Source organism: Lactuca saligna, chromosome 7, assembly GCF_052625555.1.
Source record: "Lactuca saligna cultivar CGN05327 chromosome 7, ASM5262555v1, whole genome shotgun sequence".
Lineage (NCBI taxonomy): Eukaryota > Viridiplantae > Streptophyta > Magnoliopsida > Asterales > Asteraceae > Lactuca > Lactuca saligna.
Window position 1 is genome coordinate 65536423 of NC_136423.1, and position 144179 is coordinate 65680601.

Here is a 144179-nt window from a genome sequence, read left to right on the forward strand (position 1 = left end):
GAGAATCTTTCCTTATTTGGTAAATTATGACACTACCACAAATGAAAGAATCAAATCCATTTCCCAATGTTGCTATCAATGGAATCATATAAACAACACTTTTTCGCAAATTTCATTGTAAGGAAATTTAAAATAAATAAAATCAAAACATTTATTATATTTCAAAACTTGCAGAAAAACTTATCCTTATAATATAAATGCATATGAAAACAATGTTGTTATGTATTCCTAGGCAATCTATCATAACTCTTAAACAACAACTCAAAATTCTGGTCTTCACGAACAGAATCAGCTTACTCTTCCTTTAAGCTTCCTTTATTCGATTCTACAAAACATCAAAATGTGACCTAATCACATCATGTAATAAGAATCTCAAATAGGAACTTAATAGAGTTAGATAGTGGACTTACCTAAAGTAGAGTCATACATTCTGACTTTACCATCCATATGATCTCTCAAGTAAATAGGACAGTTTCACAACCAGTGCCCCTCCTCTTGGAAAAAGAAACATATGGACTCTTTAGGAATGGTACACGGGACTATCTCAGACTTAGCCTTTCTCTTTACCATTTGGTCACCCGAGTTGACTATGGTCGTTCCCTTTCCATTGGGAAGAGAAAACTTTTCTGGATTTCCAATGTTACCATTGTCAATGTCCATGGAAGTTTGGGAAGTTGATCTTCCAATCAAATTTGTTTTACCAGTGCTCCAAATCATTGTTGATTCAGTAGCATCAAGCAAATAGGTAAGATCATTAAGGGTCATGTCATGGTCCTTCATATAGTAGTCCTAAAGGAACTCACTATGTGAATTAGGAAGTAACTGAAGAACCTAGTCAACAACCAACTTCCTCAAGACTTTGGCACCCAACTCTCCCAGGTTTTCATTATGTGACTTCATCTCCAAGATGTGAGCACACACAGACTTTGCTTGCCAATAGGGCTTGACTAACCTTAAACTTGTAGGTTAAGGAGAATAATTAGAGGAGGTGGAGGAAGTGAAGTATGATTTCCATGATCCAATCGCAGGACATCGTCTTCATTAGTAAAGGTTGTTCCAAGAGATTTGGGAAGATCATAGTTGTCTAAACCAGACATCTGTAATGGGAGAAATTCAAATTAGTTGATTAAGTCCTTAATATAACACCCAATATGAAATATTAAGGCTAGGACCCAACACAATATTTTATAACTTGGAAGAGGGATGTCGTAATCAAAGCTATAAAATATTTGAAGGTAGGTAAATGACGATTTACCAATTTCCACCACGGAAAACGAAAAGAAATTTAGGTCTTAAGTGAATTGAAACTCCTAGATCCTTTGAGATTCATTGAACTTTTCAATGGCATGTTTAAATCTTGATTGTTCCCTCTCAAGTTTGTGATTGGGATGCCAAGGATCATAAACAAGGTGTGAATAACCATGCAAATTGACTTGGTACCCTTAATTTTTATCACCTAATTGATGTGCCGGTTACCCACACGCACTCCACCAATCTATGATAAACATTAATTACCCTTTGCCACTCTTACTAGTCCATGTTAGTGTGTCGGTTACCCACACACGCTCCACCAATGACTTGGTAAGGTACAAAGTGTAATTTCATGGGTTAGCACCAAATTCACATTTTCCAAAAGTAACTAAGATTGGGAATTTAATAAAGTTTAGTTACTTTATATTTATAGTTATACTTTTAATGAAGGGAGAATTATTGTCCTGTCCTACCCGTTCGGCTAACGACCCTCCACCAGTCAAGGAAGCGGTAGGTGAGAGTGGACACCCATTAAACTGCCATTTTATAGGCAGTAACCTTATACCCCCCTTATAGACCGGCTTCATGAATGAGGCCTACTAACGGTAATATTGACTTTGTTCTTATACATATATATAATTGTTAACCATTAATATTATAATAGTATAAGGATTGAATTTGAACTTTTAAAATTCTAAGTGTTTAACTTGGAATTAAAGTATTCATGGGCAGAAACTTTACAAATTCCAAAACTTGAGGGCAAGTTGTGAACAATTCAAAAACTCTTGATTTCCATAACTTACGTGTTTAAAGTAGTTTTAATGAAAAAACTTTTCAAGTTCCATAACTTGAGGACAAGTTATGGAAGACTTTAAAATATTTTAAAAAAATGAGACTCTTCATTTTAATAACTTATGGAAATCTTATGAGTTTTAAAAATCATAAATGATACTTTTCATATAACTTGAGGACAAGTTACAAAAACACATTTTATGAACAACTTTTAGATCAATTTGGATCGAAAACATATTATCAAATAATTTTTCTATTAATCTAAACTAACTCATAAGAACAAGATAATTCATATCACCAATCTTCAAGAAATAGCATATTCATATCAACTAATACAAAACTTGAAATTATGACAATTATCTTTGAAATTGGAAGAGAATCAACATTACCATAACAACAAAATCAAATTTTATGAACAAAAACATTTTATGGTAATGATTCTAATCCAAACCAGGCCAAAGAAACTCGAATATATGTTATCAAGGGCTCCAACTCGCCGAGTGCAAGAACCAACTAGACGAGTTGGATGAATTTACATATGGACTTGTCGAGTCCCTCAATGGACTCGTCAAGTCCCCTGTCCAGACAGCAAAAAAATCAATTTTTTTAGCAATTTGCATCAAGTATAATTGAAAACAAGCCTTGTCTCTGATACCACTGATGGGTTTTAGTATACTATAATATCCTATGGTGCGCATACAAACCAAAATATCTTGGATCTATGTTTTCACAAATTATACATGCAAATGGTTTCCATGGCATTAAGCTATAACTAGCATGCAATTTGACAAAAACAATACAAGATACTAGTTAGAGTAACATACCTCTTTGTTGCTGCTTGATTCCATGGAGCATAAGATCCTAGTACCCCAAGTGTGACACCTCAAATGGTTCACACAACACCAACAACAACTTGGAATAAATTGAGAGAAAAGTTCTTATTCACAAAATTGGCTAACCCTCTCATATGAACACTTAGAGCCGATTTCTTGAGCTATGAGGTCTTTATATATTGTGGCTATTAGGGTTACACCATGTAACTCATGACTTTCCATATTCTTCATGCTCCATGGGTTAAAACCTCCATGGAGTATCCATGGGTTACTCTATGGGTTTAGTTCAACATGAAGAACTATGGATCATAAGCCCACATATATAAGAATGAATGATTTACACAAACAATCCTCATATATTTAATTAGTGTCTTTTGATCACCAAATTAATTCTTGATCAATACTAATTAAATAATATTATTTCATATTAATATATTAGAACTTATAATATATTAATAAATTATAAAAATCCTTTTCTCACAAAAGTCTATCCAAATTGTTCCGATGCCATGTAACCCAAATGAACCATGACAAATCGGGTCAAGTACATACCAATTAAAGTTATGGACGTAGACACTAATCCAACAGTAATATGTTTTTCACTCACAGGTCTCTACAAAGGCAAAAGACAAGAAGCATGTAAAACCTTTATCATAAAATCAATGTTTATAATGTCACAAATACAGATATACAATGAAGTACCACAAGAAAAGGAAAGAGGATGAGAGTGAGGATATGAATCTAATATATGGGAATGAAGTAAAAAAAGATGAAATAATATTCATGGTGAGTGCATGACTTAAAAGTTTAGTTAATGATGTGTGGTGCAAAGATGGTGTGCGTGATGATCTTGTGAAAGGAAACAATAAAACATGTGTGCCTGTGGATGATAATCTCCAGGGGAAGGTTCAAAATTTTGATGACGAATGATTGTTGATACTTGGAATATGATGGCTTCAAGGTGTTGAATTTGGGGGGGGGGGAGTATGTGTGTTAGAAAGTGTTAACCTATATTGTTAATTTAATTAATTATGTGATAAATATAAAGTTAATTGCTCGAACCATTGTGATGGTTCATGGAAAGCTGTGTTTGATCATTTTGTATGAACTCCAAATGATCTTGATACCGATGGTTTATTAACCGGTTTTGGTTTGTTGAACTTTAATGAAAGTTTTAAGTTTTCTTTTACTCATCTTATTTAAACAATGTAATTAAAAATAATAATATAATCGGAAAAGTGAAATGATAAGCGATGAGAACATATGAAATAGTTGGTTACCTTTTGGATTAATAAATAAAATTGTGTAACATCCAAAGTTCATAAGCAAGAGTTCAGGGGTGTAAAGCGTTATTAGAAGCATGGAGTCGGCGAGTTGGAGCTATGACTCGTCGATTCGGAGCGTGTGAAAAGCATGTGATAAGTGGCCTGACTCGCCGAGTTGGTGGTTAGACTCGACGATTCAATGTTGGAAGAGGACAACCCTAATCTTAGGGTTTATACCTTATTTAAAGGACTTAATGTCCTCCCCTCATCCCCCTTACTACCCTTTGAGATCCAAAAACTCTAAAAGCATGAGTGAGAGTCCTTGGAAGCAATTTTGAGCTTAGATAAGTGATTTTGTGAAGAGATCTTGAAGATCAAGGAGCTTGGATCAAGGAGATTTGTGGAGATTCGGATTATTCTTCTGTGGGAGGTCGTTTTGGAGGTAATGAATCATTATCATTGGCCTTCTCCTTTCTAGATCCATCTTTCATGGAGTTTTAGGGTTTGTTTGGAGATAATATGATGAGATCTTGGTGCATGAGTTAGATCTGGAGCTGAAACTCCATATCTAAGTTCTATTTGGATCAAATATGTAGAAATCCCTTCTGATTGCTATGAAAAAGCCATTCCCCGTGAGGTAAGTTCCTTTCTAGCTTGGTTTTTGGAATTATGGGACATGAAGCACGTAAATGTAGCAAATTTATGTTGCTAATGCACTCTAGGGACCCAGATATATTGTTTGGAGCAAAGGAGTAGCTCTGTATCTTTCAATTATGGGAATACCCGTATCAACTTGGCGAGTCTGGGAGATGACTCGGCAAGTCGCATGGGTGAACTCGGCGAGTCATATGGTGATGAGCTTGGACTCGACGAGTGGAAGAACAACTCGAAGATTCTGATGAAGATTGTCATGGACTCGACGAGTCGGTTCTCAGACTCGGCGAGTCATGACGCAAAACCCCCAACCTCTTATGGTTAGACTCAAAGCAGTGAGTTGAGTGGTGATTCAGTAATTTGGTCAGGATAGGACTCGGAGATTGTTAAACTCAACGAGTCATGGGGTGACTCGACAAGTCGAGTCATGAAGTGAGAGTTTCTGAGTTTTAGAACTCAGCGAGTTAGTGCGTTGACTTGGCGAGTAAAGTCAACCAGGAAGGTTGACTTTATCTGAGGACTTTGACTTTGACCGATTTGACCTTCAGGGGTATTATGGTAATTTTGGATATTTATGTCATTGGAACATTGATGATTATAGGTGTTGGAGTTGGAGGTTGTGCTTCGGTTTTGTGCTTTCGTGATTTGGTTCGGCAGTTGCAAGGTGAGTTATCCTCACTATATCAACAGGGTCTACGACACCAAGGCCGGCCCTTTATCAGATGGGAATTCGGGTATTTGATTGATATGTTATTGAATTGCTAGATCTGTATCCTGGTATATAGGGTAATGTTTTTGTTAGTGACCTGGTTAAGGTTGGTATCCTGGTATATAGGGTAATGTTATGTTAGTGACCGGTTAGGTCGGTATCCTGGTTAGGATGTTATTATGCTGCATGATCTGATAGATTCGTTTGTTTGGCTGAGGATTGTTATGTGATTAACTGTTTTATGTGCACATGGTTGTTTGACTAGGGTTGGGTTGAGGCGGGTCCTGCTTTGAGCTATAGGCCAACATACTCAAGGTGGACCGTATAGACTGAAGGCCAAGCGAGCGGTCCGGATAGGCTGAAGGCCCCAAGAGGGCGGTCCAGACGTGCCGAGGTTTGGAGAGTGGACCAGGCCGACTGAAGGCCCGGTGCAGGAGGACCAGTCATACTGTAGACTCAGAGAGTGGAGCAGGTGGATTGAGGGCCCAGTGCGGGCGGAACAATCACATTGTAGACTTGATATACATGGTTAGACTCGAAGAGTGGACCAAGTGGACTGAAGGCCCGGTGCGGGCGAACCAATCACATTGTAGACTCGATATACATGGCTAGACTCGGAGAGTGGAAAAGGTGCACTGAAGGCCCGGTGCAGGAGGACCAGTCACGTTGTATACTCGATATGCATGGATGTTCTATATTGTGATATGATATTAGTATGGTTATATGTGGTTGGTATTTTGGGGGTAACTCACTAAGCTTTCGGGCTTACAGTTTCAGTGTTTGTTTCAGGTACTTCAATAGATCGTGGCAAGGCGAATGCGTGATCGTACCGCTCCTCATATTTCATGATTTTGTGATTTGGTTTTGGGGATATTATGATGTTTAAACTCTTTTGAAAACAAGTTGTAATAACTAAATGGCTTTTGAATGAGTTAAAATGTTTTAAATTGGTGCAAATTTTTATGAGTGTTACAAGTTGGTATCAGAGCCTTGGTTTGAGTGAATTGGAGGAACATTCGTGTGAATCCAATCTCAAATCAAGGAGGGATTTTCAAAATGGTTTTCAAAAGGTTTTCGAAATAAGTAAAGGAGGATGCAGAGGGTATGATCATCCAGAGGCAGTAAGTAGACCCCAAAATACCATACAAGTTATTTGATTATGTGATATGATAGAGCAACATGCTAGTACTAGGCTAGGGATCTTCAAGAATTGCATGATAGAATTACCTGATTATGTGATGCCTACTAGCCTAGGGTTTTCCTTATATGAGATATTCAGCTTTCCTCCAGGAGTGAGGATTGAGCGCTCGCTATGTGTGTATATGGTTAGGGTGTTGTGGTGATACTTGAGACAAATATAGGTAGGTATGGAAGGTAGTATGGGCCCGTACTACTGAAAGCACAGGACCCATACGCGTATCAAGGAGGTACAACTCTCTAGGGTGTTGGTTATGAGATAGTTCCCTGGGCGGGTATGTGATGTGTCTAAGGGTCTTGTTGGTGCATTGCAGTATGGCGAGTACGAGACGTTTTGGGGCAGGATCCGATTCGGGATCGGGATCAGGAGAGGGTGGTTAGGATGGACCAGTACCACCCGAGGTCATTGGTCATATGAGTACGGATGAGTTGGATGTCAGGATTCGTGAGATCCTGCATGATGAGGTTGCTGCTATGTTACGGGCTGAGTTGTCAGAGATGTTTGGGTCGATCAAGACCGCCATGGTTGAGTACTTTGATGAGCGTTATGCAGCTCTTGCGGAGACAGTTGCCACAGCAGCTACAACGGTTGTAGCAACGGCAAGGAGAGGAATCGGTCGAGGCTTTCATTATCGGGACTTCGATAATACGAAGCCCCCTACCTTTTATGGAGTTCAGAATCCTATCATTGCCATGAGATGGTTGTCAGACGTGGAGGGTTGTTTCTTCATGTGTTCATGCCCTGTGGATCAGAGGGTGAGATGTGCTCTGAACCTTTTGAGGCTCGGAGCGAAGGATTGGTGGAGGTTGACTACGGGATCTTATTCTGATGCGCAGCGAGCTACGGTTACGTGGGATCAGTTCCAGGAAATGTTCAGTACTAGTTACGTTCCACTGGTTGAGAGAGAGAGAGAGAGGTTAGCTCAGGAGTTCTTGGAGCTAAAATAGGATTCAGAGTCGGTGACGGAGATCACCAGGATGTTCACTGAGAGGGAAATATTTTGCCCGGAGTTTGCTTCGGAGCAGGCTCAGATGTCACGATATCTGAGTATGATCAAGAGGGATATCCAGCAGTTTGTGTCCACTCAGAGATGTGATACCTTTTTAGAGTTGTAGGAGGCCGCCAGGTGGTGTGAGTTGGAGATTGAGTTGCAGTTGCAAGAGCAGAGTGCAGTCGCAGCCGGCACCGAAACGGTCCAAAACCATTGACTCTAGGATTGGGGGTCAGAGCAACCACACTTGTGAGAAGTGTTGGAAGGGTTATGCAGGGGTTTGCAGATTCGGTGGTGCATGTCGTAAGTGCAGGAAAGAGGGGCATTATGCGAGGGATTGCCATCAGTCGGCCCCGGTTCAGGATATGAGGATTTGTTATCATTGCCATCAGGTTGGACACTTGAGGGTCAACTGTCCACAACTTGTTGCAAGATCGGTGCAGGCTCTAGCACCGACCATTTTGAGGATTACGGGCGGGGGTCAAGGTGGAGCGGAGCCTCCGAGGGCTCAGGGACGTGTTTTCCAGCTTATAGCAGAGGAGGTCATGGCAGAGCCAGATGCAGCTACGGGTATGTTTCCATCTTGTTATCTTTTTATTTGTGTGGTATTGTAAACCTGTCTTCCTTTTTCTGCATGATTCGTAGTATGATTGAGGATCTTAGTAGTTAGGAGTTGTAGTTGGTTAGCGTCCAGGAGGATTCATGGTCGGAAGATAAGATATACGATCTCACTGCTAGGAATAGCAACTGCGATGTGAGAAGTGTTCAGTTGAGACTCGAACTTCCTTAGAGTTCGGGATGTGCAATGACGGAATAGTTGTTTTGTGGAGGTTGCTCACTTCGGAGGGAAACAGTTCATGGAGAAGGGGGACTAGATCAAGTAGGTCCGATCGAGCCATGCTAGTTTTGTCATCAGTAATTAGTAGTTGGAGCACTAAGTGGGGAGAATTGGAAAATTCTCAAATGAAACAGCAAGCATCCAAGGTTGGTTAGCTGTTTGGATTCAGCAGTGTCATTAGTCGAGAGTGTGGTATGGTTAGATAAGGTGATAGACACATGGCCACATGGGGCAAGGCACAGACCATGGTTTCAGGTAAGGTAGTTGATCGACGTGAGGCCTGGAATTAGGCCAGGGTAAAATTCATAGAGCGGATCTGGAGGTCGGAACCCTACAGGGCTAGAACAGACTGCATGAGAGAGATTCCCGGGAAGAATGGTTTAGGGTGATGTACAATAGTTTTTAAGTGGTCCGGATAGACTGAAGGCTGGTGGGCGTACCAGTCAGGCCAAAGTCTCAAAGAACGGTCCAGACAGGCTGAAGGCCTAGAAGGGCGATCCAGACATGTTGAAGGTTCTGAGAGTGGTCCATGTAGGCTGAAGGCCTGGTAAGGCGGTCCATTCATGCTGAAGACTATGTATGTGTTAGTAGAACTGTATGCGGGGAATGAGTGAGTATGTCGCTGTGAAATAGCAATCGATAAGGTCTGGCCCTAAGTATTGATCATGATGATGGAGTTAGCTAAAGGTCGTGTATGGGCTTCGTTAGCTGTGTGATCAGATTCGGAGTATATGGGAGTTAGGGAGTAGCAGTTGCTCTACATGGGTGGTGTAAGGTGGAGTTTTAGCACCATGTCACTTGTTGATATGGTAAAGGTCGTTGAGTAGACTTCCTTGAAGAATGGAAGGGTATGTGGCTCCGGGAAGGAGTGTTGGTAATCTGAAGGGAAAGCAGTAGTGTAAATGGATGATCGAAAGTATTTCAGTTATTGATAGTGAGCACTTTGATTGTACCAGTTGTATGGAAGCAAATCCGGGTTGGGTGTCCGTTGAGGTTGTGAAATGATTATTGTTGATATCGAATCAGAGGAGTTTGGAAGTGATGCAAGGATAGATCCTTGGGTTCCCAGTATGGTTGTAGTCATGGGTTATGTACGTGGTGGTGTTCCATCCGAGGGATGGCTGGACCCATCGTAGATATACCTGGAATTCCAGCCTGAGGCTGTTTGGGCTAGGTATGAGTGTTTATGTGATTTAGCTGGTTGTCCATGAGAGTTGTTTGGACGCTGAAGGATGTGTTATCTTAACATAGGAAAGGGATTAGTTTTGGGAGGAGAACTGGTTGAGTTCCAATATTGCGTGCACCCGGGTTGTCGTCAGTTTTGACAAAAGGATAATAGCTTAGAGCTATGGCAGAGTCTGGTGGTTTATTATGGTATCCGGTTTTCGCAAGCTGCGGAAGTAAGTGCAATTCGGGAATATGATAGCACCATCAGGTGATGCTTAGCTGATGTGTGTAGTTATCGGGGGAAAGAATTCGGTGGATGGCTTAGATCAGCTGGCAAAGTTGGCATGAAAAGAAGTGGTTCCATAAGGGACGTGATAAGTAATGTCTGTAGAGACTGGGGGTTCGGTTCAAGGAGGAAGGTCGCATTGTAGAAATGATTTCTTTGAAAAATGTGTTGCAGCCGGCTTTGAGGACGAAGCCTAATTTAAGTGGGGGGAGAATTGTAACAACCCAATTTCAGAAGCAAGAGTTTAGGGGTGTAAAGTGTTATTAGAAAGATGGACTCGGCGAGTTGGAGCTATGACTCGTCGAGTCAGAGCGTGTGAAAAGCACGAGATAAGTGGCCTGACTCGCCGAGTCGGCGGCTGGACTCGACAAGTCAGTGCTGGAAGAGGAAAACCCTAATCTTAAGGTTTACACCCTATTTAAAGGACTTAATGTCCTCCCCTCAGCCCCCTTACTACCCTTTGAGATCTAGAAACCCTAAAAGTGTGAGTGAGAGTCCCTGGAAGCAATTTGGAGCTTAGATAAGTGATTTTGTAAAGAGATCCTGAAGATCAAGGAGATTCGGCTTATTCTTCTGTGAGAGGTCGTTTTGGAGGTAATGAATCTTTATCATTGGCCTTTACCTTTCTAGATCCATCTTTCATGGAGTTTTAGGGTTTGTTTGGAGATAATATGATGAGATCTTGGTGCATGAGTTAGATTTAGAGCTGAAACTCCAGATTTGAGTTCTATTTGGATCAAATATGCAGAAAGCCCTTCTGATTGCTATGAAAAAGCCATTCCCCGTGAGTTAAGTTCCTTTCGAGCTTGGTTTTTGGAATTGTGGGACATGAAGCACGTAAAGGTAACAACTTTATGTTGTTAATGCACCCTAGGGACCCAGATCTATTGTTTGGAGCAAAGGAGTAGATTTGTATCTTTCGATTATGGGAATACCCGTATCAACTCGGCGAGTTGGGCTAGGGCTTCAGGCATTGAGTCGCGTAGTGACTCGGCGAGTCACATGGGTGAACTCAGCGATTCATATTATGATGAGCTTGGACTCGACAAGTGGAAGAACAACTCGAAGAGTCTGATGAGGATTGTCGTGGACTCGGTGAGTCGGTTCTCGGACTCGGCGAGTCACGATGCAAAACCCCCAACCTCTTCTGGTTAGACTCAGAGCAGTGAGTTGAGTGGTGATTCAGTGAGTTGGTCAGGATAGGACCCGGAGATTGTTGAACTCGACGAGTCATGGGGTGACTCGACGAGTCGAGTCGTGATGTGAGAGTTTCTGAGTTTTAAAACTCAGCGAGTTAGTGGGTTGACTTGGCGAGTAGAGTCAACCGGGAAGGTTGACTTTGTCTGAGGACTTTGACTTTGATCGATTTGACCTTCAGGGGTATTATGGTAATTTTGGATATTTATGTCATTGGAACATTGATGATTATAGGTGTTGGATTAGAGGTTATGCTTCGGGTTTGTGCTTTCGTGATTCGGTTCGGCAGTTGCAAGGTGAGTTATCCTCACTATATCAACAGGGTCTACGATACCAAGGCCGACCCTTTATCAGATGGGAATTCGGGTATTTGATTGATATGTTATTGAATTGCTAGATCTGTATCCTGGTATATAGGGTAATGTTATGTTAGTGACCTGGTTAAGGTCAGTATCCTGGTATACAGGGTAATGTTATGTTAGGTGCAGTTTGATTTTCTGAAGCAAAAATTCATAAAGTTTGCAGACCACCTCTGCAATCCCCTGCAGTAGAAGAGGTGGACCAAACGGCTGCAGACTATCATAAGAAGCGTGTTTGTTTTTTTAACATCTGCATACTGTTGCAGATATTAAAAAATTAAAATAAACTAATTTTATAAACCGAAAATAGTTTTTTAATACGTAAAATTTAATAATGTATAACATTTCGGTAAAAATTAATGATATTTCAGTAAAAAAGAATGATATTTCAACAAAAAAATAAAGATATTTTAGTAAAAAATAATGATATTTCATCAAGAAATTATCATTATTGAATATAAAAAAATGAAAAATAAATTCAATAAGAATAAACAAAAAAAAGGGGGAAAAAATGTGAAATAAAATTTTAATTACATATAATCAAATTTTCAGCAATAAAAAAAGAAGAAGAAGATGTTGGAAGAGGTTGGAAGAGGCAGTACAAGTGTTGCGCCAAACAGAGCACGTGCAGAGGTTTTTGACTCAGAAGACTTCTAAAAAACAAACAACTGCGAGATGAAAAGTGTTGCATGTGTGCTGCGTCGCGCAGCAGTAAGAGGTTTGAAGAGGTTTTTTCCAAAAAAACAAACAGCACCTTAGTGACCGGTTAGGTCGGTATCCTGGTTAGGATGTTGTTATGCTGCATGATCTGATAGATTCATTTGTTTGGCTGAGGATTGTTATGTGATTAACTGTTTTATGTGCACATGGTTGTTTGACTGGGGTTGGGTTGAGGCGGGTCTTGCTTTGTGCTGTAGGTCAACATACCCAGGGAGGACCAGATAGACTGAAGGCCAAGCGAGCGGTCCAGACGTGCCGAGGCTCAGAGAGTGGACCAGGCCGATTGAAGGCCCGGTGCGGGCGGACCAGTCATATTGTAGACTCAGAGAGTGAACCAGGTGGATTGAAGGCCCGGTGTGGGCGGACCAATCACATTGTAGACTCGATATACATGGTTAGACTCGGAGAGTGGACCGGTTGTGACATCCCCAATTTCACGGCCAGAAAAGACCGATTTGTTTATGCTTTGTTTTATAAAATCAGAGTAATATTTTAAAGAAAACGGTTGCGGAATTTGTTCCCAAAACAAGATATGATAATAACTTATCAAAACATTTCTCAAAGAGAATGTATTTTCATTTAATAATAAAACCTCGGGATGTCATGTTCCGATACAGACATATAAGCATAAACAGAACTTACATTCAATTACACTAATGATTTATATCTCCTTTAAATCTCTCTGTGAAATATGTCTTCGTATCGATACCTGTGATACAAAGAAAACTGAGTGGGTCAGGCTTGGGAGCCTGGTGAGCATATAGGGTTTTCATCCCACAATGTTATATCATCTATTTATAAATATAGAACATTCAAACTTGTACAATTTCATCATATAAAGGCAACTCTTATCCCACCCCCATCGATCCTCACAACGACACGATCTAAACTCTCGTATCTAAAATTTTCCTCTTTACCCGATCCCTACTCACGGATCTAAAACTATTATCTTCACCCGATCCATACTCACGGATCTAAAACTAACCTTTTCACCTGATCCATACTCATGATCTAAAACTAACCTTTTCCCCTGATCCATACTCACGGATCTAAAACTAACCTTTTCCCCTGATCCATACTCACGGATCTAAAACTAACATCCTGATCTGATCCATACTCCCGGATCAATAATTGTACCCAATCCATACATCCGGAATAAGGACAATTAACTATACCCTAATCCTGATCTGATCCATACTCCCGGATCAATAATTGTGCCCAATTGTAACGCCTGTGTTTCTGGGCTTGCCATTTTTAGCAATGAAATAGTCTAGGTTAACCTTTATAACCCGTTTTGAAATAATAGAAGTGTATTATTTGAGTACTATGTGTTTTGGGCTTAATTGCTTAATTATGTGGCTTGATTAATTAAGAATAAAAATAAGCATCAAAATTTAAGTGTAAAATAAACTTGATATCTTTAGATAATGTTGTAGTAGTTGAAACAAGGTTTCCGAAGATATAAAGAATGCCGAAATCCGAATTATAACGAGGAAGTTATGACTTGTCGAAGTTTCGCGACAGAACCGGCAACGTTGAATGACGTAAAAAGTGGAATTTACGTTAGAGCGATATTTAACCTTAGTCATCAAAACGAGAATCGAAGATCTCGTTGTTAGTATCAAAGCGATAAAAAGTTAGGCAAGAACGGACGTCAAACGAAGAAGTTATGAATTTATAACGAAATTTTCTGTCTCGGCCTATTAAAAATAAATAATAAAAATAAAGTCAAAATTAGCCAACGGAGTCTAAACGAAAGTTGTAGAGCGTAGTCTCACCTTCGCGTGGATATAAAGAACGTCGAAAACAGAGTTCGTATGAAGAATATATGAATTTCCGAAGTTTATTAAATAATTTGTATTTAATTTTAATTGGAAAATCCAGCCTTATCCGAAGGTGAGTCACCGGACTCATCCGGAGTACGCCCCGTGTACAGCAAAGATGTCGACACTCGCACTCAAGGACTTCGAATGATGAACGCAGTGACGATTTCGGACCAGTACGCCCCGCGTACTCCGAGGCATCAGCCTCCTATAAATAGGATGCGAGGGCAGCCGGCTTCTTTGCTATTTTTCTCCATTCTCTCTCCCGTTTTGTCTCGATTTGCGTGCCATCAATACCCCGAAGCCCCGATAATATTCCCGAGTCCCGAAGCAAGTCCCGAGATCCCGAAGATCCCGAGAAGTGCGGTTTCCGAGCCGAAGCTTTGCCCGCGAGAAGTTCGATTTTTGTAGAGATCTTCCAGATCTGCTGAGGATTACTACTTTTGCAAGTCGTAGTGCTGTCCGATCATCTTCTGATCAGGTGAGTGTATACTACCTTTCATAAACACAATAATAATACAAGTATGGTTTGAGTGTATTAAGTATATTGTTGTTATATGTGTGAGTGCGTTGTTACTTTCTCCTAACGTATAATTATGAAGTATTTTATACGAGGTACGTGTTATGTGTATATTTTGTTGTTATGTGTGTGAATGTATATTCACTTTCTTCTATCTTACAGATCTGATTATTTCTATATGAAACACGTGTTATGTGTGTGTGCCTCATCTGTTATATGGAAAATGTATTGATCAAGCATGCTATACAAGTTTTGAAAATATGTATAAAAATGTATGTTTTTTTATCTACTAATATGTTGGGTAGAACATGGGTGGATAGTTGGTGTGTAATAAACAGATGAGAGGCCTCGTTGTTGTTTTGATCCAGTCATCTAGCGGAATTTAGATGACGACCACGGACTTTTCTAGACAATCTAGTGGAATGCTAGCAGACTCATAACCTGTAGGTGTTAATGAACTTGGGTATTCATTCGCTATATTCCATCCCCCTCATGGTTGCCTTATTTGGCTTATATTGCTGAGGAACCCCCGCAGCATGTGTTGTCACCCCGATGAAAATATTCTTAGATTAGGTCCCTTGTGTTAGTTATTTTAGGGACATAAAGTGAGAATAACAGGAATGGGTAACTGGGTTATTGTTGGTTGATAGTAATTAATTTAATTATTTATTGTGGGTTGGAAACCCTATATGCTCACCAGGCTCCCAAGCCTGACCCACTCAGTTTTATTTGTATTACAGGAAGTGGCGCAAGGGCGTAAGATGGATGAACCATCAAGTTGTTTTGTTTACAAGTCTGTATATTTATATATTTGTTGAATGACTTGTAATGTTATCGTTTATGCTTATTGGTCTGTATCGGAACATGACACCCCGAGTTTTGATTATATAATGAAAATACATTTCTTTTATGAAATGCTTTGGTAAACATTGTTTTATCATGTTTTGTTTTTGGGAACAAATTCCGCAATTCTTTCAAATCAAATGGATTTACTCTGAAATTATTTTAAAAGCATAAATGAAAATTGGTCTTTTCTGGCCAAGATTTTGGGGATGTCACACCAATCCATACTCCCGTACTAGGGACAATTAACTTAGTCTTAATCCATACTCCCGGACTAATAACAAGTTTTATCTCTTTACCTAATCCATACTCCCGGATCTAAAACTAACCTCTTGGTCTAATCCATACTCGCTGAATAACTAGATCAACAACAACATCGGGACCTCTCATCTGTTTATCACACATCAACTATCTACCCATGTTCTACCCAACATATTAGTAGATAAAAATATATATTTTTATACATAGTTTAAAACCTGTATAACATTCTCATTCAATACCTATTCCACATAACAGATGAGGCATACCCACATAACACGTATTTCATAGAGAATAAATCAGATCTATGAGATAGAAGAAAGTGAATATACATTTGCGCATATAACAAAAAAATATACACATAACACGTATTTTATACTAAATACTTAATAATTATGCGTTAGAAGAAAGTAACCACACACTCACTTGATTAGAAGATGATCGGACAGCACTACGACTTGTAGAAGTAGTATTCTTCGGTAGATCTGGAAGATCTTCACAAAAACCGGGCTCCTCGCGGGCAGAGCTTCGGCTCGGGAATCACACTTCTCGGGATCTTCGGGGCCTCGAGACTTGCTTCGGGGCTCGAGAATGATATCGGGGCTTCGGGATAATTCATTCACGAAAAACGATGCAAAAACGCGAGAAAACGAGAAGAAATGAGCAAAGAATTCGATTGCCCTCGACACCCTTTTATAGGGGGCTGATACACGAATTACGATGGGCGTAATGGGGATAAGAACGCTGACTCCCCCCCTTCCGGATAATATCGAATTTATATTTAAATTAAATATCGAAAATATTTAATAAACTTCAAAAATTCATATCTTCCTCATACGAACTCCGTTTTCGACGTTCTTTATATCCCCGTGTAGGTGAGACTACGCTCTACAACTTTCGTTTAGAATCCGTCGGCTAATTTTGACTTTTTTTTATTATTTATTTTTAGTAGGCCATGATAAGAAAACTCCGTTATTAAATCATAACTTCTTCATTTGACGTCCATTTTCGCCTATCTTTTTATCGTTTTACTACAATTAATGAGATCTTCGATTCTCATTTAGATTGTTTCGGCTAAAAACCGTTCGATCTCAAATCGAGTATTCGGGCTGCATACCGCTAAGTCGAAACTTAGAAAAATCATAACTTCCTCATACAAAGTCAGATTTGGACATTCTTTTTATGCACACTCATGGTTTAACGAACTCTATGAATTTCATTTAGATTGCTAAGGCTAAATATCACTTTAACGTAAATTCAATTTTTACATCATTCAGCGTCGTGCCGGTTCTGCCGCGAAACTTCGACAGGTCATAACTTCTTCGTTATAACTCGGATTTTGGCGTTCTTTATATGCACGGAAACCTTGTAACATATACTATAACTTAGTTAAGATTATTCATTCTAAATAATATTTCATCAAAAATTCATTTTTGACGCCTATCGTCTCTAAATTGACTAGCCTGGATCTACGGGCGTTACACCGGTGGACTGAAGACCAGGTGCGGGCGGACCAGTCACACTGTAGACTCGATATACATGGCTAGACTCGGAGAGTGGACCAGGTGGACTGAAGGCTCGGTGCGGGCGGACCAATCACACTGTTGACTCGATATGCATGGTTGTTATGTATTGTGATATGATATGAGTATGGTTATATGTGGTTGGTATTTTGGGGGTAACTCACTAAGCTTTTGGGCATACAGTTTCAGTGTTTTGTTTCAGGTACTTTAGGAGATCGTGGTAAGGCGAAGGCGTGATCGTACCGCTTCTCATATTTCATGATTTTGTGATTAGGTTATGGGGATATTCTGATGTTTAAACTCTTTTGAAAACAAGTTATAAAAACTAAATGGCTTTTGAATAAGTTAAAATGTTTTAAATTGGTGCAAATTTTTATGAGTGTTACAAATTGTAACATAAACACCACATAGACTCCAAATCGTTGTGTGTTATAGTTGTAATTTTGAAGAATCTTAGTAACTAATTACTTTTACATATATTAAAATGACTCAACGATAATATACAAAATAGTTTGAAGCTAAATTGTGGCATAAACCCTTTTATGTTTATTCTTTTTGGCAAGGGGTCTTCCTAACGAGGGTTTCGAATCAGTTTCGCGCACCGACTAATCCTCCAATGCAAACATGAGACTATGACTCATGTCGTGGAGTCACTGCAGACAAACTTCCATGACCATAAGGGTTGAGTAGTGTCAATATTTGAATATGGGTCAATAAGTTATCCATCATATCTTCCACATATTTTACCAAGTCACCACAAACTAATTAGTTGTTTTATATTTTTAATATATCAACTTAAAATGCTAAATGATCTTTTTCCTAGTTTAATAATGATTTTTTTAGAGGCTTCATAGGTTATTTCGGTTTGTTTGTTTTTTTAGAACCTTTTTTTATCATTTTTGTCTACATCATGCAAAGGTTAACTTACAGACCATTTGTTTTTAAAAATAGAGACCTAAAAAGATGCACACCATCACATGAGAATCATTTCTCACCTCTTATAACCTAAACAAACACTCACAATAGGAGAAAAAAATAAAAAATAAAAATAAAAAAATAAAAACTCTCCATGACACTTCTCTTTTTCCATTTGATTTATGTTTTTCAAAGTTGAAGATTAGACAAAACTGCAAATTTGGTCCCTGTGGTATTTAAAAAACTTTGAATAGGGTTCAAAAAGTTTTCAACTTGCATGGACCGTCCAAAATCAAGAATTTACTGTGATTTTGGTCTAAAAAACGTGAAAAGACGGCCCTTTTATTTTCTTTTTTGTATTTTTTATAATCATTCTAATACTTTTTTATTTTAAAAAAAAGAATTATCCCCCACCCCACCTACCCCCACAGTTCTCTCTCTCTCTCTCTCTCTCTCTCTCTCTCTCTCTCTCTCTCTCTTTCTCAATTTGTTCTGATTCTCGTCTATATGAGCTTTCAAACAAGAACCAGTTATGAAATGATTATTAAAATTTGGAAGAAGTAAGAAAATCAAACCCAATTGTATGTCTGTGTTTGATTTTCATATGTTGTATGTGAAAAGGGTGATATTTCTGGAAAAAGGTGTGGGTCGGACTAGAGTCTGTGGGCAAAAAAATTGAAGAACAAGAAGTTCAAAAGTGAAGCCTACCCCAAGATGAAGCATCCCACCATCTCCTATTTCTTTCCCCCCACCATTTTTCAGAAACCCATATCTACAGGCTTTTCTTTCAATTTGAATCTGCATTTGGATCGAGATTTGCAAGGGTGTGAGTTTTTCATCATCAATTTATGGGTTTTGCATCATTGTGTGTGTGTGTGTTTATTGTGTTGTATGTGTATGAATGTGTTGAAGAAGATGAAGTGATTATTACAGCAACCCATGAATGATTATTACATCAACAGGGGTGAATAAGGCTCTGTATCCAAGACACTTCTTCTTTAGAAAGAGGTGAGAGAAGAAACCCATAGCATATGGTCATCGATGACTACTTCATGAGTGTGTTCAGGTATATGGTAGTATGTGTGAGAGAGAGAGAGAGAAGGGAGGATGACTAGAAGCTTTGATTGTGATGATGGGATTGTTCCGATGATGCTTAAGGTGTGATTAGGGCTTGGAAACCCTCAATTGGACCTTAATTCCTCACATTCGATGTCGTGCCCGTCATTACTAAACGTGGAAGGTAATATTTTCCTTTCCTAAATCTCCCTTCTCTTCTGATTCTTGGTTGATTGCTCATGTACGACATTCTCCTCTAACTACTTTTCTGGTTCTGAAGATGATGTTCCTGGGAAGAAGAGACAAGTGAATGAAGAGAATATTAATAAAATGTTGGATTTCATTTTCACCACCACCAGTGATGATAAGCAGCAGGTATGAACAAGTCTGATGCCCCTAAACTCTACTTGTTCATGTCACTTATCTCAAATCAAGATGACCAGGTGGTGTTTATGAAACTCATATGCAGGTAAACCAAGGAGGTGCCGATATTTTTTTTTATTCTAATTATATTCTGATGATTCATGGTGTCATGGAAGCTTCAATGTTTCGTAAACAATGTGTGTATGTAGTTTAAATTGCAGGTGAAGTGAGGGGAGAGAGAGAGAGAGAGAGAGAGAGAGAGAGAGAACGGTGGGGTAGGGGATAATTCTTTTTTTTCTTTTTTTTTTTAAATAAAAAAGTATTAGAATGATTATAAAAAATACAAAAAAGAAAATAAAATGGCAAAACCATCCTTTCAAGTTTTTGGACCAAAATCACAGTAAATTCTTGATTTTGGAGGGTCCATGCAAGTTGAAAACTTTTTGGACCCTATTCAAAATTTTTTGAATACTACAGGGATCAAATTTGCAGTTTTGTCTAAAGATTACAATTACACATTTATGCTTCTTATAGAAAATAACATTAGGTTAATGCATTACCACTTTGATCGGATAAAATTTAAAATATGATCTTTTAGCTATCACATTACAGTTTTAAAGTTGCAAATATGTGTAGCCAATTTCTTATGTATAGTTTCAATAAAAAAGTTTTTGTTCTAACAATAAAGAATAAGAATGACTTTTTCAAATAAAAAGTCATAGGTTCAATTTTTATTACAAACGTAGATGGTAATTTATGAGTATAGATTAGTTTTTCATTCAAAAAAATATATTCCAATAATTTTTATAAATTTTTATATGATAGAAAAATAAAATACACCTTTCAAATAAACAAACATCATTGTTGAACATGAAGGATAAAAGAGTACAATATTGACTTATAAGAAAAGCAAAAAGATTTTTCAAATTACCCGGATTAATTGGAGCAAAAGGTTCTACTTGCTAGAAGTGGCCCTCGCACACTCAATTCCTGTATCTCATCCAAATCGCACACACATATGGACACAATCCACAGTTGGAAGACAAGGTCATCTCGAGACTCGACTGCCCTTAAACAACAATCACCTCTTCTTCAATCTTGAGTCACATCCAATCAATACCCAATTCATAAAAACCATCGATTTCTGTCCCCTTTTCTTCCAAAACCCTCGAAGTTTTGATCTTCTCCGTACAAAAATGGAGGGCACATTCCTCCCAAACAGACCAGCTCTCCCTCTCCAGTTGACAAAACCTACACAATCAACCCAACAACAAAGACTCGGATTCAATCCAACAACTCTCCCGCCACAACCACCGTCTCCGCAATCTTTCCCCATTGATCCTCTCGTCCAACACCTCATTCACCTCTCTTCACCGCCACCGACCACCACCCACAAGCAGAAACCTATACGATCAGTAAAATCAAGCAACACCCACATCGAATTCCCTTCTACTCGCAGTTACTCAAAAAAGCATGCCCCCAATCGAACACATTTCAGGAAGCCTTATTCGAGTTCACTTCTTACCCTTGAAGACCCGAAAGTTCAATTGGCGGGTATTGATGGTGATGGTGATGGGTCGCTTGATTTTCTTTCAATTGAGTGTAAGTCTATGCTGGATTCTATCTTGGAACAGTCTTCATCCAGTTTACATTTATTCTTTTATTCCGTTAAGTTCAAATTGATTGAACTCGATTTGATTAGCCTATTAAAGGGTTTAGATCTTTCGGGTAACTGGGAAAAAGCCCTTTCTCTGTTCGAATGGGCACTGGAGGATTCAAGGACTAATCAAAGCTTCAATATTGACAACCAAATGATCGAATTAATGGTCAAAATCTTGGGTAGGGAGTCGCAACATACGATCATGTCAAAGCTCTTTGATAAGTATGGTGTTGGGGATTATTCTCTAGATGTTCGTGCTTTCACTACTATTATCCATTCGCATTCATGTACAGGAAAGTATGAAAAAGCCATTTACTTGTTTGATCGCATGAAAGCAATTGGACTTTCCCCAAATTTGGTCACTTACAATGTAATGTTGGATGTTTATGGGAAAATGGGTCGTTCTTGGGACAAAATCTTGAATCTGTTAACTGAAATGAAAACCGAAAAGCTTGAATTCGATGAGTTCACTTGTAGTACAGTGATATCCGCATGTGGTAGAGAAGGTTTATTAGAGGAAGCAAAGACATTTTTCGCGAGTCTAAAAGCTCAAGGCTATAAACCAGGAATCTTTACATACAATTCTCTACTCCAAGTGTTTGGGAAGGCTGGAATGTACTTAGAGGCATTAAACATCTTGAAAGAAATGGAGGAAAACAATTGCACACCCGATTTAGTCACTTATAATGAGCTTGTGGCTGCTTATGTGAGAGCAGGGTTCCATGAAAAGGGGGTTGATTTAATCAACACAATGGCTCAAAAGGGTCTAAAACCGAATGCAATCACGTATACAACGGTTATAGATGCATATGGGAAATGTGGAAAAGAAGATAAGGCGTTGAGTCTATTTAATGTAATGAAGAAATCCGGTTGTGTTCCTAATGTTTGTACTTATAATGCGATTCTTGGAATGTTAGGTCGAAAATCGAGGTCCGAAGAGATGATGGAGATTCTTCTCGATATGAAATCGAATCGAATTTCACCAAATCGTGTCACATGGAACACGATGCTTGCTATGTGTGGGCAAAAGGGTATGCATCTTTATATGAATTGGGTGTTACGTGAGATGAAAAGTTGTGGTTTTGAACCCGATAGGGACACGTTCAACACATTGATAAGTGCATATGGGAGGTGTGGATTGGAGATTGATGCGGGTGAAGTTTATCGGGAGATGATTAAAGTCGGGTTTAATCCGTGTATTACAACTTATAACGCGCTTTTGAACGCCTTAGCTCGTAAAGGGGATTGGAAATCTGGGGAATCGGTGATTCTAGACATGAAAAGTAAAGGGTTTAAGCTTACTGAAACCTCATATTCTTTGATGCTTCATTGCTACTCAAAAGGTCAAAACTTTAAAGGGTTAGATGCTATGGCAAAAGAGATATACGAAGGGAAGATCTTTCCAAGTTGGATGCTTCTTAGAACCCTAATCCTCGCAAATTTCAAATGTCGATCGCTTTCCGGGATGGAAAAAGCATTTCAAGAATTGCAAAAACACGGGTACAAACCGGATCTTGTTATATTCAACTCCATGCTTTCGATTTATGCAAGAAACAAGATTTATGATCGGGCCCGCAAGATTCTTGACTTGATTCATGAAAACGGATTGCAACCGGATCTTGTGACTTTTAACACATTAATGGATATGTATGCAAGAACTGGCGAGTGTTGGGAAGCCGAAGAGATTCTCAAAAGTGTACAAAATTCGGGTAGAAAACCGGATCTTGTGTCATATAATACCGTGATAAAAGCGTTTTGTAGGCAAGGTTTAATGGATGAAGCTAGAAGGGTACTTTCGGAAATGACAAATAACGGGATTCGGCCATGTATTGTTACATATAACACATTTGTTGCGGGGTTTGCGGCTCAGGGTTCGTTTTTAGAAGTAAACGATGTGATTAGTTATATGATTGAGCATGATTGTAAGCCAAATATGTTAACTTATAAGACAATTGTGGATGGATATTGTAGAGCTAAGAAGTATCAAGAAGCGTTAGAGTTTGTGGGGAATATTAGAAAAATGGATAGTTCGTTTGATGAGCATAGTTTGCAAATGCTTGCTTCTTGTGCTCGGACAAATGTGTTATGACGATTTTGCCCTTGAAATGTTATTCGTTGTTTTGTGGGTTGATGTTGCTTTTGAATATATTGCCCTTGCAATGACAAACTTCCATGGTGTTGTTTCAAGATTTGAAGGGCTTGCAACAGAAGGCAAACATTGAAGATCACCAAAGGTACATTTGTGAAAGGGAAATTTGTGGGAAATAGCAATGTACTTTACTCTTACCCATAATAGCAACATACTTATATCTGTTTGACCTCAAAAGTCAAAGCTTATAAATATGCTATGGAGTGATTGAAAATCTTTATCTTTTTTCCAGTTATTCTGTTACTTCATTCATCAAATTATATCACTATTGAGTTAAAGATTTCTTATAAGTAAAAATATACATCTCATTCTTGTTATGAAACACCTCTGTGAAACTATAAAATTTTCAACTGATTCAAGTAAGGCTGGGTTTGTTATATGTGACTGGAAAAGCTTTTTAAGGCTATTTTAAATGATGAGAGGGCATTTATGTCTTTTTCACAGATTAGAGATTTAGAGCTTGTTGTTGTCCCACCTTTTTACATCTTTTTGGACGCGATAAAAAGTTTCAATTTCTTGTAACAGATTTTTAACTAATTTGTTCTTTGCAGGAAATAAAGCTTCAAGCAAAATCAAAGGATGAAGGGTTTTGTGTTAGAGTCCAAGATTTCAAAACAAAAGTTATGTTTTATTTACTTATTGGTAAGAAAGTATCGGGTCTCTTTTTGTATTTAGAGGTATGTTTATTTATAGATCGGAATTTTCGTGTAAATGTTTGTAATTTATACCAAGAATCATGGGCTTTTTGGATCATATTTGTGTGTGATTCATTTTACATATGCTTTGCCCTTTCATCTTAGTGAATTTCCGAACAATAATGTTACAAAAACGTGTATCTTATGCAATAAAAATTATAGATTGTTTTTTAGTTTTTTTTTATGGTACTTGGTGGATCGTGTGTGAATTTAATCAAAATGACCAAATTCAAAGCTATCGTACAATTATCTGAAATTAGATACATGCTTAAATGAGTCGGTTCATACAATTTTGAGTATCGACATTTAATGTGTGTGTTGGAAGACAAAAGTATTTGTTGGAAATAGTGCTTTGTCACAATTGTTTGTAATATTATTATTAATATCCGAGTTATTTTGGGTTATACACGATGACAAATGTAAACGATATTGACAAAAAAAATCTGGGCTCATCTAGTTTCTTGCTAGATGCAACCCTTTTATAAAATCATTAAAAAAAAAAAAAAAAACGATATTGACAAAAGATGAATTATAAATATCTAGGTAGTTAATTAATTAAGTCTTTAATTAATTAATAATCAGAAATTCAAATAATTATCAAACTTAAGAATAATTACTTAGTGACTAAGTAATTATCTCTAAAGGGTTTAATTGTTTCCTATAAATAGAGGACTTCAAAATCGGATTCAAGATTAATAATCTAAAGTGAGAAAAACCCTAACATCTCGAGTTTTATAGGAAAGAAAAGAAAAAAAGAAAGAGAATAGGAAGAAAATAAAAGTTTTTTTTTTTTCTCTTCTTTTTTTCTTGCTCTCATTTCCTTGTAATCATCTCAAAAATGGGAGTAAATATTTAATGCAAAATAAGTTTTTGTCTAAGTTTTTTTTCTTTCCATTTCTTTTCCTTTCCTCCTTAATATGTTCTCAGGATTAAAAATTATTTTTAAAGAGGAGGAAAATGGAGGGAAGGGTAAAGAAAAGAAAAAATATGGAAGGAAAAATGGGAAAGGATAGATGTGTTCTTGAGTTTATGAAGAGGTAAAGAAAAATTATTGTTAAATGACAAATATACTTTTGAATAGAGTGTTAAAAAAATTGAAACTAAACTCCTTTAGCACTTATCTTTTTTAAAAAATTCATGCTAATTGTAAATTATAGCATCCTACTCTTATCATTGTTGTTGCGGTAATAAAAATTTTATTTCATTACTTCTTCTATTACTACATACCAAACACTATTAAATATTGTTAAAGATACAAATTATAAATATCAAAGTGTAAGACATCTAAAAATATATTCGAAAATTGCATCAAATAACTTTATTCTATATGCAAAATACTCAACGTATTAGATACTTGTTTTGTATATTTTTCTAGATTTTTTTTTCAAGAATAACACTTACAGTTTTTGTTTTTATTTTAATTTGGTCATTTTAGCATTTTACCGATAATCTTTCTGTTTTATATATTATTATTTTTTCATAGAAACCTTCATATTTACAAACTTTTTTTTAACCAACTATTTTTGGTTTGGCTCATTATTACTTTGTTTTTAATGTTGTAATTGTTGTTTATGTTGTTTGATAGTTTTGGATATTAAAATCTGATGAATGCATTTGATTTTTTTCAAAACATAAAGAAAGGATGTTGTGTGTGTGATTCTTATTGGCAAAATGGATATGAACATTCATTTATAGGATGCTTGGTGTAACCTCACAAAAATCATAGTAAACTTTTTATTTAAAAAAAAAAAGACATTTCCATAGAATCAGAAGTCACCAAAGCATTGTTTTACAACCATATCAAAATCAAGCTAATAAATCAGGGTATCTATCAAAACATAAAACCAGTAGAAGATGTGTACAATCATGCATTCAATAACATCCCAAAAACATGATCCAAAAATTTCATTTTTAATTTAAATAAAACTGTATTCCAAAAACATAATCCATACATCTCAAATGAAAATAAGTATCTCAATAACATAACAATTAGAGTGATTTCTCAAAAGTGGAATCCATGTGGTGAGTGTGATGCACTCATCCCACGCTCTTCCCCTTAGAACTAGAAGTACCTGAAACATAAACTAAAAATCATAAGCACAAAGCTTAGTGAGTTTCCCAAACTACCTTATACCATACATAATAAATCACATACTTACCCCCCCCCCCCGGCCTACATTGGGCCACGCCCGACATCGAGCCCCACTCAGTTTACATATCTGTTATTCTCAGGCCTCGCATGTCACTAGGCCTCGCCCACTATACAAATGCAATATATATCACATAATCATGCTAACACATATAATGATCATAAACACTAACATATGTTCCAATCCTCAGGCCTCGCCTCGACATCGAGCCCCGCCTGGTATACATAGCAACACATAACACATGCGAGGGTCACGCAGACTCCTAGCATCCTAGCATAATCAATAAGGGTAGGCATTGGTGCCTTAGACCCGCTAAACCGAGTGAGGAAACTCACCTCAAATGTTGAATCTCATTGAAAGAAATCCCTAGCTGCTACCTTGACGACTCCCCGAGCTAAACAATCCATACTTGGAGTAAAATAACCATTTTACCCCTAGCCTAGTTTGAACCAAAATTGAGGCCCAAATCCACAAACCAAAAAGGCCCAAAACCAATTGTTCCTCCAAGGCCCACCTATGGCCCATTTTTTCAAATTGGGACCAATCCCCCATATGGGTCTTTCCTTAAAGCCCAACATTTTTCCTTAGTCCAAAAGCTTGATTTCAGATGGCCCAATAAGGACCAAAGCAAAAGATCCAAAGAAGTGGCTCAACCAAGGCCCAAAAGATACGAAGCCCAATCAGACCGAGTACGCGGGGCGTACTCAGTTGTATGCTAAGCGTATTCGCTGCATGGCTTGTATGTTGTGCATACTGACTTGTACACCCAACATACTCCTCCATTAAGCCAACTTTTCCATTAAGCTCTTAATGCTTAAGTCCAACGGTCCAAAACACATATCTGAGTCCCAAAGAGTATCTAGAACCATAAAGTCGCTGACTTGGTGACTTTGCATGCCCCAAAAGATCCCAACTTCAATTTATAACATTCTACATTCATAAAAATGGCCATAACTCATGCACGGATGGACCTAAGCTTCAGAGATGACAACTTTATGAATCTAGGACCAAAAGAACACCAATAGTGGAAACTCTAAGCTTCAGAAGTGATATTAAACCACAAGATCTCATCTATGGGACCAAAAAGGGTCAAAAACTCAAACAAATGAGATCTAAGCTTCTAAAGAGCAAGATTAATGTAACATCCCAAAATACGACCCAAAATTTTTTGTTTAATCATTACTAAAATCATTAGATCAATACCATAAAATAAAACCCATACGCCAATGTATCAAAACCATAACAAAGTATCACAAGAAAATTGTATCAAGACTATATCAAATCATGTCAATGAAAAGCTAAATCAACTCCCGCGACAAAAACTGAAGTCGTGGTGTGTGCTATGTCATCATCCGAAGCTCTTCCCTTTACTTGCGGAGATACCTGAAACCAAAACTGAAACTGTAAGCACGAAGCTTAGTGAGCTCCCCCAAACTACCATATACCATACAGTAACATATAAACACATACTGGGCCTTGCCCACTGCATCGGACCGAAGTTCGGAAACTGTATCGGACCGCAGTCAGGAACTAACTAGGGCCTTGCCCACTGCATCAGACCGAAGCCTGAAAAACTACATCGGGCCGAAGTCCGGAACTAAATGGGACCTAGTCCCCTGCATCGGACCGAAGTTTGGAACTAACTGCATCGGATTGAAATCCGGAACTGACTAGGACCTTGTCCCCTACATCGGACCGAAGTCCGGAACACATAATACAAAACATAATTGAATCACAAAGACATCAAGCAATCTAACTACTACATCAGACCGAGGTCCGGAACTACTGTTAACTAAATGGGTCAGCATTGTAGTCGTAGACCCGTTCCTACTTGTAACACTCTAAAAATTTAAGCCAATTTAAACTTTTCAAAAACAACCCAGTTTCGTTAAATTATTACAAAAAGGTTTTCAATACAATTATTATCAGGTTTTTCCCATAACCATATCGTAAAACGTAAACATAAGGAGCGGTACGATCACGCCTTCGCCTTGCCACGGTCTCCTGAAGTACCTGAAAAACATTAAACCATAACTGTAATCCCAAAAGCTTAGTGAGATACCCCTAAAATACCAACCACATATTGCACGCATAACATATCACAACCGAGCAGAAAAGCCATGCACTTTGGGTCTACTGTGTGACTGGTCCGCCCTACCGGGCCTTCAGTCCACCTGGTCCACCCTCCGAGTCTAGCCATATCCATCTTCTGCAGTGTGGTTGGTCCGCCCGCACCGGGCCTTCAACCCACCTGGTCCACTCTCTGAGTCTATAGTATGACTGGTATGCCCGCACCGGGCCTTCAGTCGGCCTGGTCCACTCTCCGAGCCTCGGCACGTCTGGTCCGCCCTCGCGAGCCTACAGCCTATCTGGACCGCTCGCTGGGCCTTCGGGTTAACCAATCCTCCCTGGGTATGTTGGCCTACAGCACAAAGCAGGACCCACCTCAACCCAACCCCAGTACAACAATCATGTGCACATAAACATACAATCATATAACAATTCGCATCTAATCAAACCGATCTAGCAGATCACATAACATAACATCACCCTAACCAGGATACCAACCTAACCGGTCACTAGCATAGCATCATCCTATATACCAGAATACCGACCTTAACCAGGTCTCTAACATATACCATCCTAACTACCAGGATGCAACCATAGCAAAGCAATAACATAACAACGATACCCAGATTATAATCCGATAAAGGGTCGGCCTTGGTGCCTTAGACCCTGTTGATATAGTGAGGATAACTCACCTCGCAACTGCTGACTGAAAAGATAAGATCACGCTGCTCCAACCTCTAACACGAATTCCAACACTGACAATACCAAGAGACCGAACTCAATAAATACCAATAATTACCAAATTACCCCTGGAATTCAACTGGTCAACTCTTGGTCAAAGTCAAAGTCCTTAGTCAAAGTCGAACTTCTTGACTGACCCTACTCGCCGAGTCAGCCCGCTGACTCGTCGAGTCCCTAAACTCTAAAAACTCCCATATCGCGACCCAACTCGCCGAGTCGTCCCTTGACTCACCGATTCACAGCTTAACCAGGAAAGGTTAGGACCTCACGACTAGACTCGCTGAGTCCAAGAACAGAACCGCCGAGTCCAAGGCTATCTTCAACCAACTCACTGAGTTGTTCTTCCAACTCGTCGAGTTGCTGCCTATCTTCAAGCAACTCGTCGAGTACATCCATGTGACTCGTCGAGTACCACTAGCTCTTAACCCATACATAGGCTTTCCAAGCTATGCAGGGTCTCAAATCCATAGATCTACTCTTTTATAAGCCATCCATCATGTAAAGTGGCAAACTTTACGTGAATCCAAGGAGATCTAAGCATAATATACTCTAGGGATAAGGTTTGGGACTAAAAGGCTTCATCAATAATTCTTCAACAGGGACTTTTATGCTCCTTTGGATCATCACTACACTGGATATGAGGTAGCAACCTCATATCTAACCTCCAAACTCAAGATAGCACTAGATATACTCCCAAAAAACCCACAAATGATAGATCTAGGTGCACAAAAGCTCAAGCAACAGATTATTACCTCAAATGAAAGCACCAACTGAAGAATAAGCTAAAACCTTGCAAATCCCCTTGCTCCAAGCCTCTTAATCTTCAAGAATCTCTTCAACAAACACTCCTTCAAGGTCCAAATGCTCTCCAACTCTCTCACAAACGAATGTTAGGGTTTCTGGACATCAAGGGAGAGTAAAGAGGTTGGGGAGAGGGTATTATGTTCTTTATATAGGGCTCAACCCCCGGAATTAGGGTTTTCTCCACACAGCACCAACTCGTCGAGTCCACCCATGTGACTCGCCGAGTTGGTCACTCAACACGCGACTCGACTCGCTGAGTCGACCTTCTTATTTACACTTTTAGCCCTTCCACTTTACTTTTGAATTTCCAGGATGTTACAATTCTCCCCTACTTAAATTAGGCTTCATCCTCGAAGCTTGCGACAACACAACTCCAAAAACTACTCTCGCAATGCACCACCTGGCATTAACCAAACCAGGTTCCTCAAAACACTACCATCGAAACCCGAAACTCTAATCTTCCCATGCGGTGTCCTGACCACTGCCTCAAGTCGGCCACCGGCTTCATCCTCTGATAACCCCACTTATCAACCGAGTAGCACTCCATGGTACTTCACTCGTTCCAGATCACAACAATCACTTGACTCTTACGAGCTAGATATAACCTTGAACCACCGGGTTCCCTACCCGGTATTGTACTACTATCACTCCTTGTCAGACATATCCTTCACTGAATTCACTGCTGGGACCTAATATGCTCCCTTTCTGAGTCCAACTCTATCCCTTCCACGCTGACAGGATGACACATCCTTCAGCTTCAGAGCAACTCCCATGAGTTCTCCTCCGCAATCACATACACATGCTGAACTAGCTCTAGCGTCCTCGGGTTGGGAAAACCCGACACACTGACGACACCTCCAAACATCCCCCAGGATGAATTACCACTTACGACATATTTTCTTGATCACCCAAACTGAAAATCCAAGGCTCCATCCTTGCACCCCTTCTGAGCCTCTTTGGCTCTACACCCTCGGAACTCCTCCCGTGACCTCTGTAGACATCCAACCCGGATGTGATTCCATACCACCGGTGCAAACACACTGCTCAACAACCATGATTGGAACACCTCAATCATACCTCTGTGCTCCTGCTTTTGTTTCTGTGAACTTACTCTTCCCCTCGGAGCTACATACCTTTCCCTTTCCTTATACAAGGAAATCTACTTGGCCACCTTGTCACTACAACAAGTGCCATGGTGCTCGCCCAACGCTACACCATTCCCTCATAGCATAACTACCATCCCATGCGCCCCACATGCTCTGAATCTACTCTCAAGGACTCTCGAGTCCATGCACTACCTTCCACTAATCATGATCAATACCCGGGTTAGACCTTCTGATGCTATCACATCGTAACATAATCATTCCATCTCCTCATACAGATCTATCGACACATGTAGAGTCTTCAGCATGACTGGACCACCTTACCAGGCCTTCAGCCAATCTAAACCACTCTCAGAACCTTCAGCATGTCTGGATGGCCCTCCAGGGCCTTCAGCCTGTCTGGACCATCCCCGAGCCTTCGGCCTGACTGGTACGCCCACCAGCCTTCAGTCTATCTGGACCGCTCGACTAGCATTTTTCATCCCAAATTATCCCTTTGGAATACTCTTCCATGCATACTGTTCTAGCACTCTAGGGGTTCCGAACTCTAACTCCATCCTACATACTCAATCCCGGCCTGATCCTAGGCTTTCCACAATCAATTGCCCTTTTACAAAGCCCTTGGTATATATCCCGCCCGCTTGCCTGTCACTTGCTCATACCAGCCTACGCTCTTGGCTGACAGAACCGCTGCTGAATCCCATACAGCTAATCAACCTCTCATGCTTGTTGATCTCCCAGAGAATTTTCCAATTCTCCCCACTTAGAGCTTTGACTATCAACCACTAGTCACCATAACCGACCACCCTTAACATCCCTACACAACACATTCCCTTACACGCGAACTGATTCCCACTAGAACGAACAACCCTCACAAAATCACATATCAACACTGATCACCTCGGACTTGAAAGAAGCCTGACCTTCAGCTAACCACTCTTCAGACTGCAGATGCTACTCAACATTCAGACCAAAAGCCTGATTTCCCACTAATAATCCCTATGGATGATAACCAACGAAACTCCCAATAACAAAACCATTAACCATACATAACCCTTAAGGAACAACAATTACAATACCAAAATCACACAACGAGACTAGCAGATATACAATGCTCCATAATAATCACAAGATAACAAAATATCAAAAGGAAACATACCTGCAGCTGCATCCGGCACTGCCCTGACCTCCTCTATTGTAAGCTGAAAAGCACGACCCTGAGCCCTCGGGGGCTCTGCTCCACCCTGACCTCCACCCGTAATCCTCAACTTGGCCGGTGTTGGAGCCTGCACCGACTTCCCAACCAGTTGTGGATAGTTGGCCCTCATGTGACCAACCTAATGACACTAACAACAAATCCTCATATCCTGGGCTGGGGCTGACTGACGATAATCCCTCGCGCAGTGCCTCTCTCTCCCGTACTTGCGGCACGTACCACCGGACCTACAAGCTCCGGCATGACCCTTCCCGCACCTCTCACAAGTGAGGATGCTCTGAATGCTCAAACTAAAATCAACGGTCTTAGACCATTTCGGCGTCGGTAGCAACTATACCAGAGCCTGCCTCTGCTCTCTCAATTGTAACTCGATCTCCAACTCCCGCCGCCTAGCGGCTTCCTGCAACTCCAACAATGTCTCGCACCTCTGAGTAGACACAAACTGCATGATATCCCTCTTGAGCATACTCAGATATCAGGACATCTGAGCCTGCTCCGAAGCAAACTCCGGGCAAAACATCGCCATTTCAGTGAACATCCTGGTGATCTCCGTCACCGACTCTGAATCCTGCTTCAGCTCCAGGAACTCCTGGGCTAATCTCTCCCTCTCAACACGCGGAACATAGCGAGTACTGAACATCTCTCTAAACTGATCCCAAGAAATCGCAGCTCGTTGCGCATCAGAATACGATCCCGTGGTCAACCTTCACCAATCCTTCGTCCCGATCCTCAAAAGGTTCAGAGCACACCTCACCCTCTGATCAGCAGGGCATGATCACATGAATAAAACACCCCTCCACGTCTGACAACCATCTCATAGCAACAATCGGGTCCTGATTATATTGTTACCTTTAAAAATAAAAAAAAAAAAAACAATGTCTGATATTTTAAATAATTATAAGGATAGAAATTAAAACGTTAGGAAAATAAATTTTAAAAAATTAATTAATAATAACAAAAACTATAAATAACATTAAGACATATATTATATTTAATTTTATTCATGAGTAACTTGCGGGTATAAGTCATTCAAACGGTTGGGATTATACCGTTATAATAGATGTATATATTATCATATAGCTCAAAATAATCAATATATTATATCAATTTAGTATATGAATCATTTAAACGGTTGGGTGTAAACCATTATCATCTAAAACTATAATTTTTGAACAATTTATTTAAAATATTTAAATTATAAACTTAAATATAACATTACGGGACCAACTTAAATATAAATTTTAGTTTAACTTAAACAACCCAAATAATATTTTATAAATAGTTAAAAGTGATAAATTGTATTGTCTTTCTAATAATGATTATAATTTGGTTAATAAGGTTAAGTAAATATCAAACCTAAAGTGTCAACATAAATAAACTAAATTTTAATATTGAAATAATATATTACTTTTACTTATAAAGTTATGTCATTAATTTTTAATAGATTATACTTAATTTATTAGATTAAGATGTTGTATGTAAACCATTATAAATTTAAAGCTACAACTTTTGAACAGTTTTGATAAAATACTTAAATTGTTAATTTAAATATAACATTATAATGTCCACTTAAATATAAATTTCAGTTCTACTTAAAAAAACCCAATGAATATTTTATAAATAGTTAAAAATGATAAATTGTAGTGGTAATGCAAAAACTAAATTATAATCTCAATTTAACTAAAATATTTCCTAAAGATATTTGTATAATCGTTAAAAGTTTTCAAATAAGTAGTTTAAAATAACTTACAATAACAATAGTTAAATATAACTCTATATAAATTATTATATTGTTACATTTAAAATTAAAAAATAATGTTTAATATTTTAAATAATTATAATGATAGAAATTAAAAACGTTAAACAAATATATTAAAAAAAATTAATTAACAATAACATTAAAACTATAAATAACATTAAACCATATATTATATTTAATTTTATTCATAACTAATTCGCGGGTAGAAGTCATTCAAACGGTTGAAATTATGCAGTTATAATAGATGTATATATTATAATATAATTCAAAATAATCTATATACTATCAATTTAGTATACAAATTATTATATCAAATTTAACAAGAACGTTATTGTTATATTTAAAAAAAACATATATTTGTAAAAATTTCAACTATATAAGTGTTTATGCGCAATGCACGGGCATTCGCCTAATTTTATATAAAATGGTGAGGTCCTACATGTACTGGTTAGATGGTTGAGTAATTTGAAAGTACTACTCTTCCAACCTCCACAAGCTAAGACCTTTTAATAGCGTTTGTATTTTACATATGTAGTGCCTTTGAAATATGGAAAATATTGGATCTTAACATACCTATTAACCTCCATTCTTCGATTTTATCTTCATTGGTATTTTGTTCATTGATATCAATTGTCACTTCATCAGTTGCCATTGGTATTTTGAGCACTGAATTCTTTTTCTAAACAACCAAGGATAGATATACATGAAAATTTGAAAAACAATGCTAAATTCTTTACTAAACAGTAAGAAATGCTCCTAAATTTCGAATATCATTACAACCTATAATGCTACTGAAAAAACACAATGCTACTGATTTTTTTTTTTTGCTAAATTATGAATGTAAAACAATCTAACACAAAGATAAACCAAAGCTACCTGTTGAATTTGAAGTTATATGGTGCTACCATCAAAAAATAACATAGAAGAAAACTGATTTACATAATCTGTTGGAGATGTGAGAGGCATAGTTAAAGTTGCAGGCAGAGATGTGAGTGCCAGAGTCGGAGATGTTGTCGCATCCTTACAACTGAAGTCGGAGTTGAAACATGAGAATGAAGAGTCACAACATGAGAGGGTGGATTCGCAATATGTGACAATCGACAAAGGTATGGTGGACTGGTGGTCGTTGACCGAATTTCGATTCATCACTAAGGAAGTAGGTGCATAATTCTTCTTTAAACCACTGCCACAACACTTTGAACCATTATAAAAAAGTCTAAATTCATATCTCCTATCCATAGTTTATTGCTTATGATGTGATCGATAACTTATTGGTTTGTTTATGACGGTGACCGTTGTAGGGAAGGAAGAGGTTGGTACAAGTTTCACGTCGAGGGTGGCCAAGTGGTGTTTAAAGTGTTGGGTTTTAGCCATAAGAACATTCCTATGTGCACACACAAACTCTAATGCTTGGATCTAGGTTTCTCTAATTGAACATGAAATGTATCCAAGATTTTGATTGATAAGTCTAGTACAATAACACAAGAAATCAGATCTAAACGAATACCTTGAATTACTTGGTTGAATCTTCTTGTCCTTGGAGCTTAGAGTCACAAATCTCACTCCTCTAATGGCTTACAAACACCAACTAGCAAGAGGATGATTTGAGAGAGATGGAAGAGGGTGAGAAATCGGCCAGGTCTCCTCCAATACTAAGGGTGCCGATTTCCTCAACCCTATGGGTGTATTTATACTAGTGAGCCTCCTAGGGTTTCACCCTTAAAACCCTAATTGGATAACTTAGGCTCTAAGCAATCTAATATCCTTATTGATAAGCCTTTAGACGATTTCTAGCGTCATCCAGACCCTAAAATCCGTCCACCCCTTATCCCTAAGGAATCACTGCTCAAAATACAACTATCATACAATTGACAGTTTATACCCCTTTATTCAATTAATCTCTTTAAGTCACCAAATTAATTCCTAATTAATTTCTGACTTATATTAATCAAATAACAATATTATTATTCCTTATATTATCCTCATAATATATTAATAATATTTCTTCTCTCATTATAAATCATCCTGTCAAGTTGTTATGGTGAAGGAAACCCAAAAGGACCATGCTCAATCAGGTAAAGTACTTACCAAATATAGTTGCAGCCTTAGACACTATTCCAACAGTCTCCCACTTGGATAAGTCTAGCAACTATATATATACCGATTAGCAATCGTAGCTCTCAAAGACGCTGTCAAACTCTGATCTTATCAATTTTATCCTTTAGATAAGGGATCGTATAGTCTTTTGTTTAGATATCGTGCGGACAATTCTATGGAATCAATTGTCCAGTAGTTGGTTTCTCGATCTCAGATTTATTCGACATAGAACTTAATCGAACACATCAATTTAGTTATGACCGGGCTCGACACATAAGTCAAATCAAATCATCGAGCGACCGAGATATCGCTTTTACCCTCTTAGGATAAAAGTAACAGATAAACTTCGACTTATATGCATTTACTTATTCATTAATCAATTATACACAACAATGTGTTTTATAACATCAATTTACTGATGCGGTTTCGCATTATCAATGTACAACCAATTAACAAATAACAAACCATATATCTAGGTTTTAAGACCATATGATATTATCGTCTTGCGATCAACCTTTTCGTCAAATTCCATAAGGTGATTCCAGCAAGCGCGGGTTTGTTCCAATGCTCAAAACTAGTTCATAAGCACTCATGAACGCTGTAGCAAAATTTTGCTATGTCTAATACCATTTAGACAATCTACACACCAATTCATGACAATCTTCATTCATACCTACTTCCAACATATGAACGATTGTGGATTGTTTGAATAATTCGATTATTCTAAATAAACTCAATTATTCAGGAAGTCAAAACATACAAAGTGAAACAGTAGTTAAACATTTAACATAAGACAATAACTTTACTTATAAATAGTACTCATTTATTTATTCATCAAATGTTAAATTACATTTATCTATTATAAGCTTCTAAAACTATCTAATCTAATCTAATATCATCTCTTAGCCCAATACTCCTAGCATGATGCAAATGCTTAACCCTACTCAGTCCCTTCGTAAGCGGATCTGCTGGGTTATATTCTGATGATATCCTCCTCACCACGAAGTGTCCTTCTTCTACTCGATGTCTAATGAAATGATATTTTATGTCGATATGACGAGATCTACCATGATCCCTCGGTTCCTCGGTCAAGGCAACCGCTCCTTCATTATCACAGAAAATTTCCATAGGCTCCTTTATGGCAGGCACAACTCCAAGATCACCAATGAAGTTCTTTAGCCATATTGCCTCTTTCGACTCTTCGCTCGCCGCAATGTACTCTGATTCGCATGTTGAATCAGCTACGATTTCCTACTTGGAACTCTTCCAAGTTATTGCTCCTCCATTAAGAGTAAAGACCCAGCCCGACTGCGAACGGTAGTTGTCCCTGTTGGTCTGAAAACTGGCGTCACTATACCCTCGCACCTTCAAGTCATCACTCCCCTCGAGGACTAAAAACCATTCCTTGGTCCTCCGAAGGTACTTGAGGATATTCTTGACCGCAATCCAATGTGCTTTGCCAGGGTTCCCTTGATATCTACTAACCATGTTCAAAGTAAAGGCTACATCAGGGTGAGTACAAGTCATAGCATACATGATTGAGCCAACTGCGGAAGCGTATGATATTCGGCTCATTTCTGCTATCTCGGCTTCGGTACTCGGACTTTGAGTCTTACTCAACTTGGCATTACTTTGTATCGGTAATTCTCCCTTCTTCGAATTTTCCATACTAAAATGTTTTAGTACTTTATCTAAGTAAGTGTTCTGACTAAGTCCTATAAGTCTCTTACTTTTTTCTCTTACTATCCTTATTCCCAAAATATAGGAAGCCTCTCCGAGGTCCTTCATAGCGAAGCACTTCCCGATCTAGGACTTAACCTCTTGCAGAGTCGGGATGTCGTTTCCTATGAGCAGTATGTCATCGCCATACAAAACGAGAAAGCTAACTATGCTCCCACTGGCTTTGACATATACACATGATTCATCTTCACTTCGTACAAATCCAAACTCTTTGACTTTCTCATCGAAGCAAAGATTCCATCTACGAGACGCTTGCTTAAGTCCATAAATGGACTTCTCAAGCTTACACACTTTATTTGGATGCTTCGGATCAACAAAACCCTCTGGCTGAGCCATGTAAACATCCTCAGCCAACTTCCCATTAAGGAAAGCGGTCTTGATATCCATTTGCCAAATCTCATAATCATGAAATGTGGCAATAACTAGCATCACTCTAATAGATTTTATCTTCACAACTGGTGAGAAGGTATCATCATAGTCAACTCTGGGAGTTTGAGTAAAGCCCTTCGCAACCAATCGCGTCTTATATGTGTGTACGTTTCCATCCACGCCGGTCTTCTTCTTGAAGATCCATTTGCACCCAACAGTCTTACGTCCGGGCACATTATCAACCAAATTCCAAAATTGGTTGTCATACATGGATTGGATCTCGCTGTCCATTGCCTCTTTCCATTTTGCAGACTCCGGGCCTGCCATGGCTTCCTTAAAGCTATTAGGTTCATCTAGACTTATTAGTGTACTATCACTAATATACGTGTCCCCTTCGATAGTAATATGAAAACCATACAACTGGGGTTGTACTCTAACTCTTTCGGAACGTCTAAGAGGTAAGGACTGGTTAATAGGTTCAACCGGAGTTTCCTCTTCGGGTTGATTGCCAACGGTAGAGGTTCCTTCATCAATCGATTCTTGAATCTCTTCAAGCTCGATTTTCCTCCCACTGTCTCCTTGGCTTATGAGTTCTCGCTCTCGGAAAACCCCTCTCCTCGCAACGAAGACAACATTGTCACTTGGTCTATAGAAGAGATATCCAAAGGATTTCTGTGGGTAGCCGATGAAAATACATCGCTCACTACGGGGTTCGAGCTTGTCGTGAGTATCTCGTCTTACGAAAGCCTCGCAACCCCAAACCTTTATATGTGCTAACGAGGGAGCTTTCCCGGTCCACATCTCGTGAGGTGTTTTGGTAACCTTCTTCATAGGGACTTGGTTAAGGATATGGGCGACAGTCTCTAAGGCATACCCCCGGAATGAGATAGATAATGAAGCACGACTCATCATAGAACGAACCATGTTTAACAAAGTTCAATTACGCCTTTCTGCCACACCATTCAATTGTGGTGTCCTAGGTGGCATCAACTGCGAAACTATTCCACATTCTTTGAGATAGTCGTGAAATTCAAGACTTAGGTACTCTCCTCCTCGATCGGATCGAAGCATCTTGATTTTCCTGCCCAATTGATTCTCCACTTCATTTTTTAACTCTTTGAACTTTTCAAGCGTTTCTGACTTTTGCTTGATTAAGTAAATATACCCATATCTAATATAGTCATCGGCAAAAGTCACATAGAAGCGGTTCCCATCCTTTGTAGCTGATCTAAAGGGTCCACACACATCGGTATGTATGAGGTCCAATAAACCCTCACCCCTTTCACATGTGCTAGTGAAGGGTGACTTGGTCATCTTTCCAAGTAAACAAGATTCGCATGTGTCATCTTACCTAAGGTCGAATGAATCCAACACTCCATTCTTTTGGAGTTGGGCTATGCGCTTCTTGTTGACATGTCCAAGACGATAATGCCACAAGGATGCTCTATCCATACTATTGGAAGAATCCATGAATAAAACATCATTTCCTAGGTTATCTACAATCATAATAGTTTCATAAATTCCATTACATGACATTGCTTCAAAATATAAGACACCATTTAGATAAACATAAATAGAACCATTCTCATTATTAAAAGAAAATCTAAATCCTTGTCTAAACAAACCATGAAACGAAATGATGTTTCTTGCCATTTCTGGCGAGTAGCAACAATTATCCAAATCTAAACATAATCCATTACTAAGCACTAAAGAATACACTCCAATCTTGGTTACAGGCGACGATCTTCTGTTCCCCATGATTAGATTTATTCTTCCATACTCCACATCCCTATTTCTTCTTAGTCCCTACAATTCAGAACAAATGTGGTAACCACATCCGGTATCGAGGACATAAGAAATAGCATGAGATGAATCATTAGATTTAATTGTGTAAATACATGCGAAAGATGGCTTGATCTTTCCTTCCTTGATAGCTTGCAGGTATTCTGGGCAGCTTCTCTTCCAATGCCCTATTTTGTGGCAATGGTGGCACTCTGCCTCCTTTGGGTTAGAGTTGGACTTAGCGGGATCAACTTTGGTCCCACTAGAAGAGGCACCATCTCGGGACTTTCCCTTGCGGTGGCCCTTAGATGGAGCCTTCCTCTTCTTGCACCTTCCTGGCCCAATAGCCAAAACAGGAGCAACGGGTGGATTGGGAGTTGGTGCAACAGACTTGTCCTTGAGGTTGCTCTCAGCAACCCTTAGGAGACCTTGGAGTTTACTTAGGGTGACCTCTTCCTTGTTCATGTGGTAGGTCATCCTAAATTGGTTGTAACACGGAGGCAAGGAACGAAGTACCATGTCAATAGCCAAATCTTCCCCAAAGTCGACATTCAACTTGCGAAGATGATCGACATACCTTTGCATCTTTTGCAAGTGTACGGTTAGAGATTCTCCATGTCCCATTTTAGAAGAGATCATGTTAGTGAAGATCTCGTAACGCTCCTGCCTCGCGTTTTGATGATATCTCTCCAATAAGTCTTAATGCATTTCGTACGGATACATGTCCTTGTAGGACTTTTGGAATTCGGAGTTCATTGTGGCTATCATGATACAATGAACCTTCGTTGCATCACGCTCATGAGTTTCAAAAGCGGTGATTTCAGCCGGAGTAGCGATTTCTGGATTGATATTCTCAAGCTTTTCGTCGAGGACATACTCCTTGTCCTCGTAGCGAGCAATCGTGCGAATGTATCTTATCCATCCGCTAAAGTTCGTTCCATCGAAAGTCACCTTTTAGCAAAGGCTCATCAATGTGAATGAACTAGCAGCAGCGTTGTTCGCGTTTGACATCTATAAATAGAAAGGACAAAGATTGATTAGAATTTGAATCCCTAATTATCACCCAATAAGAAAAATTAGGGTTAGGATCCAACAACATTATTTACATATTAGAAAAGGGATGCCGTAATCCAACATGCAAACAATTTGAAGGTAAGTGAATGACGATTCACTAATTATCCACCATGATAACATTACCTTTAAGTTTTAAACACATTGAGAATTCCTAGGTTTCGATGAGATTCATTGAACTTTTCAATGGCATGTTTAAATCTCGATATGCCCCTCTCGTTTGTGACTGGGATGCCGAGGATCACAAAGTGGGTGTGAATAACCATGCAAATCTACACGGTGCCTTCATTGTAACGATCACCTATTCGATGTGCCAGTAAACCACACACGCTCTACCGAACTATGATAAACGATGAATCACCCTTTGCCACCTATGCTTAGAACCAATTAGCCGGTAAACCACACACGCTCCACTAACTTCTTAGCAAGGGTGCAAAGTGTAATTTCATGGGATTGCATCAATTCACTTTTCCTAAAGTAACTAGGATTGGGAAACATGTAGTTACTTTGTATTTAATATTATACTTTTAACGAGGAGATGGAGTTGCCCTATCCTACCCGTTCGGCTAACGACCCTCCACCGATCAAGCAAGTGGTGGGTGTGAGTGTACACCCATTAAGCGCCATTTTATAGGCAGCAACCTTATACCCACATTATAGATCGGCTTCGTGAATGAGGCCTACTAACGATAAGACTAGCATTTTAATTATACATATATATATATATATATATATATATATATATATATATATATATATATATATATATATATATATATTAAGCTTGTAATCATATAGAGTATTGGGTTGAATTTTAAACTTGTAAAATTCTAGGGTTTGAAATTTAAATTGTCCCAATTAATCTTTTAATCACAAAACTAAATTTCAAAACTTGAGGATTAGTTTTAAACTTTTCAAAACACAAGGGATCAAATAACAAATAATTTAAACTAACCATTTAATTTCATAATTATCCATATTTGATGTTTCTTGCAAGACAATTTACCATTTTAATTAAAATAATTAATCAATTATCACATAAGGAAATTATTATTCAATTAATTGGTAATTATCTTGAATTGGGTCAAGGATATACTCATATATATGATAAAATCGGATTTATATTGACCCATTAAGATAAAGGCAAGTTTCCTTAAGATAAACAGCAAGAAATCCCGTAATTAGCTCCTCCTGACGCTCGGACTCGTCGAGTACCACAATGGATTCATCGAGTCGAGGCCTACTCGTCGAGTCCACTATGGGACTCGTCGAGTTCATCAGGCAGATTGACAAAATTCGAATTTTGCAAACAACAATCAAGCAACCAATGCATCAATTCAATAGAAACCAATCAAGGCTCTGATACCACTGTTGGGTTTTAGCTATAAGAACATTCCTATGTGCACATACAAACCTTAATGCTTGGATCTAGGTTTCTCTAATTGAACATGCAATGTATCCAAGACTTTGATTGATAAATCTAGTATAATAACACAAGAAATCAGATCTAAAAGAATACCTTGAATTACTTGCTTGAATCTTCTTGTCCTTGGAGATTAGAGTCACAAATATCACTCCTCTAATAGCTTACAAACACCAACTAGCAAGAGGATGATTTGAGAGAGATGGAAGAGGGTGAGAAGTCGGCCAGGTCTCCTCTAATACTAAGGGTGTCGATTTCCTCAACCCTATGGGTGTATTTATACCAGCGAGCCTCCTAGGGTTTCACCCTTAAAACCCTAATTGGATAACTTAGGCTCTAAGCAATCCAATATCCTTATTGATAAACCTTTGGACGATTTCTAGCCTCATCCATACCCTAAAATCCGTCCACCCCTTATCCCTAAGGAATCATTGCTCAAAATACAACTATCATACAATTGACAGTTTATACCTCTTTATTCAATTAATCTCTTTAAGTTACCAAATTAATTTCTAATTAATTTCTGACTTATATTAATCAAATAACAATATTATTATTCCTTATATTATCCTCATAATATAATAATAATATTTCTTCTCTCATTATAAATCATCTTGTCAAGTTACTATGGTGAAAGCAACTCAAAAGGACCATGCTCAATCGGGTAAAGTACTTACCAAATATAGTTGCAGCCTTAAACACTATTCCAATAAAAAGAAAAAAAGAACCCACATTTTTCTTCATGATGACACATTAGTTTTTGGAAAAAGTTATGGTTCAAAGATGTATTAGGTGTTGAGCAATTTAAAGCCTTTTAACCATTTAGAGTGATTTTGACATTAAAATGTTGTCTCTTAATAGAACCATTAAGAGACTTACCAACTAGCTTTAAGTTCACATTAGGGTGTTGTTTGTTTTTTCTGAGATAAAAGGTCTGCAGTCTGCGGACCACATCTGTAGACCTCTGCAGTAGAAGAGGTGGATCAAACGTCTGCATTCTGAAAAAAGAAGACTGCTTGTTTTTTTAACATCTGCGGGCTACTAGAATAAACTGAAATCTAAATAAATTGATTTTTTTTAAACTTCAAAGTGATTTTTTAATATTTTTATAACTTTGTTATAAATAATTAACGAATCTAGATCAACTTTTATATTGTATATAAAGTAAAAATAAAAATAGTATGAAATAACGTATATATTTGATAAAAACCAACAACTTTGGTTGCAAAGTTATAACTAAACATTATAATTAGTGATTAAAGAATTTGATACATGAATGGTTGAAAATAAACTAATTTTTTTTCAATTAAATCCATTAAAAACATACCATAATTATTTTATCGAGAAATTGACGATATTATATTAAATACTGTTTTATAAAATTTGGCAAAAAACATATAAGAATTTATTATGATTTTTTTTATATTTATATAAATAACTTCAACGACTATTATTGTAATAAATCTTTATTTATAAATTTGTCAAAAATATCATATTTGTATCGTCGAACGTTTTTTTTTTTTTTTTTTTTTTTTTTTTTTTTTATAGTTTTGTAATTTTCTTTTCAAATTGTTTATCATTAATAAAGTTAGAAAAATTATAAATTAAAAAAACTTTAAAAAATAAAGATATATAAGTTTTTTTAGGCTAGAAGATGTCTGAAGATGTTAGAAAACTTTGGTCCATATCTGCACCAAGAAGAGGACGTGCAAACATTTTTAGATCTGCAGTCTTCAAAAAAACAATCAATTTGCGAAGACTAATGTTTGCGCGTGGTCTGCACGGCGCAAACAGAAAAGACCACGCAGATCTGCAGACAAAATACAAACACTACCTAGGTGTTATTAGAAAAAACTTATTATTTTTTATGCTAATATATTCGATACGATTAAAAAGCTAATAAATAAAAGTAAATATTATCACACAAAATAAATAAATATTTAAATAAGGTAAATAGCAATAAATAAATAAGTATTTGATACTTGCGCACCACGACTGAAGTGTGTGTCAAACCGAATAAATACCGGGCGCCTTAACCCTACCCGCTAACGAATTTCCAATTCTATCCTTTTTCTTTCATACTAGTCCTACCCGCACACACTTCCGGCCGTCTTTTCAATCAGCTTCCAGAAACCCTAACGCCATTACAGATTCTTCCACACAACCTCCCCTACAATGGCGGACGTGGATGCTACCATCTCAATCGACAATCCTGTGTCCGCTCCACCGGAGTCAGATGTTTTAAGCAAAAAGTGAGTTTTCATTACCGCTGCAACCATTTACTATCATTTCATGCTCTGAAGCGATTCTAGGGTTTTATATTCATTATTTGATTTTGATGAAGCGCTCGCAAGAAGGAGCTGAAGAACAAACAGAAGGAGGAAGAGAGGCGTCGCAAGGAAGAGGAGAAGGAGAAAAAGGTGAATTACGGTTGTTTTCAATTTAAAATTATAGACCGGTATAGCTTCGATTTTGTGCTCATCAGACTAAGCAAATATTTTTTCTTCCCGTTTCACTTTATAAATTCATTTTTTCTAACTCAATCTCTATCAAACCAGCAAATAGAGATTTTTTTTTTTGAACTGGGCAAGCTTAATGGACCTATTTTTTCTCAATCTTCCGTCTAATAAAGTTGTATGAATCTACTATCCACATTTCTCGAACATTAAGGATGTGAATCAAGTGGTTAGTCGACTATAAAAAACCCATTTCAGAGTCTTAATAACTTAACTTGGTTCTTTGTTTTCAACCAATCGTGAATTTTTAATAATTACTGCACTGAGTATGAAGATAATGTGGCGTGCTGTATTTCTTCTTTTAGTGGCTTCTGAAATTACAACTCTTTCCCTCTGAATTGACTACAATAGACCATCTTCTGTTATGCTGCATTATTGTATAACGAAAGTGGCTATGCAATTGCCATGAGATAGTAACTATAATAGTTCATCAGACATTAGTATTATTGTGTGAAATTCGAAACCCAATGCCAGATAGTGCGATTGTTTGTATCTGTAACTCAAAGACCCAAATATCATCATGGCTTTGTGCATTTTACAGGCTGCTTCCATGCCAAAATCAGCTGTCCAAAAGCAGTCAGCTGCAGATGATGAAGACATGGATCCAACGGTATAATTGTTTTCTTAATTATTTATACTAGGGTTGTGTCTTAGTACTCATCTTAACTTGATTATCATACATGTCTCTTCTTTGGTTGCAGCAATATTTTGAAAATCGCCTGAAAACACTTGCTACTCACAAGGCAGCAGGAATGAACCCCTACCCACACAAATTCCATGTCTCCATGTCCATTCTTGAATACATAGAAAAGTATGAAAGTTTAAATAGTGGAGATCATCTGGAGGATGTTCAAGTTTCTTTGGCTGGTGAGTATGAATCTAATACATGACCTCATCCACAAATTTCCTTCTTCATATTGATGTTGATAATTTTACTCTTGCAGGGCGACTTATGAACAAACGGTCTTCTTCATCAAAGCTCTTCTTTTATGACCTCCATGGCACTGGTGGAAAAGTGCAAGTTATGGCTGATGCAAGGTAACCCAAATTTAATATTACTTTGAAATTGAAATTGCATATTACCTTTATATTCTTTTTAAATCTAAAAGCCATCTTTATTGGTAATTGGTTTTACAGGAGATCTGATTTGGATGAAGCTGAGTTCTCTAAGTACCATTCTGGTGTGAAACGTGGAGATATAGTTGGCATTGTTGGGTTTCCAGGTGTGTGATTTTTTTTTTTCTTTTTTTCTTTTTTTCTTTTTATCTTTTAGTTCTACATTGTTTCTCATGTTCTTTTTCTTTATTGGCAGGAAAAAGCAAGAGAGGTGAACTGAGCATTTTTCCAAAAACATTCATGGTGCTTTCTCATTGTCTTCATATGATGCCAAGGCAAAAGAGTGCAGCTGTTGCAGAGAACGCCAATGTGAAGGTAAAACTTTGTTATATTGACCTATTTACCCCTATTTGTTTGGTCTTTTCTGACTTGGGTTTGTGCTCTTTATCTTCAGAAAATCGATGCTTGGACTCCAGGAAGTGGCAGAAATCCCGATGCATATATTCTAAAGGATCAGGTATTTGACATATATATACATATATCCACTGTTGCATGTGCTTTTTTTTCTTTGTTTCAAAATTTAATTTATTAATTATATATATTTTTTTATTCTAGGAAACAAGATATCGACAACGTTATTTGGATCTGATGTTAAACTCAGAAGTCAGACATATTTTCAAGACCCGGGCAAAGATTGTATCTTATATTAGACGTTTTCTTGACAATCTTGATTTTTTGGAGGTAAATTGCATTCCATTCTTGATTTGTTAAAAAGACGAAAATGCCCCTACGGCTGATGGAATTCACGGTTGTTATTGAAGGTTGAAACTCCGATGATGAACATGATTGCTGGAGGGGCAGCTGCAAGGCCATTTGTGACCCATCACAATGACCTAAACATGAGGCTGTTTATGCGTATTGCCCCTGAACTTTATCTCAAGGAGCTTGTTGTTGGTGGATTGGAGCGTGTGTATGAGATAGGAAAACAATTCAGGAATGAAGGAATTGATTTGACACATAATCCTGAATTCACCACATGTGAATTTTATATGGCTTTTGCTGACTATAATGACTTGATGGAGATAACTGAACAACTCTTGAGTGGTAAGTTTAGGTTACAAAAATGGTCCCTGAGCTTTCTCATCTTTTCCGTGTTTAGTTCGAAATTGAAACCTTTTCCTTGTGATTCTTGTTTCAAGGTTTCATATCAGCTGTGTATCTTATTTTAAGGTTAGAGGGACCAAAGTTGATATGAAACCTTGAAACAAGGACCAAATTTGAAAAAAGTTTGCATTTTGTGGTAAACATGGTTACAATCAGAAGGCATAGGGACTGTTTTAGTAATATTTGTTATTATTATCATAAATTATAGTTGTTTTTGTGGGCAAGTTTGCTAATACTAATACATAATGAAATGAAACAGGAATGGTGAAGGAGCTAACAGGTGGATACAAAATTAAATACCATGCAAATGGGTTAGATAGTGACCCCATTGAAATTGACTTCACCCCTCCTTTCAGGTCATTACCTTACCTTACTAGCTTTTAATTGATACAAAGGGTTGAATCGAAAAATAGCAATGTATTTTCTTTTATTTGTTTATCGAACTTTGAAAGATCTACTTCTACTTAAGTTATATATAGCAATGTCATGTAAATACAAAGCAAGTGTTTTTTGTAATGTGATTGATATTTTACAGGAGGATTGATATGATTGGAGAGTTGGAGAAGATGGCAAATCTAAGCATACCAAAAGATCTTGCGGGTGATGAGGCCAACAAATATCTTGTTGAGGCATGCAAAAAGTTTGAAATCAAATGTCCTCCACCTCAAACAACCGCACGTTTGCTAGACAAAGTAATAAATAATCAATTCCATCTTTAAATAATAATAATAATATCCGATTTATATTGTATTATTTCATTAAAAAAAAATTGTTGTTCTGTGTACAGCTGGTGGGACACTTTTTGGAGGAAACATGTGTGAACCCTTGTTTCATAATTAACCATCCTGAGATCATGAGTCCATTGGCCAAGTGGCACAGATCCAAACCAGGATTGACTGAACGTTTTGAATTGTTCATCAACAAACACGAGGTAAATAAATACCTTTTTGCAGATGCTTTAATTATTATTATTGTTTTTTTATTTATTAAAAAGAATGATTTGTTTTGAACTTTGATTGTGTTAGCTTGCGAATGCGTACACCGAACTGAATGATCCAGTGGTACAACGCCAGAGATTTGCTGATCAATTAAAGGTAACGAGTGTTTGTGTGTGTGTGTTTTGATTATTATGATATGTTGGAAGGAAAAAATATTGGTAAATTATTTATTGTGAAATATTTTAGGATCGACAATCGGGAGATGATGAAGCCATGGCTTTGGATGAGACGTTCTGTACGGCTCTTGAATATGGGTTGCCACCAACTGGTGGTTGGGGACTTGGTGTTGACCGGCTTGCTATGTTGTTGACCGATTCACAGAACATCAAGGTTTGTCATCCGTGCATTTTAATTTTTACACATCAAATGTTACTTTATGTATTGATTTTGATTTTTTGATTTTGTTTTTGAAAATAAACAAACAGGAAGTTTTACTTTTCCCAGCAATGAAACCACAAGACGAAGCACCTGTCAAAGGTACATTTTTATTTTTCATTTTTTAAAACCATACAACAAATTCAGTTTTTGTTTGTTTACCAAGTAACAAATAATAATGAATTGCAGCTGCAGAAGTCGTGAAAAGTTGAGCTCAGAAATCTATGTTCAGTTTTGAGGAGATTTTGATGGTTGTCAAAAGTTTGTGATGAATAGTTTGGACATAGTGATTGATTGTTAGTGCTATTTTTATGAGATTCGCTCGTCTGGTCTTACTTCACCAAATTTAAATATTACGTTGTGTCCTGATTTTGAAACTATTATGGAAAGAATTTATATTTATATTTATATATTTGTATTAGGCATTATGTGTGTGTATCTTTGTTTTGGTTGTTCTCCACTTTCTGAGATATTGTATGTATGAATACACACACGCTGAACCTGCAAGCCTTCAAGAATCAAGATCAATTTAGGGGTATAGTATCCTAATACATTAAGCCATGTTTTTTTGGCTTAACCCATGAAGTTCATCCTAACCCTTAAATAACCTAACTTACGGTTTCAATCTATTATTGTATGGTTGAAAAACATAGACTGAATGCTCTAAAAAAGTAAACTCATTCCACTTGAAAGTTTTAGAGTAATATATATACGAAACAGAAACAAAACTATATACTAAACTATGATAAAAACTGTCTTTTTGTCAGATTTACAGCAAAAATCTGAAATCATTCTTACATTACATGTTTGTTAGTCTATCAACTGAACGGATGTGATAACAGGTATTTTTTCTCTGAGTTTCTGTGACAATGCAACACGAACTGTCATCACCCCTGCTGCGGGCCCACTGAGTCGGACTTTAACATTGTAGTCTTTGATTTCTACAAACTCCAGAATTCCACCACCCGTGCCTACCAAGTATGGCCTAATCTCCGCAAGTATCTACAATCTCAAAAAAAATATTGGTTAGCTCAACATTTTACATGAATTTCAACGCTCAACAAAAGGTCTTATTATAAAAGTCCCTTGTTTTTGGATTTGGTAAAATATTGCAATTTTTGTCCAATGCACAAGGCCTTGAATGATGTTGTAACCAAACAAGGTGATTGTAATTGTATTCAATACCTTTTCAACATTCTCCTCATTCAACTCGAGTCCGGTTTCCGTATCAATGAGTTGCTCAACATCCATGATTTCAGGGATTTTGTCTCTGAGTCGAGTCTCGATTCCCATTTTGAGTGTCATTGTTGAACTTGGACAGGAACCACATGCACCTTGGAGTTTAAGGACAACAACAAGACCATCAATCTCATGCAACACAACATTCCCTCCATCCGCCATAAGTCCAGGCCTCACTTCATCCAACACCTTCTCCACATTCTCTTCCGTTAATGGAAGAACACAAACAAACCCTACAACCAGATTCAATTTGAGAAAAAAGATTCATACCCGGAATATGAAAGTTATGGGTTTGACCTTAAAAGTCAAAGTTTATCAAGAGAAAATAACCCTAGAAAACTTGTTTGATTCATGATTTATGAATTTCAGTGGATTTCATCATATAAAATATAAAAGTATGTTAAAATAGACTGAGAAAAGAAGAGTGACTGTTGCTTAGAAAGCATAAAGTAATTGTTGATCATTCATCCTTGTAAAATTAAAGTTTAATTGCTTCCTATGGCAACATACTTTCTCACAACGTACTTTTAAATTATAGCAAATAGCATCATACTTTCAAAGCTGTTACATTGTTTACTTAAGAATCCTATATATTAGATTACCTTGCATTTTAAATTACGCATTTACCCCTAATCAACCATACACTTTATTACTAATCTTCAACACTTTATTACATTGCAAGTTCATGGGAGGGAGTATGGTGTACCTGAACGCTTTTTTAGTCGTCGCCTGGTGGAATCTATTCGGAGAAATTGGTTTATGTGGAATTCTCCACTCAAAAATGACTTCTGTTTCGACAAATATGATCCCTGATTACAGAAGCAGAAACAAAAATGGAACAAAGCTTCGTAACCAATTTCGAGTAATAATGGAAAAGGTTTAGCGAAATGAGCAGAAATCGGTACCTTTATGGGGAGGGAAACGTGTGAAGGAGAAGGTTTATCGTCAGATGTATAACAACAGATAGATGTTGAAGAAGATGGTGTTGATTTCAAACATCTTGTTTGAGTGGCGATTGCACCCATTAGTTTTGTTCGATCAATACTGGAATTCGATTTCGATTGAAAACGGTTGACGAGAGATTGTTGATATGATTATGACGAAATCAAATTCGAATTTTTATGGATTTGGAGAGGCATTTTCCTCCCGTATATCTGTGGACAGAAACTCATCTTCAAACGTTTAGCTTCTTTTTCCCTCATCGACACGGATAGGATAATACATTTTCAGTACGAAAAGTAAATTTAAAAACATTTAAATTTTGAAAAATTGAGAAATCTAACCATTTTTCAATATTTTAAAAACAATAACCATGTAAAAAAAAAAATGACCATCAGCTCTGAAACGGGTTATTCAGGTCATGTTTTCGTCACGGTTATAAAATCCAATCTCACCCGGTTTTGTGGTCTCCTATAAATTTCGTTTTAGAGTTAATTTACACGATTTCACTTATTTTGGAGGCCGTTTCGAACCTACATTCCAAAGATATTTTGAACCTAATAAATCATAAATTTCTTCTTCGTGAGGCGAATAGATTCACTTTTTTATATGTAAGTTTATAATTATATGTCTTTACTACAGATTGTATGTTAACGTCGGCATAATTTATGCAATTATATAGGTTTTATTTGTTTTTATGTGATTTTTAGTCGTATAAAGGTACTTATAGGATTACATTTACTTATATATGTATATCACATCAAAAAATCTTACAAATATACTCATTTTGACTTGTCTGGAATGAATCCAAAATCCGTAAAACACCTTCGGTATATTAAGAACTTGTCCGAAATACAACGAACAGTTCCAAAATATAGATTTGGATTGTTATTTCCTGAAATCCATATCCGGAAAAGGATTCCAATTTTTTTGAACTGAAATAGTGGTTTGTAACATGTATTCCGAAGTGTTGTCCGGAGCGTACATGCTAAATTGTCTTATTAATGTTTCTTTTGGTTGTAGCATGACATGACATATGAAACGGTTGCGACTACAATCTGCAGGCCTGCACTTGGGCGGGAAATCATGGCTCGTTTATAAAACCGAGGAGTTTGTTCGACAATGTTTAAGCAATCATGTTTTGGTGATTATGTGAACATGTCGATGGGTGTGGAATGTCATCATTTACTCTATCACTATCTTATATGCATCAAATATACTATAATGATCCAATAGACCTACAATAGCTTTTATTTTCGGTATACGACTATCGAGGTTGCTTCGACAGGAAAACATTCTGCTTGATTACCAAGTTGTGGTTCGAGAATTATTCCCCCCCCGCCACATTCTGATTTTGCACTGTTCTGAGATGTATGTCCATTTGTGTCTCCTTCACATTTGGTGAGAATGGTTGACCTTATGCATGTGTTTAATGACTTACTTAATCAATTAGGTGATGCAGACACGGTGAGAGTCTCCCTACTGTATATGCTAAAGTAGGGAATTTTGGGGAAATTTCCTCGACAGCCAGTTACTAATGAACTTCTTGCAATCGTCTCTAATTTAGACGACTTTAATAGGTATATAGTTATTTGAATACATTATATGGAATGATACATATACTTATTAAGCGTAATTGTTGACACAAGTACACATAGGGCAGAGTGATATGTGATTCACTTACAAACAATTGTGTACTGTCTTTGATAAGATTGATTAGCATTTGCACCCCACCCAACCAAGAGTCGGCAGTAGACATACATATATTGTGCAGAGATTTGTCTATGCATTTAAGGTATGTCGATTATTTTAAAGTTAACAAACAAATTTTAAAGAAAATCATATTATGTACACTATGGGTGATAAATATGAAAGTTTACAAAATGGAAGGGAGTGAAAATGACATTTTACAAAGTTCAAAGTCGAGGGAATTAAAGTGACATTTTAAAAAGTTGAAGGATGGAAAATTTCATTTTATTGAATTTTGACGATTGTATTGATATACAAGGTTGGTACCCAGTGGCGGAACCAGAAATTTTGATATGGGGTGCAAACATTGTTAATATATATATTATATGTAGTTATCCAATTTTAGATATTAAAAAAACATGTTATAATCTCTTTAGTTGGGAGTACAATAACATGAAAAATGTTTATAAATAATAGTTTATATATATATATATATATATAAAATAATTTTTTGGGGGTACTGTAGTACCCCCAACGCCCCATCTAGCTCCGTCACTGTTGGTACCGCTAATTAACTTCAATTCATAACGCTGTATAAAGATATATTATATGTGACATGACTCATATGTTGGAAAAAATAAATAAAAGTGAGCATGAAAACATACATAGAATTTACGTTGAAATGTAAAGAAACTTGAACTTGACTCATACGTAGGAAATGTACATAAAAATAAGCAAGAAAACATAAAAAAATACATCAAAAAAAGAAAGTAATCTTTTAAAAAAAAATAACAAACGAAAGTTCTAAATTTACATCGAGCAAAAAACATCTAATTCTAAAAAAAACGAACTAAAGTTCTAAATTTACGTTGATACGTTGACCATCTCGAATTTATATCGACACATATATAAAAATAAACACATAATTAATTAGTTTTTTAAGTTAAAAAATAAAAGTTATTAAAAAAATCAAAATATACTTTACAGGGGGTAAACATGAAAGTTTAGAAAGCCAAGGGATGCAAATAACATTATAGAAATTTTGAAACCGAGGTGGATGGAGCAAACATTAAAGTTTAGAAAGTCGGGGGTGAAAGTGACATTTTACAAATTTGAGGGGTGGTAAGTGGTAACTATAGAAAAATCAGATTATATATATATATATATATATATATATATATATATATATATATATATATATATATATATATATATATATATATATATATACACACTACAAAAGATAAATACCAAAGTTTAGAAAATAAAACGGTAAAAACAACATTTTAGAAAGTTCAAAGTTGACACGGTTGAAATGACATTTTAAAAAGTAGAGAGTGGAAAGTAGGTATGAAACTTAAAACCGAAAAAGAACCCGTATGACCGAAATATACTAAATATATCTTTTTAAATCATTTTACATTTGTTATCTAGTTTATCAACTAGTTTTTACCAAATACTATTATTTTATCATCTACAAGCTAATGTTAAACACAACCGTAATCAAACAACCATATTTGATAAACATTCAAATACCCATCCAACTTATCATGTCAAATGACTAGTTTAAGTTTAAAGCCTTTGATTTTCTGTAACCATTGTCCCCTTATACCATCATAAAAGATAAAACTCACAATATATAATGAACCCAACACGACCTCATATCAATCCTTCTATGTATACTTTCTTCAATTTTTTTAATTTTTTTTTTTTTTATATCAACCATGCCTATTAAACCATTCCATATTTGCCTTTTGTTTTGTCCACTCCTGTTTGGCATTGCTATGGCCATTGCCATTACAATGGCTGAAACATTATTTTCCACTTCCCTGCTAACAGTGAATACTAGAGTGTTATTTAGAACTACTCAAACAACAACGTAGTTTTCGATATAAAAATAACTTTCCTGATTTAATAGCATTTAAAACCACTAAAAATGATATTTTGAGTAAAAACTAAGAGTACGTTTGGTTGTAGAAAATTTTCTAGTTTTCTAGAAAAATTTCTAAGAAAAACGGAAATTTTAAAAACGTGTTTGGTTCGTTCAGTTTTCTAAAGTTTTCTAAGAAAATGAGGGTGCGTTTAGTTGCGGAAAAATGGGTCGTTTTCTGGAAAAAATTTCCAAGAAAAATGAGAATTTTGAAAACGCGTTTAGTTCGTCTATTTTTCTAAAATTTTCACGGAAAATGAAAATTTTTGGTTTTCTAAAATTACAAAGAAGTTGGAAATTTTTAGAAAACTGATAATCATTGTTTCTACATTTTTCTAATTCCAAATTTTTTCTAACGAAAACCGAAAAGGGAAAACAAAAAACTATTATTTGAAAACTATTTTTCTGTAACTAAACGCAACCTGAAAATTTTCAGTTTTCAAAATTGTATGTAAATTAGAAAAACGATTTTTACAGTTTTCCAAAGTTTTCCAAATTTCTAAGATGGAAAATGAAAACTCCAACCGTTCCAACCAAATGCGTTTTCATTGAAAATTGAAAATGAAAACTCAACCCTATTTTCTGAAAACATTTTTATAGAAATAATATTTTTAAAAAGAAATAATATAACCGGCCGCTTAAAATGACATAAAATTTTGTGATTATGGGTTTAGTGAAAAGTAGGTGGTTTTATCATTTATGGTTGAGCATAATTATATATACCTGTACATGATGATGTTAAAAGTTAAAACATCCGATTTTCCTTCAACTGCAGCTTTAACAAACTATGTGAGGGTCAAGCTTCCCACTACAGTAGCTTGAATGAACAACCAAAAGCTGTTGCCTCCCTTTCCATTCCTCTCCAAGTTTCAATGTAATCGGGTATTCCACTGCTGCAGCCTCCACACAAAGCATATGCTTGTATTCATCATCTCCAAAATCAGGCATAGCCTTCGCCTTCTTATCCCATGGATTCCAAACCCCTACAAAAAATATATATTATTATATCATTTCATTTCAAAAAATTTAAAAATCTACACACATTGTTGTTAGATCTCAACAGTCAGAGTATTTGAAAACTTTCTTGATCTTACCAGCATCAGGAAGGCCATCTTTCCGAATCACAAATGTGCGTTTCTTTTCATGATCAATGATTGCAATCTTTGTTGGTGTGCTCAGGTATACCTTGTCAATCTGATCATAATAAATAACCCTACATAAGCCTCTAAGTCTAACCATAGAAAACAAAACAGTTTCAAGAAACAAAAATCATTACTTCTGATTCGAAAGTTATTGCATCCCCTTGTTCTGTAAATCGCTCCCGATTCTGCAAATTGTCAAGATAATCCAGCGTCTCCAATCCTTCAACACGGATTTCACTGAAACAAGACGAATCAAATCTTTTTTGCAAACACAGCTAATTGGGAACAATTAAAACATGATATGGATACCTGATATCTGAAACAGAAAAATAGGTTTTATATGCAACAGTGAAAGAAAATGGTTTTCCATCTGTGTTTGTATTTCTGACACGAGATATTAACAGCAAGTCTCCAACAGGTCCAAGACTAACCCTCAATCGGTATTCAAAGCTACAAAATAACAAAATGTAGTTTGAACTTTGAATTGAAGCAATTGAAAGACTTGTAAATAGCATAATTAAGAATGTCTAGTAGACAAAAGGGGTGCAATTAAGATCACCTGTGAGGCCATGTCTTCAAATCATCTTCAGTGGATTTGAAAATCAAGTCAATGAATACTCTATTTGTGGGATTAGTGGGGAAGGGAGGGGGGTCATTGTCAACACTCCATAATCTGTTTCTTGCAAATCCATGTAGTTCAAGAGAGCCTACATTTGAGAACTGCATTCATGAAGAAAGTCTGATCATGTCTATGATATATCCAAAAAAAATTAATATTTTTTTTTATTGAAATAGCTAAAAAAGAGAAGGAGGCACACATACGTGAGGGAAGCATATAGGAATTCCCCCTCGTATTGGATTTGGAGGCGTGAAGGTTGCCTGCAATGTAAAAGTAAACATTCATTTCTAAATAGATTCAAGCCTGCATTAGTATTAGATTCTATAAGATTTGTAATACCTTATTACTCATAAATAGCAACTCTTCACCTTGCTCATTTTTCCAAGATGTCACATGTCCCCCATAAAGATATACCTTTAAATGACAAACAGCAAAAAGCACAAAGGACATAAGTCCACATTCAACTACAGAAAGAGTAAATCCATCTAATCACATGTTTGCAGCATGTATATATAATTACACAATTTATTTGTACAGAACAATGTCTGGTACACCATGTTATGTGTCTTTCTCATCAAGAGTTGCAGATACTTTCTGTTCATCAGCATTTGGGTATCAATGGCAGGTAGAGGATATTGCTATTGCCCGAGAGTTGTAGGAAATTAAAAAGTGTATGCATGATCTATAATACATAAACCATTTTATAACTTGTTATTGCACCATAGCCATCGCATAAAGAGGCCAAAATAACCCAATAGATCAAAATTTTCGTCTATCAACTATACATATGAAATACACGATTCACACATTGCCAGAACCAGAAAGAACGAAAATACACATACACCTGGATGATTTTAAACATGAATTCCTCCTAAAAACAAGAATGCGCATCTAGATTCAATTGCAGAATCGTCACATATTAACCTAATACGACGTAATCTACGTTTCATACGCTAGATGATCATCATTACGAATAATATTGTATATCAAATCAATCAACAATGCATGAAGAACAGGACACATACCACAAAATGATAGTAAGCGTAGAGGAATTGGAAGGAAATAGTTGGATCAATTATTAAGTTTACGGACCTCAACAGAACTGCCGTGGTGTTGATGGAGGATAACTTTTTGGAGGCCATTAATGCCATCAATGATCTCAACAGATCGGTTGCCGGAGGTGGAAATCTCTTCCGTCATTCGTCAAATTGCGTTTATAATAATCTAGTGGGAAACCTCACAAGAACACCACTATATTTATGCGTTTATGAATCTCTTGTAAGAAACCGTTTCGCTCTCTTCTTCTCCGATAGCGATTAGAAATTGGCCAACTTCCTTCCTCCGTAAATTTACGATAAATAATATGTATTTTTGGATATATTTATTTTATATGACTAAATTGAATAGATTATAATGTATTTTTATTTTTATAATTGATTTTTTTTTTAAGATACCAATCATACCAACAATTAACGGACCACATTTTCAAGCATGCCCTAATAATATGTTGGGGTAAATGAAAAAATAGTAATGTATAGAGGTTTTGTATATCTTGTTATATTTATATTTTCAAATTAACTTTTTAGAGCATTGTGATTTGAAATATATATTATTATAGGTTTATTTAACCCGATTTAAAAGATAGCAAGTTGTCAATTGATATAATGAGATGTATTTTTAAAATAAAGCGTTTCGTAATAATAATCTAAAAATACAATGTTGTATAAGAAACAAAAAAAATACAATGAAAACTTTGAAAACCAAGCACACTCACGATCTCGTTATAATAAGATAGAGAGAGGTAGATATGGAGAGTCATGCCTCCACGTGGAGAAAAACGATTGTGTCACAAAAATTACTTCTAACTCGTGTTAAAGAAAAATATAATGAAAACTTTGAAAACTATATTGTTTTATTTATTTATTTATTTATTTTTTCGTATAGTCCTTTATAAAATGTTCAAATACATATAGTTTTTTCCCAATTTATGCCAAAATGCATTTAAACAAATACGATGTTTTCTACAAAATCTAGTATTTATTTTTCAATGGCAAACAATGTGCAATTTATTAGGTTTCTTAACAATACAGGAAATGTATATCATTTTAATCGAATCTTATGTAAATAAAAAACTATTGTATTGTTGAATGGTAGGCGTGACAATCGTGTCGTGTTCGGGTTGGCGTGTCGCGGGTTGGCGGGTCGAAATATGCCAACCCAAACACGACCCATTTAACTATACAGGTCACGGGTTGGCGGGTTTGGAACATAAACCCATATATGACCCACCAACCCATTTATTTATACGGGTTCACAAGTTGGTGGGTTCATGGGTCATATTTGGGTTCGTAGGTCCAAATTTTAGATATTTAAGTCTTAAACATCCAAATGAAAATTAAAAACATTCATAGAAACATGTTACAAACTTAGCCTTATAGGTTACGACTTATGACCTTAGACCATCCACCACGAGTAATAATGTCAAAACAATCAAATGGTCTATGAATAAATGGTATATATTATATAATACTTATTAAATATTAATACTTGATACATAAATACATTTAAAAATATAATAATTTTTTTATTAAGAATATAAACGGGTTGGCGGGTCAACCCGTTTATTTTTTGAGAAACCCATATATGATCTGTTTAATAAACGGGTTGACGGATTGAAAAACTCAACCCAAACCCATTTATTTCGTGTCGTGTCAAGAATTGCCAGCCCTGTTGAATGGACACTTTTTACATTTACTTGCTATGACTAGCTAGCTGAAAGTCCAAAATAGTTTTGCTACCTTCATCGGTATTTTTGCAGAATCAGTATTATTAATTTCAAATAATGAATAATCATGAGTAAAATTAAATTCAATAAAATTCAAAGTATCATTCATATCCACTAACAAAAATAAACATATCCGGTATCCACGATTTGACCATCTATAACTTTCGTGTCTATATTTCTTTCTGTCTCACACTAGAGTGTCTCTTAAATTTCTTGTGATGAAATGCATTACATATCCACAACCTACTGAGATGTTACTTTGAAAATTTTAGTATAAATTATTGTTATGATAACATTTAATAAATTTGAAATTATTTAAATGTTATTAATAACTTAAAAATAAAGTAATTCACGTACTATGTTAAAATTTTAATATATAGAATTTTTTGTAAACAAATGAAAAAAGCAAAAAGTGAGATAGATTCGCCGCATACATGTCTCGCGTTAATGTATAAAATGACAACACTTTCACGTTAAATCAGTTATACGAAAACTAATGCACCAGCCGGGAATCGAACCCGGGTCTGTACCGTGGCAGGGTACTATTCTACCACTAGACCACTGGTGCTTGATGCTTTAGTTCTCCCGTCTGACGTATAAATCCTATTTTCCAGGGATGTAGTAAATTGGTATCAACACATACGTTACTTTCGTTACCCTAAAAATGTTGTAACCTTTTTCATTTTTCATTTATGTCTTTCCTTGATTTCCATCGTCTATTTTGATTCCGATTAATTTTAGACAAAACTACAAAAATGGTCTCTGTGATATGTATTTTTTTTAAGGTTTTAGTTCAAACCTCGATTTTTTTGAATTAATGGTCTTTTTGAACTAGTTTAGTTGTAGATTTGGTCCCTCAGTAAACTAAAATGACTTTAATACCCTTGTGGTATTTATTTTCTATTTTACTTTAATTTTTCTTAAATCTAATAATTATTAATTTATTTAAAAAATAAAAAAACAAGAGCTCTCTCTCTCTCTCTCTCTCTCTCTCTCTCTCTCTCTCTCTCTCTCTCTCTCTCTCTCTCTCTCTCTCTCTCTCTCTCTCAACACCATAAAAGTATAAAACTACCACCCATCTTCACACATTTGTGATTCAGTGCTACTCTTCTTCCCTTTGTTTTGTCGCTGCCATCAACTAGAACAAGACCCATAAAGGGTTGCCGGAAAAAGGCGACTACCTGTTGTTTTGCGACATCCCAACCACCGCCACAACTATTGACGTCTGAATCTCTTCCCTCGACCTCCTTTTCATCTCCAAACTCACTCCCTTTCTCTGGTTCTCACTCCACCAACGAAGAGGGCCACCATAGCCGTCTGTGGCAGCCTCTCCGCCTCCTCCTGTTGTGACCCACCACCATCAAACACCCCGACACCACCGCTTCCTTCCACATATTGCCTCCACTCCAACATCCATTTACCATCACCTCTGCCAAGAAACACCGGTTGCCACCTCGTCTTTCTCTCTGTATTGACGAGCAACACCAACCCTCGCTATCGTAAGTGTAGACCGACCACCAACAGGCTCCCCCCCCCCCCCCCCCCGCGCGCGCGCGCGCGCTCATCTTTCCCGTCGAGATTAGGCAGAAAAGAACTAGTAGAAGCCCCATAGCAGCGCTGCTGCACACTGCCGCCACAACCACCATACATAGCCACCACATACCGCCGTCACATGGAGAAGATGGTGGGTCGATTACCACTGGTCCAGGTCGTAAGGGGGAAACAAGGGAACCCAAATTGAGTTCGTGAAATCCGGGTTTGTTGGTATTACTAGCATCGAATATAACTGCTTAGTGGGTAGATGTGGAATTTTGATTAAGAAGGAAGAGCCGAAGAAGACGAAGTGTTCATCTTGGGTAAAAAGAAAAAGGAGAAGAAGGTGGGGGTATACGGTGTAGAGAGAGAGAGAGAGTTTTATTTTTTAACTAGTTAAATAAATAACTAAATAAGTATTTAGATTTAAAAAAACGAAAGAAATGTAAAATAAATAAAAAATAAATAACCCAAGGGTATTACAATCATTTTACTATTCAGAGGGACCAAAAACGCAATGAAACTAGTTTAAAAGGACCATCAATCCAAAAAAATCGTGGTTTGGACTAAAACAAAAAAAAAACGCAAAAACGCATACCACAGGGAGCTTTTTTTCAATTTTATCTTAATTTTATTGTTCTTTTTTTTAGAATCGACAAAAATATATTTAAAAAATTAGCAAGAATTTAACAAAAATTAACAAAGTTATAGAAACAAAAGACCGGTCATGCAGGCATCCAATCCAACTAAAGTTACATATTTTTAATTCTTTTGCTAATCCAAAAGTTAAAAATTGTCTTTTATTTATTTATTTATTTATATATATATATATATATATATATATATATGGTTTGCTTTAACCGCTACAAAAACACAATGTTGTTTCCAATCGCATCAAAACATTTACTTTGAACACCGTTAAGGCATTAACCTTTGTCTGTCCACAAGATCCACCTATCCATAATTATCAGAGGGCACACACCCCCACCATCTAGTGAGAGACCGTTTTTTTTTGTTTGTTTGTTTTTTTTTTTGAGTAAATTACACGAATGGTCCCTATTGTTTGGGATAATTTATATGTTTAGTCTTTAATTTTTTTTTTTTTAACTCGGAAGGTTTTTTTTGTTTGTTTTTTGTTACACGCTTGGTCCCTGACTTACCTAAAAAGACTATTTTATCATTGATTTAAATAAACGCACCCAACCCACCCCCATCTCACATTATCTTATCTAAAAAGATTATTTTAATTTATTAAAATAAGGACATAATAGTCATTTTAGGTAAGAAAATGATCAAACGCATAACAAAAACAAATAGTAGGGACATTCTGAGTTAAAAAAATAAATTAGAGACCAAACGTACAAATTACCCAAACCATAGGGACCATTCGTGTAATTTACTTTTTTTTTATTGGAAAATCACTTTTTGGCCACTTTTGTTTACAGGCCGACAAAAGTTTCCTTCGAAGTTTCCTTCGCAGATTGTTTGACTTTTAGAATACCACAAACGACAAAACATCTATGCATCCTCCTCTCCAAAAAGACATGGTTCAATGTCTTCCAAAACTCACACACGTCTCCTGAAAAAAAAAATGTTGATTCGAAAAAATAGGTTAAACAAAATGTGATCTTATCTAAACACTAATATCGCGATTTGTTCTCCATCGCTTCTTCCTTTACCAGCAATATTTGCTACTCCATCGTTGGACCACCAAAGGATTGTCACCACTACGCCAATGCACCACGACACCGTCGTTGAACGTCGGCACACCATATCGTTGCAAGATAGTTGCATGTTCGATAAAATGAAATAAATGATAAGTGGAAAATTAATATATCTCAAAAATATGATAAAATGACATGTGGGCAATTAAATGAGAGAAAAACAAGTGATAATAACATTTTCATTTATTAGGGGGTATATATATATATATATATATATATATATATATATATATATATATATATATATATATATATATATATATATAACTAACTTTTGTATTGTGAGACAATAACACTTAGCTAAGAGTACAATTGTTGGAGCACAGTGTACTAATATCTTAATGCGTTGACTTCAGGTTTAATCCCTTAATTTTGTATAATCCATTACTTGAAACTTCTTTTTTTTTTTAAATGATATTTTTCATTCCTTTACTTTTTAAAATTCTTAAAGCACAATGTACAGCTATCTTAATGCGTAAACTTCAAATTCAATCCCTCAACTTTGTATAATCTGTCACTTGCAACTCATCTATTTTGTAAAGTGATATTTTTTTTTATCACTCTACTTTTTAAAATATCGCTTTCAGTCATTCCACTTTCAACTTTATAAAATGTCACTTTTAACCCTATTTTCTAAACTTTCATGTTTATCCCAAGTCCCCATAGCATGTATATATAATATGATTTTCACTCTTCTACTTTTCTAATACGCAACAAAAACACGTAAAAACTCACAGCAAAATGCGGGCTCAATTATTAGTTTTATCTAAAAATAAGCCAATTTTTATAAGCTAAGTGAAAACAACGTTTTTTTTTTTTTTTTCAAATGATTGGTTTATTTGTCTATACTTACCTATTTAACCTCAACCCTAAATGTAACATCCCAATCCTCAGGTATGAAATTTGATTCTTTTAGCATATTTTCTTGGTCCAACTCGGCTAGTTGGAAGGCCTCAATCCGGCGTGTTGAGGTGATGTTGGTCGCGGATATTAATGGACCAACTCGACGAGTTGGCAGCTGAATAAGAAACCCTAATTCTTAGGGTATTGCATCATATTTAAAGGCCTTAAGTCCCTTGGCTGGCCTCCTTACCAACCTCCTCTGTCCAGAAACCCTAATTTCATGCATCTTCTTTCAAAGTTGAGTCTGTGAGCTTGAAGGGTTGATTTTTAGTGTTCTTTTGAATGAGCTTGAAGTTTGAGGTATCTAGATTGAAAGGAGGGCTATAGATCCATAAAATCCTCTCTTGTTGCAGTCTTTTGAGGTATAAAGTTGAAACCTTTTTTCTTTATTTCTTAGATCTCTTCCTTGAAAGTTTTATTGGGATATTTGGCTTATTGTCGGATTGTTCATGGGGTTGAGCATTTCATGGGTTGTCACCTTAGATCTAGCCATTTTGTGGTCTCATTTGGCTTAAACTTGCAAGCTTTATTAGTGAAACGACCCAAAAATTTCGTTTTTCGATATAATCAAACCATAATCAGAGTGTCATATAATAAAACCATACGTGATGTATTCCAACATAATAGAAAACCGCTTCCAGAATCTGGACGTGAAACGAACATCTCGGTCCGACACCACCGATACCGGCACTCCATGACGTGCCACAATCTCCCGCACATAGATATCGGCTAACTTCTCCGCCGATATACTCTCCTGAATCGGAATAAAATGGGCACTCTTTTTCAATCGATCCACTACTACCCATATCGAGTCCACTCCACGTGCGGTCCTAGGGAGCTTGGTGACAAAATCCATGGTGATATCCTCCCATTTCCACACGGGAATGTCTAACGGCTGCATCTTGCCGTGAGGTCTCTGGTGCTCCGCCTTGACCTTCCGGCAGGTCAAACATCTCTCCACATACCAAGCGACATCTCGCTTCATGCAGGACCACCAATAATCAGGTCGAAGATCTCGATACATCTTCGTCGCTCCCGGGTGGATAGAAAATCGAGACTTATGGGCCTCGTCCATCAATACTTGCCGTACCCCACCCCAGTACGGTACCCATATCCTACCATGAAGCGTCAACAAACCCCGACTGTCGTAATCAAATGAAGCTACTCGGCCCACTATCCTCTCACACTTTTGCCTCTCCTCCTTGAGGCCCTCCATCTGAGCCTCCTTGATCCGCTCCAACAACGGAGTGATCACTGTCATCCTCATACACAGATCTCTGATAGGGGCCGTCGACACCTTGCGGCTCAGGGCATCGGCCACCACATTGGCCTTCCCTGGATGATAAAGGATCTCACAGTCATAGTCCTTCAGCACGTCTAACCATCTCCTCTGTCTCATGTTCAAACTCGGCTGATCCATAAGATATCTCAAACTCTTGTGATCCGTGTATATAGTACAGCGGACCCCATAAAGGTAATGTCTCCAAATCTTGAGGGCAAACACAACTGCCCCCAGCTCCAAATCGTGGCTAGGATAATTAGCCTCGTGAGGCTTCAACTGTCTCGAGGCATAAGCTACCACATGGCCTCGCTGCATCAATATTGCTCCCATACCTGTGATCGATGCATCACAATAGACTATGAAATCCTCTACTCCTTCTGGCAAGGTAAGGATCGGAGCCTCGCACAATCTCTGCCTGAGAGTCTCGAACGCCGCCTGCTGCTCAGGCCCCCAACGAAAAACCACCGACTTCTTGGTTAGCCGGGTGAGCGGCACTGCTATCTTGGAGAAGTTCTGAATAAATCTCCGATAATACCCTGCCAACCCCAGGAAGCTCCGAATCTCAGATGGAGACCTCGGGACCTCCCACTGCATCACGGCCTCAATCTTGGCCGGATCTACCAAAATACCCTTCTGGTTGACGAGATGACCAAGAAACTGCACCTCGCGCAACCAGAACTCACACTTGGAGAACTTTGCGAAAAGTCTCTCCCTCCTCAAAGTCTCCAACACCTCCCGCATGTGCTCCTCGTGCTGCCCCTGTGTCTTGGAATACACCAAGATGTCATCTATAAACACTATCCAGCATCGGTCTGCACACGCGGTTCATGAGATCCATGAACGCGGCTGGGGCATTGGTGAGCCCAAATGGCATCACCACGAACTCATAATGACCATACCGGGTCCTGAAAGCAGTCTTCTGTACATCCTCATCTCTAACCCTCATCTGATGATAACCGGAGCGTAGATCGATCTTGGAGAACCAAGACGCTCCCTGAAGCTGATCAAACAAGTCATCTATCCTCGGAAGTGGGTAACGGTTCTTCACCGTTACTTTGTTCAACTCCCGATAATCAATGCACATACGATGCGACCCATCCTTCTTAATCACAAATAAGATCGGCGCTCCCCAAGGCGAACTGCTCGGCCGAATGAAACCCTTGTCTAACAGCTCCTGAAGCTATGTAGACAACTCCTGCATCTCATGGGGAGCAAGTCGATACGGTGCTTTGGCTATCGGAGCCGCACCAGGAACTAGGTCGATCCTGAACTCAACCTGCCTCTCTGGAGGTATCCCCGGCAAATCCTCGGGAAACACATCCGGGTAGTCACGAACAATAGGAACATCATCAATCGTCGTCTTGCCCTTCTCCCGGGCATCCAAAACGTAAGCTACAAAACCGGCGCAACCCTGCTGAACATAGCGCCTCGCCCTTGCAGCGGAATAAAAGATCGGTCCTCGCTGGGGCCTCTCGCCCTGAATCACTATCTCTCCCCCACTGGGAGTGCGAACCCTCACTAGCTGAAGCTCACAATCAATCACCGCCCCATTGGGGCTCAGCCAATCCATGCCCACAATAACTTTATTCCCACGCAGGGGAATAGGAACCAGGTCCACTGAAAACTGCTCATCAAATATCTGAAGGGAACACCCTCTATGTACTCTGCCGACCCTCACGGTCCTATCATCTGCTATCTCAACCTCTAGTGGACAATCCAGCTCCCTGGGAGCTCTGCTAAATCTCTTGCTAAGCGCAAGTGATACAAATGATCGGGTAGCCCCCGAATCGAACAATACCAAAGCAGAAATGCCGTTCACAGAGAACGACCCTAAATAGAACATACCCACATAAGTAATACTCAACCGATATAATAACAATTAAAGATGAAGGAAAGATTCATACCCATCACCACATCAGGAGTCGCTCGCGCCTCCTCTGCTGTCATCTGAAATGCCCTGCTCTTCGCCACTGGCGCATCAGCTCGGCCCTGCCGGCCATCCGTAATCCTCAAGGTGGCAGGGGCAGGTGCAACCACCTTCCCTGCTGCAGCTAAACTGGGACACTGGGACCTTTTATGTCCCCTCTGATTGCACTGAAAGCAAATCAGATCTGATGCTGTAACCGTAGTAGCAGGGGCAGTACAATCCCTACTCAAATGCCCAGTCCGACCGCACTTGTAGCAGCCGGAACTCCCTGCCTTACACGCCCCCTCGTGCAATCTCCCACACTTGCCACACCGACCGTGGCTTTGCTGACTCCTAGACCTGTAATTTGAAACCTTGGGCTTTTTGCCCACACTGCCTGAACCTGAAACCGCCTCCGGTTTCCTCTTCTTCTCCATCTCGAGATCAATCTCCCTCTCTCTAGCTCTGGCAATCATGTCGTCCAGCGTTTTACAAATGGACCGGCTCACAAACATGCGGATGTCACTCTGCAACATCTCATGATAACGGGCCTTCTTCATCTCCTCATCGGCTGCATACAGAGGAACAAGAAGGGCCCTCTCCCTGAACTTGGCGGTGATCTCCGCCACTGTCTCTGTAGTCTGGGTAAGGTCCTGAAACTCCCTAGCTAACTACTGCACCTCAATGACTGGTGCAAACTCCTCCCTGAACCTGGTAGAGAAATCAGCCCAGGTCATGGCATCCAATGCCGCATCATCCCCGATGGCATGTCCGACCTCCTCCCACCAATCCCGTGCCCTGTCCTTCAGAAGACAGGACGCCAATATGACCTTGTCCCCCTCGGAACACCTGCTAGTGCGGAAAGCGTTGGCCACATCCGCCAACCATCTAGTACTCGCTATGGGGTTCTGCGCCCCATGATAGTCTGGAGCCCCGCATGCCCTGAACTCCCTGAACGTAAGTGTGCGCGACCCCATCACGGCCGCCATCTCAGCACGGAAAGTACTCAATCTCTCATCCATCAGCTCTAAAATACCCTCCTTGATCGAACCGAAGATCACAGGAGTCTGCTCCAGTATGATGCGGGTAACCTCAGAAGAAAGGAACTCTCTAGTCTGCTCATCCATCTGCCCGACCTCCGGGCCTGATCCCGATCCTGATCCCCCTCCGGCATCTGAGCTGCCGACTGCTGGTCTCGGACACAAAACTACCATTTTGAAACATTTCATAACAACATCAGAACGCTGAAATATCTCAAGGGATCATGATACTACTACTAGCTTCCTGGTCTTGTCTTGGCCTTCCTTGATTCGAGTACGGATCCTCTGCTTTCAGTAGTACGGGCCCATACTACCTTCCACATCTATCCGTACTTTCCTCAAGAACTGCCTTGACTCCACCAAGTCACTTCTACTACTGCCATTCTCTGCTACTCTCATCCTAGGCTTGCCCTAGGGAAACCTCAAGCTCAACACGACTGGTCCTCAGCTGCTGTAGGTCTCCTCATAATGCCAGCTAGCCACCACCTAAACACCATCACATGTGATGAGGATCATATAATCCTTCAAGTAAAAGATCCGTCCCTACAACGGTTGGACTCAAACAAGAGCTGCGCAATAGGGCCAGTTCCAGCACTCTGGGATTATTCAAACCTGATCACATGTGGTGTGACGTGTTCACCTAATGGCTAACTCCCACTACTCAGAACCCCACCAAGCACGAAGCAAGCAGCATTCGGACAAGGGAAACAGACTCAGGCAAAACTATTCTTATAACAAGAAACTGCACTAGCATAGGATGCTAAGCTCATACTATCAGGCATAACCTAAACAGGCTATCCTACTGCTGTCTACTCAATTCTAGCATGCAATACTCATAAAGCTGTAACACATAAGCAGGCACATAACGCATTCTCCTAGATCCTTAGCCCTATACTAGCATGCTGTTCTACTAAAACTGAAACTGAACAAATAACTTGTATGGGTAATTTGGGAGTACTTACTTGAGCTCGGCTGACCGCATGCACACACCTCTATCTTGTTAAAAACAATTCTTTCTTTCTAAGTGCTTTCAAAATTCTTTTTGTAAAACATTTTTATTTTACTAAAATCTTTTATTTCCCTTAGTTTGAGTTCAGATACACCCGGAAGTGTATCCGAATCCCTCAAACCAGGGCTCTGATACCAACTTGAAATGACCCAAAAATACGACCCAAAAATTTCGTTTTTCGATATAATCAAACCATAATCAGAGTGTCATATAATAAAACCATACGTGATGTATTCCAACATAATAGAAAACACTGTGCGGAAACTGTATCATACTACGGCAAATCAAAACAAACTAAATCAATCCCAGGCTAAAAGCTAAAGCTGTGGTGTGTGTAATGTCATCACCCCGAGCTCTTCCCTTTGCTTGCGGGAGTACCTGAAACCAAAACTGAAACTGTAAGCACGAAGCTTAGTGAGCTCCCCCAAACTACCACATACCATACAATAACATATAAACACATATTGGGCCTTGCCCACTGCATCGGGCCGAAGCATATAAGGGAAATAAGGCTAAAAGATGCATAAAATGGGTAGATCTATGGTTTATGCAATATAACTCCAAAAAGACAGTAGATCTGGGCTCTACAACACCCCAACATTCAGATCCATAGCTATTTCGACTTAATAAGACGTTCATGCAAGTGTAAGGCTTGGAACAAGCATCAACTAGCTCTTAGGAGAGCTCTAATGGAAGTTTAAAGCATATAACAAGATGGAACTCCGAAAATACCTCAATTAACTCTGATTTGGCCTTGGATCTTTGCACTACCACACTTCTCCTTGCTTCTTTCTTCTTTTCCTTCTTCACACCTTCACAAAATGGCACCAAAACACATATAAGCTCTTCAAGGGAGGTTTAGGGTTCTAACATTGTGTTCTCAGGGTGAGGGAGGCGAGGATGGGGGGCTATAAGGTGGTATAAATAGTGGGCAACCCGGGGATTTAGGGTTTCACCCAGACGGATGGACTCGCCGAGTCAGGGATATGGACTCGCCGAGTCCCCGGCTCACGCGAGCTCGAAGACGCGACCCTACTCGGCGAGTCAGGCTAGAACTCGCCGAGTCCCTCTTGAAAACTTACAACAATTACTAATGAATTAACGTACCGGGAACGGGTCGTTACAATTAGGTTCTAGACCTCATTCATACATTAAGTTCTTTATTAAGCCTTTCATGAGTTCTAGAGCTTCTTTTGGCATGCATGAACGTAAAGTTGGCAACTTTACATGGTTTTCCAGCCCCATAGTACCAGATCTACATCTTGCAGCTTTAGATTCGATAAAAAGGATTGAATGTGTTAAGCTGGGAAAACTCAATGAGTTGGCTAGGGTTTTCTCGACCTTTTGAGTACCTTGGAAACTTGACGAGTTTGTGGGTGCACCTGGCGAGTTAAGTCAACATGGACTGTTAACCTTGCCCTTCGACTTTGAACATGGTTGTCCAAGCTGACCTTGAGGGCATTTTGGGTATTTTTGGGGTTTTAATGGAATTGGTCACATGGTGGTTGTAGGTATTTTAGTCGGGAGCTGATATTCAGAGTTAGATCTTATCAGTTCAACTACTTGTGAGGTGAGTTTTCCTCAATGTACTTTTAGGTTGAAGGCACCAAGGCCGACCCATTGGTTTGATAACTAGATATCCGTTGATATGCTGAGATGGAATAGATATGCATGCTAGATTGATATGCTAGTCTGGTAGATATGTAGGACTACCTGTGATACTGTCTGTTTATTTGTATATGATATTATCTATTATATATCGACATGTTGTATGGGTTGGGTTGAGGTTGTACTGCTCCGTGTTGTAGCCAACAAACGGTGGAGTGTGCCAGATATAAGATGAGGGATAGGGAGGGCATGCCAGACTCATACTAAGGACTCATGAGCATTCCAGATATGGGCTGAGGGCCAGAAAGAGCATGCCAAGCTCGTATTGAGGGCTTAGTGGTGTTCAGTTCAAGGACTGAATCTGGCTGTGTAAGCGGCGAGGTCAGATCCAGTCACTTTAAGGTTCCACAACTCATGTTCCAAATTTTACACTTTGTCCCTTGGGAAATACTCTTCTAGCATTAAGATCTTCATGTATTCCCATCTCATGGAATTTACTACCGGGAGGGTTAATGCCTTGACATGGACCTTCCACTAAGTAAGAGCTCTGTCAGAGAAAGTGTAAGTTGTATATTTGACTTTACTTGTTTCTAGACACGCACATATTTCGAAGACTGATTCAGTCCTCTCAAACCATTGCAATAATGCAATTATGTAACGACCCAATTTTCACGTCCGAAAATTTCGTTTTAAAACATTACTTTAGAAAACATTAATAATTAAAAACATTGTTTGATCACACCACAACACAACGTAAACCATGTTTAAAAAGCCAAACCATACAACCCATCAAAATATCAGAGTACAAATCCCGGTGAATCTCGTAAATGCGGAAACCAGAGTGTGTGCATGATGTGCCGCTACCGCGCCAGCTCCTTCCCCTTCGAAGAAGAGGTACCTGAAACCAAAACTGTAAAACGTAAGCACAAAGCTTAGTGAGTTACCCCATCATACCACATACCATACAAACACATAACATATATACTGCCAGGCTATTCTGGGGTGCCTGACTACCCGGTACGACTATTCTGGGGTGCCGACCTACCCATACGGCCATTCTGGGGTGCCGTCCTACCCGTGTCAAGCCATTCTGGGGTGCTGACTACCCATGTCAAGCCATTCTAGGGTGCTGACTACCCATTGGTCCTAACAACCAATCCTCGGGGACTGGTCCCCTCCTACTACCTCTATCGCATAACATAACGGCCAACATACAAACATATCATCACATACTGTCAGACATTTCTGGGGTGTCTGACTACCCTTCGGTCCTAACAACCGAACTCTACTACTATCACATATAACGTATCATGCTAGCATATAACATATCAGGTAGTAGCAACCTAGATGATATCACAAAGACAATCATCTATCATACGTCTCCTACTGGTGGGCCGACATTGTGGCCTTAGACCCATCACTACTGGAAGGTAACTCACCTCAAAGTAGCTGCTGAACTGATCGGGAACTGACTGACTGTTGTTGCTGCTCCGAAAATCCTCCGGCTGCAATTCCCACAACATACTCAATCAAACACTGCTAACTGTCCTTTGGGTAAAATGACCATTTTACCCCTGGTCTAGCCCTAAGTCAAAGTCATAGTCAACTTTCAGTTGACCCGACTTGCCGAGTTGGCTCTCCAACTCGCCGAGTCCCTATCCAGACGATTGTCCTGAGTCCCTGATTCTACTCGTCGAGTTAGGTTATGACTCGACGAGTTCTTCTTTTAAACTGACATTGAAGTTCTTCGTCCTACTCGCCGAGTTGTATGAACAACTCGTCGAGTTCATCTTCATCCGATGAACACTCATGCTTAGACTCGCCGAGTTGTATGAACAACTCGCCGAGTCTGTTCTTGATCTATGAAGATTTCCTTGGACTCGCCGAGCCAGGCCATGACTCGCCGAGTCCTACCATGGGTGAGTTCAGCTTCCAACTCACCGAGTCACACCCTGTAACTCACTGCTCAAACTCGATACATCAAAAAGGGACAAATTCGGTGACTCGCGAGCAGACTCGCCGAGTCGTCGCCATGCATCCATTAATTACACCGATCTGTTCGATTCCAGTCCATGCCATTCATAGATCTGGGCTTCTAAGACACGAATCACACGTAAAGTTTTCAACTTTACGTGTAGATATTCACCAATATGGATTTTAGGGTTCAAAATGCCTCAAAAGGGTAGATCTAGGGTGAACAAGCCACATGGGTCCATAAAGCTAACAGATCTGAGCTCCTGGAGCTCAATCTTGCCTAGATCTAGAGGCCAATCAACTTATTACGAAACATTATGCACATACTAGCTTGGGGAATGGCTCAAGAATGTCTTAAATGAAACCTTAAGCATAGAAATAGGGGGAAAATGGGATATACCTAAATGCAACTGCTGAAAAACACAATGATGCTTGGATGGCTCTCCTTCCTCCTGATCTACTTCCCCTTCTTGCCTCAAAGCCTTCAAGAACAAACACAATAGCCTCAAACTCTCAAGGAACAAGCTTAGAACGAGGGTTGGGAGCTCTGGGGGTGAATGGGGGCTGGCAAGGGGCGGATATGAGGTTTAAATAGGGTGCAAACCCCTGAAACTTAGGGTTTCATCCAAAAACGGTGACTCGTCGAGTCCAGGATATGGACTCGCCGAGTCGCCAACTTAAACGTGTCCTGGGTCTCGTCCCTACTCGGCGAGTCGGACCTATGACTCGCCGAGTCCAAGGCTAAAAATGGAAAATACTCAAATAAGATTTACATACCAGGAACCAGGTGCTACAGATTACACCTCCGCTTCAGTTGAATGCTTTAGGTTTTCCGTTGGTGAAGTCTTTGTATGAACACTCCCTTGGATGTCCGTGACTTTCTCCATTGTTAGAAGGGTGAGCACCACTACCCGCCCTAGTGGCACCACTTGTGTTAATGTGCGTCATGGCTGCTGCTATGGCGACTGTGACTGCTGCTTGGAACATAGTAGAGTCAAACTGTGGAGGTGGTGGCGGTGGTGGAGTTGGTGATGTGTTGTTGACACGTCTGTGATTCCTTCTTGGTGGCATCTTTCTACTATAGAGTTAAAAAGTGAAAAGACGGTAAGTCTTTAATAATGATTGTAAGTCGGGTGTTAATGAACTATTTTTATTAGTTTCTACATGCATTATGTTCCAACTCGTAATATGTTTTGTATTCAATTCATAATAGAAATTTATATAAAATATAAACTTATGAATTCCAGCAGTAATTCCTTTAATGAAATTCCATGATTTGATCCATACCCGACCTCTCTAAAATTACAATAAGTAATTATAGATTACCATGAGTAAATAATTGGAACAATGAAGTCATGAAATGGGTGTTAACTCCTAATGTTGTAAAATGCTTGTCAGTTTCTTTGATATATTTGATACATATCTTTTGGAAATTTTGACCTTTATACCGGTCTACAATACATCAAAGTTTAAAGGAAAATCTTGACAACATTACGGTTCCCTGAATAGTATAAACGCCTAATCGCATGGTTGAGTTTATATGTAGATAAGAGTAGTATTTAACGCAAATCTGCAGTCCCAATCTATATCAAAATTATGAGTAGTGTAAACACTACTCATGGTGAGCATTGCCCTAAGTATTGGACTTTGCCTCATGGCGCTCTGTTTCCATTAAACGTCCCTCTAATGTAGCCTGATGCTCCCAAAGTGCTCTTATTTCGGCTCGGGCAGCACTTATCTCTTCTTGAAGAGCCTCGATGTGGTTCTTGGTCTGATCATTGTCTTCGTCCATGCGAAAAAGGTTAACCGCGTTGACCTAGGCTATAGCGTTAACTTCCATGATTTGGTTGACCGATGCTCATGCTTGTTCTCCGTTACGAGCTATGCGACATACTGTGACATGAAGAGCCCTATCAGTTGAACCTCCTTTAGAGAGGTTATAGAAGCCTCTTTCCATTCCGTAAGGAGAACGTTGGCCTTGCTCTTGGCTCCACCTTCTTAAGTCCACAACCCATCTGGGTGTTGGGCCAAGGAAGTTTTACTTAGGTGCGAGGTATCAGACAACTCGCGGTGGGTTGTAGACTTCTGGGTCCCAGTTAGTGCCATCCGAATCTTCTTCTTCTTCGTCTTCCATTGGTTCCTCTTCCTCGTCTTCCATTGGTTCTTCCATTATTTGTTCAGGATCCTCCTCCGGATCCTCTTCAATCCAACCACTGTTGCCTTGATTTGGGAAATAGGGGTCTCCATGTAGGTGAAATTTTGTCATTGCGTCTGTGCGAGAATAAGGATGTGAGAAATACTTGAAAAACTAAAGTGCATGAAAGTAAATGTCGAAGCCTAAATATTGTAGTTATGGTTCTTACAGTATCGTAAAATAATCCTATAGTATTTTTAATTTTATGTTCGATTCAAGAGTTTATAGGGTTGGTAAGTTTTTATATTTGTTGCTCACTACGACTATTCCCATGCGTATGCTAGTCACCTCTCGGACAAATATAGTTGATCAAGCTATATTTATCCCAAACCTGATTACATATTCCAAGGCATGCTCGTAGTGCTCAACGCATATTTAATACTTTTGGTTTGTTCTTATTATGACGTTGTTCTAGTACATATATATGCATGTATACTTTTTTTAAAAATATTATTATATTTAAAAAGTATAACTCTTTGTCAAAGTGTTTTAGTCCCAATGTATTTATAGTTGTATATCATATGGTTCGATATACTTAGTTCACTATAAACAATGTTTTGATACCAATCTGTCGCACCCCCAAATCGGAATAACAGAAACGTTCGGGGTGGAGGACGTCATGTGCAATATCATAACAATTGAATAGTAAAGAAAGCAAACAAAACCATCATAGATATAATTTAAAAGGTTACATTGTTTCAAAGTTACATGTTTCTAAATAAATTATCATATGATGACAAAGCTGTGATTACATGTGTTACTGGTTTCCTGAGAATACAAGTTATTCGAAAGAGTGTCAACAATTAAGTTGGTGAGTTCATAAGTATTTGTATGAAAAGTTGTATGTTATGAAGTCGTATTTGTTTCCGTAAAATATGATATTTTCTATAAAATGAGTTGTAAGCTGTTTGTTGTAAAACGAAAGTGTTTATCCCGGAAAATCCTATAATTTCCAATAAAACTGAATTGTAGTCTTTAACGTTCCAAGACCGAAAAGTACAAGTATATATGTCATACTTAGTTTAATAATATGTAGTTTTATTCGTAAATAAAATCGTTTGAAGTGACGTGTTTTTACGTAAATTAAGTGTATTTGTCGATTTCACATAAAATAATGTTTTGTCGTTTATCATGTGAGTGTTCATAACCGTGCTGAAATGAATTGCTTGTCTAGACGTTCTTCAGGTGTCGGAAGTGTTATGACATTTGTCACCCATAACCTGCCGGTTTGACTATAGCTAGTAGTCAGGGTGTGGGATTTGGTATAGTTTGGGAAACATTCACATCATTTTACCCTTTCGGGTGTGGGATCATCAGTCCAATATAGATCTATACACAAGTATCACGCTCTCCAAGAGGAGATTTTGGTTATAAAACCGGACTTCCATGTATGCCTTTGGTAGGTACGACGAAGACGAATGACTCACAAATTTCCAACGAGATACGTGTTTTTGTAAATAAAATATTCGTATATGAAATTGTTACCCCTTTCGTTATGTTTATAATATATATATAAAAATAATCGTATTTTTATATAATCGTTTCTTGGCCCCGAAAGGGTAAAATGATGTGAATGTTTCCCAAACTATACCTATTATAGTTTAAAATATATGTTTCATCGAAAATGATAACCCTTTCATTTTAACATGTTTGCATGTAGATGTTTGCAAGTTTGGTAGTAACGTTAGATAGTATATGTGATGTTTTCACTTAATAGATACATAAAAATGTAAGAAAACATAAACAATGGTTTGTACTTTAACACAAGTTTCCTTGTGTTTTACTTGTATTATCCCCCTTAAAACATAGAAAAAGTTATAAAAATGTAGGGGTATAAACTCACCTTGAGTGTGATAACGGTTTTGATAACAAGGTAGAAACGGTGACCTTCGAGTTAGATTACGGGAATGATATTGTTATCCTAATGGTTTTAAACACATAATCATGTGTGATTAAGATGATACAAGTAATATATGTGTTGTATAACATAAGTTTTATGAATAAAACTTACCAAGACTTATAACTTGTAAAGAAGAATGTCTCCAGGAACTTTGAATTAAGAGGAAATATGCTTGATATTTGAGAGAGAATGAGAGTATTTTTGTTTCACTGTGAATCAATTTGGAATTGTGATCCATTTCGTGTCTTAAGTATGAAGAAAGGATAAGAGGTTGATGGGAGGTTTACACCGATAAGTGTATTATATCATCTTGGGATGTTGAATGACCAATCCACTTCCATCTTATCTTGCTTTTAAAGGAGTTTTCGGCTTAAACAATTGTGATTCCGGTCTATGCATGACCGAAATCCTTCATATACACACACATAAGGTGATTTCGGTCCTTAATGGGCCTTAACCAAAGGTTTTCGGTCATGGGGTGCTTTAATGAATGAGATTTCGGTCCTATACTTCCAAATGTAAGTGATTTCGGACATGGTATTCTAGAAATCCCATGCTTTAATTTAATTCTATGACTTGCATTAACTCATAACAATTAAGTATAACATGGTTGTTCACATATTTATATATAATCCATATAAGCATGGTTTTTCCAAATGTAAGTATTTATAACTTAAATGGGTATGGTTTTCAAAGTATGTTCATACATTAACTTATATAAACATGCCTTTATGGCATCGAAGTTCTTATTGTATAATTGTTACGATGGAAATTCACTTTTACATGCATAGTTTTAGACTTTTATTGACTTGAGATAACGAGCTGTTACATTGATACACTTTGGTTATTTTTAAACAATGAACGAATATTTCAGGTGGTTTTAAAAATGAAAATTTTACTTTGTATTTTTGGGATGTTACACCGTCCTTCCCGCAAAAGGTACAATGTTCAATGACATCACTAGGTTGGGTGTCTTTTGATCTCGGAGTATCACGACATTGGTTAGAACTTCCTTCACGTCGTCCGGGCATAGTGGTCTTGAAGGTCTTCGCCTTCGTTGTGGGTTTCTTGTTGACGGATATTGCTTTATGTCGTTCATCTTCTGCAACGAGGTGACAGGCGTTCCCAAGGGTGGACGTTGGATTTGTTGCCAATATTTGGGTTCTGATAACAGAAAAATCATTATCAAGTCCCATGAGAAATTCATAAAGTTTCTCTTTTTCTTTGAGTTGGTTTAGGTTCTTTCCTATGTCGCAGGTGCAACCACTACAAAGTTCATTGAGGTGTGGGTAAGGCAACCTGCGTCTCGCACCAGATGCCTCGAAGTCTAGTGTAATATGTTGATACGGAAGATCCATTTTGGTGAGTCGTGGTGCGTGCTTGTTTCAACTTGTAGGCCCGAGGGGATCTTTCCTTTCCAAATCTTTTAGGCAGATCAAACCATATCTTTGAAGTCGTATTGGCATATTTTACACTAACGCTAATATCGTTTTCCATCGTTGTCGTGAGCCATCCCTTCACCATAACATCGCATCACATCTATATCATGTAATAAGGAGAGTATTTTCTAGGTTTCTGGATTGAGCCATCAATGAAGCCTACCTTGTTTTTGGCAAAGAGAAAGTTCATCATCTCTTGAGACCAATCCACATAGTTGTTGTCGGTAAGGGTGTCATTGACGTGCATTTGTTTTGGGTAATCTGATGCATGGATGTAAAGTGGCGAGTTGGTATCCGGTGCACCTTCAGTCTTCTTGCTTGGTTCTACATCGCCGACCATGGCCGCTGGTTAGGGTTTATGTTGATTAGGGTTTAGGTTAAGAACCACTCTAATACCATATATAAATTGATCGAAAATCTTCTGTATGTATGAATGGTTAAAACCAATTACAAAGGAAGGTAAGGAAGATAAATAGGAAGAATATATTTTATATCCAATAAGATATCTTAAAGGTTCCCCTAGAAATGGAATTAATATAAGTAAAAATGAGAGTTTGAAATTGTCTGCTATGTTGATTCTGATCGGGCTAGGCGTCGTTCCTCTAGAAAATATATGAATGGTTTTTTCTTGTTGTCATCTCTTGTTTCCCGGAAAAGTAAAAACAATCCATATATGGCCATGGCTACTGTGTGCAATATATATAAATATAGGTTCATTAGACAATGTGTATTTTTTCATCCAACTTAATAAAATTTCTCTCCATCCTTTCTTTTATCTCGGTTCTCTCTCTCTACAAAGCTGATTGTGAATGTACTATATTTCTTGTGGTTGTAATCTTGTTTGATGATGTATGGTTTCTTAAGATTAGCTTTATCAAATTCACATACTAATCGAACTTAAAGAAACTCACATTTGACTTTAGTTTTTTTTTCTTAAAGCTTCGTTTCATTTCAAGTAACATAGTGTTTCATATTTGAACGACATTTATGTTTTTTTTATGATTATATACCAAGTACCTACTTTTACAAATATTTCAAATATTACGTGACAAATATATATTATCCTTTATTGTTAAATGGACATCCATGTCTATGCAACAATGTTCTATATTTCTCTTAATTTATATAATCTAGTGTTACGTTTCATTTAAGACCAAAATATGCAAATATTTTGCTAGTAACTTGTTTAATCGGCTGAAACCCACCCGGTTACAATGTTGCAGATTTTGTGTATAAAATTTATTTTTTCTATAGTATATAAAAAAGCCAAATAGCATTATAAAAATGACGCATATTAGAAGCAGTAGTCCTTTATTGACATTAAAAGAGCTCAAATAATCTTTGGTACAAAGCTTCCCCTTTTCCCCTTATTAATACATGAGCAAAAAGATTATACACAAAATATGTTACATATTCTTTATGAACAAAAAAGAAAGGATGCAACAAACACACCCAACTAAAAAATATATTAAAAAAAATAACAAAATTTCATACTAAACTTTCACCATTGATCCCGAGAAGCTTTGGCTAGCATTATAATCTCTTGAATTTGGAGGAGGAGTCAATGAAGGTGAAGGGAATTCAGCTGAAACAGTTTCCCATGAAGTATTCTCATTTTTCCATCTGTGTCTTCGATCTAAAAAGGTCGGTTTTGATGGTGATTTGACCATTTCGACCTTCCATGTCAGCATGGCTACAATTTCTGACATGGGTGGCCTTGTGTTTGCATGAGCTTGAAGGCAAAGTAAAGCTACATGAATTGTTTGCATAACATCTTTCTCTATAAAACCAGCATTTCGTATTCTTGGATCCACTAGATCAATCATCTTTGACCTCTCGTGTAGCTTCCATGCCTATTATCATGCAAGAGGGTATTTTAGGAAAGCTTTTATATATATATTGTCAATAAATAAGATGAAGATGACCTACATATTCCGGGAGATATTGCATTTCTGATGTTAGTGTAAGATCTGTATTTTTTCTGCAGCTAATGATTTCAAGCACAAGAACTCCAAAACTGTAAATGTCAGCTTTTTCAGACAATTCTCCTCTAATTGCATATTCAGGGGCTGTATAGCCTCTACAAAACAACAAAAAGACAAACATTACATTCTATGGGGCGAAAGTCAAAACAATGTTTTTATCAAGGGTATTTTGGGAAATTACAGTGTTCCAGCGAATGTTGTGCTAAGATAAGCTTGATCCTCAGGGAAGAATCTAGCCAATCCAAAATCGCCAATTCTTGGGTGAAATTTGTCATCGAGAAGAATGTTGCTAGCTTTAATATCTCTATGAACAATACGAAGATGTGAGTCCTCATGTAGATATTGTAATCCTCTAGCAATGCCAAGAATTATTTGGAAACGAGTGTTCCAATTAAGATATTGATCACTTTTGCCTGTTCATTAGAAAGACAAAATAAAAAAAATAAAAAGTAGATGGATGAAAAGGGAAGTGAATGTTGAAGAGAATTTAAGTTAAGTACCATAAATAATGTGGTCTAAACTCCTGTTCTTCATGTATTCATACACAAGTAGTCTTTGAGGCCCTTGAGAGCAGCATCCAAGAAGTCGAACAAGGTTTTTGTGTTGTATACTTGTGATCATCTTCACCTCTGAAAGAAATTCAGCTTCTCCTTGTTGTGATTTGTCAAGAGCCAATTTCTTTATAGCAACTAGCAGCCCATCTTCTAGTTTACCCTATTAAAAGCCCTTAAAAGTCATGTATATCTCTACCTTGAACAGCGTTGGAGTTTCAATTTAGGAAAAATGGTAACACTTTATTGCAAAAAAGTAAAAATTCATTGCTCATTTCCAGGGTTTTTGTGAGATACTTACGAGATAAACAGGCCCAAATCCACCTTTACCAAGAAGATTAGACTCATGGAAATTCTTGGTCGCCTTTTTTAATGCTTGGAAGCTAAAGTAGCTTATTGTTCGAAGATTCCCACTGAGATAATCTTTTCCAGCTGTAATATAAGTCAATTTCGCATCGTAAACAAGAAGATTAATCTCAAAAACCATCGAAGATCGTATATCTTTGGAAAAAAGTGACAACCTTTGCTGCTGTCTTTACGCTTTATCAATTTTTTCAAATATGCTGGTCTGATAAATTTCCGAAAAATAAATGCGAGAATCAGCAAAAGTAGAAGCACAATCAATCCTGCCAGGAAGAAGAATAAGGCCGATGAGGAGTGGCCGCCGGCAGGCGGACTTTCTTGGTTAAGTACTAATGCCGCTGGAGGAGCCGCTGCATTTACAGTGTAATTGTATTCTTGTTAAGCAAACATGATATACAGTAATCCCATGTACACCAAGTGTTTGTTCAAATGTTCCTGAGGGAATTATGAAAAATCCCAATTGCACTCTTACATAGTAAAGATTTTCAATAAAATCAAGATAAATTACCTTCAAGTATGCGACGCATGGTTTTTCTCTTTCAAATTGTATTCAGTATTCTCCAAGCACTCATTATTAGCCGAAAGAAAAACGGCGGGAATTCTGAGGAACCAGCCAGCTGATCAAACACGAATAACTTTTTGCTGTTTTGGAGAGATCCAGAGACAGGGAGAGAAGCCAACGACAATATGGAGATGATCGAAAAAGACATTGTAGAGTATCTGAGATTTCCATGTGTTTATAAATCCGAGGACAGGAAAAATGAAAAAGGGAATATTGTCTTCTTGTTGAAGTCGGCTAATCAAGAAATGGAGTTAGGATCAAGAAAGAATGATCGACGCTTCGCTGTGATTCGACTTTGCGAGTATCATATTGATATCGAAGCTTTCTTGTTTCTAGCCGTTGTCTTGACTTATAATCTCCGGCGAGTTTAATGCTGATCAATGATCATTAGTCGAGTCGCAACGTTTTTTTGATTTTACAATTTTATAAAATTAAGGAAAATTACAAAAATGTCCCTGTATGACATTTTGGTCCAAAATATGTTAGAACTAACACCACATGCCTAAAATTGACTTTTTTTTTTTTTTTTTTTTTTTTTTTTTTAGGGATAATGACTTGAAAAAGTAACGAACTCTCAACTTTGGTCACATGTAGTCACTAAACTTTTTTTCGTTATCTATTTGCCATTGAATTATTGGAACTATTCACATTTTACCCTTATGATCGGCTGTTACCGGTCATAAGGGTAAAATCTGAACAGTTTCAATAGTTTAGTGGCAAATAGATAACGAAAAAAAATTTAGTGGCTAAATGTGAACAAAATCGAAAGTTCGTTTCCCTCTAAAAAGTTCAATGACTAAATGTGAACAAACTTCCTATTCTATTATGTTTTAACAAAATTATTTATTTTTGTTTAATTATAGCAACATTTGTTGATGAAGAAATCTATGAAATAAAAAAACAAAATGTAACATCCGGATTTCCAAGTATCATCATTTAAGTAATTTTCTTTTGAGTTAAGAAGAGAGACTCGACGAGTTGACGCCTCAACTCGTCGAGTAAGGTCGCGACTGATGACTCAGATTAATGAATGGACTCAACGAGTCGGTGAGGCGACTCGACGAGTCCGCGCTGTTGGCAGAAACCCTAAATCTTTGGGCCCGAGCCATATTTAAAGGCACTTATGGCCTACAATTGCGACTACCTTTCCCATAAGTGAGAACCCTAGCAAGCTTGAGTGTGTAGAGTGAGAGGAAGAGTTATCTTGAGCTTTTTGATGTGATAGATCTGGACCCTTCTAGGTTCAGAGAGCCGAGAATATGAAGCTTTAGTAGAGTAAACCTTGGGGTTCGAAGTTAGGAAGCATTTATGGGATTTTTATGGTATATATAGTTACTTTCATCTTACACATAGATATGAAGTATTTTATATAAATTACGTGCTATGTGTGCATATTATTTGAATACTTGCTGCCTATGCTGGATGAATGATTTTATACATGTTTTAAAAGATTTAAACGGTATATTTATTTTATATCTACAAATATGTTGCGGATGAAACATGGGTAGATGAAATAGTTGGTGTGTGATGAAATAAAATGATGAGAGATAGGTGATCATAGAAAGGTGGTGATAATTAGGTAAATAGATGATGATGAATATGTGATGTAGGATGAAAGGAGATACCATAACCTTAACCAACAATGTGGCAATGTAGTCATCTACCATAATATAGATGGCGACCACGGACTATTCTAGACAACCCAGTGGAAACACCAGCAGACCCATAACTTGTAGGTGATGAATTACGAGTTCAGGCGATGTTGTAACTACGTATTCATGCGATGATACTCTAACCTCTTACTATGAATTACGAGTTCAGACGATGTTGTAACTATATATTAATGGGATGTCACAAATTTCGTATGCCAAATCAATGGTCATAATTCACATCAGTGAGAATGGTTCATTTTTTTTGTAAAACCAAAATCAGATTGGAAATTTTTATTTTTTATTTTGGAAAATGTCAAACCATTGGTTTTTTATTTCGGTTTTGGTTTTTTGTTTTTTTTAAATATATTTTCAGGGTTTTGTTTTGTTTTGTTTTTTTTTCTTATTTCATAGATTTCTTCATCAACAAATGTTGCTATAATTTAACAAAAATAAATAATTTGCAAAACATAATACAAGAGGAGGTTTGTTCACATTTACTCATTGAACTTTTTAGAGGGAAACGAACTTTCGATTTTGTTCATATTTAGTCACTAAACTTTTTTTTGTTATCTATTTGTCATTGAACTATTGAAACTGTTCACATTTTACCCTTATGACCGGCAACAGTCGGTCATAAGGGTAAAATGTGAACAGTTTCAATAGTTCAATGGCAAATAGATAACGAAAAAAAAGTTTAGTGACAAAAGTTGAAAGTTCGTTACCATTTTATTATTATTATTATTATTATTATTATTATTTTGGTCCTAAACCATAGTGGAAATACTATTTTGCCCTTATTATTTTTTTCTTTACTTTATTATTTTTCAAATTACAAGAAAAAGCAAAAATTAAAAATAAATAAATGTAACACCATCCAACCCATACCTAATTTTTAACACACATTAACTCTGTCTATCTCTTTTCATTATCTCGTAGGAAATCATTCTCAGCTACCCAAACGACCGGAGCCATCACCCTTCTTCGTACCACCACCATCTTCAACTATATGTTCGTCGTCGGAGCCATCAAAACCCTTGCGACATTAGAGGCATCAAAACTATAACATCCTCGTCATTAATAACCCTAGTGTCACTTTTACTGATGCTTTCGAAACTCATTCAGAAGACCTTGTATGTGTCTCTGTGTGTGTGTGTGAGAGAGAGAGAGAAAGAGAGAGATAAATGCATCATTAACAGATCTACAAACCCTAACTTTGATATGCAAATCCCTAACACCCCGTTGTTCAGATCTAGAACCTCCATGGCAGGCGACAGAGGCGACACCGACTTTTGTGGTCCAAAAACACTAAATCGTTTGGGTAGAAGGGTGCTAGATCTGGCTCCGATGTCTACAACTCGAAGGGTAAATAGTAGAGATGGTCTTCGATAAACATATCTAAAGAAAAATGCGCTTCCGACAACAATTGGTCAAGGTTTTTGGTAGTGGAATCTCTAGATTTTTGGTACCTAGTTACATCTGAAACCCTATCTTGCATTTTCATATCTAAGAGGGAGAAGATAGAGGCTTCGTTATGACGAGGAAGTGGCGTTCTGTCGAGAAAAGTGGCATTCTGGCGACGAACCTTTTTAACACGTGAAATCGTCTTCTTAACAAACCTTTTTAACAAATTAACTTCAAGTGTTCATTCTTATCCACACCTTGTTAGTACTATAAAATCATTGATGTTCACTTTGCATTCATCTATATTCCATCATGTGAAATCGTCTTCCTACTTTATCGATCACATAAAACCTTCCAGATACTGCTCCTTCATCATCAAGCTATCACAGCTTAGAGTCTTATTTCTTATGTCAATCTCATCATGTTCCCTATATAATATTAACCTTTCATCACAATTCATAAAACTTATAAGAAGGGCTTACAAAGTTCTCACTGTTAACTTATTCATCATGATAGTCTAGTACCTTAGGGTAAGGTACTATCATGGATTTATCATCATCACTTTTAGCTTCCATTATCTTTACAATAAGTGGTAGTCTTCATGTTGTTTGTCTCATTTCAGGCTCAAGAAATACCCTTAGGTATTTCATATATCCATATTTCCTTGTAGTGACTTCACTCACTAGACATTAGGTTAATGCACCACTACTTGTCTTTTACTACTGTATTAGTTACATAAGGACACCCTTCTTCAACAATTACTATTACACTTGACACTCGATATTGTTGTTTTCTGGTTGCCAACTCCTTAGGATCCCAATAAATCTTATGGAGTCAAATGCATCATACTTCTTCCCAAGTTGTCTCGGTCACGCTTTCTAGTACTATCTTTATTTCATCATCATATCACATTTTCGCTAATTAGGTCATTCACTCACCTTCCCGTTTTGACAATCACATCAAAGCATTATCTTTCACCTAAGCATTATCAAGAGTAAGACACTTGGAATGCTAGTTTCTTCTTATATTTTTTAGTGTCTTAAGCCTTTAGGTGCTTAACTCAATTAAGCACTAAAGGGAAACAACTCAAGAGGTCTTCTAAACTCTAAAGTAAAGCACCAAACTTCAAAGGTTTTGAGCTCCTTTATACTCACGGTTTTAAAGAGAATAAGAAGGGAAGAAAGAAGTGTTTCACTCTTGCAAAAATGGAAGCTTCGTGCATCTCTTATATAGCCCATGAAAAGTAAGGTCTAACCATTAAAATACTCTAAAGTAATTGGTAGCCTTTAGAAGCATAGGAGACAAAGCATGGAGGTTGAAAAGCAACCTCCATATTTTTTTTATTAGTTTCGGCCATACCTTCTTAAAAGACGGGGATTCTTTATTTTTTATAAATTCCAAGTTTATAAAATATAAAAGTTGTCTTCAAGTAAAAGACAAAAGAACCCAATTAGTCCAAAATATTATGCATGACTTATTAATTCATATCATATGAAATAATAACTAGTAACACTCTCTTATAATTATTATTTTCATAAAACAATAATTATTCTCTAATTAAAATACAAGAATTGATATTATTTATTAATAACCCTATTAATAATAAATATATAAAATGTACCAAGTTGATAAAGGTGTAACACTATAGGATCATATATTATTAGTAATAACACTCCATAATGATTTTTGAGCATATAGATCCAATATAGTTTAATATTTATTTATCGAATTCATACGGAAAAAAATTAAATATATATTAAAGACTTGAAGCACAGTAACATAATTTATAAAATATATTAATCAAATATGATCGTGATCTTGATATATTTATTATAAATATAATATTTTTTATTTAATAACTATTTATAATAAAATAATAATTAATTTCAATTAATTATATACATACATATTATTTATGATAATATAATTTGTACTATAATATTTTTGTAATGAAAAAATATTATATATATATATATATATATATATATATATATATATATATATATATATATATAATATTTTAGGAATATATTTTTTAGAATAAAAAATAGGATAGAAAATAAAATAAGATTGAAAATGAAACATTATTTACCATTTACCCTATTTTTTACTCCGGAGGAAAAGAGATGGTCTTAGAAATCTTGTAAACTTTGATGGTTTTTTTTTTTTTTGAATAGTATAGATTCATCATGATTACAATAAAGAAGCAAATGACATCTTAAACTTGTTCGTGATGTATGAAACATCAAACACGTCACTAAATTTAAAATATAGATTTTTTAATCTTTTATCAACCAACTTAAAATACATTTCTTAGAGATCCATTATGAAACATATACATGGAAAATTATGGTAAATAAGTTTATCTTACGGATCAACATGGAAAATTATGATAAATAGGTTTATCTTACGGATCAACATGGAAAATTATGATAAATAGGTTTATCTTACGGATCAACATGGAAAATTATGGTAAATAGATTTATCTTACAGATCAGCACGTAAGTCTCCTTCCATGCGTTTCATTTTCATTGATCATATAAGATATCGATAAGATTTTTTAAAGTAGCATTAGCTTGATATGAATTTACATTGCATTTAAGCTTTTCACATCACCTCAATGTCACTCATTTTTCAGTTGTGTCACATCAATTTTGTAATTAAATCTCACACCATTGCATATCAGTACTCTTCCAAAAGTGACACCTCAACAAATATTATATATATTAATTATTCAAAAAACATTTTATATATATATATATATATATATATATATATATATATATATATATATATATATATATATATATAAACAGGAACCATATATTTAATAGAGTACTAATTTTTTTATAAGATGAATTTACCAATTTCAAAATAAGATAACTAACGTAACAAAAGTTATAGTAGAAAAAATATTATATTTACATAAAAATATCACTCGTATTCTTTTTTTGTAAATATTGTTTTAATATGATCTTTTTTATACTTAATTGGATAGTATATATAAAATATTTCTCGTGTGATCAAGCTTGGTTTGGCTTTCAATTTAAAATCAAAATAGTCTTCACAAAATATTTAGAAAATCAAAGATAACCCTTGTATTAAATTTTAAATATCTATGTGGGCCATTGTTTGTCTTTGCAAGCCTTACATACTGTGAAATGGTTCATCCTATATGGTATTAATTTTGGTGTTGAAAGGGGTTTGGAAGACTCTATGTGAATTGTGGATGTCCTTATTTACCGGAAAACTATTTGTGAAATTCATGTATTACATGGATTAATTAGAAAAAAAGTAAATATAAATGTCAAAATATTTGAAAACTTTGAATTTATAAGAAAATAAGAAAAATAATGAATTATTATAATAGAAATGTTTTAATCTTTTAAATTTAAACAAATAATTTAAATAAATAAATAAAAGAAATTAATGAGATTTAATTTTGAGAATTTTAAAATTAAAAATTAAATTAATTAATGAAATTGATATCTATTTATTATTACATTTGTTGCAATTATTACATTAAAATATTATGTAAAATTTAATAAAATAGAAAACCCCATAAAATGACATGTAAAAAAAATTAATTAAAAATAATAAAAAAATAACATTTACAAATTAAATGAGAATGTGACATGTGACAAAAAGATATTTATTTATTAGAAAGGATATTTCAACCATGTTCGGTTAGGTTTCACCATAAGAGATTTAAACACCGTTAAGCAATAGAAAGTTTATATGTGAATGATGTTTCCTTATTTTCATCCATAAGATGTTTCCTTATTTTCATGATTATGTATATCCTTAGAAATGTCAAAGAACCATTTTTCATCTTTTCACAAATAAAAATATTAGATTAATATTGTTATTGTTTTTTAGAACAATAAAACTCATTATTAATATTTATCATTTACCTTTATGTTTCCGTAGAAGACTTTACTTTCCTTATAATTATTTATAAGATTATCACTTAATTTTGGAAAAAAAAATTCAAAATTATATTTATATTTATATTGCTAACAAACGTATTTTACTTTATAAAATGATAACCAATTATGTTTTTTTGTATATTTTGTATGAGATTGCTTAATCTATCTTAGGTGGAACATGTCAACACTCTTTCAAATTTTATACTTTTGGCTTAGATCGTAAATTTTGTTTGAACATTAAATTTTATTACGATTTCTTTCTAAATTTAGCTGAATTTATAAATTTATTTTTCTATGACTTTTTCTAGAATTTTTTATAACATCTTTTAAAGTTTTTTTCTTAATTTTTTAAGACATTAAATTTCTTAATTTTTACAAACTTTTTTTTAAGACTTGAGTTATTTTTTTTAAACTTTTATTCTACACTTTCATATAACTTTTTTATAACTTTCATACAACTCTTTCAAAAGTCTTTTCACAACAATTTTAAATGTTTCATAGATTGTTATAGCTCTTTTTTTTATACTTTTTATGAAATCTAAAAATACATTCGTTAAAAGATAAGTCGTATGAAAATATTAAAAAAATAAAAATATAAAATATAAAAATACCTTCGTTAAAAGATAAGTCGTGTGAAAATGTTGTATTAAACTTATATGAGAGTATAAAAAATTAAAAACTTATAACCAAAGTTTAAAACGTGGTATTAAAAAATATAAAACTTTATAACTCTTTTGTAACTAAGTATAATAAGTAGTAAATTTTTCCATAAAAAGTTCTAAAAATGTTGCAAAAGATTTCTTTAAAAAAAACTATAAAAAGATTAAGAAAATAAATCTTAAAAATATTGTAAAAAATTCTTTAAAAAGCTGTAGAAAATTAAATTTCTAAACTATACAAAATTTAGGATGAAATTGTAATAAAATTTAATATTCAAATCAATTTTATAACAAAGTTTAAAATCTAGACTAAAAGTATAAAAGCAAAAATAAATAAATAAATAAATAAGGTAAAAAAAAAAAAAGTAAAATGTGCCAGGTATATATTTTGGAATACGTAAAGCTAATTTATAAATATTAATAATAACGATAACGATATTAATCTAATAAAAAAGACAAAAACATCACTTGACAATTGAGGTCAAGTTATCTCATGTGATGTTTCATTGCACCCACACATAAATCACTACTCTTCACACTTTAAGGCGTTTGTTTGTTAATAAACCTCATCTGTCATCTTATATATTCCCAATTACCAAATGCATGTAAAAACCGCATACGACACATAGAACATATATGCTCATCAAGTGTACCAAAAGTTTCACATTCTAATTTTAAACCATTATCTTCATCTTCATCACATCCAAGATTCACATCCACATCATTTTTCTTCTCACGTTCAAATGATAAATTCCAAATAACTATTTGTGTATATGTCTTGAATTATATAATTTTTAAAGATACACTCACAGTGTTATGCATTCCTTATATCAAAAAACTGGTACGTGTACAAAACAACAAAATCAGATAGGCGATTATCGGTTCTACCCCTAACCTTGTGTGTGTGTGTGTGTGTGTATATATATATATATATATATATATATATATATATATATATATATATATATATATGAAAATGGTTAAACATATATGAATTTTAGATGTATTGTATTCATTCCCAATTGAGTGGGGCTCAATTACCCTCATAGCATGTGTAAGGCCAGAGCTAAGACAAAACAAGGTAATAAGGGATCAACACTTGAACAAACTCAATTGGCTAAACTTTGAAAATAGTAAAAAGCTGGATAACATTTGGCATATTGTACCTCAGTCCCATAAGCATGGGCTGGGACATGCCTTCTACAGTCTCTCAGTCAATAATTGACTCCACCCATTATATATGCACAGGTATAATGTAATATTTTTTAAGTTTAAAGTTTCCAATATCACACATTCAAAATGAGACTTTCAAACATCACCCTACTTTTCTTCATCTTTGCAATTCTAGGTCTCTTTTTTGTCTCTCAAATCAAAGATTACTCTACTCATGATCGACTCATTTCAGTTCAACCAAGGAGACGCCTGAGGACACTACAATACCCCAACCCTCATTTCAACAAGGTACGAATAAAGAATAAAGTGTTGTCTGGATAAACAATTTTTTTAAAACATTTAAGAAGATTATGACTTGTTTAGGTAAATGAGAGGAAAGTTGTAAAAGTAAGGATTTTTTCCATGACTTTCTGTATTAAGTCGTTCTTTCTGTATGCGTATTGCAGGTAGATGCGAATGCAGGATCTGCAACGCAAGCAAATTTGATGTCAAAAGCATATGATGAAAATGAAATGAATAATGAAGATGGAGAGATTGTTTACAATATTGATTATCAGGGTGTGAAAACTCATCCGAGCCCGAATCCCAAACATCCATAAAAGTTGAGCCAACGGGTCACTGGCTTTAGCCAAGGGTACCGTTTGTGCACCATCTAGAATCAACCGTACATTGTATCGATTGATAATTTTTACCATATGAAATCAACATACTTTCCATTTTATTCCTTTTTTTTTTCCTTTGGTTTTGCTTTCTTTTACATAAAACTAGGTTCAAGAAGACAAATGTTAGTAATATAAATATAAATGCAAAAACACCAACTTATTTTAATTGATTTGTTTATCATACCATCCTACTCCATTTCTTCTTGTTACAACATCGTATTTCAAAAAATCTTATCCAATTATAAAAGAAGAAACAAAATTACATTGATAAATCTTGATATTGAAACAAACTGCCTGTATTAGCAACTGCAATTCAAAGCCAACATTCCATTGATGTATTGTTTTCGCGTCCTCCTATATTTTTCCAGTAACTCATTATAACAACATACCACGTCATCAAATAGTAATACCACCTTGTTACAGAATTCAGACTTTATCATCATGAAAACAGCTTCGACTTTTTCCTTTTCATGAATTAGTAAATGAAAGATATCTTCCATCTCAATTGAGGGTGTTTTCTTATCAAGATGCTCAAGCCATTTAAAATTTTCAAGTATATCTTCGTGTTTTCCAAGAACATTGGAAGCAATGTACTTAAAATTACTGTTGGAATTAATTTTACTGATCAAATGGTTGAAAAGTAACTGTTGGTGAGTCTTTAACCAGATTTGGGTAACTGATTGATATGAAATTCCACCAACCAAACAAGCCTTTCGAAATGTAGGATCAATGTCACCAATGGACTTGATTGCAATGTGCATTAAGTGCATTGCCACGTCATCAAGATTCAGAGATGAATGTTTGAAAGATTTGTGATTGGAGATTTTGTAGTTGTGATACCAATGATGGAGTGCTACATGAATAAAGCCTTCCCACCTGTAATTTTTTCTTATTAAGACATTGTACTTTGAAATTTTTATCTAATTATAGTATTGTAGTTTTTTTTTTTTTTTTTTCTTATTAGGATATCATAACAAACAAATTAATGAAAGCACGTTGTTATTTCTTATTAATAAATAAATGAAACATAAGATTCATGATTGGTTTTTAATGAAAATGAATATCAGTGTCTACATCAATTTTTAATTTGCATTATTATTGGAAGCTAGAAGGTTCTTTTTTCATCAAGGATTAAAATGTTTTTTTTTTTTTTTTTTTTTTTAATTCAATGATATCATAAAACTACCATGAATAAGTCTTTAACGTTATATAGGACAGAATCTTCATGTAGGATAACACTAACTTTTTTTTTTTGTAAAAAGGTGGAATATGGTGTGATTGGACTTGCTTTTGATCTCTCATGTATGTAAAAGACGTAAATACCCTCGTTATCATAACGTTGCCTAACAAGTTTTGGAAGCTTAAACTAGAGAGTATATTTCTAGAGAGGAGTAAGAAAAGATTATTGCATGAAAGATGTTAGTTCCAAAGATAAGATTGATGTGTTTGTATTTTTGTTTTTGTGTGTGTGTGTGTGCCTTGGTCCACATCACATGTTGATACTATGTATTATTATGACAAACATTGACCAGTCCACATGCATCTCTAGGTTTCTTGTTTTGAAAGAACATTATTCATTAAAGTAGCAAATATCCCAACAAAGACACAAAAACTAAGAATTGACACATAATAAATAACAACCAAAGGAAGTGCATATGTAACCAAAATAATATCAAAATATAATGCACTCTTTTATAATAAATGGCCGAAGCTACCATGAAAATGCACATGTTGTGTTTTTCAGTATTTTGTTCTTTTTCAAAACCAGGTTAACTGAGAAAAATGGTATTTTATAAAGTCAACAATAATATAACGGTTTAATCACTAGAAAAAAAAAGTTAAGTGGCTAAATCGATAAAATGGTGAAAAGTCCAGATGTTTTTTTTTTCTTTTTTTATCTTACCCTAAATTATTTTCCTAATATAGACAACATAACAATCAACATTATATGGGGTGGGACACGTCACAAAAGAACAATTTTCATGTCTGTCATCAAGATATATCAGTTTGACCATTCAAAACAATCATATATACAGTTGATATTGTATAAAAAAAATACTATTTTGTCTATAAAATATAAATAAATAAATACATACTTGAAGGGTGAAGCACTGGCATATTGACCATACAATATGAACCTCAAACATGTAACAACCATGGGTCCAAAAGCAAAATGATTAGATGATGATATCATTTAAAGTAAAGTATTTAATGTTGTTTTTTTATTTTATGTTATTGTTCCTTTCCTACCTGGCATCTACAAGTCTATAGGAAAACCAAATTTCAAAGTGTAATCATATGTTTTACTGTGGACACGTGTTGAGCATTTGTGAACATTATAGGATATTAAGTATTACCTTTACAAAGTGATGATAAATCTAACCATAGATATTGTTTTGTCAAAGCAAGTAAGGCCCTATTTCTTTTTTTCTTTTTCTTTTGTTCCAATTAAGTGTTGTTTGGATAAATGGTGTTTGAAAAAAATTTATGAAGACTTTGCATAGTAGAAGTAAAAAACTTACTCAAATGGAGGCTCAATCTCAATAGCAAGAGTAAGATGCAAGGAGTATTTCACATCTTCATTTGCTTTGACATCATCAACTATGGTACATGCCTCATGAGGAAAGCCTCTAGGAATGTATAAAATGTCACCTTCTCTCAATAAATACTCTTTACATCCATCCATCATATCTATACAATCATCAAGAGATGAATATAAACGAGGTAATTGTGTACCAAAATTGGGAAAAACCTTCCATTTTTTAACTCCTTGAATTTGGCACACAAGAACACAATGGTCATCGCGATGACGAGCTAACCCTTGGGAATTTGGTGGGGTTAAGTACATATTTACCCCTGTTGATGGTTGACCAAAAAGAAAAGCTAACCCTTCTGAAATAGATGCGAAATCTTGAAAATGGAACTCCATCCCACGAAGGGCAAAAGTGTAACCATTGTTGAATGCATTTGAAACAGAAGCAATATCTTGAAGATTTGAAGAGCCTTGAAGAAAATGGTTTTCGATTTTAGAATCGAGGGTTTTAAGGATACGAATATCTTGTTGGTAGATTATAGGGCAACCGATTTCTTCTCTTGATTCTTTTAGAAAGGTGATTATATCGAGCTCATCTGAACTAATTGGTGGAGTAGAAACAAGATTTTGAAGCAAAGAAGCAAGAAATGAAGGAATGGAATCTTTAGAGGTGAAAAGTTGTAAAAACGAATTGAAAATATTGTTATCGGGTGATGAAGCATTTGAGGATTCAGTTATAAGTAAAGGTGATTCTTCCCAGTGGTTTATGATAAAAGATTCAAAATTCATCTGACCCAAGTGAAAGATACTCCTTTTAACATCTAGGAACTTGGATGATGTGGCAAATGGTCCTTCTTCCATTGAGAGTCTGAATAAGGTTTCAGCTAAATTATTAGGTTTAATACTGCTTGAATAGAGAAATTTCTCGGATTCCTGATTGGAATCTAGTAGAGTATGTCTGTGTACTTTTGCCCATATTCTTGACAAATATTTTATAAATTCTTTGAGGAGTTCTCTTGGGATCTTCACTAGCTGCTCAAGTGTACAATCATTGATGAGAGTAATTGCAAGATCAAGAAGTAATATAGGGTATTCATCTTCCATAAATCCTATTTTGAAGCAAGTTTTATTCCCCACTTCTTCTGAAATTAGGGAAATTGGAGGTGATGAAGATTTAGGAACCTGAAGGAAACGAAGACTAAAGGATGTTAAGTCAATATATATAACTAAAATTCATATCATTCATAACTACACATGATATTTGGGACTCTAGAAATGAAGAATCATAAGTATATCTAATTGAGGCTCTTTTTACACATAATTAGGTTATCAAACAACTTATCCATGGACTATTCCATGCCTTTAAATGGGCTAGTTATAAAAAACAATTCAATCCAACTCTATACAGCTGTCTTCCAGATGAATATCAGTCACTTAAATGAAATCATATCCATTAATCATGGTCCATGTATGCTGCTAAGATTCTATTAACAAAATACAAACCAATTAAATCATTTAGGTTGGTTAATTTTTCATTGGCATGAGTTTTATGCACTTGGATGTAGGGTACATAAACACCCAATGTGTTATGGGCCATTGGCATTTGGCACTTGAAGCATAAACAGAAAGCCAATAACATGCATAGATTCTTCTGTTTTTTCCCAAAATAAGTACTTGCTTATAAATTATAATGTACTTTAAGCCAATAGATATACAATTAGCAGATGCAGATAAGCTAGAATGAAATATAAAGATTTACAATTGTCAAAATAAACACATCTAATTTTATGTTTGTTTGTTGTGCAATTTGTAATGTGGTCAATGCCAGGGGTATGGAACATCTAAAGCAGTCTGCAATTGACGAGATTAACAGATTATACAAATCATGTTTTTAGAGTTTGTGGATATTTAGTGAAATACGAAACTAAATGAGATGTTCTGTTAGGAGACAAATGCAACATTCATATGTCTTTCAAGTTCTTGAAAATTCCAGTAACAGTAGAGACCCTTTACAACTGAATGGAAACTCATTACTGGATTAATAAAGCCAATAGCATAGATTTCTAAGGAATTTTGCCAATGGATAAGTAGAATAAACTTTCCTTGTGGATTCTCTTGTTCTTGAACTCAATTTCAATAACATTATTCCTCAGCAAAGATAGGGACAGATGAAGTCCGTTTAGCAATGACTAAGAAAAAGTAGCTGGTGCTCACATAAGATTGTCAATGGCAGAGAATTCCAGCAATTTACACCGCCCAACAGAAGTAGTCAACAAGTCAAGAAGGGCATTGCAAGCTGCCATGGCTACGCTCCTCCTAGAGCTTGTCACCGCTGTAATCAACCCCTTCACTATTTCTCCATCCGATGCAATTTGTTCATTCATCTCAATTGAGAACAGGGAAGCTGCACCCACTGTCTCCAAACCAGAACAAGCAACCACAGAGCACCTGTAAATAATGATTAAACCCAAGCAACACCAAAATGAGGCTTTCAGAATTGATCATGAAACAGATGGTGTGCATTATTAAATATATCGGATGATCTCTATAAACAGATGATATCAAAATTACTTGGAATTGAGGAGAACAGGGAGCAAGGAGATTAAAGGAATGTGTAGGGTTTGTTGAGATTGCATGACTGAATTGGGGGATTTGGAGAGAAGGGAAAGAAGAAGGTGGTCTAGGGCTTTTTGGATAACTAGGGTTCCTTCTGATGTGGCTCCTAATTCATGGTTCGAAAGAGCAGCAAGCATAATCCCGAAAAGGAGCTGAGCATCCAACTGTTGCATAGTATCGGAGCAAGGAGAGGAAGTATTGGTCGATGAAGACGAAGAAGGCGAAGAAGATGTGGAGGAGGAAGACGTCCGGCGCCGGCGCTTGCCCATGATTCACTGCGGTTACCCGGAAAAAATAGTTTATAACAATTTTGGATAAAAGTGTGTTGATTCCAAGGTAGTTTTTGATACGCGTGAGTGCATGCCGTTAGACTAGACGAGTGGACGGTGTGGTGCGGTTCCAAACCGCGGTTTGCTGCCACGAAGCCTGGAACACCGCTCTCAGGGCACGGTTTCCTGCGGTTAGGACTGTAGTGCGGTTCTTAAAGATCGTGAATTCTGATTGGTTGGTCAACTTTTTAACCGTTGAACTGCAATATTCGTGTAATTTTTTTTCCTATATATATATCAATTTAATTTTTTTTCACAACACAATCTTTTTTCTCTTTCAAAAAAAAAAAATTAAAAATTAAAAATCACATCTCCCAAAAATGTCATCTTCTTCATCTTCTGAAGAATTTCAGACTATTTTTTATACCGCTATTGCGTGTGTTAAATGATGGAACAAACATACAACGTTGTATGTAACAACGCAGCTGCAAGTTCTCAACAGAGAGCACGAAGATATATTTACAGAAATCGTGAAGAAGCCAACCAACGTTTGGTGCACGACTATTTTGCAGAGAATACCACTTACCAAGGGTATTATTTTCGTAGGCGCTTCAGAATGCTCAAAGGTTTATTTGAACGTATAGTTGAAGATGAGGCGCTTCAGAATGCTCAAAGGTTTATTTGAACGTATAGTTGAAGATGTAACGAGGGAGTGCAGTTTTTTCCAACAACGCTACGATGCTAGAGGTACACTCAGTTTCATTCCCTTATAAAAATGCACGGCGCACTTCGTCAGTTAGCATATGGCATTCCGCCTGATGCGTTAGACGAAAGTTTTAGGATGTCTGCCTAGGATAGCACGAGACAGTCTCCATTTTTTCTGCAAAACTGTGATTCAGTTTTATGGTCCAAAATATTTACGTAAGCCTACACGTAATGACATCCTGCAATTGCAAGTTCATCATGCTAGTGTGCATGGGTTTCCTGTAATGCTAGGAAGCTTAGATTTCTCCATTGGGCATGGGAAAATTGCCCTACAGCATATCATGGGCAATTTACCCGAGGTGATCATGGTCACCTAACGGTCATACTTGAAGCAGTTACATCACAAGATATGTGGATTTGGTGGCAATAGAAATTGGTGGCAAAGAGTATATAAATAGGAGAGCAGAAATAGAAATTGGTGGCAAAGAGTATATAAATAGGAGAGCAGAAATACGTTGCACTGAAACATTTTACAATCTTCGCAATGACTTGGTGGAACACATTTACGGGGTTCAAAACATTAACCTTAATTTGAATCCACCGGATGACCCCGAAGACGAGTTCTCGGAGAACGACTTTATGTAGTTTGCTTTAGTTATTTTATTTATGTTTTTTAAGTTTCTATGATTATTTAAATGTCATGTGTGTGGGTTTTTTTTGTAACGTAATGTACTGTTTTTTTTAATTTTCAAGTAATGAAGAATTATGTTTTTTTTTTATTAAAATAGAAGTTATATTAAATTAAAATAGTTAAAAAAAAGTTTTATTAAATTAAAATACTTAAAAAAACAAAAAAAATAAAAGAAATGAAAAGTGTGGCAAGAAACCACACTTGAGTGGTAAAAAGTGACATGACGCTTATGTGGCGGGGGAGGGAGTGCGGTTTTGGTGGCACCACTCTAGAGATGCACACAAAAACCGGATTCACTATTCAAAACCGGATCCAATCCGAAACCGGATTGGGTCAAAACCGGTTTTGACCAAACCGGATCGGATCGGATTTAAAACCGGATTTTCAATCGGATCCTAATCCTATATTCCAAATCGGATTTGATACCGGATCGTAAACCGGATTCGCTAAAAACCGGATCCAAATCCGCCCCAAAATCCGATTAAAACCCACTAAAATCGGTTTAAACCGGTTTCAAATCGGATTAGAATCGGATTCGGATTTTGGTTAGAACCGGATCGGATTTTGACCGGATTCGGATCGGATTTTGACCGGATCAGATTTTTGATGACGTAAGAGAAACCGGATCGGATTCGGATCCGGATCGGATCGGATCGGATTCGGGTTTTGTGCATCTCTACACCACTCCCTCCAGCCTACTCACTAAAAAGTGACGTGGCGCTTATTAGTCAAAACCTACTCACTAACCGCAAATGCAGTCAATTCATTTTCAAAACCGTTTGGTGCGGTTATTTTTGCGGTTTTTTTTTTTTTTTTGCGGTTATTAACCACATGGATTTGGTGCAGTTATTTTGTGTGGTTTTTAACCACAGTTTAGAGCTCAAACGGTTTTAAGAGTTCAAACATATCACTTTTAATGATAAAAAAAATAATAATAAAATAATAATAATTATATATAAGACAATCAACTTAAATCACAAACAACTAATATTTTAAAAACGTAAATCAATAGTAATTAATAATAAATATCTTAAAATTGTTTAATTTTATTATTTTTCAAAGTTAAACATAACAAAAAACCAACACTTTTGTCTTCTAGTATTTTATCTATCTTTCATCCATGAAACTTATCTTATTTGTAATATTTAATATAGTAACAATTAATAAAAAATAGTGTATGTAATATATGCAGTACGATGCGGTTTTTTTGTGGTTTTTGAAAACTAATAACTGTACCGCACTGCAAATTTGCGGTTTTTGAAAAACATAAAACTTCACCATCGGTTTTTATTACGGTTGTGGTTATCGGTACGGTTTTTGCGGTTAATTTTAATTGTGGTGCGGTTTTTGCTTACCCCTAGTTTTTGAAGTGTGTTTGGTATTCCTTTTAAAACAATTTTGAATTTTAATTTTTTAAACAAGTAAAAAAAACTAAAAGACTTTTAACCTTAAAATAATTTTTATGTGTGGAAGGAAGATGTTATTATTATTATTATTATTATTATTATTATTATTATTATTATTATTATTTTTACTTTTCTGATTTTTAACCTCAAAAGTTGGTATTTGCCTTTAAAGTTAATAAAAACACGTTTTAAAATTCTTTTTTAAAAAAAGTCACCGTTAAAAAAGTCTTTTTACATAAATGACTTTTAACCTTCAAAAGTAATCCCAAACACCTTCTTGGTGGAACTCGATTGGATGAACATAACATAACTAACTGGATTAGTCTAGCTGAACTGAACTTTTATATAAGATTTGGTGTGATTTAAAGCAGACCAACCATGATGGTTAAATTATCAAATTATCCTTAAGAATTAACTTGTTATAATTATAATTTTTTTATAAGATATTTAAAATTTAACAGTAAAAAATATTGATGAATAATATGGCTTATTATTTTTGGGTGGTGTTATGGACACTTCACCTAATGTAACGACCCGCCTTATTTAGATATTTTTCCAATTAATTTTGTTTCTAGAATAATCTTTTATAGAAAGATTCTAGAAGATCTAGAAGCTCCATGGAAGGCTTATGAAGAGACATTTTCTAGAAACATTCTAGAAGATGTCCCTTAGTTCATAGTAGTTTTTTTAAGGGCAAATAACTATATATCTCCTTTGCTTAGGATTGAACTCAGGACCTCCTAGTTGGTAGTTAGATTAGAACCTCCATTTTAGCCAAGTGGGCTAGCCCCAACTTGTAGTTCCTAGTAGTTCTTGCCTCTTGTATATATAGAGCTCTCCCGTTTCATTTCTCCGCACCTTGTAATTGAGTTGAGTTATCTAGAACAATAAAGAGCTTTCAAGTGTTGAGTTACTTTCTTCCTTTCTTTGTTATTGTGTTGGTGTTTCGAGCTAGGCTGACTTAGTTTGAGAACTAAGTGTCGCATGGTGAGCTTGGAGAGTCAATATCGTGACAAGTAGTATCATAGATTGGTTCAAGTAAAGGAAGGCATGGCAGGTTAGATGGGGAAGAATGCTACCAATGATATCGGTGTTGTGACGAACGAAGAAAGTAAAAGACGAGAGAAGATTCGTCAAGGTGCAGGCAAGGGACAAGGTAAGTCTAAGGACATGTGGAGATCCTTAGATAAGAGACTTTTTGAATTAGAGATTTCCTTAGAGATGTTGCGCGATCAGGTTGAAGATGCACACCAACAAATGGGCGTGATGACATTAAATAATGAAGAGATGCAAAACAATGTGAAAGGAGCGATCAACAAACTTGGTAGGGACTTACGCACGGAGATGTGTGGCTTACAAGAGATGCTCCTTGGCGAGGTGACTAAGTTAGTGAATAAGTGCAAGGTGAGCTCTCTATCCCGACTCAACATGTAGAAGATATGCATGCATATTGGGCCCTTTGCAAGCGGGCGGTAGTTGGTGGAGTAGAAGATACCAACATCTACACTCAAAAAGGTTGAAGTTCCAAAACCATCAATGTTCGTGGGGAAAAGAGAAGCAAGGGTGGTGGATAACTTCCTGTAGCAGATGGAGCAATACTTAGAAGGACTAAAGGAGGAAACATATTGGATGATGATATGAAGATCAAGACTGCTACAAGGTACTTGAAAGATGCTCCGACATTATGGTGGCGACATAGGCATGCTGACATGGAACGAGGTACGTGTGTCATGAATACTTGGGATGACTTTATTCGCGAACTCAAGAATCAATTTTATCCCGAGAATGAAGTGATATAAGCCAAGATACGCCTTCGAAAACTTCACCAAACAGGGACTATTCATGATTACGTGAAGGAGTTCACAACGCTCACCCTCGAGATACCCGATCTCTCCGGAGATGATGCTTTTGTCTATTTCTTTGATGGACAAAAAAGGTAGGCCAAGACAAAATTGAAGATATGGGGAGTAAAAGATCTTGCAACGGCAATCGCGGAAGCCAAAGACTTGGTCGATTTCAGCCAAAGGGAACCTTCAAAATCTCGAGATCCCCGAAAGGAGAACTTTGAGAGGGGTGGAGAAAGACAATGTCATCTAGGAATGATACCCCAAGAGCCAATTCCCCAAAGACCATTAATGTTCGTAGGACCCCCTTCAATAGCGGAAGAAATGCTCGCCTACCCAACTGGTTTGATGGTTGTTTTCTTTGTGGTGGACCACATGCCCCCCGAAATTGCCTAAAGCAAGCCAAATTCCAAGAAATGATCCAAAATGAGGAAGGAGATAAGGACACTTGTGTGGGGTCATTGAGGATTCTTAATGCAATCAAAGCCAAGACCAAGGTCCCGAAGACAAAGAAGAAGGGACTCCAGTTTGTGGAAGCAATCATTTAAGGCACTCGTATGAGGGCCCTTGTTGATAGTGGGGCAACTCACAACTTTATCTTTGTGGATGAAGCAAAGTTATTAGGAATCAACTATATAAAAGTGGGTGTCTCCATTAAAGTTGTGAATTCTGCCACCAAACCAGTTGTGGGTGTGGCACACGACATGGAAGCAAAGATTTGGGTTAGAATTCTTCGATATGGTATGTGCTTTCCCGATGCCTTTTGCTAATTCCTTGTGCATCCTATATGGTAGTTGTACTTATATGGTTTCTACCGAATGAGGTTCCAATAATACCAAGAAGAACCTCTTTGCCATGCAATTTAATAAGTGTTTCAACAAACATGAGCCATGTTACTTGGGAGTGATAAAGAACGAGTCGAAGGGATTGTCATCAATGAAGGAAGTCCTAATGGATATCAAGCAAGTCATTAAGGAGTTCCAAGATGTGATGCCTAAAGAGTTGCCAAAGAAGCTTCCACCAAGGAGAGAAGTAGATCATGAGATTGAGTTAGAACTTGGTTCCAAGCCACCACCTAGGGGCCTTTATCGAATGGCACCACTTAAGCTGGAAGAGTTACGAAAACAACTCAAAGAACTCCTAGATGTTGGTTATATTCGCCCCTCGAAAGCCCCTTATGGCGCCCCGATACTATTTCAAAGAAATAAAGACGGGTATCTACGAATGTGCATCGACTATCGGCCACCAAACAAAGTAACCGTGAAGAACAAATACGTGATTCCCCTCATAGCCGATTTATTTGATCAACTAGGGAAAGAACGCTATTTCTCTAAACTTGATTTGCGATTGGGATATTATCAAGTCTGAATTGCCGAGGGGGATGAGCCAAAGACAACTTACGTCACAAGGTATAGATCTTTTGAGTTATTAGTCATGCCATTTGGCCTGACCAATGCTCCTGTGTGTTTTGTACTCTAATGAATAAGTTATTCCACCCATTCCTCGACAAGTTTGTGGTGGTATATTTTGGATGATATCGTGGTATATAGCCATTCCTTGGAGGAGCATGTTTCTTACTTGATGAAGGTATTTCAAGTATTACGAGAGAACCAACTTTATGTGAAAGTATAGAAGTGCTCATTCGCACAACCAAAAGTGTAATTTTTGGGCCACAAAGTCAGAGATGGAGGATTAATGATGGACGAAGGGAAGATCAAATCTATTTGAGATTAAGAGGCACCAACCAAGGTAACAAAGCTTCAATCATTACTTAGGTTGGTTAACTATTATCAGAGTTTCATCAAAGGGTATTCTAGTCAGGTGGCCCCTTTGACTAACCTTCTAAAGAAAGAAAAAACATGGAGATGTGATTCTCGTTGTCAAAAAGTGTTCCAAGAGTTATAAGAGGCGGTGAAGTAAGAACCCGTAATGAGATTATCGGATATCACAAAGCCATTTGAGTTACATAATGACGCTTCAGACTTCGCCATAGGAGGGATCTTAATGTAAATTGGGCACCCAATAGTGTACGAGAGTCAAAAATTAAATGAGGCGGAGAGGTGTTACACGGTGCAAGAAAAGGAGATAACCTCTATCATCCATTGCTTACGAGTATGGAGACATTATTTACTTAGTGCTAATTTTTAAATCAAAAAGGATAATATTGCGACAAGCTATTTGCAAACACAAAAATGAGTTGAGCCTGATGGCAAGACTTTTTAGCGGAGTTCGATTATGTGCTCGAGTACAAATAGGGAAAAGCTAACGTTATTGTCGATGCACTAAGTCGCAAAAGCACCCTCACTTCAATCAATCTAGCATAATTCTTCTTACAAGATCAGATCAAACAATTTCTAGAGAATGATCCTTTGGCTAAGAACCTAATTACTATGGACCGAGAAGGGAATATGCAAAGATTTTGGCTTAAAGGAGATATACTCTTTACAAAGGAGACCGATTATTTGTGCCTAAATGGGGTGATCTTAGACGAAGAATAATGAGAGAGTTCCATGAGTCAAAGTGGGTGGCACATCTGAGAGTCAAGAGGATGGAAGCATTGATAAAGAGTATGTACTATTGGACGCATACGAGGGATGATATTGAAGGTTATGTTTGGACGTGCTTTGTGTGCTAACAAGACAAAATAGAGCAAAGACAACCGGGGGGACTATTGTAGCCGTTACCTACCCCTAAGGGCCCATTGGAGAGTGTATCTATGGATTAAATTATGTGCTTATCAAAGTAGGAAGGATGTGGGAGTATTATTGTTGTCCTGGATAGGTTCTCAAAGTACGAAACCTTCATATTGGCTCCAGCAGATTGCATTGCGGATGAAACAACCAAGCTATTCTTCAAGCATGTGGTGAAGTATTGGAGTGTTCCATGAATCATCATCAATGATTGTGACCCCCAATTTACTGGAATATTTTGGATGGAGTTGTTCAAACAAATGGCACGGACTTAAACTTCTCTACTAGCTTTGTAACGCCCACAGATTCGAGCTAGTCAATTTAGAGATAATAAACGTCAAGAATGAATTTTTGAAAGAATATTATTTAGAATAAATAATCTTAACTAAGTTATAGTATATGTCACAAGGATTCTGTATATATAAAGAACGTTGAAATCTGAGTTATAACGAAGAAGTTATAACCAATCGAAGTTTTACGGCTAAACCGACACGACACCGCGTAATGTAAAAAGTGAATTTTTGATAAATTACTTTTTAGCCTTAGGGAGCTAAACGAAAGTCGTAGTATATGTTAAACCGAGAACATACAGAAAGAACGTCCAAATCTGACTTCGTATGAGGAAGTTATGATTTTTCTAAGATTTAGCATAGAAGTACGCAACCCAAAATTCGAATTTTAGATCCATCGATTTTTAGACGACACGTGTGAAAGTTACAGATTTTAGAAGATAATTAGTTTTTGGAGTAATCTGCAAGTGACACGTGGCACAATCCTGACCTGTAACGACCCAATTTTCACGTCAAAAAAAAATTCGTTTTAAAACATTACTTTAGAAAACGTTAATAAATAAAAACATTGTTTGATCAAACTACATCACAACATAAACCATGTTCATAAGTCAAGTTATACAACCAATCGAAACATCAGAGTATAAATCCCAAAGGAGTCTAACAGATGCGGAAACCAGTGTGTGTGCATGATGTGCCGCTACCGTGCCAACTCTTTCCCCTTCGATGAAGAGGTACCTGAAACCAAAACTGTAAACTGTAAGCACAAAGCTTAGTGAGTTCCGCCATCGTATCACATATCATACAATACATAACATACATACTGCCAGGCTATTCTGGGGTGCCTGACTACCCGGTACGGCTGTTCTGGGGTGCCGACTACCCGTGCGGCCATTCTGGGGTGCCGTCCTACCCATGTCAAGCCATTCTGGGGTACTGACCTACCCATGTCGAGCTATTCTGGGGTGCTGACTACCCTTCGGTCCTAACAACCGAACCTCGGGGACTATTTCACCCCTACTACTACCATCACATATATCATAACACAAACATAATATCAGACGTATATGGGGTGCTTGACTACCCTTCGGTCCTAACAACCGAACTTTACTACTATCACGTACAACATATCATGCCAACATATAACATTTCGGTAATAGCAAACCTAGATGATATCACAAAGACAATCATCTAACATACAACTCCTACTGGTGGGCCGACATTGTGGCCTTAGACCCACCGCTACTGAAAGGTAACTCACCTCGGAGTAGCTGCTGATCTTCGTGGGAATACTCTGACTGCTGCTGCTGCTGTTCCGGAAATCCTCCGGCTGTAATTCCCACCAAACACTTAGTCAAAAACTGCTAACTGACATTTGGGTAAAATTAGCATTTTACCCCTGATCATGCCTTAAGTCAAAGTCAGAGTCAACTTCCAGTTGACCCGACTCACCGAGTTGGCTCGCCAACTCGCCGAGTCCATGTCCAAATGACTGACCTGAATTCTGTTTCTACTCGTCGAGTTAGGCGTCGACTCGACGAGTTCTCCTTCCAAACTGATGTTCAAGTCCTTCATCCTACTCGCCGAGTTGTATGAACAACTCACCGAGTTCATCTTCATCTGATGAACAAGTTATACTGTGACTCGCCGAGTTGTATGAACAACTCGCTGAGTCTGATCTTGATCTAAGGAGATTGCCTTGAACTCGCCGAGTTCCATTATGGGTGAGTTTTGGCTTCCAACTCACCGAGTCCACCCTGGACTCACTACGCAACTCGTCACAGCAAAAAGGAAACCTGACCCACCACACGCTCGCTCTTCTGATGTTCCTCCTTGATAGCCTCCTGTTGAGCCTCCCGAATCTGCTCCAACATGGGAGTCACCACAGTCATCCTCATGCAAATATCTCTGATTGGCATCGCCTTGCGGCTAAGCGCGTCGGCCACCACGTTGGCCTTTCCCGGGTGGTAAAGGATCTCTCAATAATAATCCTTCACCACGTCCAACCACCGACGCTGCCTCATGTTCAGATTCGACTGATCCATGAGGTACCTCAAACTCTTGTGGTCCGTGTAAATGGTACACCGAACCCCGTAGAGGTAATGCCGCCAAATCTTGAGGGCGAAAACCACCGCCCCCAACTCCAAATCATGCGTCGAGTAGTTCGCCTTGTGAGACTTGAGCTGCCTCGAAGCGTAGGCAATGACATGCCCCCTCTGCATCAATACCGCGCCCAACCCTGAAATAGACTCATCACGATAAACCACAAAATCCTCTACACTCTCTGGCAGGGCTAAGATCGGCGCCTCGCGCAATCTCTGTCTCAGTGTCTCAAACACTGCCTGCTGCTCGGGTCCCCACCGAAAGACCACGGCTTTCTTCGTCAACCGTGTTAGGGGTACAACTATCTTGGAGAAATCCTAAATGAACCTCCGATAATAGCCTGCCAATCCTAGGAAACTCCGAATCTCAGATGGAGACTTTGACACCTCCCATCTCATCACGGCCTCGACCTTGGCTGGATCGACCGGAATCCCGTTCTAGTTGACAAGGTGTCTGAGAAATTGCACCTCGCGCAACCAAAACTCACACTTGGAGAACTTGGCATACAAGCTCTCCCTCCTCAGGGTCTCCAATACCTCCCTCAGATGCTCCTCATGCTCTTCCTGCGTCTTGGAATAAACCAAGATGTCATCGATAAAGTCTATCACAGACCGATCCAGCATCGGTCTGCATACGCGGTTCATGAGGTCCATGAACGCGGCAGGAGCATTGGTAAGCCCAAACGGCATCACCACGAACTCATAGTGGCCATAGCGCATCCAAAACGCGGTCTTCTGCATATCGTCCTCCCTGACTCTCATCTGATGATAACCCGAACACAAATCAATCTTGGAGAACCAAGATGCTCCCTGAAGCTGGTCAAAGAGATCATCAATCCTCGGGAGTGGGTAACGGTTCTTCACCGTTACCTTGTTCAACTCCCGATAATCTATACACATCCGGTGCGATCCGTCCTTCCTCTTCACAAACAGAATCGGGGCTCCCCAGGGTGAACTGCTCGGTCTAATGAATCCCTTGTCTAGCAGCTCCTGCAGCTGCGTAGACAACTCCTGCATCTCAGGAGGAGCTAGCCGATATGGTGCCTTGGCTATCGGAGCCGCACCAGGAACGAGGTAAATCCTAAACTCCACCTGTCGCTCCGGAGGTATCCCAGAAAGCTCCTCTGGGAAAACATCCGCGAAATCTCGCACCACTGGAACCTCGCTCACTGACGCCTTACCCGCCTCCCGGGTATCCATCACGTACACAACATAACCTGCACATCCCTGCTGAAGGTATCGTCTAGCCCTCGCTGCTGAAGAGACCGAGGGTCCACACTGTGGCCTGTCGCCATGAATCACTAACTCTCCCCCACTTGGGGTCCGGACTCGCACTAGCTGTTGTGCGCAATCTATCACTGCCCCATTAGAGCTCAACCAATCCATGCCTATAATCACCTTGTTCCCACGCAACGGAATGGGAACCAAGTCTACCAAGTAGCGCTCCTTGAACAAACGCAAGACGCAGTCCCGAAACACCATCGATGCTCGCATAGATCGATCGTCAGCGATTTCTACCTCCAAAGGGCAATCCAACATGCCCGAAGACTCAGGAAACTTCTTGCTAAGCGCAAGGGACACAAACGATCGGGATGCACCCGAGTCGAATAACACCTGAACTGGGATACCGTTCACATGGAATGATCCTAACACATATACATATACCGAGCACATATCAATATCTTAACATCATATAAATAAATGAGAGGGAAAGAATCATACCCGTCACCACATCGGGTGCAGCGCGTGCCTCCTCGGTTGTCAGCTGAAATGCCCGACTCCTCACCACTGGAGCCTCTGCCTTGCCCTGCCAGCCATCCGTGATCCGCAGGGTCACTGGAGCTGGCGCGTTCACCGACGCTGAAGCTGTCAATTGGGGTGGAAACACAACAACTCCGATGTCTGAATAACTGCTGTCGGAGCAGTGCAATCCCTGCTATAGTGCCCAGTCTTGCTGCACTTGTAGCAGCCTGACGATCCCATCCTGCACGCCCCCTCGTGCGGCCTGCCGCATTTCCTGCAGCGGCTCGGTCCTGACTGGCCTTTCGGCCTACCATCTGATCCCTTGGGCTTCTTCCCTGAATCCCCTCCTGTCTGTCCCTCCTCTGACTTCCGTTTCCGTATATGCTCCAAATCTATCTCCCTCTCCCTCACCATGGCAATCATGGAGTCCAGGGTGGGACAGGCTGAAAAACTAACGTGCTCCCGGATATCAGCCCGGATCATGTCATGGTAGCGGGTCCTCCTCATGTCCTCATCGCCCTCATACTGGGGCACCAACAGTGCCCTCTCCCGAAACTTGGCGGTGATCTCTGCCACAGTCTCAGTCGTCTGTCTCATGTCCAAAAACTCCCTCGCCAGCTGCTGCAGCTCGACAGTTGATGCTAACTCTACCCGTGAACCTGGTCACAAAGTCCGACCAGGTCATAGCCTCGATAGCTGAGGCTCCCAAAGAGTCACCCACTGACTCCCACCAATCTCGAGCTCGGTCTCGTAAACACCCTGCTGCATACCTCACCTTCGACCCTCGGGGTAGAAGCTAGTCAACTGTGCAGACTCGATGTCTACTATCAATCGCCTGGCAACAATGGGGTCCTTCACCCTGTGGAAATCCGGCGCACCACTGCCCCTGAAGTCCTTGAAGGACAGCGTGCGAGATCCCGACTGGCCAGATGCCATGTCACTCCTGAATGCCTGGAGGCGATCCTCCATCATCTCCAATATCCCCTCCTTGATCGACCCGAAGATAAAGGGGGTCGACTCAAGGATATCTCTGGTGATCTTTGACGCAATGAAATCCCGCAACCTCTCATCTACTGGCTCGGAACCTGATCCCGAACCCGATCCCTCTCCTGAACTGCCAACTGCTGGCCTCGAATGTAGTACACCATTATGAAATACAAAGAAATAACAACTGTTAGCGATACTGATACCCCTAGAGGGATCCCACCCACTACAAGTTCCCTAGTCTTATCTTGGCCTTCCTCGGTTCGGGTACAGATCCTCTGCTTCCAGTAGTACGGACCCATACTACCTTCCACATCTATCCGTACCTTCCCCAAGGACCGCCTCGACTCAACCAGGTCCTTTCCCCTACCGCTGATCACTGCTACTCTTTATCCTAGGCTTACCCTAGGAAACCTCTAACTCCAACCAACCCAATCCTCAGCTGCTGAAGGCCTCTTGGTGATGCCAATTAACTATTACCTGAATACAATCATATGTGCTGAGGCTCGGATAATCCTTCGAGTAAGGGACTCAGCTCTACAACGGTTAAGACTCAAACAAGAGCTACGTAATAGAGTCAAATCCAACACTCTGAGATTATTCAACCCTGATCACATGTGACTTAACGTATTCACCTAACAGTTAACTCCCATCACTTCAAGGCCCACATAACACAAAGCAAACAACATTTGGACGTAACAGAAACAATCTCAAGCAACTCTATCCTCGAAGAGAGAACTGAACAGCATACAATGCTAAACTCGTACTATTAGGAATAACCTAAACATGCTACCTTACTATTGTCTACTCAACTCTAGCATGCAACTCTTTCATATACTGAAGCACATAAAGCAGGCACATAAGGCATCACTCCTAGATCCTTAGTCCTATTCTAGCATGATGTTCTACAGGAACTGATAAACATAAATAAACTTGTATGGGTACATTGGGGAATATTTACTTGAGCTTGGCCGGTCGTGCACATCACACACATTTTTCTTTCTTAAAACCCTTTACTTAACCTTTTAGAAAACATTTTCTCTTTCCAAAATCTTTTAATCCCTCGATTTGAGTTCAAACACCCCCGAAGGTCTGTCCGAATCCCTCAAACAAGGGCTCTGATACCAACTTGTAACGACCCAATTTTCACGTCCAAAAAAAAATTCGTTTTTAAAACATTAATTTAGAAAACGTTAATAAATAAAAACATTGTTTGATCAAACTACATCACAACATAAACCATGTTCATAAGTCAAGTTATATAACCAATCGAAACATCAGAGTATAAATCCCAGAGGAGTCTAACAGATGCGGAAACCAGTGTGTGTGCATGATGTGCCGCTACCGTGCCAGCTCTTTCCCCTTCGATGAAGAGGTACCTGAAACCAAAACTGTAAACTGTAAGCACAAAGCTTAGTGAGTTCCCCCATCGTACCACATATCATACAATACATAACATACATACTGCCAGGCTATTCTGGGGTGCCTGACTACCCGGTACGGCTGTTCTGGGGTGCCGACTACCCGTGCGGCCATTCTGGGGTGCCGTCCTACCCGTGTCAAGCCATTCCGGGGTGCTGACCTACCCATGTCGAGCTATTCTGGGGTGCTGACTACCCTTCGGTCCTAACAACCGAACCTCGGGGACTATTTCACCCCTACTACTACCATCACATATATCATAACACAAACATAATATCAGACGTATCTGGGGTGCCTGACTACCCTTCGGTCCTAACAACCGAACTTTACTACTATCACGTACAACATATCATGCCAACATATAACATATCGGTAGTAGCAAACCTAGATGATATCACAAATAAGATCATCTAACATACAACTCCTACTGGTGGGCCGGCATTGTGACCTTAGACCCATCGCTACTGAAAGGTAACTCACCTCGGAGTAGCTGCTGATCTTCGTGGGAATAGTCTGACTGCTGCTACTGTTCCGGAAATCCTCCGGCTGTAATTCCCACCAAACACTTAGTCAAAAACTGCTAACTGACCTTTGGGTAAAATGACCATTTTACCCCTGATCATGCCCTAAGTCAAAGTTAGAGTCAACTTCCAGTTAACCTGACTCGCCGAGTTGGCTCGCCAACTCGCCGAGTCCATGTTCAAACGACTGACCTGAATTTTGTTTCTACTCGTCGAGTTAGGCGTCGACTCGACGAGTTCTCCTTCCAAACTAATGTTCAAGTCCTTCATCCTACTCGCCGAGTTGTATGAACAGCTCGCCGAGTTCATCTTCATCCGATGAACAAGTTATACTGTAACTCGCCGAGTTGTATGAACAACTCGCTGAGTCTGATCTTGATCTAAGGAGATTGCCTTGAACTCGCCGAGTCTGGGCATCGACTCGTCGAGTTCCATGATGGGTGTGTTTTGGCTTCCAACTCACCGAGTCCACCCTGGACTCACTACGCAACTCGTCACAACAAAAAGGGGACAATCTCGGAGACTCGCGACTAGACTCGCCGAGTCTGCTCCATGCAAGAGCCATAAACGCGATTTTGCTCGAATCTAGTCCATTCCATTCATAGATCTGGGTTCCTAGAGCATGAATAACACGTAAAGTTTCCAACTTTCCGTGTAGATATTCCTCCATGAGGGTTTTAGGGTTCAAAATGCACCAAATGAGTAGATCTAATGTCTTCATGCAATATGGGTCCATAAAGGTAGTAGATCTGAGCTCCTGGAGCTCAACCAAGTCTGGATCTAGAGGCCAATCAACTTATTACGAAATATGATGCACATACAAGCTTGGGGAAGGGCTCAAGGAAGACTTTAATGGAGTTATAAGCATATAGACAGGGGAAAACGAGTTTTACCTCAAGGAAATCACTGAGAGGACACTAAGATGCTTGGCTTCCTTCCCTTTCTCTTGATCTACTCCACTTCCTTCACAAAATCTTCAAGAATACACCTTAAGATGCCTCAAACTCACAAGAACAAGAGCTAGGACGTATGGAGAGGTTCTGGGGGTGAATGGGGCGGAGTTGGGGTGCAAATGGATGTTTAAATAGGGTGCAAACCCTTGGAAATTAGGGTTTCATCAAAGAGCGCAGAATCGCCGAGTCCCTAATATGGACTCATCGAGTCGCCATCTAATCCGCGCCCCAGAGTCTCGTCTCTACTCGGTGATTCGGGCGTCCAACTCGCCGAGTCCATGGCTAAAACACAAATACTTAAGGCAAAACTCACGTACTAGGAACCAGGTGCTACATGACCATTGCTTCCTCCCCACGCCTTGCCACCAGATGGTGACACTTGGCACTCAACTTGACAAGTTGGAGGCTCTGAACTCTTCGACTTGGGCCAAATTCCATCCTATAAATAGAGTGTCACAACCGTCAATTTCCGGTCAAGTCAAAGTCAAATAAAGTCAACAAGTCAAACCGATCGACTCAACTAACCCTTGTGAACTAGGGCTTACGTTATGTAATTACTAAACAACTTGCTATTCTAATGAGAGATCATAAATCGAAAGATCGTACATCTAGATTTCCTTAACCTAAAACTGTGGAAAGTAACGAACCAAACCGATAAAACATTGTTGCATACTCATTGGGAGTATGTAAGATCCTTAAACATGACATAATGGGGCTTATGGACCTTGCGTTGCGAAGCCGGACACTCACAATTCTTACTCATGAAACCTCTCTCAATCGTTTTCACTCTATCTCTTTGTATGAGAAACCTCTCCAAGAATGTGAAATCTCTCCCAAATCTCTCTTTGTATGAGAAATCTCTCCAAGAATGTGGAATCTCTCCCAAATCTCTCTCTCTCTATATGTGATATCTCTCCCAAATCTCTCTTCGTATGAGAAATCTCTCTCCATATGTGAAATATCTCCCAAATCTCTCTTTGTATGAGAAATCTCTCCAAGAATGTGGAATCTCTCCTAAATCTCTCTCCATATGTGAAATCTCTCCCAAATCTCTCTTCGTATGAGAAATCTCTCCAAAATCTCTCTCGAACTTTTTATGCACTTTTTGGGCATTCCGACACTCGACTTGGTGAAAAACCACTCGAAAAAGGAAGATTCATTGGAAATAAGCCTCTTAGGGTCGAAGCCTCTCTGTAGGGGGCCATACCCTTCTAGAACCGAGGTAAAAGGGGGAGGATCGGTGTCCACATGAGTAGCCATCTGAAGCGGCATCCAAGGAGACCGCAGTCAGCGAGCCGCAGCAAGCCGACAGCAGTCAGCGAGCCGCAGCAAGCCGACCGCAGCCAGCGAGCCGCAGCGCCGAATCCGGAACCAAGGCCCCCCACAACAAGCTTCTCTTCGGACCGCAGTCCCTTCCCTTCGGATTCACTTCAGCGACCAAGCCCTCCCTTTGGTTCTAAAGCTGATGAGATCGAGGCCCCCTCCTGACTTCGGATTTCACCATTTTTCACCCGATTTTCGATCAGTTCTCCGTTTTAAGCCCGTTTTTAATTATTTTAACGCGGGATTTTCTCCAGAAATCATATTTTAACATATACGACCCTAATTATTCATAATTTAATCATTTTTTTTATGAAAATATTTATTTAAGAATAAAATCTAGTGGGTGAATATTTAAGGTGGAGTGTTGACTTATCTTTGATTTATGACACAAGCAACCACCACACCCACTCCATGACTAACCCACACACCTCCCCACCATCCCTAGTCACTTCATAGTCCTCTCCCACTCAATTTTCAGCCTCTCCCACATTTTAGAGCTGGAACAACTCTCTCTCTCTCTCTCTCTCTCTCTCCCCTCATTCTCACTCACTTCTCTAATTTCTACCAAAGATCAAACCCACTTTTCTCTCAAATTCTCTCCCTCAAATTCGAGATTCAAGGGCTTATCATCAAGTTTTCTCTCATTTGTGGTAAGATTTATCACCTTTCTCATGATTAATACATTTCCTTGTACTCAAATCACTGATTCTTACACAAATTTCCATCATAAATTGTGCTAGATTCTTGAATCTTCAAGAAATCTTCAAGTGTTCTTGAGTTGAACTCTTCTCATCTCCAACACTCATCTTATGAAATCACATAAGGTGAGTTCATACCCCTATATTTTCATGTTTTCTTAAGTTTTTACGGGGGGGGGGGGGGGGGGGGGGGGATACAAGTTAAAACACCAAGAATATAACTAAACGTTTCTAACAGCTTTCATCAGAAAAGTTAGGCTCCATTCACGGACTATTTTGGATAACTTAAACATTTTTGTTTTCAAAAATATTTTAGGTGTAAGTAGTTCCAGTTCTTAGATTTAAAATGACTACTTTAACATCTCTATACAATTTTTATACAATTTATGGTGATTTTTACAAAATTTCCTATCATTTCAAACACTAATCCGGACCAAGATGTGATTATGGACTTTTTCACTCAAGTTGGAGGTCATTAAAAATATGATAAAAATTATGAGTAAACTAGACACATTTTGGGAACTCTCAGAATTTACGGATTTAGTTTTTGACTTTGTATGATTTTTCTATGACTTTTCTAAAACAGCGCAGAAAGGTTAAATTTAGTTAACAACATATAAATTTCATTACACTTTGTATTATGTTGAGCAAAGCGTATAATAATAAGTTCTAAATATTAAATGTGTTTCCTTGTTAGTTTATCATCATAAACTGAAACTTAGTCATTCATGATAAGATTATTCATTCATTTAGAACACGTATATTAAGCTATAATAAGCATAGTTTATGGATTTATAACACTAATGCATTTTTATAAAAGACTTCATATACATTACAAACGTTTTGGATAAACTATAATAGGTATAGTTTATGATTCATCACATAACACACTCATACAAAAAGGGTACATTCATACAAAAAGGTTCTACACTCATGCACACTACACATAAACTTCTTAACTCAGGGTGTGAGACTATCTCTCCCCGTACGGCCGAGTACGTGATCCAATGTAACGCCCGTAGATCCGGGCTAGTCAATTTAGACGTAATAGGGGTCGAAAATGACTTTTTGACAAAATATTATTTACAATAAATAATCTTAACCAAGTTTTAGAATGTGTCACAAGGTTTCCGTACATATAAAGAGCATCGAAATCGGAGTTATAACGAAGAAGTTATGACCCGTCAAAGTTTCGCGACGGAACCAGCACGACACCGGGAAGTGTAAATAGTGATTTTACGATGGAGAACTTTTTAGCCATATTGATCTAAAAGAAATTCGTATAATATGTTAAACTGAGAAAATTCATAAAAAGAACGCCCAAATCTGACTTCGTATGAAGAAGTTATGATTTTTCTAAGATTCGGCTTAGCAGTGCACGGCCCGAAACTCGAATTTTTAGTTCGAGCGGTTTTTGGCTTACGTGAATTAAATGAGAGTTGAAGATCTCATTAATAGGAACTTAACAGTAAAAAGACAGACGAAAACAGAGTCCGTATGAAGGAGTTACGAATTCTTCGCGGTCATTTAACAGTCTAAACGCCTTGTACTGTTAAATTTAATATTGGTCGAGAATCAGCCGACGGAGTCAAAATGAAAGTTGTAGATATTATTTTTACCTACGCGTGGATACAAAGAACGTCAAAAACGGAGGTTGTATGTGAAAGTTACGGATTTTAGAAGTCGGAAGTGTGCTGTGCGAAAATGGGTGATGTGGTACAATCTTGGCCATTGCTTTCTCCCAAAGTCTTGCCACTAGATGGTGACATGTGGCACCAAGTTCAACCATTTTCACCTTATAAATAGAACCTCTCCCACCCTCATTTTCTTCACACCTTTCTCATTCTTTCTTCTCTTTACTCTCTCTCTAGCCCCGAAACCCCCGAAAAGCCTAGGGAACCTCCCTAGCACAAGGCGGAAGCCCCTGAGTGCTCGACGGCTCCGAGAAGAAGAGATTTTCTGCATGGGAATGCTGCTCCAAGCAAAGCCTGGTTTTCTATAAAACCCACTGTAAGTGAGTTACACCTACACTATTTTTAATATAGTTTTTATTTAATTATATTAACGTTATTAAGAACATATAATAAGTAATTGGGCTATTATTATGGGTTATATAAGTATTATTTAACGGTTATATAATAGTAATAATAGCTAGACTATTAATTAGTCTCGGTGAATAATAGACTAAACTTTAGTGGTAATAATACTAGGTTTCGTCGAAGGAAATTATTTTTTTTCAAGAAGTGAAGCGTTGTCTGAGTTTGGAATCACCACCTTTTCAAGTGAGTGCATAGTTACTTTCATCTTACACACAGATATGAAGTATTTTATATAAACTATATGCTATGTGTGCATATTATCTATATACTTGCTGTCTATGTTGGATGAACGTTTTTATACATGTTTTAGATGATTTAAACTGTATACGTATTTTATATACACGAATATGTTGGGTATGATACAGGTAGATGAATGATGAGAGATAAAAGATGATGTGAGTAAACATTGGCAGCTATAGACTTAGTGCCTAACTAATAAACATCGGCAACTATCGACTTAGTGCCTATTGGACAAACACCGATAGCTATGGATTTAGTACCTGTTAAGGAATTGGTAACTATGGACTTAGTACCTATTAGATAAACACTGGTAGCTATGGATTTAGTACCCGATGAATAGACTATAGCAGCTATGAAATTAGTGCTTTATGAACAAACATTGGCAGCTATGGATTTAGTGTCAGTCCTATAACCCTGGAAGTAAGGGAATTCAGAATAAATGAATGCATAATAGATGACTCTTAGGATAAATCCTTAAGAGTAAAGAAAATAATAGGGATGGGTAATTGGGTTGATTGTTTGATTGTTTAAACATAATAATTATATTATTGTGGGTTGAAAACCCTATGTACTCACCAGGTTTCCCAACCTAACCCACTCAGTTTATTTATATCACAGGTGTTGATATGAAGTCATATTACATTGAGAGATTAAAGAGATGTAGATCACTAGTGTAAATAAATGTAAGTTCTGTTTATGCTTATGTTCCTGTATTGACGATGACATCCCAAACGTTTTAAAATGAATAAAATACGTTTCTTCGAAAATGTTTTAATAACGTATTTATCGTGTTTTTATGGGAACGAATTCTGCAACATTTTTATTAAAAGAACTTTGATTATTATAAAGCATAAACAAAATCGGTCTTTTCTGGCCGTGAAAATGGGGATGTCACAGTTGGTATCAGAGCATTAGTTTAAGCGAACTAGGAATATGGATTTATTTCTAGACTTAAACTTAGAATGCTAAGCGATGATTGTGAGGTGTGAGCACTAGCTTAATTTAGGAATGATGCCTAAATTGCTTTTATGTGCTAAATGATTTGTTATGCTATAGTTTGATCAGATCTATGTTCTGTTGCCGACCAGATCTGGAAACCTTATGTGTTTAGGATTCTAAACGTACGAATACGATATTAGAACTAGCATATAAACGTTTCGGAGTGATAAGGATGATTTAAACGTCAATCCTAAATAAAGATCTAGATTCACCTTATTCGGTGTATAGATCAAGATGGCAAGAACCCGTAGTGGAAACGTAAACGCAAATGGAAATAGGAACCAACCCCCTCAACCCCCAGTGGTTCAGCAAATACCTGTTGTAGAAGAAGTTGCACCTGAGCCAGTCACCATGGCTGGAGTTCAAGCCATGATTCGGGCTATGCTAGCTGAGCAAAGGGAAGAAATGAGACAGATGTTACACGAAAATAGGGACGAACCTACCATACATTTTGAGCCGACCGAGCCAATTCCCGAACAATCTGAGGAAGGGAACTACAGCCGCCAAGCGAGTCAAGTGGGGACTCAAGGCGGATGAAGGGAAGGCCCGGAGGGGAGAAACGACAAGGATGGGCGCATGTACAAGAATTTCCTCGGTGCGAAACCACCGAGTCTCTTAGGAAGCCCGAAGCCGGTTGAGATTATGGATTGGATCTCCGAGATGGAGATGGTGTTTGAGAGCTGCGACTGTAGCGAGAAACAGAATATCGTCTTCGCTGTAAGACAACTAAAAACTGGAGTCTTGAGCTGATGGAAGTTATTGGCAGATACGATACCATGAGGAGAAGCCTTAAGGATGTCATGGGAAGAGTTCTTGGAACAGTTGAAAATGCCATACTGCTCGAAGATAGATCTGATAGACCTAAACAACGAGTTTCAGAACCTGAAGAAAGGGAAGATGAGTGTTGATGAGTATGCCACCGCATTCACCGAGAGGATGAAGCTATTCCCCTACTTGGTGCCTACTGAACTCTCCAAGATTGATAGGTTTGCTAACGGATTACCCACAGACTTTGGCCCAATGGTCAAAATGGCAACTACCTTGAAAACAACTGTTAGGGAAGCTAAGAACGTAGAGGCCCAGATAAGAGAAAAGGGTCTAGAAAAAGATAAGGTAGGAGAGAAGTGGAAGTTTGAAGGACCTTCAAGGTCCAACAAGGAAACAAAATTCTCAAAGCTTGGAGGAGGAAATGGAGGTGAAGCGAGATGGTGTGATAAATGCAAGAAGAAGCATTGTGGGAAGTCCAACGAAGAAGTGACTTGTTACAAGTGTGGAAGGACTGGTCACTATTCCAAGGGTTGCACACATAATGATAAAGTATGCTACGGATGTGGAGGCAAGGGGCACATGTCCAGAGACTGCCCGAGGAAAAATAAAGCAGCAAGACCAGAAACGCCACCAAGGCCAAGGGCATTCCACATGATCCTCGACGAAGCAGAAAATAACACGAGAAACCAAGGATAAGGAATCTATACCCGAAGATCGAGTTATGAGGTAGCCTAATAGATAAAACCACATGATGTAGCCTCTTAGAGGCATGGTCTAGGGTTAACTTGAACACCTATGTAATAGTTTCGAGAAATAATAAAGCCCTTGTTTTGTTATCTGATGTGTTAAACTGTTATGTGATTTTTCCTGTATGGTGACTTGGAAAACTGCGAGACAATACTTGGGACGAGTATGAGTAGGTGTGAAAGGTAGTAGATGCATATACTACCAGAAGCACATGACTCACGCTTGGATCAGGGAAAGACAGAAGGTTACCAAGAAGCCAATAATTGAGTCTGTTTTATTCAAGCATGTAGTTACCATCATTTCGGTAATGACTAAGAAGATTGTTGTTATTCTGACCCTAGTGGTCATATCAAATTGAGTATGAATACGATGAGTATGTTACGTGGTTCAGAGAACCAAGTTCGATGTAGCATCTAACTTAAACCAAAAGATTGAAATGAAAGCTAACCCAGGGCGATCAGTAGAAGTATCCCGATGATTGTTAAAGAAGTTGGTAGCTAGAAATGCTACATATTAAAATGTTATTGTATCACATTAGAACATGAAGGAAGGTATACTCTGTTTTGGAGTTTGACTCTAAGAGACCTAAGTCTAAAGCGTTGCAACATACGATGATAGGTCATTAGAATATGACACATAGATCCATAGTAGTAATAAAAGAACTTATCTCAAGTTCGTATCCAGTAAGGATCAAGATTGTAACTTGAAGGTCATAATTTGGAGTCTAGCCTGAGGAAGAGAGCAGGTGCACGATCGAGTACCGCTTACAGTCAATAAGTCTAAGAGATAGACTTGAAGGAATATAGAAGTTACAATTATTACCTAGGATGAAGAGATGACATATGGAGTCATTATATGAGCCCTATTTCGTTGATGATTCTGGGATGTAATCATCCTAAGGGGGAGATAATTGTAACGCCCGTAGATCCGGGCTAGTCAATTTAGACGTAATAGGGGTCGAAAATGACTTTTTGACAAAATATTATTTACAATAAATAATCTTAACCAAGTTTTAGAATGTGTCACAAGGTTTCCGTACATATAAAGAGCATCGAAATCGGAGTTATAACGAAGAAGTTATGACCCGTCAAAGTTTCGCGACGGAACCAGCACGACACCGGGAAGTGTAAATAGTGATTTTACGATGGAGAACTTTTTAGCCATATTGATCTAAAAGAAATTCGTATAATATGTTAAACTGAGAAAATTCATAAAAAGAACGCCCAAATCTGACTTCGTATGAAGAAGTTATGATTTTTCTAAGATTCGGCTTAGCAGTGCACGGCCCGAAACTCGAATTTTAGTTCGAGCGGTTTTTGGCTTACGTGAATTAAATGAGAGTTGAAGATCTCATTAATAGGAACTTAACAGTAAAAAGACAGACGAAAACAGAGTCCGTATGAAGGAGTTACGAATTCTTCGCGGTCATTTAACAGTCTAAACGTCTTGTACTGTTAAATTTAATATCGGTCGAGAATCAGCCGACGGAGTCAAAATGAAAGTTGTAGATATTATTTTTACCTACGCATGGATACAAAGAACGTCAAAAATGGAGGTCGTATCTGAAAGTTACGGATTTTAGAAGTCGGAAGTGTGCTGTGCGAAAATGGGTGATGTGGTACAATCTTGGCCATTGCTTTCTCCCAAAGTCTTGCCACTAGATGGTGACATGTGGCACCAAGTTCAGCCATTTTCACCCTATAAATAGAACCTCTCCCACCCTCATTTTCTTCACACCTTTCTCATTCTTTCTTCTCTTTACTCTCTCTCTAGCCCCGAAACCCCCGAAAAGCCTAGGGAACCTCCCTAGCACAAGGCGGAAGCCCCTGAGTGCTCGACGGCTCCGAGAAGAAGAGCTTTTCTGCATGGGAATGCTGCTCCAAGCAAAGCCTGGTTTTCTATAAAACCCACTGTAAGTGAGTTACGCCTACACTATTTTTAATATAGTTTTAATTTAATTATATTAACGTTATTAAGAACATATAATAAGTAATTGGGCTATTATTATGGGTTATATAAGTATTATTTAACGGTTATATAATAGTAATAATAGCTAGACTATTAATTAGTCTCGGTGAATAATAGACTAAACTTTAGTGGTAATAATACTAGGTTTCGTCGAAGGAAATTATTTTTTTTCAAGAAGTGAAGCGTTGTCTGAGTTTGGAATCACCACCTTTTCAAGTGAGTGCATAGTTACTTTCATCTTACACACAGATATGAAGTATTTTATATAAACTATGTGCTATGTGTGCATATTATCTATATACTTGCTGTCTATGTTGGATGAACGTTTTTATACATGTTTTAGATGATTTAAACTGTATACGTATTTTATATACACGAATATGTTGGGTATGATACGGGTAGATGAATGATGAGAGATAAAAGATGATGTGAGTAAACATTGGCAGCTATAGACTTAGTGCCTAACTAATAAACATCGGCAGCTATCGACTTAGTGCCTATTGGACAAACACCGGTAGCTATGGATTTAGTACCTGTTAAGGAATTGGTAGCTATGGACTTAGTACCTATTAGATAAACATTGGTAGCTATGGATTTAGTACCCGATGAATACACTATAGCAGCTATGAAATTAGTGCTTTATGAACGAACATTGGCAGCTATGGATTTAGTGTCAGTCCTATAACCCTGGAAGTAAGGGAATTCAGAATAAATGAATGCATAATAGATGACTCTTAGGATAAATCCTTAAGAGTAAAGAAAATAATAGGGATGGGTAATTGGGTTGATTGTTTGATTGTTTAAACATAATAATTATATTATTGTGGGTTGAAAACCCTATGTACTCACCAGGTTTCCCAACCTAACCCACTCAGTTTATTTATATCACAGGTGTTGATATGAAGTCATATTACACTGAGAGATTAAAGAGATGTAGATCACTAGTGTAAATAAATGTAAGTTCTGTTTATGCTTATGTTCCTGTATTGACGATGACATCCCAAACGTTTTAAAATGAATAAAATACGTTTCTTCGAAAATGTTTTAATAACGTATTTATCATGTTTTTCTGGGAATGTATTCCGCAACATTTTTATTAAAAGAAGAATTTTGATTTTTATAAAGCATAAACAAAATCGGTCTTTTCTGGCCGTGAAAATGGGGATGTCACATCCAAATTCCTGTAAGTTATAACCAAAATCTCTTGTAGGGAGAGCGTGATAATTGTGTATAGATCTATATTGGTGTTGACATCCCACACCTTGCTGCTAGCTACAGCCGGACCGGCAGGTCTGCGGGTGACGAGAGTCGTAGGATCAGGGCGTCTAAAAGACGTTGTGCAGGTTACCTCTAGTTATAGTATGGTTATAGTGACTCACATAGGGAGCTAACATTAAACAAAGTTTACGGGATTTTTATAAAACAAAAGGGGTTTTATGTCGATTTAAAATCACTTTTTATATCAATAAGTATAGATATTACTGTACACTTTCGGTTTTGGTATTTATGACTACACACCACTTAAAATGACTTCTATATCTTTAAGTATGACAAATACTTTTTCATTTTTGGCCTTGGTATTTAGGACCACATAACTTTTATAAGGAAAATATTGGATTTTTCTTGGTAACATACATCTCTTTACAAAGATCGATTTTCAAACTCTTACTGTCAAAAGCTTATGAACTCACCAACCTTTGTGTTGACACTTTTTCAAAACTACTTGTATTCTTAGGAATTTAGTGAAACAGGAAATCAACAACATTTTGAGGATGGGACGATAATTCTTCAAACAGTTCATTTTCTATCATAATGTAAATTATTTGAATCATGTAAACATATACTTTGGTGTAACTTTTTCAATTATATTTATGATGGTTGTATTTACTTTTAGCACTATTATAATTGTTGTTGTGATACTCTACATGAAGTCCTCCACTCCCGGACGTTTACGCCATCCTTGGTTTGGGGGGGTGTGACATAGAGGCCTACACATCTCTCAACCCTTCTCTCCCAACACCCCAAACCCTCTCTTCCTTTCCCCAGTAACTTCCAAGTGCTAGAGACAAGCCCTTGAGTGCTATAAGGCTCCGAGAAGAAGAGATTTTGGCTTGGAAGTTCTGCCCCCGTAGAGCCCAGCCCCTATCCAAACCTCCTAGTAAGTCAATGATGCTTACCATACTTTAAGTATAGCTTATGTTTAAGTTCAATATCGTTATTATGAACTTATAAACAATATATATATATATATATATATATATATATATATATATATATATATATATAAATATACAAAGTGTTATTATAATATCTTTTAACTACTCGCGGTACTGGGAATCTAGTTTGAAGAGCCGCATAGGGTTGTTGCATTTCAAAAGTGTTATAATGCCCAAATGGTGTTGCCCTCCGGTGTTTCATGTTTGGCCCCTATCTATACATAATGGTTGAAAGTATTGTTTAAGACTTATAAAACAATATCGCTCGTAAATAGTCTCAAATATTAAACTAAAATCTAGCGATAATATACTAGGTTTTGTCGAAGGAAAATAGAACTGTTAGAAGTGAAGTGATGCCCGAGTTTGGAATCATCACTTTAACAAGTGAGTGCATAGTTACTTTCATCTTACACATAGATATGGAGTATTTACTATAAATTACATGTTATGTGTGCATATTGTCTGTGTTCTTGATATCTATGTTGGATGAACAAAATATACATGTTTTATTCGATTTGAACTGTATACATATTTTATACCAATGATTATGATGGGTAAAGATGAGTAGATGAAAGATGATATATATGATGAGAGGTGAAACATGATGAGAATCCTTGACCTTAACGATGAGAAGCCTTAAACCTAGCAGAGTATAGATGACAATCACAGACTATTCTAGACGGTCCAGTAGAACACTAGCAGGCTCACAACCTGTAGGTGTTGTGAATGATATGTTCATCAAATGTACTCGAAAACCCATTGACATGTATTATGGATGGAATCCCTAAAATAATATTGTCAATAAAAGAGATAACCACCGGTAGCTATGGACTTAGAGCCTTTTATACAAATCTCGGCAACGATGGACTTCTACCTATTCCTTAGGACAATCCTTAGGATTGAATGAGTAAATGATAGATGATTCTTAGGGAATATACTTAATAAATAAAGAAGATAATGGAGATGGATAACTGGCTTAATTGTTTAATGATGAAACATAATAACTTTATTATTGTGGGTTGAAAACCTTATGTATTCACCAGGTTTCCCAACGTGACCATTCAGTTTATTTGTATCACAGGTGTCGATACAAAACTACATTTCACTAAGAGATTAAAGGAGATGTAAATCACTAGTATAAATGAATGTAAGGTCTGTTTATGCTTATGTTTCTGTATTGACGATGACATCCCAAAGTTTTAATATATATATAAAAAAAACTTTTATTTGAAAATGCTTTGATAATATATTTATCATTTTTTTTGGGAACAAATTCTGCAATATTATTCTTAAAAATGAATGCTCTGGTTTTCAAATAAGCATAAATAAAAATTTTAAAATGGTCGTGAATTTGGGGATATCATAAGCTTTCATCCCCAAACTAATGAACAGACGGAGAGAGTGAATGCCCTACTCGTATACTTATGATACGTGAGTGCTAATCAAAGAGATTAGGTGAGGCTTCTTGATATAGCCCTATTATCTTATAATATGAAAAGAAATGAAGCCACGGGTCAAAGTCCCTTCGAGATTGTCATGGGTCGACAACCTTTGATCCTGAATGCTTTAGCTGCAACTTATAAGGGAAGTAGTCTTGTTGCTTATAAGTCAGCAAATGAGTGGCACAAGCAAACAGATATGGCTCGAATAACGTTAGACAAAGCAGCCAAGAAAATGAAGAAATGGGTGGATGAGAACAAAAGGCATTTAGAATTCAAGGCTCCCCCACATGGTCTTACACCTAAGTGTCATGGGCTCCCCCATGGTATTTCCCTGCCGGACAACCATGGGCTCCCCCACATGGTCATACATCCAAGTGTCTTGGGCTCCCCCCATGGTCTTTCATGCAAGCGTCACAAAATCACTAACATACAAATTATCATAGAGTAACTATCATATCACATATCTCTAATATGCCTAATATACCACGTCTCATAAAATGGGTCGGCCTTGGTGCCTTAGACCCATTGGTATGGTGAGAAGACTCACTCACAAATGCTCTTACTCTCACTCAAGAGTGTTCACGGCCCCAAACTGCTTTCTGTAGGGAGATGGGGTGCTAAGTGAGGCCACAAGGGCAGCTAATGACATTTATATATAGGGCAAACCCTGATATTAGGGTTTCTATTCTACAGCTCCAACATGCCGAGTCGAGCCTTCCGACTCGCCGAGTTGGTCCCATTCCGCGTCCATAGTTAAATGTCCCTACTCGATGAGTTGTACTCCTAACTCGCCGAGTCTATGCACCAAAACCCCTGAAATTGACTAAATCAAATAATACCTGGAATAGGTGTTACATTGCAATGTCAATTAGATATCTAGCTAACTTGCATCACTCATGAGTTCCACCAAGCACAAATCAAGCAACATTCGAGCATCGAGCAACCTCCAGTATCTCATACGACCACTCTAGCATTGCTCTTTCCATAGTATAAAAGGCATTACCAAACACAGGCAATCCTACCTCTCAACTCCTCAGAGATCTCTAATCATAAATATGCAACACTACCAGGTCACATAACAGGCATAAACTCATTTCTCCTAAGCAGGAAAACTAGCATGCAATTCCGAACAGGTCTCTATCCCTAAACTAGCATGTAGTTCTATTAGCTCATAATAACAACACATAATCAAGTAAAGGTATTTTGGGAAATCACCGCTCGAGCTCTGGCTGATTGTAAACACAGCTTCAGATCTGCTTTCAAAACTCTTTAATCTCTTTGAAAAATCGTGTGATGAAAATCATTCTCTTTTGAAAAGTTATCAACTCTCCGGTTCGAGTCCAGACATACCTGAGGGTGTGCCTAAATCCCCCAAACCTGGCTCTGATACCAAATTGTAATGCCTTAAATTTCAATTTTAATTCTCATAATTTACTCATAAATTCAAGTCATCACATATTATTTATATTATTATCAAAACAATATCAAAGTATCCCAAAATCCTCAAATATCCATAAGCCGAGGGATGTGTACAATCATGCCTCCGCCTTCCCACGATCCTGAGATGTACCTAAAACACATTTTACACAAACACTGTAAGCACGAAGCTTAGTGAGTTCCCTAAAATACCACATACATGATTAATAAGCCTCTCATGGCCATGTCTCAATGTCAACCCTCCAGTAATGTGTCTTAGTGAAGACCCTTCAGTCTCACAACTCGGTATGGACCCTCCGGTCATGTGTCTCAGTGAAGACCCTCTGGTCTTACAGCTCGGTATGGACCCTCTGGTCATAAATCAACATATATATAGAATAATATAACAACACACGCCACAAAGACAAAATGCATAATAACACATAAAGCAGATAAGACCATCCAGTCAGTAATACAACAAGACCCTCCGGTCAATAATATAAATAAGACCCTCCGGTCAACAACGTGAATAAAACCCTCTGGTCAATAACACAATAAGACCCTCCGGTCACTCATGTATTACCATACATGTAATTATTGTGAGAAGACTCACCTCGGATGATGATCAGATCCTATAAATGTTGTTGTTGCACCGACCTCTAACACTGAGCCAAACCCATAATTAACCTAATTACAATCTAAGACCAAGGACCCACACATTATGTCTGAAGATGGTCTACTAACCTGGCCCATAAATAACCCAAGCCTATTGGGCCCACCAAGGCCCCTACCCTAAACTTAAGTCCAAAATAGCAAGCCCAACACAAGGGTCCAAGACATACATATATTCTTCTGGCCAAAAATCTCTAATACAGCAAGCCCAAAACAAGACCCAACACTTAAGGCCCAAAACGAGATCTAGCCCAAAAAACCCACAACGAGATTACGCGGGATGTACCTCCCTTGGTATGCTCAACATGCGCCAATCCTAATTGGGGGACTCAATTCAGTACATGGGGCGTATTAAACCTTACACGGGGCGTACTGCTCTGGTCCACAAACCTCAATTTTTGACTTGACCAATTCAGCTCTTTGCACCCAAACTTCAGGAAACCTTCGAAATTTACTCTTAACTGATAAAGTTGGCAACTTTATCAGTTTGCACATCTTAAAGGGACTCAACAATGCAATTAAATCCTTAAGACCCACAAAAACCACCTTAACACATGCATGGTCCATTCATAAGCATCAAGAAAGCACCTTTATGGACTAATGACCTCGGGGATACTAGGAGTAGTAACTCAAAGCCCCTGGAGTGGTGGAAAGCCACTAGATCTCACCCATGAGACCAAAATGGGACCAAAACTCATATCATACTAGATCTAAGTTCAAATGATCAAGGTTGGAGCTTTATACCTCTAATGAACTGGAAATGAAGAAGAGAGTCCAGATCTACCAGCTTTTTGTTGGATTAGTGTCTAAGTCCATAACTATTTTGGTATGTACTTGACCCGATTATGAGCATGGTCCTTTTGGGTTGCCTTCACCATAGCAATATGTAGGATGAATTAAGGAGAGAAAGGTTTAATTATGTTTTATTAATATATTATTAGAATAATATATTAAAGGATAAATCATATTGTTTAATTAATATTAGTCAAGAATTAATTAAGAATTAATTTTGTGGCTAAAAGAGATTAATTAAACTTAAGGGACTTATTGTGTAATTATAAGATAATTACATAGATGGGCTTATGGACTCCATAGAAGGTGGAGTGGACGAATTCTATGGGGGGGGGGGGGGGGGGCATTAGAAGTCGTCCAAGGCTTTTAAGGAAGGAGTTCATGGGCTGCTTAAGACTTAAGCAGTCAAATTAGGGTTTCCTTGTTAGATAACCCTAATTGCCTAAGTATATAAGGAGCCCTTAGGCACCAAAAATGTGGCTAACACTTGGATTAGGGTTTCCAACCGTTTTTGGTGCCTCCCATCTCTTCTCTTCTTCATCTTGTTGCTTAGTGGTGTTTGTGACTCCATTAGAGGTGCAACACTTGAGGCACTAAGCTTTCTGATGCTAAGGATTGATTGTTATTGCTATATAACAATCAAAGGTCAGATATAAACCCTATTTTATGTTAATATGATTATTTGTATGCTAGATCTAGGGTTTATAGCTTTGGATATTCAATTGCATGTTCATTAGACAAACTAGATCCAAAAGGTATTAGGGTTTGCATGTACACCATAAGATTGATGTATTGCTAGAAACCCATCACGTTCCCTTTGATCCACCAACTGACATCAAGTCCCAAATATTGAATGAACACCAAAACCCATTTAAAATGCACACAAGGAGCTCACAATACTCTTGGAGGAGACTAGGGTTCATAATTAGGGTTTTAGAGCCTGGAGGCTAATACATAAGGGAGTCTTGAAGTTATAATGATCTTTATCTAGTGACCAAACCCTAAAAATGAGGTTGGGCATCCTGGTCATTATGCGCAGAGTAGCTTTAGGTACGTTGGGTGTACCGAGTTCATCCACGCGTCCCTTTGCTCGGCACATGGGACTAATCTGCCAACTTATTCCACCAAGGGCCAAACTTGCCAAAACTTCAAACTATCATAACTCCTTCATAATAAGTCTATTTCCAATGAACCTTATATCAACGGAAAGGTGGTGAGAAGCCCTACGCTTCTAGCAACACATCATAGCCTTAAAACTCCTCGAACAAAACTCAAATTCATAAAAGACCAACCCAACTCCTTTACCAATACTATTGGGCTCTAAAGCACAACCCGACCTTTTTCATCACGCAAGCTACCTTATCCATATCTGAAGTTGGCCTATACCTTCTCCCTTAAAACCTCAAAACCTTCTCATGCCTGAATTACGGCCCAGAAGCTTTAAATCATGAAATGATCCAGAACAGGATGTTACACAAATTTGTTTGGTACTCTCAATGGCGTTTATCATCTCATTTTAATGTGCTAGTTAGTCACATGCGCTCCATTAATCAATGATAATTTTCAAGAAACCCATTGTCACTCTTTATTTGTCCCTATTAGTGTGTCGGTTAATGACACTCGCTCTACTAACGACTTATAAAGTGCAATATGTAGTTTCATGGGTTAGCATACAAGTTCACATTTTTCCTGAAGTAACTAAGGTTGCAAATTTTAAAAAAATAAGTTTAGTTACTTTATAATTCATTATACTTATTAATGAGGATTAGTTTGTCCTATCAAATTCGTTCGGCTAACGACCTTCCCCCAATCAAGGAAGTAGTGGGAGAGAGTGAACACCCATTCAACCACCATTTTATAGGCAAATTTCTTATACCCCCTTATAGATCGGCTTTGTGAATGAGGTGTACTAGTGGTTCAATAGACTTGTCTTATACATATAGTAATATTATACTTTTTAATATTACATATGATATAAGGGTGTATTTTTAAAACCTTTCAAAAATACTAGGTTATATTTTAAATTTCAAAAATAAAAAATTTAAAATTTTAATTTACAATTAAACCAATCATGAATTCAATATAAGGACATTAAAGACAAAATTGGAAAAATGGTCCTTGTGGTTTGCTGATTTCTATGGGTAAGGTCCAAAAAAATGTTTTCTAGCAAAAAACGTCCTTTTTTGATGTTTGAGTTGTGTATTTGGTCCCTGCCTCTAACTTAGAGGCATTCTGTTTTCTTCCCCGCATACCATGCATGCGAGGGTATTTTTGTCCTTTCAATTATGGGACTAAAATTGCAATCTAATTTCTCTATTTAACCTCGACTTAAACCCATCTTCCCAAATGGCTCTCTCTGCAAAAATGGTAACGATCATATGCTTATGTGGCAACAATTCTGTGTCGTGCACATCGTGGACTCCACTCAATCCAGGTCGGTGGTTCTACGCATGCCCTCTACCGGTAAAGTAGCATTCTAATTTTTGCAATCAAACACCTTATTGTTGCCCTAATTTTGTGTGCTTCATCTTTGAAAGGACTCAAAATGTCGATTCCTTGGATGGGTTGATCCTCCAATGTGTGATCGTGCTAAGGCTATCATTCCTAGTCTACTGAAGAGCATGAACAATTTGAAGCTTTCGGTGAAAGAGTTAGAAGATGAAATTCAGAATTTGAGGTTTTACCTAAAGATGACAGTGAAAGAATTAGAAGGTGAAGTTTGTAAATTGAAGTTCTACTTGTGGTGCAGTTGGATTTTTTTTCTTGTTTTCTGGATGTGGAATTAGGGATTAGGGTTAAGTTCTACCTATGGTGCTAAGTTTTTTTTTGGGATCTTATTGTTTTGATGAATAGGCCTTTGTATACTATAATGGTCATTTCATGAACCTTGTACCTCGAATTATAATGTATGGGATATTATCTTATTTAATTGTTGTTATTGTGGAGACTGTAATGGTAATACAATACAGGAAATTGTATTAAGAAAAGTACAATACCATTTTGGAACTTACTAAGTGTTATTGAATCATAAGATATAATCCAAATAAGTCAATGCAAATTACAATACCATTGTACATAACCAAAAGCGATTGTCATTATAGTATCCAAGTGTAACAAAAAAGAAGCAACCAAATGAGTTTTGGAATTGCAAAATAACTTAACATACTAATAACTGTTAAAACAACCAGCATATGCCAATTTCTTAAAAAAATTAGACCAAAAGATGATTTAACAACTTAACATTACACTTGACCATACAAACAACTCTTGACCATGACCCTCATTAGCCTCTCCACCCTCCTGTTGACCTACACCTTGACCTTTACATGTCCTTTTGTTGTGGCCTTTTGTTTGCATTTACCACAAGTGACACTCCCAAATTTCCTACTAATTCTTTGGATCCTTGAGTTTGACTTTGACGTGCTATCACACTTTCAGTTTGACTGGACTTTTCCTTTTGGCTCATTCTCTCCTCCATGGACTGTCTTCTTTTCTTCTTTGGCCTGCCAGACATTTTGTGGTATGGAGGTGGGATAATTCTAGTGGGACAATCACTTTTAGGCCACATTGCCCTACCTTTTGGCTCATTCTCTCCCACCATCCACATGTGGACCACTGACATTGGTATCAGGCACAACTCCTTTGCAATATGCCCTTAGTCTTGTTGCATCATTCTTTTTAAAAGCAAGATTCCTCCTTGTTTCAAGTACCAGGCACAACTCCTTTGCAATATGCCCTTAGTCTTGTTGCATCATTCTTTTTTAAAAAGCAAGATTCCTCCTTGTTTCAAGTGCATGCTCATCCACTTTATTCTTAAGATCTTTCTTTGACTTCCACATCTGTCCCACATAAAAACTAGATTTATGCACCTCACCATGTGAACAAACTTTCTCCTTACCCAATCGTTTTAATAGAACCCTCCTATTCTTTTCAGTATCAGAGTCTTCTCCTAATGAATCCCATTCATCACAATCAATTACTTCAAGGTCTTCTTCTTCGTCTGTTTCTTGTTTGTCTTTTACATCATTGTTAAACCCAAACCCTGAATACTCCACACCTTCATCAATGGTCATTTTAAAGTCACTCATGTCAACATCAATGTCATCAACTTCATTGTCTATTTCTACTATAACATCACTACCATAATCACTATCATCATCACTGTAACCATCTTCACCTTTTTCTGAATTAAACTCATCTGATTGACCATCAAATAAACCCCCATTATATTGATCAAAGTCTTGATATTCACGACCAAGGTGGATTGTTGTAGGGTCTGTTATGTTGTTGTTTTCACTATCATGCAACCCTTCAAATGGATCAAAGTCTACATTCAACATTTCAGCTAAACCCATTGGTACATGCACAGTTGCTGCATCAAGCTCATGTTCTTGTTGTACTTCCTTGTCTTGATTATCTCTTGTCACGCTTGATGGTGATTCCTTGTCTTGATTATCTCTTGTCACGCTTGATGGTGATTCCTTGTCTTGATTATCCCTGATTTCACTTGATGGTGCTTCCTTGTCTTGATTATCCCCTGTTTCAGTTTCCATGTATAACCTCTTAGAACATGACCTAGTTCCCTCTCTTGGCTTCCAATTTCTTGTTCTCCTTATTTCTGGTGAAAGTGATTTTGCTTCACCTCCATAAACCACAAGTGGTAATGATGAACTACAACTTTCATGTTGGGGATCATGAACTATGTTTTGTTTTTTTTGGTTCAATTGCCACTTCATCTTCTTCATTTAGTTGTTTAATGACAACACCATTACTCTTATTTGGTGACATGAAATATGTAACCAAGTTGGTTGTGCCATGCTCAGTATACACCTAGATCACCTTGTTAGCTCTAGTATATTTAGCTAGGTTACACACATCTTGATCATTACCTAGAGCTCTAAGGCCAAAAATCAAGTCTTCATTGGGAATCTTGAAGTGATAATATATTACTGGGGGAACCACGTATCCTAGTTCTAGCATCATAGCGTCGAGTTCATGCATTGAAAACTCGTCTATATCAACTAAATCAATATACGTAAGTTTCCCTTCAACGTATCTTACATTCGGAAAAGGTGTGAACTTTCCACCATGACGAAGTTCAACTGTGAACAAATGGGGATGATCGACTATCCCTAACAACAAAAAATACAAAATGTAGTTAGCATATTGTGTGAAATTTCAAAAAAAATTAAGTTTAAAAAGCTATAATAACACTCACCATACAAATCAAGTGCATCAAACCCCATCGTCGAAGGACGTATAGTCCACAATGAATGCACCATTTTTTCCTTCTACCTACTGGACTGTAGTTCAGCTAAAGAAAAGATTTGGGGTGGAAATCGTTGACTTAAGGTTCGAATGTCAATGGAAATTGAACGAGGAAGAAGATGGAGTGTCTGATGTTTTTGGGCATCGTTAAATGCGCGGTAATAGATGAGCATTCCCCTCATAAATGAAAGGACAAAAATACCCTCACGTGCATGGCACGTGGAGAAGAAAATGGAATGCCTCTAACTGCAGTTAGAGGCAGGGACCAAATCCACAGCTCGAGCATCAAAAAAAGAACGTTTTTTGCTAGCAAACTTTTTTTTGGACTTTACCCACAGAAATCGGCAAACTAGAGGGACCATATTTGCAATTTATTACTTAAAAATTGTCAGCAGTACATAATTAAAACATTATTTAAGGTAATTATCCTAATCAATTCATGAGATAAGCAATAAAACCGAATTTTACGGATCTAATAGTCCACCACGTCGTGGTCAAACAAAATCGCAGGTCACCACGTTGTGGTGGGGGAACATAATGAAGATTATGTTTTGCTTCTCCTTCTTTAAGTTCAACAATTGTAACAATTCAATAGTAAACAAAACATATGCTTTAATACCACTGATGTGTATTATGCAAAACATATAATTTTCTATGTGTGCATGCAACCCTATTACTTGATCTATGTTTTCTCTAATTGAATATACAACTTTGAACAACAAATAAGAAACCCTAGAACATCTAGCATATTTTCGAAAATTGACTAATTAGGGTTAGGAGAAACATACGTTGATTGTTATTGACTAATAATAAAGATTCTTTTGTTGCTGAACCCTTGAGAGAAAGCACCATAAATGCCGTGTGTCTAGTGGTTCACACCTAACACTAGCAAAAGGAAAAATATTAAGATATAAGAGGGAGACTCAGAAATTCGGCTGGCTCTTCACAATTACAGGTGTCCAAAAATTCTAGGGTTGAGGTTCCTTTTATGGTGCAGTCAGGAAACCCTAGATAAGCCAAAATCTAAGATTATCTTAAATCGGGTAATTATCTACCTGCAACGCTCGTAGATCCGGGCTAGTCAATTTAGAGATAATAAGGGTCGAAAATGACTTTTCGACAAGATATTATTTAGAATAAATAATTTTAACCAATTTATAGTATATGTTGCAAGGTTTCCGTACATATAAAGAACACTGAAATCCGAGTCATAACGAAGAAGTTATGGCCCGTCGAAGTTTCGCGACGGAATCGACACGACACCGGGAAACCTAAATTGTCAATTTACGATAGAGCGATATTCAGCCTTAGCAATCTAAATGAAAGTCGTAGAATACATTAAACCAAGAGCGTCCATAAAAAGAACGCCCAAATCTGACTTCGTAGTAGGAAGTTATGATTTTTCGAAGTTTCAGATTAGTAGGGTACAACCCGAAATTCGAATAACAGATCGAGCGATTTTTAGCCGACACGACCTAAATGAGAATCGAAGATCTCGTTAAGAGTAGTGTAACGAGAAAAATATGGGCGAAAACGGACGTCAAATGAAGAAGTTATGAGAATTTAACGGACCAATCATGTCTCGGCCTGTTAATAATGTAACTTTTAAAATAAAGTCAAAATTAGCCAATGGAGTCTAAACGAAAGTTGTAGAGTACGTTCCCACCTTCGCGTGGATATAAAGAACGTCAAAAACGGATCTCGTATGCGAAAGATACGAATTTTTAAAGTTTGTAGTCGAAATTGCGAAGTCTGATAAGAACTTGATGATGTGGCAGCATCTGGGCCATCCGATGTTGGTTCAGGAGTCGCTTCGGATCACGACATGTTGCCCTTGCATACGCCTCGCGTCCGAAGAAGTTACGTCCCGCGTAGCTCGGGTCTGATCCATCCGATGGTGCGAGACAGCTGGCTTCGTCTGGCATTCTCATCCGAGGCATACGCCCAGCGTACCCTCGGTACGCCCAACGTTCTGAGAGGCTTCGCCCCCTATAAATACCTGCGAGGGTCTCCGGATTTTTCACACCATTCTCTTTCTCTCTCTAAATTACTTTCTCTCTCTAAGGGTTTTAACCCTCCCCTAAGCCTAGGTGATCCCCTAGCACCCTAAGGAAGCCTCGAGGTTCCCAGAGTCCCGAGAAAAAGGGTCTTTCGGTTTCGGAAACGCTGGTCCAAGCAAAGTCCGGTTTTCTTAAAAATCCACTATAAGTGAGCTACGCTTACGCAATTTTTAATATAGCTTTCAAATAATTATAGTAATGTTATTAGGTCCTTAAAATAATTATTTGGGCTATTATTATGAGTTATATAAGTATCGTTTAACGCTTATATAATAGTAATAATAGTTACACTATTAATTAGTCACGGTTATCGTTAGACTAAACCCTAGTGATATTAATATTAGGTTTTATCGAAGGAAAATTGTTTTGAGAGTATCGAAGCGTTGTCCAAGTGCTGAGTCACCACCGTATCAGGTGAGTGCATGGTCTCTTTCATCTTACACATAGATATGAAGTATTTTAATATAAATTACGTGCTATGTGTGCATATTGTCTGAATACTTGTTGTCTATGCGGGTGAAAGATTTTTTATACATGTTTTAAATGATGTAAATTGTATAAAGTATTTTATATCTACAAAATATGTTGGGTAAAACATGGGTAGATGAATGATGAGGGGTAAAAGTTGAAATAAAGGAACATTAGTAGTATGGACCTAGTGCCCTATAGGTAAACATTGGCAGCAATGGACCTAGTACCCTATAGATGAGCACTGGCAGCTGCGCCACAACCCGTAGATGTTTTAGATCTACGGTAAACGTCTAAGGACAGTATCGACTGTTACGCCTAATAGGGAGCCTTATGACCATGCCAGTAGCATTTAAAGGTCAATACCGGCAGAAGCGCCTTATAGAAAAAGTCCCAATTCTAGCAGCTGCACCCAAGTGATAATATTAGCAGCTGTGCTTGACTACTGTGTCATTGGCAACAATGGACTTCATGTAGTTTCCTTAGGATGATCCTTAGGAATGAATGAACAAGGGTTAGATGATCCTTAGGGTAATCCTTAAGAAGATAATGGGAATGGGTAATTGGGTTGATTGTTTGATGTTTAAATATAATAATTATATTATTGTGGGTTGAAAACCCTATGTACAGGTTTCCCAACCTGACCCACTCAGTTTATTTGTATCACAGGTGTCGATATGAAGTTACATTACACTGAGAGATTTAAAAGAGATGTAGATCACTAGTGTAAATGGATGTAAGTTCTGTTTATGCTTATGTTTCTGTATTGGCGATGACATCCCAAATGTTTTAAAAGTGAATAAAAATACATTTCTTTATAAATGCTTTGATAACGCAATTATCGTGTTTTTTTGGGAACAAATTCCGCAATATTTTTATTAAAAAAGGTACTCTGATTTTTATAAAGCATAAACAAAATCAGTCTTTTCTGGCCGTAAAAATGGGGATGTCAGTCTGTCACACTACCTTCCTGATTATCGACCATGGATAATTATAGAAACCCTAAGGCTAAATGAAAACCATCCAAGCCTTATAGAGGGTTGTAGAATGCGTATTGCTCAAATATTGAACAATTACACTTCAGTCCCTACACTTTTAATTAATTATTTTAATCCCAAAATTAATTCAAAGTAATTTCTGATTAAATATTAATTAAATATTACTATTTCTAATTAATATATTATTCTCGTAATATATTATTAATCAAATAATAAATCAACATCTCTCTCTCTCTCTAAAATTCATCATGTCAAGTTGCTAGATTTAAGGCCAACCCAAAAGGACTCTGCCACTATCAATTCAAGTATATACCAGTTATAGTTATGAGCTTAGACACCTAATCTAACAAAAACATCCTTCCATGGTGTGTCCTGATTTTTTACAGTGATTGCACCAACAATTGTTGTTTTTCTTTTTATTTGGTGGTTGATATGTGTTGGTTTTATTATGATTCTTGGGATTGTTTCTTGAAGCTTGAAATGCGGCTAATTCATTGGTGGCAACACATGTGTTTCCAATTTGTTTTTGTTGCTCATCTTGATTAATAAGATGATATGCATTTCCTAATGTTGGAAGAGGACTAGTGCTTAATATTTGTGTTCTAATCATCCCATATTCTTCATTCAGTCCCATTAATAAATCATACAAACGTTCCTTTTCACGTATTATTTTGATTTCTTTTGTGATGTCACATGTACATCCTTGATAGGAGCAAGCCGGTGTTGGAGTGCTGGAACGATTTTTGTCCCATATGCTTCTGAGTTAGTGTAGTAGGTCGATACCTTCATTTTTCCTTGTTGAATCATGGTTTCTGTTCTTTTAAGTTCATATGCCTTTCGGGCATTCTCTTTGTCAAAATTTTCCTTCAATTCGTCCCATATGTCTTTAGCGGTGATATCGTATTTTACGCTACTCTTGATTTCTTTCTGCATGGTGCTAAACAACCATCCTCAAACCATTGCATTGCATCACTTCCAATTCATGGTGCCTTTGGATCCTTCTTCAGGTATGGGGAGTGAACCATCAACGAATCCGTTTTTATATTTGACAAATAATGTGTTAGTCATCTCGTTGTTCCAATCGCTATAATTGTCATCGTTTAGCAGATTATCGCCAACGTAGATAAGCCCCAATTGAATGTGAGGAATTAGGGGGACATGTGGATGTCCTTTTCTCCGGTTGGTGGCGGAGGGTTGTTGTTGCTTCCCATCATAATGTATTAATTTTGATTTTCCAAAGAGCGTTGCTATCATACCATAATAATTTTTATACTTGAAATTGATTTATTGCTTGATGATTAAAAAATTGATTACATGCTCCTATTTATATGAGAAAAACAAAACTTAAACTAGGAAACTTACAAAACTTAGGATGCAACTTAAAAAACTTAGGGGTGTTGACACAAAGCATTTGGAAGCATTTAGCAGCTTCTAGCTTATAGCTTTTGACAAAACGTTCCAGTTAAAAAAAAAAAAAAAAAAACTTCGTTTGACAGTATGAGCGTTTAACATTTACTGTTTCCTCTCTCAGAAATTTTATAGATAGCTCAACCCTTCTGCAAGGTGATGGGAAATGGGTTAGGAATCCATTAGTCCCTGGGAAACTTAATATTCTAGCCCGGCGAATATGTCACGAGAAACTTGCAACCATGGTCAACTTATTTAAATTCGGTATCAGTCAATCTAATGTATGCAGGTCCTGTAATGATGCTCCAGAAACTAAGGATCATATTTTTGTGGAATGTCCAATCTCAAAAGGTGTTTGGCAACAGGTAGGCAAATGGTGGCGACTATTGGAGTGCTCTTTCAATTCGGCATGTGATCTACTAAATTGTAAAGTGAAATTGGAAGGTCATCAGAGGTTATCCAAATTCCATAAGGCTATAATGTTGGTGTATTTATGGGTAATATGGAACCGTAATAACCCAATAGCCAATGCTCTAAGTCCATGTTCAAAAACCCATTTGACGCTGGCTTTTGAAGTGAAATCACTGGCTTATTTATGGATCAATGCACGAAATCAGAATGGACACACATTTAGTGGGCTGGAGTGGTGTTGTGATCAAACTCTAGAATGTTATTATAGGATTTAAGTAGTCATGTTTCTTAGATGTTTTTGTTTGGTTTTGTCCCCTCCATACTCTCTTATGATGTTTGTACCTCTAGCCCCTGGCTAGTTTTTTATTTTAATATTATTGCCAACTTGTCGTTTAAAAAAACTTTTAGTTTAAACAAAACGTTCAAAATCTAAAAGCTACTTCATATAGCATTTGACAAAATGTTACTAAGCTTTTGAAATCAATTTTCAGAATTGTCGTTAAAAATATATTTATATATTTATTTTTTTTAACAGTTATCCTTTTTTTTAATTTATATATTTCAAAAGTTTTCAGTTATTTTTGTCAAACGTTCATATAATAAATAAAACTACAGCTTCTAACTGCCAGCTAACAACTAATAGTTACTTTATCAAACACATCCTTAGACTCCGAGACAAAATAAATGACAAAACTGCACAAATGGTCTCTGTGGTTAGCCGAAAATTGTCACTTTGGTCCAAAAAAGTTTGGACTAGCACCAGAGGTCCAATCTTTTTATTTTGTTGCGACTTTGGTTCAATTTGGATTGAATTTTTTTTTATAAAGACGATTTTGCCATTGTTATTTATTTTTCCAAATTTCTTTTATTACCAGCAATTAAAAAGCAATTAAAAAAATCTCTCTCTCTCTCTCTCTCCTTTACTTTTCAGTTTTAGAGATTTTTGTCTCTTTAATCTCTATCACCACTATTCCCTACCCCAATATTATGTTTTTTTAATTAGAGGTAAATCCAACCCAATAAATTGAGAGATTCACAGCGGAATGCTTCTAGTAGGGTTCATGTTTTGAAATTTTCTTTAAAGTAACGGGATTCAAGAGATACCCATTTCAAAATCATGTTAGAACCATTGGCATCATCCTCTACGTCTTCCAATGAATATAATGACAATACTTTTGCAACAAAGAAGAAATGGAGCCAAAACCATTAGTTTGGCGACTATAGAGAAACACCTCCAGAATGGGGATCTATACATCGGAAGCTTTTCCGGTAACATGCCTCACGGATCTAGGAAGTATTTTTGGTATGATGGTTGTATGTAAGAAGTTGATTGGAAGAGAGGTAAAGCATCTATACTCGTTCTTACAGATCTTGAAATGAGAAGGGCGGCGAGTTAGGGTTTTATGAAACGATAAGGTTGACAACAAGAGGAGATAAATATAGGCAGATGAAGGGGAAATATTCGATCAGAGCCTCAAACTAACCATAATTTGTTCTCCCAACTTCAAGTATCCGATTTTGAGCTCCTATTGTGGTTTCACCATCACTGGTCTTTCAGTCATCTCTTCCAAATCCTCACATTTTTCTACCTTGTTCCCCACATTCTTTTGACTGCTAAAAATGACTTGATTCAGACTAATCACCTCAACCGCAAAACAACCAAACCACACAACTCATCAACCACTTGTTGATGGTCTTTGTGCTATCGTACATTGGAGTGTATGGAGAAAGATTAGAGGCATGTTCTGTATCAAATGCAACGGATAGTTGAAATTTTAGGATTTAAGTTGTGGGTTAGTTTAGAACTGATTCTTTAAAAAAATTGAGTGATTAGGAGATGGGGTGCTCTTGATTGAGAAACAATAAGGTGATTGAAAGTTCTATGGAGAGAGAGAGAGAGAGAGAGAATTATGTGGGTATGTGTATGTATGTTCTTGAATGTTGAAGAACAATCCAATAAATGTGTATGTTATGGTTGTTGAAGAGAAAGAGAGAGGGAGTAAGGGAGAGAGGCGGGGGGGGGGGGGGGGGGAGATTTTATTTTTGTTTCATTTTTAGTTTCTTTTTAATTGTTGGTAATAAAAGAAAAATGGAAAAATAAATAATATGGGCAAAATCACTTTTATAAAAAATTCAATCAAAATTGGACCAAAGTCGCAACAAAATGAAAGATTGGACCTCTGGTACTAGTCCAAACTTTTTTGAACTAAAGTGATTATTTTCAGCTAACCATAAGAATCATTTGTGCATTTTTATCAAAATAAATTGAAGGAAGACTCCTATACGCATTAGCATCATAAATAATAGTTTTGTTCAACTTTTACTTTTGGAGAAAGATAAAGGAAAATCTTCCGAAAAGTCCCAAAATTGTAGTCTAATGTATGAAAAAAAAATCCGAACTATTTTTTGTTTACAGAAAAGCATAGAATACCGACTAAAACTTCGAAAAAACCTTTTTTGACCTGTTTCGTAGATTTAGGCGGTATTCTATCCTTTTTCGTTAGTTTGCTCAAAATATTAGCACTTTTCTGAAAATTACCCGATAACCAAAATATTGTGATTTTTTTGAAAATTACTATGGAATCAATGAATATTATTATTAACAAATCATTTATAAACATAACTTTTTTTATTATAAACAAAGGAAACACAATTGTTACTAATTTCTAGGAATAGAATGGTCGACTATGTACTTCTCTATTGTTTGTTGACCACTTCAAAATCTTTATGTTCTTCCTATGTACCATTGTGGGTGTCATAATGAGAAGTACTCTGTTAGGCATGACCAATGCAAGAGTTGATAATATATATTAATACACAATCAATAAGTGTCTACTTGCTATTAGGCATGATGTTATATGATCACGTGTTATCATAAAATATCATTACACGAACATATACATCTTTCATTATGTTCTTTAACCTAACTACCACCTAACCTCCAAACATTACCCGGTAACAATCATAAAATTACACACATCTATCGAGAGTGAAAAATAAACTTTGAATGACAATTTAAATAGATAATAACTCTTCACTTGTTTCCATATAAATTATCATTCACGGTTCACTTTTCACATTTTATAGATGTGTGTTAACCGATAGTTGTTAACATGTAAGATATGAATGTTGGTTGGTAGTTAAGTTAAACAAGATAAGATGAACACCAACATTAGAGGAATGCTAACTAAGTTAATCTCACCATCATACCCACAACAATGCATAGGAAGAACGTAGAGAGTTTGAGTGGTCAGGAAGCAATAGAGTACTTAGACCACCAATTTATTCCTAGAAATTAGCAACAAATGTATTTTTTTTATAATAAAAATATTTTTTATGTTTATAAATGATTTGTTAATAATAATATCCATTAATTTCAAGGTAATTTTCGAAAAAGTCCAAATATTTTGATTATTATTTAATTTTTGGAAAAGTCCCAAAATTTGAGCAAACTAATGAAAAAAGACAGAATACCGGTAAAATCTGCAAAACCGTCCGAAAAGAGTTTTTTTTTTTTTTTTTTTTAAGTTTTAACCAGTATTCTGTGCTTTTCTGTAAATAAAATTTAATTTGAAACTTTTTCATAAATTAGACCAAAATTTTAAGATTTTTCTAAGATTTCTTAAAGATAAATATAAAAATGAAAACCAAAAACGATGTAATACGACTTTAACTCAAAGCCATCGCAGACAGCGACGAGGTCATCAGAAAAAACAACATACAAAAAGTCAAATAAAGGAACAGAATAAATCTTAAAGCAACGACTCCACTAGCAATTAAATAATTCATTCCAATATCTTATTGACATAAAAAAGACCTTCAACTCCATTGACTTTTGCGTTCCAATAGGCCTCTTAATATTCTTCTCTGATTTTTCTTTGATAATAATAATAATAAGAAGAATAATAATTAATAATAATAATAATTAATAATAATAATAATAAAACGCCATATTTAATTACTTGTACAAAATAAAAGGTTGTTTGATGTCTTCTATTGAATATGATAAAAGAAGAAAAAATTACAAAAATAACCAAATTAGCTAATTACTTTGTAGAAAATAATCAAAAAATTGAAGTTGTAAATTTAGCCACCGAAATCACGGATGAAAATAGCCCATCTGTGATTTGTCTATCTCATCTGTGAATGTACAAGTGGCTAAATCACATAAATGTTTTAGTCACTTTACATTCGTAGATGTTTTTTTTTCCGTGTATATTAAGAAAGAATCATACTAAAATCGCAAATGGACAGTGTCCATCTGCAATTTCCTCTCCTTTTGATCTGCGATTTATTTATTTTAATTTTAACTATGAAATCAATAGGTTTAACTATGAAATCAATGAATTTGACTATGAAATTACCTTATTGAAAAATAAAGAGTGAAAAATGAAGGGAAATCGCAAGGAAATGGCTTAGAGAGAGAGTTTCTCTAAAATGAAGAGTGAAAAATGAAGGGAAAAAAACGTTTTTATTCTAAAAAAAGGAAATCGCAAATGAAAACAAGAAATTACAGATGGACTAGTTCATCTGCGAATGTACAAGTACCTAAAGTGCAACTGTGCTTTAGGTGCTTATATCTTCACATATGGAATGACAAAATCGCAGATGGACCATTCTTATCTGGGCTATTTTTGCAACTTCAATTTTTTTTACAAAGTAATTATTGTTTATGGCTAAATTTGTAATTTTCACATTGTTTATAGCTAAATTTGTAATTTTCACATAAAAGAACAGTCTCAATTTAAAATCTTGGTTCATAACTTCATATGTCATGCACGTTACACTCAGAGTTTATTCAATCAAATAACTATCAAATATTCACTAAAAAGTTTTTTTTTTTCACATATTGTTTTACAACTATGTTAATTAAATATCAGAATTATTATAAATAAGATATTGATTGAATTAAATAAAAGATAGAATAATAAGTTGTATTTTATCTATATGTTTTGGGGGAATAAACTAAAGTAAAGAGAGACAAAAATCAGTCCGAATAAAATCGCTTTTAGGTCTGAAGCTTCTTCTGTTTTTACATTTTACGTCCTTCAACTTTTCTAATGTACAAATTACACCCTCGACTAAAGTAAGAATAAAAAAAGTCGTTTTCTTCCCTACTAACTACACTGTTTGTTGACCGTAGAAAATTGTGCAAAGTGGTGGTGGACCGCATGTGTCGCCTTCACTTTGACTGAACCACCAGACCGGTCAGACTTGTCGCTACCGGCGTTGGTGCTTGATGGTGACGGTGCTCTCCGTCGTATGTTACCAGAAGCATCTTTGAATCGTCCAACGCTAACTCCACGCGCTTCCTCGCCGGACATCCTTTTCCGGTATTGCACTTGTAATATACTCTGCACATTTGAAATCAGAATCAGTATTAATATCAATCTCTTTGAAGATCAGAAGCTTTAATTATTTCATTATTTTAGTATTCGGTTTCGATTTGTCATTCAATTGAAGAAATCTGTAATCAATTAGTAAATTACCTTGGATAATTTGATCCGTCGATCTTCTTCTCGCCGTATTTCTTCCATGAATAATCGTCGGCCGGTATACTTGTGACCTTAGATCCGATGATCGGTACTCTCCTTATTTCACGTTTTGATCCGATTTTCCTGAGAACGGAAGAGAATAAACATATTAATTTATGAATTATGAGGCGTACGATAGACAAATAGGATAGATTTTTGCTCAAATGTATACACATACCTTCTCTTGCAACAATAGCAACCGCTTGAACGATTCTCCCTTCCAGATCTGTGTAAGGAAGCAGCAGGATTGTCGGCGCTACACCTTTTCCGGTGAGTAGACGGAAGAGGAGGCTTCCTCGAAGAAAACGTCAACGACGGAGCTACTATACCTAACGACGAAAATCGTTTACCATTTGATACACTTTCTTCTTCTAATCCTCCTCCAGCTAAAGAAGACACCATAGACGACGAGCTCGTTGACCTAGAAGACGTAACCGCCTCCGCCTCGCTGTCGCTCACAGATTTGTTTAAAAAACACGCCTTGAACGCCGTCAACGGCGCATCCTGTTGTTTCTCCTCTGATTGCGAAGAAGTAGAAGTCCCTTGACTGTCGGTGGAAGAAGACGACGACGGTCCGCGGCGGAATCGAGCGTGACCGGTGCGTTTTAAGCCAGATACCGATTGCTTGTAATTAGAGGAAACGTTAAAATCATGACTCGTTAACTGAAACATCCGATTGAGATTATCAACAGTTTGAACTCCTACGCAATCGACTGCCATTGTTGTAGAAGAAAAGCTTCCTTCTTTCCAAAGCTGAAATTCGATGAGAGAGATTGAGGAGAGAAAAGAGGGTGGAAGTTGGATTATAAAGGGGCAATTGGGAAAGTTGAGTCAAAGGAGATGAGATGTTGATCGGACGGTGGAGAATGGTTTGACTTTTTTTAGGTGTGTAATAAATAGAAGCAGAACGCTAGTGGAGGGAAATTGGGCAGAAAGTCAAACGAGGACTGAATAATTTCAGAATAAAGGGAAAAGGAGAAAATATATTTAAATTAAATGGAGCAAATGCGTACGTAGCTGTAAACCATGGGTTTCGTAATGTCAAAGGAAAAGAATAATAATAATGTCAAAGCATACACAAAGAAACATGAGTAAGTTATCTATATATTCTGATTTGAATTTTTTTCCCTTCAAAATTAATGTTGAAAGTTGTAACAACTTAAAGGAATATATTAAAAAAATTATTTTTGTAATAAGCTAGTGTGTATTTATCCTTTATATCAAAAAATAAAATTATATAAAAGATACTAGTTTATGTAAAAAATTATTGTTGCACATTAGTAGAAAAAAAAAAATTACACTATGATGAAAAATCGAGTGCTGGCCCGGGTACCCTCAAGAGACATTTAAATCCGTCCCTTGTTTCATTAATAAGCACATCACCCCTTCTAAAGCCCGGTATGTATTGACTGGTGCCTTTTTTTTAGTAAAATTATTCAAGACTTGATAGTACACTTCAACATGACTGTTAGATAGAAAATAATTTTTTTGACCATTCATATTGTTGTGTTTGGCCAACATATGTCATCAATGGAATATCGTATTAGCCTCAAGTATCGCCTTATGATTCCTCTATTTCTAGTTAACAATATA

The 144179-nt window shown here is 37.3% G+C and overlaps 7 protein-coding genes, 1 long non-coding RNA gene and 1 other non-coding gene across 10 annotated transcripts; 3 read left to right on the forward strand and 6 right to left on the reverse strand.

Annotated features, from left to right (window-relative positions):
- The first annotated feature begins 20531 nt into the window (after positions 1–20531).
- LOC145004521 (Tetratricopeptide repeat (TPR)-like superfamily protein) lies at positions 20532–24238 on the forward strand. Its single transcript, XM_078963456.1, has 2 exons — positions 20532–23455; positions 23922–24238. Exon 1 carries the CDS (start codon positions 20758–20760, stop codon positions 23308–23310), a length of 2553 nt encoding a protein of 850 aa, XP_078819582.1. The 5' UTR covers positions 20532–20757; the 3' UTR covers positions 23311–23455; positions 23922–24238.
- A 20194-nt stretch (positions 24239–44432) lies between these two features.
- Positions 44433–48924, forward strand: LOC145004903 (lysine--tRNA ligase, cytoplasmic-like). The gene is made up of 17 exons (XM_078963928.1): positions 44433–44642; positions 44735–44810; positions 45448–45516; positions 45608–45773; positions 45851–45944; positions 46044–46129; positions 46219–46337; positions 46417–46479; positions 46578–46703; positions 46784–47066; positions 47386–47482; positions 47662–47818; positions 47914–48057; positions 48152–48220; positions 48311–48454; positions 48550–48601; positions 48689–48924. Exons 1-17 carry the CDS (start codon positions 44566–44568, stop codon positions 48709–48711), a joined length of 1845 nt encoding a protein of 614 aa, XP_078820054.1. The 5' UTR covers positions 44433–44565; the 3' UTR covers positions 48712–48924.
- Positions 48925–49158: 234 nt separating this feature from the next.
- On the reverse strand, positions 49159–50949 carry NFU3 (NFU domain protein 3). Its single transcript, XM_078962685.1, has 4 exons — positions 50644–50949; positions 50445–50547; positions 49685–49971; positions 49159–49501 (listed from the first exon to the last, which is right to left on the reverse strand). The coding sequence occupies exons 1-4, from the start codon at positions 50761–50763 to the stop codon at positions 49310–49312; spliced, it is 702 nt and encodes a 233-aa protein (XP_078818811.1). The 5' UTR covers positions 50764–50949; the 3' UTR covers positions 49159–49309.
- A 2857-nt stretch (positions 50950–53806) lies between these two features.
- On the reverse strand, positions 53807–57390 carry LOC145005102 (putative glucose-6-phosphate 1-epimerase). 2 transcript variants are annotated; one of them, XM_078964151.1, is made up of 9 exons: positions 57150–57390; positions 56397–56471; positions 56261–56317; positions 55998–56158; positions 55748–55888; positions 55573–55675; positions 55391–55490; positions 55020–55279; positions 53807–54198 (listed from the first exon to the last, which is right to left on the reverse strand). In XM_078964151.1, the coding sequence occupies exons 1-8, from the start codon at positions 57255–57257 to the stop codon at positions 55074–55076; spliced, it is 951 nt and encodes a 316-aa protein (XP_078820277.1). In that variant the 5' UTR covers positions 57258–57390; the 3' UTR covers positions 53807–54198; positions 55020–55073. The 2 variants fall into 2 exon arrangements, with proteins under 2 accessions (XP_078820277.1, XP_078820276.1); XM_078964150.1 differs by having other exon boundaries at positions 53809–54195.
- Positions 57391–59339: 1949 nt separating this feature from the next.
- On the reverse strand, positions 59340–59410 carry TRNAG-GCC (transfer RNA glycine (anticodon GCC)). Its single transcript has one exon. It is a non-coding gene; the product is annotated as a tRNA-Gly (tRNA).
- A 19236-nt stretch (positions 59411–78646) lies between these two features.
- Positions 78647–81168, reverse strand: LOC145003878 (cold-responsive protein kinase 1-like). The gene is made up of 7 exons (XM_078962784.1): positions 80762–81168; positions 80412–80603; positions 80192–80322; positions 79840–80053; positions 79521–79752; positions 79284–79434; positions 78647–79207 (listed from the first exon to the last, which is right to left on the reverse strand). The coding sequence occupies exons 1-7, from the start codon at positions 80778–80780 to the stop codon at positions 78848–78850; spliced, it is 1299 nt and encodes a 432-aa protein (XP_078818910.1). The 5' UTR covers positions 80781–81168; the 3' UTR covers positions 78647–78847.
- Positions 81169–89740: 8572 nt separating this feature from the next.
- LOC145004306 (uncharacterized) lies at positions 89741–90350 on the forward strand. The gene is made up of 2 exons (XR_013662344.1): positions 89741–89917; positions 90076–90350. It is a non-coding gene; the product is annotated as an uncharacterized LOC145004306 (long non-coding RNA).
- A 116-nt stretch (positions 90351–90466) lies between these two features.
- On the reverse strand, positions 90467–95768 carry LOC145004305 (uncharacterized). Its single transcript, XM_078963196.1, has 4 exons — positions 95396–95768; positions 95039–95272; positions 92814–94022; positions 90467–91167 (listed from the first exon to the last, which is right to left on the reverse strand). Exons 1-4 carry the CDS (start codon positions 95707–95709, stop codon positions 90591–90593), a joined length of 2334 nt encoding a protein of 777 aa, XP_078819322.1. The 5' UTR covers positions 95710–95768; the 3' UTR covers positions 90467–90590.
- A 46271-nt stretch (positions 95769–142039) lies between these two features.
- On the reverse strand, positions 142040–143376 carry LOC145005717 (putative WRKY transcription factor 11). Its single transcript, XM_078964826.1, has 3 exons — positions 142765–143376; positions 142542–142670; positions 142040–142406 (listed from the first exon to the last, which is right to left on the reverse strand). Exons 1-3 carry the CDS (start codon positions 143304–143306, stop codon positions 142235–142237), a joined length of 843 nt encoding a protein of 280 aa, XP_078820952.1. The 5' UTR covers positions 143307–143376; the 3' UTR covers positions 142040–142234.
- Positions 143377–144179: the final 803 nt, after the last annotated feature.

Excerpts from the sequence above, each read along its gene's own strand:
- NFU3 (XM_078962685.1), bottom strand. The coding sequence starts at position 50,763 with ATGGGTGCAATCGCCACTCAAACAAGATGTTTGAAATCAACACCATCT. Across the intron at positions 50,548-50,643 it reads ACGTTTCCCTCCCCATAAAG|GGATCATATTTGTCGAAACA; the intron begins GTACCGATTTCT and ends TTCTGTAATCAG. Across the intron at positions 49,502-49,684 it reads ATGAGGAGAATGTTGAAAAG|ATACTTGCGGAGATTAGGCC; the intron begins GTATTGAATACA and ends TTGAGATTGTAG.
- LOC145005717 (XM_078964826.1), bottom strand. The coding sequence starts at position 143,306 with ATGGCAGTCGATTGCGTAGGAGTTCAAACTGTTGATAATCTCAATCGG. Across the intron at positions 142,671-142,764 it reads TGCTATTGTTGCAAGAGAAG|GAAAATCGGATCAAAACGTG; the intron begins GTATGTGTATAC and ends TTCCGTTCTCAG. Across the intron at positions 142,407-142,541 it reads GACGGATCAAATTATCCAAG|AGTATATTACAAGTGCAATA; the intron begins GTAATTTACTAA and ends TCAAATGTGCAG.
- LOC145004521 (XM_078963456.1), top strand. The coding sequence starts at position 20,758 with ATGGAGGGCACATTCCTCCCAAACAGACCAGCTCTCCCTCTCCAGTTG.
- LOC145003878 (XM_078962784.1), bottom strand. Across the intron at positions 80,323-80,411 it reads GCGTAAAGACAGCAGCAAAG|CTGGAAAAGATTATCTCAGT; the intron begins GTTGTCACTTTT and ends CTTATATTACAG. Across the intron at positions 79,435-79,520 it reads ACAACATTCGCTGGAACACT|AGGCTATACAGCCCCTGAAT; the intron begins GTAATTTCCCAA and ends GTTGTTTTGTAG.
- LOC145005102 (XM_078964151.1), bottom strand. The coding sequence starts at position 57,257 with ATGACGGAAGAGATTTCCACCTCCGGCAACCGATCTGTTGAGATCATT. Across the intron at positions 56,318-56,396 it reads TGCTATTTATGAGTAATAAG|GCAACCTTCACGCCTCCAAA; the intron begins GTATTACAAATC and ends TTTACATTGCAG. Across the intron at positions 55,889-55,997 it reads TTGAAGACATGGCCTCACAG|CTTTGAATACCGATTGAGGG; the intron begins GTGATCTTAATT and ends GTTATTTTGTAG.
- LOC145004903 (XM_078963928.1), top strand. The coding sequence starts at position 44,566 with ATGGCGGACGTGGATGCTACCATCTCAATCGACAATCCTGTGTCCGCT. Across the intron at positions 46,130-46,218 it reads TGGCATTGTTGGGTTTCCAG|GAAAAAGCAAGAGAGGTGAA; the intron begins GTGTGTGATTTT and ends CTTTATTGGCAG. Across the intron at positions 47,483-47,661 it reads GACTTCACCCCTCCTTTCAG|GAGGATTGATATGATTGGAG; the intron begins GTCATTACCTTA and ends GATATTTTACAG.
- LOC145004305 (XM_078963196.1), bottom strand. The coding sequence starts at position 95,709 with ATGGGCAAGCGCCGGCGCCGGACGTCTTCCTCCTCCACATCTTCTTCG. Across the intron at positions 94,023-95,038 it reads TCTGCCATTGACAATCTTAT|TCTTCGTTTCCTTCAGGTTC; the intron begins GTGAGCACCAGC and ends AACATCCTTTAG. Across the intron at positions 91,168-92,813 it reads GAGATTGAGCCTCCATTTGA|GTGGGAAGGCTTTATTCATG; the intron begins GTAAGTTTTTTA and ends AAAAAATTACAG.